This window comes from Sinohyriopsis cumingii, chromosome 16 (assembly GCF_028554795.1).
Source record: "Sinohyriopsis cumingii isolate HCF-2022 chromosome 16, ASM2855479v2, whole genome shotgun sequence".
NCBI classification, from domain to species: domain Eukaryota; kingdom Metazoa; phylum Mollusca; class Bivalvia; order Unionida; family Unionidae; genus Sinohyriopsis; species Sinohyriopsis cumingii.
The window spans coordinates 38,074,731-38,218,909 of NC_142976.1; the positions used below are offsets into that span (position 1 = coordinate 38,074,731).

Below are 144,179 nucleotides of genomic sequence, written 5' to 3' on the forward strand. Positions count from 1 at the left end.
GATACTGTCGTGTCCGTGCTGTAACTGCCATCGATTACATCACACACAAGATTGACCGCGACCACTTCGGTTATATTTACGATATCCGGAGATACATGTCGTCCGTCTCCGATTTGACTATTATTGTGTCTGAGGATAGTTTGGTGGTGGTAGTGTTTTTCTGTACTGTGCGAGTATGTCATCGAAGAACTCATCAATGAGGTCATTGACTGATTTTTTCAGCTCAGTTACGTTATACCCGGGAAATTTAAAATTCGGCAGGGTGGCTTCTGTTAGCGAATATGTAGTTAAAAATTGTTGTTTAAAGCGATTTAAATCGTCAGTATAATCAATTGTTGCCTGAATTACTCGCTGGTTAATATATTCCATGTCGGATACAAGCTGATTTAATATTTCAATCCGCGTGATGATTTCGCTGCGTGAACTTATTATATCAAAAAGATGTTCTTGGAAAAGTTGTCGTAGTTGCTCTAGTTGTGTTTTATGTTCTTAATTAATTTCTTTAAAATAACCAATAATATCTCTTAGGTCAAGAATAAAAGAGCTAATTCCTCCTCCCGGAAGTCGTTCATAAATAAAAAAACACCGAATATGGTCCTTACTGTAGAAGCCAAAATAACTACCCAACGTTGAATTTTTTTATATCGTGTAGACGTTGTTTGTATGACGAGGCAACTTCGTGGTATGATTGTTTGTCAGTGACATAGTCAGACATTTTAGGTTCTGGTGGTATCGGTGGTACTTCGGGTGGAGTTTTAGGCCATCCTAACACTTTTCTGATCGAACTATTATATATATCCACGGCGTAGTCATGAGAGTTTATTTCGATTGCAGAAGACAGTGTTGGCTCATGAACAGTTATTGTTACTTTGGATTCTTTTCCTGGGATATTTTTTATTCGACGTTGTAATTCCTCATTGATTTCTTCGATTTGATAAGACCCGGTTGGTAACCCAATGACATTCCAGTCGGGAGTGCCATCGGGTTTATTTTTATTTGCAAACATAAACGAGTTATTCGCTGGCAATCCACCAAATGATTTTGATCTGATATTGGGCCAACTGTGATATACTCGTAATTGTGCTAACGCGATCTCATTTACTGGAATCGCAGTTGGAAAATTAATACTAAATTCTGGTTTAGTCGAAATTATTTTTATCATTGAAGTCTTCACCGGATTTGTATTTGCGATTATATCGAGCAGAGCTCGATGAAGTAATTCCGTCGATGACATTATTATTTATCTTTTGTCTTTTTAAATGACTGGTGTAGTCTTCGTATATCCTTACCATTTGCGCGAATTCGGAATCTGATATTGCTGTATCGTCGAGACTTGATGATATCAGCGACGATAATTTCGAGTAGGCGCTCGTGGCCGCATTGTTTAACTTTTCATATTCGCGCAATTTTGTTAGCGCGCATGAAGATATTTTTTTTGGCGATAATATTAGCAACGCCTGCAATTGTCGTTGATGTTGAAACTGTAACTGTGATTGCGATTGCAGTTGTCACTGGTGTTAGTGCTGATAATAACACGCCCGTGGATGCAACTAACGCGCATACCGAGTATACTATTGTGTCTAGGATGATTACACGCCGCTTGTATTTTTTTACTTTTATTGTACATTCGTTAATGGTATTTTTTAACCCTGACTGCCATTTGCGTACTTGATCGTATCTATATTGCTGCGCATCTAATGTTGTCGTTGATGCTGACTTATTTTTTAACGCCATTTTATTATTTTACGCAGTAACCAATTGAGGTGTTTCAGCTACAAATTCCAAACACTACCAGTAAGATGTTGCGGTTAATTTCTTGTCGGCGGATTCCAGTATAAATGTTTCTTCGGTTCCCTTGTTTAATATGATAGTTACAACCCCGGAAAACTTGTCGGTGGAATGTCGCCAGGGATATGTTGTGAACATTTCAAATTTTGCAGCACTGAACACAGACAGCCTGTACACTCCAATGACTGTTGCTGTATATTTGATAGTATTATTTTGTTTAGACCATGTTGCAAATATAGATGATACCGTGTATACTATGTTGGTAATATGCCCGGGGGTAACTCCAGGTGGAATTTTAATCAAACTGGTTTTGTTAACGATCTCAGGAATCCCACTTACGATATCTTGCTGTGTTTGTTTGAACGTGTCAATGTTAGTTTTGATATCAGAAAGTTTTATGTCAACGGTGTGCGGAGTATCAAAGAATTCCTCTGCGGTTTCATTAATGTTTCTAAAGTTTCAACGCATTTACGTGAACGTCATACTCGACCCGCAACGTGGATAATTTACCGTCAACGGTGTCAACATAATTTTTCGTCGCGGCATCTTCCGGGGATGTTGGATCTCTTAAAACCACTATTTTGTTACCGTTCATGCTGAGTTCACCTGTCATTGTATCGCCGGTCTTTTTTACGCGTTCCCCTGCAGCTTTTTGCGTATCATCTCTTAACGCCGCAATTGATATCAGCGAATCTTTGATTTTTCCGCTGTCAGTGAACACAGGGATGTTACCCGGAGCAGCTCCAATAACCCTACGAATTATTTCATGCCATTTGATATCGCTGGTTTTTAGTTTTCCGTGTCGGTCCTGAAAAATAACAACCTCATCTGGGGTTATCCTGGTCAGGCTTAAAATATTATCGATTTCATCTTTGGTCGCATATTTTGATAAATCTATATCGGTGCGCTTCACTTTTCTGTTGAGAATAGATCTTCCGTAAATATCAACCATTATTCTTTAACGATTGTTTAAATGTATACTCATGCACGACTTTGTGAGGTAGTTTGGTTGACGCTGATATCGCATCGAGGACATTTAATACTTCACGACCACATATCGGAGGATCGGTCAGTGTTTGTGTTGGTAGCGTTGAGTACCAAACTTTCGATGGGATGTCTTTTGTATATTTTAGAAATTCAACTGGTGGTGCTAACCCATACGAATCGAAATAGATAATTCCACGTGGATGTATCGCGTAAGCAACCCAGTGAGTTCCTGGACCGTTACTGTTATCGAGATTAATAATTCTGGTTTCTGGATTGTTTGGTTGTGCTGGTAGCCGATCTAGCATAAAGACGCCTCTGAAATTCTTTATTCGCAATTGTTTAACAGCATCGAGCAAATCAAAATTCGACATCGGTGTGAAAACACTTGTGTTTTTAAGACCGTTGGTTTTCAAAACACCTTGTGTGATGTCTAAAACCGTCTTGGGTACCATGAAGGCGGAGTTCCTGGAAGTCTTAGGCCGCGTCCCTTTTTTTGTATCCTTTTCCAGTCGCCCTTTTTAATGCCATTCCAGCAGCGGTTCCAACAGCTCCTAACGCGGCGGCCTTAGCGACAGCTGGGGCGGCGGCAGCTATCGGTGCTGGTATCGCGGCGAGAAGAGGAAATATACCGCCGGTTTTAACCATATCTTTGATTGCTTTTGGAGCGAAATCAAGTTGAGTTCCAATTTTCGCTTGCTTCGCTTTATTGAAATGTTTTAGTTGGGTTTTAGTCAGCGATAACTTGTTTGGACCACCATTAGCGATTTGATCATTTTTTAGTGTTATCCTTGCCCCACATACGCTCGCGTTTTTCGATTGTAATTTTTTCATCTGACCAGGAGTCAGAGTGACATTAACGTGATCATATGACATTTTTATAATTAACATGATTGATCTAATTGTCTACATGTTTTCGGAAAACTACATGTTTTCTACTGGTGCATCAACGATTCTCATTCGACCACTAATACTTCAAGCAACATTGCTTTGTCACTGAGGATGACCGCGATTGCTCTATAGGGACTATAAACAATTGGAGGACCATCTGCAATTTTGGGTAATGCACCTACGCGAGCTCGGAAGTGTATATCAACAACAGACTGCTTGGATAAATCAAGATGCTCCAGCGAAAAGTAATAAATCGTGTACAACTTTGTAAAATCAAACTGTGATATTTGCGTTCCAGTATCTATATTTGTGTTACGTGACAAGAATGTCAGCCAACGATGATATGCACGCGCCACATGATTATTTGTAAAGCTTACGGATGGTTCTTGTTGTCCATTTATTCTCAAAGAAACCTCGGTAACGTCAAGTTTGTCAAATATCATATGAGACCATTCCTGATTATTTACCCGACGAATATCTTGCAACGCAATAAAAATATGTCGTGGCGCAGAAACACCTTGTTGTGATGCTATATGCCAAGTAAATACATCTTTGACGGAACTTTGAATGGCGTCTGTGGTTACTGTAAATCACAATAACAATGATTTACCACCTTGATTCATAAAAGAAAGTAATCGTGGCTCTTCTGTGATCGATGGAGTTAATACCGGCATCCACAGTGAGAGTTTTGTTATGTTTACTTTGCCGGCATGGCCAGCTCTTCGCCAAATCGCATCATTGTCATCATTTTTTCTTACGAGCACAACTGTGTGTTTAGCTCCAAAGATGACCTTTCTAACATTTCTGCAAAATCCAAACATGTGATCTAGTGGAATCGCGCATGAAAAACTTTATTACCTCCTAACAACATTGCTCGGCGTGTTGCAAATCCTAAGTTTGAAGTCGCGCTAGCATCTTTTATAATATCAAAATCAGCACCTAGTCTAGTTTCATGTTCAAAATCAGCTGGTTGTGGATTGCTTGCAGTATTTTGTGGTGTTCGCAACTTAATATACTGAATATGGTCGGCGTTGTCGGTAATATCTTTAGCAAACACCCATTGATGGACCAGCCGATCTTGTAAAGTCGTCAGAATATCTTGCTAGACCAGTTATTGTTGTAGCAACATCGACATCATTCTGAATCGATTCAATATTTTTTCCATCAATCATGTAGGTGGCGCTACTAAACAATGCCATGATCCCGTTGTTGACAAAACCAACTCGGTCATTGGCACCGTATGCAGTATTATCCACCTTTACAAGTTCACCTTCTACTTCAATAAACGCCTCAGATGGCAAGAAATATCTACTTGTATCATGAACTTGAAGTTCGATACGCCCTCGTTGATTTGGTTCTCGTGCGTCATAGGAATGAAATTGATAATCACGCACTGAGTTATCTTTTTGAACCGGCTCATCTATATTAAATGCTGGGTCGGATATGTATTTGAACATTTTATACTATTGCGTATTTTTCCAAATGGTAATTATCTTCGTCGCACACGAAGTCCACTTCCTGCTATCAAATTTGCTGTGATATTTCTTTGTGCGTCATATTCCTGATCTATCAACGCTGCTAGTTTCTGATTTACAGCCTGATTTATCACCTTACTAACATCCGCGGACATAATTTCGGTGCTTGGTAATTTCACCGGTGGTGGTGAACCTCTTTGAGGTTTACGCATTAGTCGCGCTAGTCTTTCTTTGATTGCCGAGAGTGCCTTACCAGCAGCACTAACAAGTGCACCAGGAGCTTTTTCACCAACAACATTAATGGCTTTCACTGATAACTGTTTTGCAAGAGGGCCAATTTTTGGTGTTAACCCTGCAAATAAACCCTGAACCACATCGCCGAGTCCATCTCCGTAAGTTGCTCTACATATTGGTAATCGTGAGTTTATTGCTCTGACCTGCACAGGTGTATAGTGTCTGTCGTATATGACCATGTTATGTTATTTACTATTGTTTAATCGCTGTGACTTTGGTCACTATAATCGTCAACGAGTTCATCAATGAGTTCATGGTAAATACTAGCATCCATGACACCACCTTGAAATAATCGCCGACAAATATCAGCGGCTTCATTAATTATTTCTGGTGAGTTATTCTCAGCTAGTTTTCCTCCTATGAGAACTTCTAACCGCGAAACGTCATTGAAAATATTATCAGGGCAGGGAATAAAACCACTTCCCAAACCTTTGCCGGATGTTTTTTTTTATGCTAGTCGGCTGTGTTATTATCGGGGGTGTTTTTAATGGTGTTGACAAATCTGCGGTCACAATAGGGTTTGCAACGATTCTTGCTTTAACATCTTTCTTAAATTGTTCAAACTCATTTTCGTATTTATCCGTGACCCGCTAATTACCTTTATGGGTAGCAAATACCAACCGTTGCCATTTGTCATAAGTTAACGGTGGTGAACCCGGCTCCAGGTGGTTTTCATGATCATTAAATTCACCTACGAGATCAACCGCGTTATCGTAATTTTTCATCTTAATATTTTTTGCCACACTCTTCTTGATTGTTGGTTTACCAGATTTGTATTCCGGCGGAGCTTCGGCTCCAGGTAGCGTTTCTGACGCATCTACAAAAACCTCTTCCGGTGGTCTTGCTGAAACTCCCCTGATAACAGTGACCGCCTTAGCGGCTGCTAAGGCGGATCGTTCAGCTGCGGCTGCTAGCCGTCTTGTCGCAACATTTTGTTGTTGAGCAGTACGCGATAATGATGTAGTAACAGGCTTAAACAATAGTTCAGCTGATTCTGTAAAACCTTCCTTAGCTTCTTGCTGTAATTGTAAATTTTTTTTTGAAATCGTCCTTTACAGGGATATATTTTTAAGTGCTTCTTCTCGCTCTCTGGCTAGTCTAGCTGTGTAAGATTCCGAGTGTACCATATTATTATATAACAATTTTTTAATTTATGACAACAGACACGCGAATGTTTTTTTTCGTACATCGATAGAGATCTTAGGTTTCAAAAAGGGACGCAGGAAGCAGCAGGGAGGGCAACGACAACAAAGGGCAGCAACGACGTCGACAATTGCGTTTAGATAAAGCGTCATCGCGGTTTTATAAAGGGTTTATTTCGGCATTTGGAACCTTCTAAAAGTTGTAGGATTCGCCCTCCCTGCTGCTACATAATTAAAAAATTATTTATCTTTTTGCAAAATAGTTGTATTTATCACAAATTAAGTTTAATTGTTACAAATATAATGATCCCTATGATCCATTAAACAGATGTTTGAGGTATAACATAGGGGTCAAATTTGTAAAGTTTTCTTATTAAAAAATGTCTTTTTTGAGTTATTTACTGGCGTATGTTAAAGTGCAAAGTACACATATTCCTTTGTATTCTTCAGATTTAAAGGACAGCAGCTGCTTTCTGTCTGAATTTTACACAGGCTCAAGTCCCAAAAATATTTTCTCGTTTGCGAATAAGTCATATATATATATATATATATATATATATATATATATATATATATATATATATATATATATATATATATATATATATATATATGTATGTATCCCGGGCGTTGGCATCCTGCTCAGTAGTGTAGTTAGTAAATTAAAAGCTTCAAAGCTTCAATGTCACACAATATATTTACCAACAAGCTCTCTAGTGTCGGCACAATGTCGTTCACAGGGTGTCATTTATAGTGTAAACTTTATCACCCCTCTTTAACTACTGTATTGTATTACAACTTGTACAATAATTAATACATACATAGCAAATTCATGTGCCATAAGGTACTGACCGTATAATTATCGGAGATGGGAGTGGGTGTTTTATTTTTTCCTAATTTTAGTTTTAAGATTTTTTTAACAATCACAAGATAAGTAATAATTTTTTAAATAATATAATGACTATACTATGTTGTTATTGACCTATCAGAGCAAAATTGTCTTTATTTCCAGCTATAGATAGACATATTTTTTTAAAAACAAAGAGTATTACGTATATATGTGTAGGATATATGTAATGGGTTGTATTACCTCTGCCTCAGAATATTAATTACATTGTTGGTCCCTAATATAAATGCAGTATACCGTGGTACGGATCGCGGTATGATCAGAAATACCGCGGTACAAACTTTTCACAGTAACAGCTCTAGCAAAATCTGTCTGGTAATTCATATAAAGTACTTTTTGTGAACTACTGAAATATAGAACAATTTTTTTTTTTAAAACTGCTGAACAAAGTTGTAAAAATTATACATGCGTATTGAAAATGAAGTCTGTTCATAATTACCAGGACGTTTAAAATTTGAAGACAATTTAAATTTATGTCCGTTATGGGACAAAAGAAAAAAAAAAGAACTGGGCCGTTATGGGACAAAAAAGAACTGCTTTATCTTATCATTTTGAAGATATTCTGTCTCTTTGTACATTGCGTCTTAATATGGTTATTAGTTATATGTTTGAATTAGTTTCTTTAAATGCATCGCCTAGCTCATGGTGTTTTGTGAATGCTTGTGCATGTGTGGTGAGAGTAGATGTAAGAACCCACGGAAATACCATCACCTTTGAAAAGGAAGTTGCTACTCCTTTTGTTTTTATATGTAGTGTCCTGCATAAATATTACAAGCAACGAAAATACTCCCTGAAATCCTCGTGTCTATCTTATCTTGTATGCCTCACACTTTGCCACGAGGACAATATTGAAATTAGGTGAGCAATGGAGACAACGCCTCGGGTTTTGAGTTGTAAGTTTTTGATTTTGATAACCCTAGGCCGACTAGTGCAATGTTTTATTACATTTTTTCTCATAGTTCCACTTTTTACATTTGATCAAAGCATATTATTTGAGGAACTTATTTCAAGTCTACCATATGAAAACAATTTATTTAATATTCCGGTATAATGTAGCATGTATTTGTACGTTAAAGAGGTGGTGGCATTGTGTAAAATGCCATATGTTGCTCTGGAAAACTATTGTAACTGCCTAGATTGCATGGAAAGCTAACAGAGACAGAGATTGTTTTATTTCATATGTATGCAAAGTCTTTTGTAATACACAGGACCGGTCGTTCTAGAAAAAATATTATAATAATTGTGTTTTTTAATGGGATTGCATACCTTCTGCTCACCCCAGACATGTACTAAAGTAGATTTTAAACAGAAGAAAACGTAGTGGAGGAACAAAACTAGCATGTAAGGAAGGAGAAAACGATTTAAGTTTAATAGGAATTGATATATTGTAATCGAAGTTAAAAAGAATACCAGCAGTGAATTCAAGAGGAACCATCTAATCAGCATTACATATAGAGATACCCTCAAATAGATAAAACTTGTTCTAATGTTCTTTGCGTGACCACAAAAATGCCCACAACTGACATATTTGTATAACTCCGTTATTATTATTATTATTATTGTCATTATTATTTGGTCTTTACTCAATAGACCTGTACTAATAAAGGGGGCGGGGCGAATCAGTGTCATGTGTGTTCGCTAAATTAGGGGATAACATTATTGTATTTGTGGTCTGAGGTAGAAGAGTTTCTTTTATGGTGGTAAAGTTTTGCTTTTCTTAACATGTTTATGTCAAATGTAAAATCAACAACTAAGTAACTTTGACAATTTGCAAATAATACCAGGACAGATTGCAAGTTTGTTAATAAATATTTGGAATGGGATGTAAAATATAATGAAAATGGATCGGACACTGATTTGATTTTAAAAATTCTTAGACGTTCCACTTTTTACTTTCGATCATAACCTCGTATTACGTATCTGAGGATCTTATTTCAAATTGCCCATATGAGGATCTTATTTCAAATCCACCGTATGCAATCAATTTATTTCAGATTCTGGTGCAACATGGCATGCATATACATTGCTTTGGAGAATTATTGTAACTGTCTACATTGCACATAAAGAAGAAAAATAGACAAAGATTCTTCTGGTTCATTTGCATGCAAATTCTTTTGTAACACACAAGGCCGGTCGTTCTAGAACAAACACTATAATAGTTGGAGTTCTAATGGGATTGCATACCTTCTGTTCACCTCAGACATGTACTAAAGCAGATTTTGAACAGACGAAAACTTAGCGGAGGAGCAAAAATACGACGTAGGAAGGAGAGGAAGCTTAAATTTTATAGGACACGCTATCGAAGTTAAAAAGAATAAAACAATATATTCAAGAGGAACCATCGATGCAGCGTAATATTTGGAGAGACCTTCAAGTAGACAAAATCTGTTCTGCTTTATATCTTAGTTTGGAAAAAAAATGCCCATAAATGATATATTTGTATGTTTCCGCTATTACTATTATTTAGTCTTTAATAAATATTCCTGTGCTCGCAAAGGTGGGTGGGGTGGCAAGTAATCATGTCCTAGGTGTCCACTAAGTGTTAGGGAATACCACTTTTGTATTTGTGAGTTGGGGGTTGTTAAGGTTAATTTTACCAGTGATTCGTTCATGGCATTCACAGGATTGATTATGACGGAGAAGATTTTCTTGGTGGTAAAGTTTTGTTTTCTTAATAGGTCTATGTTAAATATAAATTCAACAACTAAATGACTTTGACAATTAGTAAATAATACCAGGACAGATTTCAAACTTTTTGATAATTATGTTGAATAGAAAATGGAAAATAAACAAAAAGGGTCCGGACTCTGGTTTAAACTTCATGGCAATCTTGTGTGAGGATGCATCTTACATAACCAAATGGTTGATAACTGAAGACTTACAATTATGCATGTTTTTATATGTATGTATAGAGATCAACGGCACTTCAGTATATAAAGCAAGGGTATTAAAATGATGTAAAAGTCTAAAGAAGAGAAAGGTAAAATTAATCCATAACATATAGGGATAATGTCTGTTATAAAAACCAAATTCCTTCAAATAGCTTCATAACTGAGTTCACATAAATAAAATAAATTTGTTTCCATACAGTGCGAGTCCAGACATTCAAGAAGAACGAGTTTTAGTGTCAATGCACTGTAGCAACGTATGCACTCTGGTGGTATGGATACGAAAACACTTCATGAAATCCGTGTGACTTATTTATTACTCTCCAAGCTATTTTGCTTAGTGAGCAATGGAGATTGTACAGTTGTCTTTACATTTATGGCATAAGTAAATAAAAATTATGTTGGAACGCTGAATAGTGAAATGTTTCATTAGACAAAGTTGCCCCACCCCCATGATCCTCTAAGAATATAAAATATATGATATTTGCTAGATCTTGTTTAAATCCCACGTTGTTATGTACAATTGCATGCGAATGCGTCTAAAGTGGTGATGACATTATGTGACATTCGCTAAAATATATTTTGTATTTGTTGATCTGGAAAACTTTTATAGATACAACTGCTTAGATATAGAGAAGACAGAAACAGAGATTCATTAATTTCATATCCATGCAAAATCTCCGGTAACACTCAAGCTGAGTGACAAGTACATTATTGAAACACATATACCATATTAATTATGTATGTAATGGAAATGTATCAAATTTACGCAATAAGCATGCCTTTTAAAATTTACTGCAACAGAATCTGAACATAAGAAATTAGAAATCTTAGAAAAGGGACAACATCTATGCTGTAAAAAGCAACAAAAACCTACCCTTAAGTATATTAAATCTGTCTAATGGACCTGCAATTTACAGGGGGAAAAAAACTGTCAATAACAGACGTATTTTTGTATTGTACTGTTTTTAATATTAGTGCACTAATTTAGTTTTGAATCATTAGAACCCATGCTAATAAGGGTTAGAATGAATCAGTCTCTATGGTGTCCGCTAAATTAGGGGATATAAATATTGTGCTTTAGGATTTGAGGACGGTTATCGAGATTTTATGGAGGAAATAGCCACAACAGTGAAAAGCTTGACTGATGGAGAATACGGTGGTAATTTTGTTCTTAATATATGCATGTTAATTGTAAAATTAACCACCAGATGAATGTACTGATTAATAAATTATACCAAAATAGAATATAAACTTATTTATAAATATTTCGAAAAAAAAGAAAAAATAATTGAAATGTGTTCCTCTCTCAGTCGCCACCGACATGATATGCGTTCTGATCGACTTTTAACGTCAGGACGCATGCACGAGTCAGTTATGTGTGCATTATACACAATAGACGCAGTGCCACCTCATCTGTGATTTTTCTTTTTGTGGGCCACCCTTCACTTATAATGGGTGCTCTTCTCCGAAAGCTTGTATGTGGAGTTTTCATTACATGTACAGAACAGGCCGGTTCATATAATATTTTAAGCCAGGATATGGGAGATCTTCAGTTAAGAAACTGGTGACAGCAGGTCACCTTTGAATGCTTTATCATTCATTATAGTTAATAACCAATATGAAAAGGTAGCCATAGTATACACTACTTTTGCCAGATTGTTTGAGCAAATCACATTTCGGTTATTAAATGGAAGATTCTGCAAGACTTTCAGTGTGGAAAGGGATATAAAGTTGTTTTTGGAGAGGTTTAAAATTATTTCAAACAGTTGGAAGTCGCTTTAGTTTCTGCAGTAAAAATTTAGCCTTTGTGTCAGCGACAAAACCCGAGATCGTTCCAAGTAATGTTGCAGCGGCACATACAACCATGTATCTGTCTTTCGAACTACCTATACACATGGACGTGTAGGCACGATAGGAGACTGATTTCACTGAAATTAATCTGAAAAATGAAAGGATTTGTTTTACAAGTGTGTGGAAACGGAGTCCCTATATCTTGATTAAAGGGCGTATGTGGCAGAGAAAACTAATTTGAGAGAAAATATTTCTCCATTTTCCTCCTTTTCTGCAGATTCTGAGAAGCGTCGTTATTTTAATGTTAATCTCTCATGGGGAAAACTCCTGCCCCTTCACCCCTCTTTCTAATATATTAGTAACAGCATACTAAACAAACCAGTGTAGCTTGTTAGTTGATTAAGTATTTATAACATTAGTTTAATTTTCATCTGAAACTTGCATTGTTTTCAGATTCCTCGTTAATATTTATTACTCTGACCAGTTTGGACGGATGCTGTAAGTATAAATATTGGTTTCGTCTTCAATATCTTAACGAAGAAATTTATATTAGTAGACCTGAAACTGATAACTTATTAATGAACGTATTTATTAGCGAAATCGCTTGAAGTGGACAACAGTTATAGTTTATCATCTACCCATTTAATCTTACATGGCTGATCTTGCATCTGATACGGATTTTCAATATGTGATTCCGTATCGCACATCTAAAATTTCCATATTGCACACCCAGCCTGGAACTACAACTTGAAATATTAAGTAATACATACTCCACTTGTAATATATCCGGACTGATTTATTGCAATACTTTTTAAATCATTCAGGAATGCCAACACACGTTTGTGATTTAAGAAACTCAATCATGTTTTGGTGAAAATGACCTCTTTTGCCGCTCAGGATAATGGGAAAGTACCGTTTGTAGCTACGAGAAGGTTATGTACATTTCACGGTATCTAAGTCCGAGAAATTAGAGTTAGTGGAAGTGTTTGACAGTGAGTTCTCAGATGAAGCTAGGGTGCAAATAGACCAGCAAGTTGTTCTCCACCTTTTTTTTTTTTTTGTTTGACTGGCGGCGAGAGAGAGAGAGAGAGAGTGTGTGTGTGTGTGTGTGTGTGTGTGTGTGTGTGTGAGAGAGAGAGAGAGAGAATTTAGCTGCTGAAATCTTGTATTGAAATTTTTTAAAATCCGAAGAAAGTAAGAAAAACTCGGGGAATCATAACAAGATTTAAAGCATGGTTAGAAATGCCCCACGTTTTGAGAAACCTTTACCCCACGTTAAGTTCCCAAGAGACATTCTACAATGTAAATCATCTAAAAATACTAAACTTAGCTGAAATTTATTTGAGCTTCCAAATTTCAACAATATGGTCGGCGGAATTATATTTTTTACGGAGCAAGTTAAAGTGGAGGGATTTAGAATTTGTTTATTAAAATTAGGCCTACAGAGGAATCAAATTTGTTTAGTAAATCTAATGATAAAATGATACATATTTGCAGGATAAAGGTAGACGTATCACAGAGAGCAGCGGCTGTTTTGATTGTGACGCGAATTTAGAAGAATTACATCTTGTTAGACTGTTGCTGAGACTTTTTATCACTGGGGCACATTGATGGAACTCTACGTTTAGATTAAAATTATTGCGACTGCACAAGTACCAAATATAGTGAAGAAAACAGAACAATACTGTAATATTGTTTAAAATGTCTTGTTAAAATATATCCAAATGAATATTATAAATCGAGTCTGTATATTAGAAAGAGATAGAATCTTAGATTTCATACAAAATATATATGCTTAAATTATCATTTTAAGTTCAATGCATCAACAATTTCTTGCATTAAATGAAAACACAAGAATAAAGAGCTTGACTGTGTTATAAATTAATGAGATTTCTGTAGAAAATTAAATGTATTTAATTACTGTTAGTCTGTGGAATTTTCCCCAGAAATTTACTAAAAAAGTAGAGTGTCTATTCAGTTAGTAGAGTGTACGAAAAATGGCAACTTAACTGGTCCAAAACCTATGCTCCATTTTAGAAAATAATCAAAAACTCCACTTGTAGATTAGATGTGTTTATATGTCCCATGCAACATATTTAAAAATTCTAATCTAAGAGCAAAGTTCATATCTGCAACGCAGACAGACCGACGACGCCAAATTCATATTTGAAAATTATACATTAAAATTTAAAAGAATGTGTGAATAAAATGGGGATATGTAATAAATACAAAAACACAATCGTGTTTTGTTTTGAGTTAATGGCAAAAGTTTGGTTGATATGGCGTAGAAACATAGTTTGGCCTGAAATTACTACGCCGTCGACATATTAACCAGACAGTACATTTTGGAATCATTTTACACAATTCTAACTATTTTTATATGCGACACAAATAGCTACACAGTTCACTGGAGTTATTTTTAATCTAGTGGAACATCTTGGCGGTTACTTTCAGCAAGAAGAGAAAATATTTTGATTAGTCAAATACCGATTGCACTGTGAAAGCTTATTACACATATTGATACGCACGAGCATGCGCAGCAGTTAGATTAGTTATATAAATTTCACAGTATCCATATACTGATATTGGAATCTTCTCTGTTACTGACAGGTTAGTCAGAGGTTCTGTTTTCATGGTCATACTATTTGGTTATACGTGCACACTTTACCTGCTTCGAAACTCCAAGAGATGGCACTTGGGGTTGAATTTCGCATCCCACATTAATTAGCTGAAAGACTGCGACAATGTTGTGTTGTCCAGTGGTCCTGAAAGAAAGATACCTTACGAAACTTTTTCATTTATCTGATTCTCTCATAATAGAGATATATTACGGACAAGGAGATTTGTTAGCTCCTCTGATGCATGAAAAGAGAACGATGTGAAAATTCTAAGTGAATGTTATTCACGATACCATTGATAATCAGTGTAACTTCACATAACTATTTCTAAATTAATAATAATAATAATAATAACAATAATAATAATAATAATAATAATATTATTATTATTATTATTATTATTTAACTTGATTTTTATTTTGTTATTTTTTGGGTAGGTGGTCTTTGCGCTTAAAAATTAGGATTTAGCTAACGATTAGTTAAGGATGGCTATCGTAAGTTATCTGTTTCTGTGTGTAACTATAGCTGATTATTGGGAGATAGCGCCTCTCTCTCGCTCTATTTTAATAATATCTATGATAGTTTTATGTAAGTATTAAGTAAATGAGTCTTGGAACGTTTATACCAGAAAAAAAGGTATGATTTTGTGTATGCACATGCAGATTATATTTATTTTCCAGTTGGAAATCTACATTGTTTTGACTGTGCGAATATTACGAATCTTAAATCATGTGATAACGTCCGTCAGTGTAAAATGGGTGAGGTATGTATAATTTATTCTAATATGTCAAAATGGAAAAGCAATCGTAATGTATTTTTATTTTACCTACAGAATATAATTGCAGAATACGTAACATATGGTACAGTTACAGTTACTCGCATGATGCTTGTAATTATAATTAATAATTCTTGTAATATACGTATTGTGATTTTTTTTCTTTTTCTATATATATATATATATATATATATATATATATATATATATATATATATATATATATATATATATCGAGTCAAGGGCACACGTATTAATTTTAACGAAACCAATAATTCCTAAATAGCCGCTCTTTTACAATTTTAGGTCTGCTATGTTCAGCGGACACACAAAGCATACGGAACAAGTTATACCCTAGGATGTGAGAGAAACGAGGTAACGAATATTAGCAAGAATACTTACGCTTAAACTGATTCATGCACATTATTAAGTTACGTAAACTTAACTTTGCAAATATTCTTTCCATTTTTTTAAAGACAATAAATTAATTTTTAAGAAACCAAATCAGAAATCGAATGTATGCAATCATCAATATTCTCTTTTTTCTTGTTTATCTAACTTTAATCATAATATTGTTCATGACATTCATAATAATACGAATCGAATTAGATGAAATCATAATGACAAAAGTATGATGACGTCAGAATGTTCATTCTTGTTTATGACATATACCATTTGTAATCGGAAAGCTGTTGTCCTTTCCATTGCATGCTTACAAAGCATCGGAAACAAATAATGGCCATTTTGAACTTCCCTCAATCCAGTGGTTGTTATTATTACGTCATAATAATTTCATACAGTCACAATGAATATATTACGTGCTATTTTTAAAAATTAAGTTGCAGGAATAACTTTTAAAAATAAATGTACAGGTATTTAATTGAATGTTGAAACGTTATCGACTGTTATTTTCAAGACCTACCAGTTTATAAGATTCTGTTCTTCTCGCATCTATCAGGCTGTTCGTCAGTCAAAAACTTCCCAAACTGGCAAGCATCACTAAGAATACATAAAAGTCACATTCAGAGAGTCGAACTGATTATATATGTGTATATATATATATATATATATATATATATATATATATATATATATATATATATATATATATATATATATATACTACGTACATAAAACACACGGCTTTTTAAAGTGTTGGGATAAAGCAATTTGATATACCAAATTGTTATCCGTCCATGGCGCAATAATACACACATATACACATTCTCGCGATCGTCTGTAGTTAACTGGAGAACAATGATGAGTATCAACACATTAATCATTAGTGACGTATGAAAATAACGATAAAAAGTATTAATAATCCCCGTTTTCTAAATGAATTTAATATAGTACACATTTACTTCTCAATCCTTTCTGCTCTCTGTCCACCTCCCCTCGCATGCATAACGGACAACTACGCAGAAATGTGGAGTGAGAGAGAAAATGAATTTGGGCTGGATTAAAACCTTGAAATAGAAATTGCACCAAGTAGCCTACAAGAATATGGTTCCTAATAACGATATGTGTGGACTTTCCTTGGGATTTATCAACAGTGTTAATTAAGTTAGTAGAGTGTACGAAAAGGCTCTCTCTCTCTGGACCATCATAGCAAGATACGGGCTAAAATCTATGAAATGACGAGCATAGAGGATTTTCGTTTGTGTCATCCCACGATGTCTCTAGACTTATGAATGATGGTAAAAGTTACGTCAAAACCGACTAAAGGATGAGAGAGAGAGAGAGAGAGAGAGAGAGAGAGAGAGAGCAGAATAATGACAGATCAACTGTAAATATATTAAAATATTTTAATTACCTCTTCTTGGTTCGTCTTTTTGCTTAGTTTCTATTCCACGTTAATTTCCACACGCCGGTACGTGATGGCTAAGCGTTCACGTGAAGGGCGTAGCTAACCAAGCGTTTGTAGTGCATACTATACATATATTTTTTATTTATATCACATACAAATACATATATTTGCCCTTCGAACGGAGTTAAGATTTACTACAGGCATCTGTGTACTGACCGAGTGATTGAACTCTTCACATCACCCGAGTGTGTCCGCTACAAATGTAGTTTTGTCTTTTGTGGCTATTCACAGCCACCTTTGCATACTGATAAGTTGATTGGTTTCTTGTTTGAGTTTCTATTTTTATTCACGGTGATGAAATAAATATAAGACACGCTTATGATATAAACATGAAAGATGGTTTTAATGAAGAAAGTAGAGCACTATAAACACATCTATAGCTTCTTGAACAATGAACGCTCAACCATTTACGTAGGGGCGCATGAAAATTAGTGTGGAGTAGAAACTAAGCGAAATGACGAACCAACAAGAGGTAAATACATAATTTTAAAATATTTACAATTGATATAAGATATTCTTCTTCTTTAATTAACATTACTGGCGGCAGTAAACTGTCTCTCCTTCATTTGGTCTGCTTGAATGTGTTTGCATTGATAACAAACTCTCTCTCTCTCTCTCTCTCTCTCTCTCTCTCCACACTAGCATGTACGGATCTTACAGTGCATCAACTGTAAGCCTTCTGTCGTACATTTATGTAGTCAATGACGTGTCATCAAGAAATGCCTAGAAACGAACTAAAAACAGCAAAAAGTAGATTTAAAGTATTCAACTGTGTTATAATTAGTATCCTACATGAACCCTAATTGAACACAGTAATACATTTTTTGTAGCAATGTTTACTCGCATCACAATTGTTTGAAAACGATGGATAAAAACAGGTGTCGATTAGTGTTGACTGCAAACCAAAATTAAGTGACAATAGAAACCTGGATGCAGCTTCTGCAAGCGAGCTAGACTGCAAACATGCCAAGGTCACACAAAAGCTTATGTTTTGAATATAGAAATAAGCAAAAATGAAGATTTATTATCCTAATAAATAAATTCACTTTCATTAAAATCTTTGATTTAAAGATGTAACTCTGATGTCCGTCAGATACAACCGTTGTGTTTCTAGTTAACCCACTCCAACATTACCAATCCGCGTATGAAATGTGTTTAAAAATACAAATATCTTCATTTTGGTACGAATAAATCATTATTTTGACAAAATACACAGGTTGAACCATGACAAGTATAAGATAATTTTATTAAACGTCGCTGTTCTCAAATTATTGTAATAGGAATTATTTATGGTCGATGTAGTAATGCAACTGTCAATCTCATTAACACAGAATGAAGAAAACCCATGCTTTCACACAGTATATAATGAAAACAAAATCCACGTATTTTGAGCAGATATACGAAAATATTTCAATTATGAAGCAGAAACATTGTATTGTCTCAAGTGGCGAAGTGGAAACATTTTGTGTTGGCACTCGTGGCTTGGCCACTCCTAAGAGTACCACTTTACGAGTGAAATATTTTCATATATTAATTTGAAAAAAGCCCCACGTAGATACCATCTATTTATTCGATTCGAGTCGAATAGAGATGAAATGTTCCGAAATATACCATTTGCGACCGGAATAAATTATGCCTTCTCCATCGCATGCCGAAAACACCTCAGATCTAAATAAGTAGTTATAGGTTACTGCATTTGTATAGGAAAATATGAAAGAGTTTTTCGGATGGAAATACTGCACGACCTTGGGAGTGAAGTATATCCATGCGTCAAAACGAGTAACCTTTTTATTATATGCTCATTTTCTTATTCTACTTAAGGCTTAATTATATAAACAAAAATACACTACAAGAAAAGAAAGTAACTAAATGTATGCCGTATTCCAAACTAAATACACAAGCGCAGATTCATCATTACACAAAAACAACATTTTTGATGCGCACATAACTCCGCCCAGATAAATTTGAACTTAGTCGCGCGCTAGACATAACTTTTGAAAGAAAATGGCTTTTGGTCTACTTAAAATTGAAGTTTGGAGTCATATTGTCAATGAATGTACATTGCAACAACTTTTCATTTGATCTGGAATGAATATATTTTGGTAGTTTTGTCGATTCTACAAAATTTCGTGATCATGGAATGGATTTATTTTTGCCAATTCTACATGAAGTACATCAGATTTCAGCAGCGTGTTGACATCTGCAAGTGTATAAAGTCTTTCAATTGCAAATATCAAAAAGACGTTATGGAATATACTGTTTATTTTATTTTGATAGTCGAAATTACAGTACAATTTCGAGATGTGTAATCAAGCTTGAGAACCCATGACATGGCTGATGTAATTCGGATTTGCAGAACTAAGAAAGTACATTTTGAGGAAATTCCGGATTTAAAACTAAGTATATTTTTTGCCATTCTTATTATTAGCTAAAGAAGACAGTTTATGCCTTGTCACTTGCATGTTATTTGTAAGGAACCTGTCTGGCGTCTATAGCTAGCTTAAATCTGAAACATAAATAAAAAAGTTAACTCTGAATGTGGCAAATCAGCTTGTATGTGACAGTACACGAAACATCTGCTTTGGTTCATTCAGAAACAAATTTAATCAATCAAAACGTAAAGCGCCTACTACGTGAGTGTACATGATTTGTTTACAAAGTAGTTCGCAATACACTATTGGGTACACGTGAGTACAATATGACGTGTACGTGAGTGCACTATCGTAAAATATTGCATGATTCTGACAATTTAAAGTTAACAAAGAAAAAAATGAGCATATAATAATTGTTGTTACGTCATAATAAATTAAATGACGTCACCATTCTTAGATGACGTGTGCTTACTAACAGGAACCTAATCGATTGTTTAAGATTATTGAAACCGAATGATTTGTTCAATTTGTCGCCATAAATATGTACAGGTATTTCACTGACTATAGAAACGTCTTCCAGTGTCATTTTCAACACATATCATTTGGGAAGACTCTAGTCGGATGTTCAACCGCCAATGATTCCAACAGGAATAACTAACATCTTCACTTTGAACTGGTTGTATTCTGATGTAGAAATTGCACTTTGGAAAGAAGGTATTAAATTGTTAGTCTCCAAGTACCAAATAGGCGTTGCATTTTATCATTCGCTCCATCGTTTAACAGACAAAGCTCGTGTAGACAATATGACTGTAGTTGGTAGGATCTGTGCGATCCTTCCATGGGTGGGAACAGATATTACCGTAACCTTCTTTCAAGTTGTTTTTGTATATTGCCAGTGATCGATGAATCATTGAAAATTTGCAAATGAGCTATTAATGATGGTTCCGGTTGATGTTTCAAACATTCGCAATGTATTTCGTCAGGCCCGGCCCGGTCCGGCCCGGCCGATCCTGAGCCTTATTCAAGGCTTCCATAAGTTCCAAAGTGAAAACGGTTGATTATACATTTCCGAATTATTTAATATCAATTTTGTGCGTATCTTCTTATTTTGACTTTTAAGCTTTCGAAATTTTTTTGAATAATTAGATAATGATGCACTTTTAGAAAAAAACTATCAGCAAGTATATTTGCTCTGTTTGGAGTTGAAGTTTTTAGTTTTTAAGTTTATATATCCGAAAGAGTTGTTCTTTCCCTTAACATTTATTTTGTGGATCTTGTCCCATGCATTCTTCATAGAAGAATGAAAGTTTAAAATAAAAGCATATTTTTCCACGATTCTGTCTTACATTCTGTAGTTGTTCGGCGAGCTTTAGCCTGGAACTTGTGGTACCTACTTAAATCTTCGTGCGTCATTGATGTAAAGGACATAAGCGTCTTCCCAATCATAATCCAAAAGCAGAGAAGGAGAACAACTTGTCAAATCGCTGCACGTATATGTACCCGTTCCTGTATGTAAAAATGTCGCCGTCTGGTGTTATATGGATCCACATAAAATGTTATGGACATTGAATTTCCTGAGTGGAACAAATGGGGAAGACGGCTGTTGGACGAGGGTGTTTAAGTCATTTGGCAGTAATTTGGTGTTCGGTGGTGGAAAAATGGGTGAGAATAATCACTCGATGAAGAGCGACGCTTACAGCAACGGCTTGTAAGTTTATGTTTAAAGGAATGGCATTGTGAGGGCCCTATTATTCACAATAACGGAAGTTCCTCCTCAGGCCGTGTCAATATCTTTAGATGTTAGAAAAAGAGCAATGCTTAAGGGTGATGTTGTCCGTGTCTTTGAAATAGGTTTCTGGCAGGATCATGTACACTTAATAGCAGAAGAATATCACCGGAGTTAGTTTTAAGTCCTTGACACAATTTCATTATACGATGGTGTTCTTCATTATGAATTAAAAGTAGAGATGAAGTAATTAAGTTAGAGGATGTAGGTTTCGAGCCACATTGAGTACACGTAACAGGTTCTTCTCCATCCATGTCCTCAAAGTCGCCAAACCCATTATGCAGTTTTATAGAGTCATCAGACCCCTTGAGCTGCATGTTAGGTTTCTGTTTCATTTTGCTTGGTGATTTGTGGGTCCTTGCTGCAAGTCGTAACAACCAACTGAGTGGCGGCAACCTGTTGGCCGTGGGTTGCGACCCCGTCGAGGGAGGAAAGGAACATTGTAGTTGAGTAAACGGGAGACCCATCAGTGGCTTGCCGATGCAACACACTACGTTGGCCTCTACAACTTACTAGGCAGGTACCGTGGTAGGGATGGGCCTGGTTTTGATAAATCGGCTTGTCACTTCGAGCCCTAGGAAGTCTTATGAACAAGTTTTTCTCACTTTCTCTCTGTATCTCTTTTGATACCACCGTTGTCCCTACGGCTGACTAGTTTGTTTTCCCTCTCAGAAGATATCATAGCAGGCGGTATCTTAAAGGGTCAATCGGGAGGTAATTTTACCGACTGAGTATACTAATAACTTAACTTTGGCGCTTTAAAACTATCCCCTAATTGGACTCCTGGTGGGCGGGTGAACACGAGTGATGAATATACAACAAAAGCATAATAGAAGATCAAAACAAAATAACTGAAAAGAACCAAACTACTGTCAGGCTCGGACAAAACCATGTGGCGTGGATTCATTTCCAATCATCATGGTCATTCGATCCAGAAATTCATCATGACCGCTTGGCATACTGTCTCCAATTATAGTCGAAAAGACAATACTTGGTTTAGTCTGACCTCCAAAAAGCGTGAAAAAATTAAAACTGGCGAGCTTGACTGTGGAGTGTGAGCGAAGAGGAATAACGGATAGATCCAGAAAATTAAGATTTTCGTTGACATTCGAGTAACCTCTTTTGCTCATTCTTCACTGAATTCTTCCAAGGATGTGATTCGTTTTCGCGACTTTGCGGGAGTCATTGACACTGAAATCATCAAAGGCATGAATAACCAAGGTGTCGCTGCTTTTCCTTGAAACCATATCAAACGTGGCGGAACTTTGCAGGACACAAACACCACCATACTTACCTTGAACACTCGAACACTATCTAGGGGAGTAAAAGTTGGACGTTTGCAGGTCAACGTTGAGGTATATATGCCAAATCCACTTCGTTGTTTAAAGTGTCTGAAGTACGGTCACAATGAAGACAAATACTCCAAAATCTCCGTGTGTGGAAGATGCGGCGACTTTTTCCATCGGGAACCTGGGTGTGTAAAGCCACCCCACATTGTGTAAACTGCTGAAAAGATCACCATGACAAATATAAGGACTGCGAGACCTGGAAATTTAAAGCACACATCAAACATCTCATTTACAGAGGCAAGAAAGATGGTAAAACCTAGAACCCCCATTCATAACCCAACCTTATCAACTATTGAAAAGAACAGCCCAAAGATAACAAATGATTCACACAGACCCAAACAAGTCTACCCAATGCAACAACACTTTCAAATATCCGACATTTCAAATCTAGGAAAAGCACGATCTCCACACAGACAGCATTCAATAATGGTATTTTATCAACTCTGAGATAGGGGTCTACATAAGAGATTTTACTCTTTTTGAGATTTAAGGGCTATTGGTAACGCACAATTCAGTATAGATGGATGGGTGATGGTACTCGATGAAGAAATAGCTACAATTTATGGTACTAGTGATGTCTCGTTCGTTAAGTGTCCTGCGACATTTAGCAGCGAGCATGTTAAAGAATAACTTATAATGAAAAAGTTCTATACCTTTTTATTCACAAACATTGATGCAATGTGCAGCAACACTTTGTATGTAGTTAAAATGAAATACCATTGACCCGTATAAATACTCCAGTTAGTGGCAAGAAGAATTGGTTTCCGTATAAAACTTGGAGAAACTGTACCTGAGCTGTCCTTCTGCACATGCTGTTATGGTCTGTATTGGCCACGAGCAGCATTTTATGATGAAGACAATAACACAAGTATGTATTTTGGTAATAATAAAAATAACACAAGTTTTAGTCCCAAACGCTATGGTGATGACCAAATAAAAAGTCTGGAATATGTTCATATTCTCTGCTTGCATCTCTTTCTGTAAATGATGCACACTTTCTATCTACTCTAACACAATTGTTAATTCAGTTTCTATACTTTATTAATTAATAAGTCTTGAGTTTAAATCTCTAACCACTTTCTTGGCATCCTAGTAATGAGTTCAAGGCAAACCGTACCAAATCTAACACATTGGTGTAATATTTCCCCTTTATGAAGACTACCAGTCACATTAAGTTGCCTCCTTGTTTCCTGGTTTCTTAAGCATTCCGTCTTTGCAAATGAATATACTGTGCAACGATAACAGCTAATTTACCCAGTGTTCAAGTGTCATACACAAAACAACATAAATATATAATTATCACAATTACAGAAAAATGTCACTAAATCATCACTAAAATGTATGTAACTAATTGTACAAATAAGAGAGTCAACTCATTCTCTGTAGGTGGTCTATTCGGCACACCGTAGTATCCAATGCAGAAAGCACATGGATATAAATATACATACATGTTATAATCATCGTCATTAAGCATGTTGCGCTACGTTAAGTTTAACATTCACGATTTGTGACAATTGTAACATCCAACAGAATTGAACAATGTACCTTTTTGTAAATTATTAAACTGCTGGTATATCTTACCTGATCAGTTGGTAACTTTGTTAAGATTTGTCGTTTTGTTGATTTGAGCTTTTTTGCACAACATCGGAAACCGCTCAGGTGGCCTAGTGGTTAGAGCGTCCGCCTCTGATGCGGGAGGTCGCGGGTTCGAACCACGGCCGAGTCATATCAAAGACTTATAAAAATGGTACTAACAGATGCCTCGCTAGACGCTCAGCATTAAGAGGATAGTGATGGGACTGGTGGGCCTGGTGTCATGATAAAGTGACTGGGTGGAACAGGATGCTACATATCTGCAGCATGATGCCCCAGTACTAGACATCACTATAAACTGCCACACTGCATACATTTTAGCTGTATAACAGAAACATTGTTAAAGCTACGTTAAAAATCCAAAACACACACACACACACACACACACACACACACCCAACATCGGAAGCGCATACCACAGTTATGCACGTGATATTACAGTCAGTCAAGGGAACGGGTTGACTAGAAGACCAATATGGCAGCTCTTATTACATGACATCGTGGTTGTTTGCCACGTGCGTTGCACACAAGGTGCAGTGTATCTGAAATATGTAACTTTGCATCTTGCTTAGTCTTACCGCAACAAGATGATTACAGTGCAGTGGCTCAATACCATCTCAACGCCGTGATCTATTGCGCGTAAAATATAATATAAAACAAATTGTCCCCGAACATTTAAATGACAGTTTAATACGTTACTAGGTTATAACCTTTCACTTATTGCGTTATATAGTTAAATCGTTTTGGTTTGTGGTCTAAAGTTTAGTTGGTTCATTCGTAATAGTTGATAATTTATCTTGTGAAATACAGACCACCTCCGAAGACACATCAGTTATTGATGGGTCAATATGTTCAGAGTCTCCATGTATGAAATTTATCCGATGTGGCAAATCAGAATTCTGCCATTTCCGACACAACAGTTGCATGCTTAATACCGAGGACACAACAGACCTCGACGTGTATACACGACTTTTTTCTCCAGATTTATATATAAATATAGTCAAAGAACGAATTATTATATTTCATAATGTCACGGAATGGTGTAAATGTTGTTAATTAAATACATGTACTCGGGTTTCGTTTCTTTTTCTCTGTACAACGATACCCGAGGGTGATTATAATATGGTCTATGTATTTCGAAATCGTGAGTACGATTCGTCCTGTGCCACACGTGCAAGGTGCCTTTGATAAAGAATAACGAAAATTCTAAAGGTATAAATACGTTACTACATGTAAAGGACCTTGACAATACTAATGGTTTTGTCAGCAAGCGGCCTGCTTAAAGGATTCGCACAACTCCAGCTGTAGGGCTGAGTTTTTGATGGTAGGAATATCCGGGGTGTCCGGTGTTGTCAGAGGGTAGAAACGTCCGTGTGTCCGGAGCGTTTAAGGTGCCGGAGCGTCTAATGTCTAGCGTCCGGAATGTCAAGAGTGACTAAGGTGACCCAGCTGTAGAACCGTCAAAGGACCAGGGGGTCCGGAGGGTCTAATATTTCAAGTGTCCGGAGGGTCTAATATTTCAAGTGATCATAGTATTCCGAGGGTCCGGAGTCTATATTGGTTGTGGAATTGATTCGGAGGAGCTGTGGAGCGGATATGGTGCACGGGTGACGGAGTGCATCTCCACACATGTATTTTTAGCTGTATGCTAATTTTGGGTTAGTATGACCCAGTGTATTATTCAGGACTGGAAGGATAGATTGTATATCCGTTCTTGTTTAGTGACATAATTTCGCTACCTGAGCGAATACATTTTTTACTATGTGTAAACGCTTACATTGTTTACTATTTGAGTGAACTATATTCATCTTTCCATTATTGAATCATTTGTGAAATCATTTATCCTGTGTTTTAGGGTTACTGACCTAAATTTATTTGTACATTTTTTTCATCTTTGAAACTGTGCGTTTTTTTTGTTAAATAGATCCAATATTTGGATTATAAATACGCACATATCTTCATCATCCACTACTCATATAAATCGCCACATTAAACCATATATCTGTGTCGTCAAAACGTGTTCTGTTGTTAATCCGAAGTATCCACCCGGTTATCTTGTTACACATAATTTAAAAAAAAGAATTACTATTAGATTCTGTAAAAAAATCAATTTGTAAATTTCCAGAACAAAGAACAAAACAAAACAACCCCAACCCCCCAAACAACAACAACAAACACCAGCATTTTTATACCTTGCACGTGACTATTTATAAAAGTTCGTATAAAATAGTTCTCCGTGCAGTTTATACAGAAATTAAGGTATCTCGTCCTGATCACAAGATTACGTTTAGTAGTGTCATAATAGGGCGTTTGGCTTTTTTGTGTGCTGATTATCGCCACATGCTTTATGCCCCATGATTGGGCAAGCAAGCTATACGCTATGTTTAACCCGTGGATTATTAATTTATAAATGTGAGGATTGTTTGTTCTTGACTTTTCATGACCGTAAATCCACCACGCGGCTCCTTATCTGTGCTCGGAGTTGTCGGTGATGTTCCATTTTCTGCCAGCATATCCTCGAATTCGTACGGGGAAATTATTTTATCCTCGATAGCCATCTTTATACAGTTTACAAAATGTGTTGAGACTACTTTCTGCCGCTGCAAGCAGTTCTGAATAAACAAGTATTCGTGAATGTAACCGTAGCGAAATTAATTATCAAGCACCACCAGAGACACCGGTTACTATCAGTATAGCCCCGACAATAATTTCCATTGGTGTACATATGATGGTTGTCGTGGTTGCAACTTCAGTCACACCAAGACCAACATTTGTTGCTGCTGCAAGACCACAAAGAGCATATACAACCAAACACATGCGCTTGTATTTCACAATCGACGAGATTATGTTGGTGGCTTCATCTCACAGCTGTTTCACCGCTTCGGTTATTTTTTTACGTTGATAACATGGAGGTACACCATAGTTCTTCTATTAATAATACAATTACGCAGTTAGATTGCACTACTGTCAGAACCTGTCCGGACTCGTCACGTCCAGGCGCAATAAGCACACGCACTTCAAGCTAATTACCCATTTTTAACTGGTATGACAGTCACATAATTATAGCAAAAATCTTGGGAAATACTTAAATTGCTCGTTCTTTTGGTCTGACACCTTTTTGATTTAAAAACACGCCGATTGACATGTTGTTTTACAGCAGCCTCAGCTACATCAATACAGTTTTTAATAAACGCAACCAACACGCCATAGTATCTGATTCCACCATTTTCAGTGATTTCTTTGCGACAGTGCCTTTCAACTTGACAATAATGTCTCGAAAATGTCATCATCCGAGGTTTGCATTTTTACAGCTCGATCTTGAAAAATAACAAGCTCACCTGGGTCAACGTCAACAACAAACAAGCTCGGCTTGAAAACTTAAACAAATCTGCTTAGATCGAAATCAGGACTGTGTTGTCTAGCTGAGTAATGTCCGTAAATGTTAATAGATATTGATGTAATATCACAGATACATCAATGTGAAATCAATAAGTGATTGCGGTATTCGTCTTCCCGCAAATGTATGCAACGCTTCAACAACAACATAATTACATATTGGTCCATTCAACCGTGTTTGTACTAATATAGTTGAATTAAACAGAGGTTGTCGTCTGCCTAGGGTGCAAGTGCCCTTCGTTAAATAATTGACAACTTCAACTCCATACGAGTTAAAATAAAAACGATGCTGTGGTGTCACCACGTATGTGTCTCAATGAATGACAGATTCTGTTGTAAAATCAAGGTTGACAATATCGGTCTCATGTGTGTGTTGCACCATCGATACAAACTCATTTGATACAAAGACACCAGGAAAATGCTTGACTGATTTTGCCATCGCGAGTAAATCAAGATTGGTGTTCCAGGTAATCGAAGGCCACTTCCCGACGGTATTGGACAACACGTTCCTGATAATCGAAGGCCTTTTCCTGTTTTTTTATTATATATAAATCAACCACCCACAGCCTTTCTCAGCGCCATTCCTGATGCAGTTCCAACAGCTTCTAACTCCGCAGTTTTTTCAACCGCTGGAGCCGTTGCTGCTAACAATACTGGAATCGCTGCAAGGATTTGAAATATTCTAGCCGTCTTTTGCATGTGTCACTTCTGAGTTGGATAACTTTAATGTCACCAAGGTGTTATTGTGTTTGACCGCATTGTGTTGAGCGATTTGTGCTTGAGTGAACCTTTCAGGAACATTTACAGTTATTTTGTTGAAGAAAGTTTTAGTGTGATCCCACAATGATTTTTAATTGCGTTTTTTATTTTTTCCAACTGATTTTCATTAAGGACGACCTTCACTTCATGATAAGACATTATTATTTAACAAAGTCACATTTTTATTTATGTATTTAAAAAGGTTATATGAATATTCCACATATTCGATAACCCTCTTGTGATCAGATCGAGCTACCCTATAGTCTTTCAGATAATATCACAGCATAACATGTGTAATTATCACCAGCAGAAGCCACACGTGCATGAAAATACATATCAACAACGGATTGTCTGAACAACTCTGGGTGTTCCAATGAAAAGTAATAAATCGGGAACAACGCACCTAAGTCTTGCTGTGAATTTTGTAAACCAGTCTCTATATTTTGATGCCGATTTATGTATGACCGCAAATTATATGTACTTGTAATATAAGGATTGGCTTCTGCATAATCAAGCCAAATTTCTTCAGAAGGTTCCTGATGACCCTTTAACCACAAAGCACCTTCAGTAATTCCTAAGGTGTGACATATCATTTTACTATGCTCTTGACTATTATCTCGATTTACATTTAGAAATGCTACCAAAACATGTTTTGGTGCGGTTATGACCATGTAGGGTACTTATTTGCAAGTCAAATTGTCTCTGCATACCTGTTGGTGGTTGTGCATCTGTGGAATGTGCGAGAAACGACTGCATAAACGATGACAAACGTTATTCTGTTATCAATGAAGGGATTAGCACAGGCATCCACGAAGTTAATGTTGACAACTCAACTTTACCATTAGCATCTCCTTTACGCCAACTTGCATCGTTGGAGTTGTTCTTGTGAAATATGGTGACTGTTTTTCCTCCAAATTAACCTTGTGAACATCTCTGCAAAAACCAAATATGTGACTGATGGGAATCGCACACGCAAACCCCAAATAAAGCGGCAATAAGTTGTGATAGATGCTGTGCAAATCCAAGGTTGAAATATGGGCTGGTGTTAATAATTATATCGTTTACCGCTTCAGCGGCAGGGGCTGCTGCATGGTCATTAGGTCGTCTAATTATATAAGGTTTATGATCCATATGATCAGTTGCATCTCTGACAAACATCATTCTTGGGTCAGTTGTTCTCGTGTGTTCATGGCTGTATTTGGTGAGAACAAATCCTGTTGTGGCTACCTCTAAGCTGTTAAAAAATTTATTTGATATCCTTTCCATCGATGGAATAACGTGTATTGTTAAACACTTGGGAATTGGCACCGTAATTGGCATCAACAATCTGTACAAGTTTTCCCTCAATTTCCAAAAAGCCTCACATGAAGGAAAACCATAGACATGTCTTGCATTTTTAATTACATTTTTGATTGATTAAGTATCAAATTCATGATCAAATATACCTTTGAATTGAGCCATGGTGAAACTATGCATTATTAGTTTCTTCTAATACCTTTTTAGAAAGCTCCGCTTTCCGAATCCACTCCCATTGCTAGATATTCAATCACTGAATCTGACAGTCGTTGCTGATCGGCTTCAATAATAATTGTAACAACCATAGACGGCATATTTTCTGTTGATGGCAGCGTAATCGCTTTCGATCGTGCTCAACCACCCACAGCCTTTCTCAGCGCCAATCGCGGTAGTCGATCTCAAAGTGACTGAGCCGCATGCGATCCCATTTTTCCATTCGATTCACAGCAACATTTTTTTTACTATCAACCACTCGCATTGATACTTGTTTAGCAATTGGTGCAGTGCGCAATGATACGGCTTTGAGCACGTTTGATGCATCTGTAAACAAGCCACAAACAATGTCATAGAGGCCATTTTCATAATATGTCGCATAAACCGGTTTTCTCGCGTTAACAACGCGCACGGGTTTCACACGTCCACTTACGACTGTCATTATTATATTTAAATGTCAGGTCGATCTTTAATGTACAGTTGTATCGTTAATGTTTCACCGCACAGATCAAGAACGTGCCCGTTTTGATCTACAAGTGTAAAACGAATATGTGTCAACTGATTATTTTGACATGGAAGATACACAGGTACCGCAGGCGTAATTGATATTAAATTACCTGCTTCCACAGTTGTTGAAAACCTAAACAGTATATGACCCTGGAAGGCTGTGCTTCCTGCACCTACGCCTGTTATTTCAGACTTGTTTTAACAACTACCACTGACAGTGTCAGTTTAAATTGATCTGGATCATCGAGGTAATCCTCACAATATCAGGCGCGATATGATATGCAATCCCCTTAAAACCTGCACAAATTGTTCATTTTCGGAAATATCTTTGGGACAACCAAAAACTGTTCTCATTGACGAACGTACAATTTTAGCCAAATATTGCGGAGATTCAATTGCAATAACGGGAATGAGTGTGGGCTCATGTTCAGAGTTCAGAGTCTTTACTAGTCAACACCGAAATATTTCGTTGGACCTCATCTTTGATAGAGGTAATATCTTTCGCACGTGTAGGAAGTTCTGCGATACCTCAAGATGATCCCCGTCCTTGTGATAACACAAATGTTTTGTTCGCGGGCAAACCCCCAAATGGTTGTGATCGAATATTATGCCAACTGTAATAAACTCTCAGTGATACTAGTGCGATCTCAAGCGGTAACCTGTTTCAATGATAAGATTACAATCATCGAGGTAACACTTTGGATTATATTTACAGCAACCTGTTGCATTGCAGCAGATATTTCGCGTAGCACACATATCGTCTCAATCACATCAGATCTCATCATTGGTGTACGAACTGTGTTCGTCGTATACATCATTGATATCTTCAATATATTCATGCATCAGCGCGCGACATGTATTTCTGTCCACGATGACATTGGTGAGAAATCGTAGACAAATCGATTTAGCTTCATCAGTGATATCGGGTGCATTGTTGCACGTACGAGCTGATCCCACAAGTGTTTCCAATCGTTCAGCACGATCGTTAGGATCACACAGTTCACCACGGCTTTCTCCTTATTGCTGGTACCTTTGCCGTATAATTTTTCTTTAGCTGCATATGGAAATTCAGTTGTGGGAACAGGTGTGGATGGAGGTTTAGGTGCTGCACGTCGCCTTCGTTGTTGATTTAGTTCTTCAGTCGGTTTAGGTGCATAAGGTCTTTTTTCATCTGGTAGAAGATTATTCAAATGGAGTCGGTATATATCTTGGTGGTGGTTGTTGGTTCTTATAATAACGTTGTCGTTCTCGATCAGCTTCCTGTTATGGTAGATCGTAATGAAAATATACTTTTGTTTGGGCTGGTGTTTTAGTTAGACCGTTTCCTTTTTTGGCTGTTCTTTGGGTTTAGCTGGCGTGGGTGCTGCATGTAGTTTTGGTTTGTCCTGGTGCCACCTTGTTATTTGTTCACTTATCCTTGTTCTATGTTCTTCCTTTGTGCAGAATTCGGATCTATAATATTGTGCTATCGACTTTCTTACTTATTTTTCTTTTCACGTTTTCGTAGGTGGTACACTTTTTTACTTGATGTATGTTTCTGTTGTTCCTGATATTCACGGTCATTTACGTGTATACGTTACAGATCTTCCTCTGAAGCATATTCAAGGTCTGGGTCGAGGTCTCTAGGAAAGTGTTATAGTTGTAATTGCACCACTGGTTTTGTTATATACCTTTCCATGAATTCTACCCGTTAACTTTTCACATTTCTCAGTGCCTCCGCTAATAAATGCATTAAGCGTTTATGATCACCGGTAGCTTGTTTCTTTTAACTAAACTCCCTGAATACCATTTTAGGCCATTTCTTATCCATGTGTATATCATGTGTCTTTGATGGTATTTTTACTCTTTACTATTTCCAGTTGGAAGGTCTGTTAAGAGCAACGAATACAGGATTTGCAAAGATTATCTGGCAAGCTCATTTATTAAAGTATTGAGGTTGTGTTTGCAATTTCAACTTGTATACGGGTGGCACGTGCAGTATCCTTTTAATTATCTTTCTAACGTCTTCGTCAAGTACACCGGGGCCTTTTGCAAGTCCAATTTTATCAAAGTCTTTTTTGACTTCCTCAATCGCCTTTGGTAACTATCCAATAATCTTTACAGTTTCTTGTGTTGCTTTTTTGATATCCTTGGTACACTGAGCTATCTCAGGAACTGGATCCGGATCTTCTTCTGTTCCCGTTACCTCTGCCATGGTCGCTCTTGTTGCCCTGTTAATATCATAGCACATTCAGCAATATCCTTTGTGGGTTTAATTAGCGCAGCAAATGTTGTTCAAAGCGCGCTGTAAGGTCTACTCGTGCAGTTTGTGGGGACGGTAACATATCTTTGACTTTTTTCTGCCTTCCATAACATTTTCAATCAATTCCCGGTGTTCATTAGTGGTTTTACGGCATCGCTTCCGATACTCTTCTATGATATCAATGGCAGACCTGTTATATGATTGTTATGATTGTTAAATTGTCGTTTTCAGACCCGCAGGATAATTACCCGTGTTGGAACTAGAAGTGCAAGTCAAATCAATGGTGAAAAAACTATACAGGTCCTTTGTGCGTCGGTCTGCACATAGATGTCTCAAAATTCATACCACGTGTGGTCGGCGGCACACCAAGTCCAATGCACGTCAATGCTATGAAATATCTTTAACATGTTACATTTGTCACGGATTACTTTAGGTACATGTGCCTATCGTTGAGTCAAATAGATTACATCAGTGCTCTTGTGTCGACCTCGAGAAAATATTTGCGCAGGATTGACTTGATTCTCAAGCATGACATCGTCATATACAATTAGTTTGTTTTTGTTTGCATCCAAATCGAGAATGCAATGTGTTTCTTCGATGGTGGAAAGAAAATCAATTGAAGCTACACTTCTCATGGTGTCACCACTCTTGTCACTGAAAGCGTGTTGAAAGTCTTTTAAAACATCATAACATGGCTGGTCATCAGCTGACGGCGCAGTCACGTACAACCGATCCCACTTCAACTATCGTCAAATCATATTTAACAACAGTTGAGTTTATTCTCATCCAGCAGGACCAATGATCAGTGCACAAACTGAGTTTGGAAATATAGCACCATTCTTGGACGGTATAGGTGTTTCCTGCGCAGGGATGTCAATGACGATAAAGTCTTTGTTTTATCTGAAAGCATCTGTAAAGTTCCTTTTCTGATGCCATTGAATAATACAGTATATAATACAATTGTTGTATACAGTACAATCATGTCTTCATATTGCCGTGTCAAAACACGTACTGCAAATATAATTCGAGTTTAAATATGTAATGAACAAGCAGCGATTACTATAACATATATTGGATGTGGAGCAAAGAAGTTCACGTTTATAGGAAAAAGACGTGGTGGACGCGAACGCGTCTCACACTTAGGGTCAAGGTTTTTAAAAAATTGGCCGTGATATTGCTGCTGTATGGAGTAATATCTCGGTGAAAAACACATCCCTGGATACAATTACTGAGGGTCCGATAGAAGGCTGGATATACAACTTGATTCTAACAACCATCCAAATCCTGGTGAAGCACCTGCAAATCGTGTTGATGCTGAATGTTACATATATCACCTTGCTTATAACGTATCAAACGACCGTGAGCGTCAAACGCTCCGACGTGGATCCCATCCATGACTTGAATGCGATTGCTGGACCTGGTGATATCGAACATATCGCAAGATGGATCATCAAATAGGTATGAAAGCCAAGATTGAGCTTAGAGGCTCTCATTATAAATAAATGATATATAAACGAACAATGGATACAAAAAACCGAACACTATCAAAAATATACTACAGTCTGAGCTGGTACTGGAGAGGTGAAGCCGAACCGCCGTGAAAAAGTTAGCAAGTGCGGAAAAAGTCACTAATGGGCCAATGGGGTTTGCTCGAACATAGATTGACCAAAACAAAAAAGGCGCTGTTGCAAATTTACCTTTCCAGTACCAAGAAACATTTTATGTGGTTGGTATTAATGTCCAAACACCTAACGAGATTGATTAGGCTGATCTCTTATTTATGCCACATGATAGTGTCAAGGTCCGTACCAAAAAGTACGCGTTAATCATAGTCGATGTTGCAAGCAGATACAAAGACGCTCAGCCGTTGATGTCAAAAGATTCTGCAAGTGTTGCGCATGCACCTGAACGTATTTATGAACTTCCACCATTCACATTACCACGATTGTTGCAAGTGGATCCTAGTAAGGAATTTATCGGATCTGTTACTGAGATGTTGTCAAAACATCGAGTGCGAGTTCGTGTTAGACATCGTGACCAAGCTATTGTGGAACGATTTAATCCCACACTTGCGGAACGGTTATTCGGATATCACTACACTCAGAAATTGTTAATGAGATCTCGGAGAGGTAGCACTCGGAGGAGTGGGTTAGCCTCCTTGAGCGATTTCGTGAATGAGAAGCACGTTTTCCATTACTAATAGTAGTATTAAATAATAAAGTCACACGCACAATTCGATTAAAATCAACTAATGCGATTCGACAAAAGAGTGTCACGGTTAGCAAGTAAATGCAGCCACTCGGAAACAGGTTTTTTTCCCTCGGGGAATTTGTGCACCTAGAGAGTTAGAAGGCAAGCAACGTCCGTCGATGTTTTTGATTTCCGACCGGATTGATACTCCAGGACAACCAGCACGTTACCGCTTGGGACCGTCACCTAGTGGACTTCATCCACGGGAGGCTTTGCTTTCCGGTCAAGAATTTGTAAGAGAAGAACCGCAACTCGTTCCAGCCAACACGGATCTGCAATCAAGATCTATTTTAACACGTTAGCGTGTCAATGTTCTAATGCATTACATTCACCTGTCATCCGTAAGTTGATTCACAATCGCATTATGAACAAGTGCGTTAAGTGGTATTACCATAGGTTAGTATTAATTACTTGTATCAAGCGAGGACAAACTCAGTCTAGTGCATCGGTAAACACCATTGCGATGTTTCTGACATCGTATCACATTTGCCGTGTGCACGATTCACGTCGGTCTCGAAGACATTCCACGTAATGTTGTTTTGAGATATTTATGCACAGTAACACGTTGAACACCTTTAGCCTTTTTAATGTTCTTAGAGCCACCAACTACAATCGAGTACATTTTGGATCGCAACACCACATGCTCTTTGATTGGTTTAACCCAAGCATTTGTCTTTGAACTTACAAACAACTGTTTTATTGGTGTTACTAAACAACGGATGTTCTTTAGGGTAATCATTGGTATCAAATTCGTTTACTAAACTAGGTTCAGAAATGACATTGTGCATATCATCATTTATGATATGCATCAGCAGTAAGTCAGTGTCTGCGTGCAGAATCTTGACCCGATCCTGGTAAAACGGATTGATCTTGTCATAGTAGAAGTGGTACACGAGCAGTTTCGACACGTCCAACACGGACGAACCAACATAGAATAGTTTTGTAAGCTTTAGTTTTGAACTTTTACTGTGAACGGCAACAAGTCCATCATCATTGCTTTTACGAGATTCAAAGTCCGGGTCAGAAATGAGCTTTCTAAGTTTGTTCACTATCGCGGACAAGGTCAACTAGAATCCGTATGCGCAGATTCTCCTTAGTTTTTCTGAACACAGCATTGTTCATGAACTTGAAAAAGCCCTTCTCAGACTCATTTGCGGCCTTTGTTGCTTGATCCGTATTCATCTGGATATACTGTGCCATCCATATATATATATATATATATATATATATATATATATATATATATATATATATATATATATATATATATATATATCTTCAACGATCTCTGAACAAACTACGTTTAATACTCCCTTTTCTAACTTGTCTTTGCGTTTCTCGACGTATAGCTTCAACGTGTTAGCATGAAATATGCTTAACTTACCATTCACGTCAATTTTATAGTCCATATCACCATTGACATCCTTTACCTCGTACGGATCTTTCCACTGAACCAATAGTTTATTTGTGCTAGTGGGAAGAAGCACATCCGATCGCCGACAACTAATTTTCTATTACGCGCCTTACGATTATAATACTTGGCATACTTACGACTTGATCTTACAAGTTCTGTTCAAGCTTCTCGCGTAAATCAGAGCACGTACTGGTAAGTAGATATTACTTCATCGTCGGTGACATCACCTGTCGAAAGTTCACGTAGGATTCACATAGGGCCTCGAATCGTTCTCCCGGATAACAATTCAAAGGGAGAGAACCCCAAACTTTCTTGCGGAACCACGCGATACATGAACAAAAGAACATTCAAATAACGATCCCAGTCTTGCGGACGCTCCGCGCACTTTCGCCGTAACATTTGTTTCATGGTACCATTACACTTTTCCACCAGACCGTTACACATATGATGGTACGGTGTCGTGTTCAGTTGCTTGACGGACAACGACCTACCAATTTCAATCATGAAGTCGGAAGTGAATTAGGATGCGCAATCCATGAGGATTTTTTTTCGGCACCCCTACCCTGCTAAATATATCAATCAGCGCTTCGGCCACCCGCTCCGTTTCAATACTAGGAAACGCTACGGCTTCAGGGTACCTGGTTGCATAATCCACAAGTGTAAGGATATACCTGTTTTTCCTATCGGTAACAGGGTGTATTGACCCAACAATATCCATCGCGACTCTTTTGAAATGGATGTCTATTAAAGGCGTCTGTCCTAAGGGGCTCGTGAAACCCTTTTCTTAGCTACAGGTTTCTGGCACACGTCACAAGACCGACAAAATAGATTGACGTCACTATTAACACCTCTCCAGTAGAATTATTACTGCACTTTGCTGGTAGTCTTCCCCTTACCGAGATCGCCTGTCATGCTAGACTCATGCACCACCCTCAGCATACGGGAGCTGTATTACTGGCGCACAACCAATTGCCAATACTTCCTACCGTCTTGTATGGTAAACTCCCTGTGGATTAACCCACTCTTCCGTACAAACTTTGAGCTACCCCCCTCCCCTTACAACTTTTAATGGCGTCCGACGCGATTTTCCCTGCAATCGATTTCACGGATTCGTCGCGCTCTTGCTGCCATATGAATTCGTCATGCGAAATTCTGGCGACAGATTCGGGAACTTTTCATTTCTGCAACGCGTTTTTCTCTCGCCCGGCTTGCGCTCCCTTTCAACTGCTCGAGATAACGTCACTATAAAATCTTCCATAGTCGGAAGACGTGATCCTTTGACATTGCCGATCGTCAGATCGTAAATCACGTTATCTATGCAGAGGGCATCAACTGCTCCGGTTAAGAATGGAGTTTCAATCTCGATTCTTGCGACGGGTATGCAGTCGATCAGCTGATTGAGTAGCATGCAAGGAGACTACCACCCAAGCATTTGGCTATCATTCACGAGACTACGCTTGATAGTCACACATGTGCAACCCGTGTCACGTAAAACCGTGATCTCTTGACCGTTAACGATACCTCGCGATGCTGGCACCCAAGCTTTCGGAAAAAGACACGTACCGAGTTATGGGATACCGTATTCTACCTGCGATGCGGTTTTTGCTCTCAATAGCCACGGCTACTTGTGTATAGGGCCCTTTCTTTCAGGACATTTTGCTTGTACATGACCGTATTGGTTTCATGCATAACATTGTATACACTGACGACCTGTATTCTTACCAGACCTACTTACCTCAGTAGATTTCTAGTCTTATCTTTTGAAACCACGTTCCGAGTTCCCACATGAGCTTCAGCAAAGTAATCTGCCTGCTTAGCCATGTCTTGAACATTTGTAAATGCTTTATCAATTCCCGACCTACCATACACAACAACTGATCTCTGAGCAACAAGTCAGTTAAACCTTCAAGAGTTTCAGCACTTTACGAAACTCGATACTTCGTTGGAAATAATTAGCTATTCTGACGATAAATTGACCAAAGGTTTCTCGTTTCTCGGATTTACTGTACTTGTTCAGTCAACTCATACCTTTTCAGAAGTGCTTCCTTCAGAGAGTCGTAATTAAAGAGATCACTTCTGGGGAGTCTGGAGTATACATGCAACGCTTTGCCTTTTAATAAAGCACTGAGATGTAAAACCCAATCATCAGGCTCCCACTTCTGGTTCTCAACATATCGCTCAAACCGATGCAGAAAACTATCCATGTTATCTTTTTCATCGTTGAAGAAAGGTAGTTTTGGGCCATTTAACTTGCTAGAGGCAGAATTTTGTTCTCCTTCTCTAGCGGTTAAATATCTGTAATAATCTATCTCTTTGTTTATTTCTTTCCTTTATCTCTATAATCTCTAACTTTGCCCGCTTTTCTAATTGGACCCTCCTTTCCTCTGCTTCCCTTTCTAGTGCCAATCTTTCCCTTTTTGATTCCCTTTTATCCCTTTCGAGTTGTTTCGCCAATTCTACTTTTGTTTCTTTGTCTTTCTTTTCTAATGCCAATCTTTCCTTCTCTAATTCCCATTCATTTGCCCTCTCATCCTTTTCCGGGGCTTGTTCTTTATGAATAAATTTTCTTAGACATTCTCCAAAACATCCGAGTTGTTTGCACAAATCAACTAAGTCCTTAAGTGATGACATGATTATTAGCTTATAAGGTCACCTAATCTATATACATTTGAATATAGGTCTTAAAGGACGTCAAACAACAATTATCAACCTTATCTTTGCTATCAAGGCAAGATAAGCAAAACAAATGTATACATGTAGGGACCCCCGCACCTACTGAAGATTGACTTGTCAAAAAGGCCACAATCTGCAGCATACTAACAGCGCATATGTTCGCACACAATATATCGGTAATTCACTCAATCCAAAGCATTCCACTTCTGACACCAATGTAACAAGATTGAAACCGAATGAATACTTGGATTTAATGATAGCACAACACAATGTGAGGTATGACAGTTTATGAAACAAACAAAAGATGAATAAATAAATGTTCACTACAACACATATGCAAATGACTCCCACACCCACCCACTAGATATAATACACTACTACTATACTGAACATGTTACAGATACATGTATGTGTAGCAAGAATATTAGTACGATTCACACATTCACAATATGCACAATGAAAAGAATGATTTACCGAATCATACGAGACAAATGAACTGACATGAGTGCGATTCACAGAATCGTATGATGCAAAATAAAATAAGTATGGTTCACACTACCATATAATACCAATGAAAAATAAGTGGTTCACACAAACATATAACAATAGAAAATATGTATGGTTCACACAGCCAAATGCCACAAAGTATATTAAGTATTGTTCAAATAACCACGTGTTACAAAGAAAATCAAATATGATTCACAACCACGTGCCCATGTGTGCTTTACACCACGTAATGGTCCTTATCCAGGAGTTAAGAATTTATGTCATAATTCCTCGTCCTTCTCCAGAATTATACGTCCATATTCAACACTTCCCACCATGAAACAGACACTGTCGGTTGAAATGAATTAACTGTCACACTACAGATAATAGCCTCACAATCCTGGTTCTTCTAGGACACACGGTACTAATTATATGCAAGAACTGTGAATCAGTCTAGAAATGGGTGAAGAAATAACAGATTATTTACGGGTTTGGTGGTCCATAATTGGTTAATAATGAAAATTAAAATTTTAGTAAAAATATCTTTTGAGAGCTTATCCTATATGTAATTTAAAAAAAATATAGACAAATTTCTACTGATGCAATTTTAGCATTCTTACAGGCTTGACTCAGGAGCACTCAATAATGAAAGTAGCACCTGATTCATTTGGTGAAGAATCAATAACATGTGTTTCATGCACATGTATGTAAACAAAATGCCGCGGCTCATATGGTGTTCTCAACACATAAGCTTGCACCGAGGTTAGATGTGCATGGAGAATTATAGGTCTCATCATCAGCACCCAGAAATTTTAAGTTATTGAATTTTGAATATGATGGTGTCTCCATATGTTTACTATTGGAGTTGAATTAGTACCGTGTGTCCTCTAACCGATCTATCCGTCTATCCATCCATCCATACAGACAGACAGACAGCCCTATGGCTGTATTTGGAAGTAAGAGTGTTGACACTCTCTGACAAGATCCAAGCGATCACTGTTTCGCATAGAACAATAAGCCTCCTATAAATACATGAGAAAGAAACAACAACAACAACAAAAGAATGCACGCGACCAAGGTTAAAGTACCAGCCGGCATGTCCACTGGAAATATTCCGAGTATTTTTCTATTTTTAGCAAAGCAGATTTTATTAGAGCTCGATGCAAATTTAGAGTTAATATTAATTTCGCAACGAATTTAGGCACGCCTAAAACTTAAATCATAATAGTTTATTTCTTTCTGAATTTTCTGGCACGTAAAATGAGCTATATTGATTATATCTGCATCGATTATTACTTGCTCATGTATTACGCAATGAACTATGTATAGCTCAATCAATTCTTCAATGCTGCCTATTAACAGCTTAATAATCACACCGCATATATCCTTTTACTTCTTGCCAGACTGCTTAATTGTTATATTGTTTCTAAATGCTGGTCATTTTGATCCAGATCAAAAGGGCACAATACTGTGTTATGTATATTTATTTTATAACGTGTGCTTGACATTTGTTCATGACTGAGAATATAGTTTCGGTTCGTACATCTTTTTTGTTTTGTTTGTAAGTTATAAATAGGTTGTTTACTGATGTTTAAGTTCCAGGTCTAGTTTTTCTTTATACAGAAATTCAGATGGTTCTGGACGAGAAGTTTTGAACGACAACTTGGTCATTTTATTGCGTCTTAGATTTTAATATAGGCTTCTGATATACATAATTATTTATTTTCTTCTTTAAGTGCATCTAATAAATTTATTTACTGTTGTGTTCAGACATAATTTGAGGGGATTCATTTATTTAAAAATTATTCATTGGAATTACACTGAGTTCATTGACATTTTGGTCTAAATCACTATTTTGGGACTATTGTGAATTCATTCAAGGATATTCTGGATTATATCATGGGCATACATTAAGACTGTTGGCACATCAGCTCATTTAAGACTATTGGGAACAGCAGCACATTCAATACTGGCATTCATTCTTACCACTCTATACTTTTGGATTGTGACATAACGTTTGGTGGAGTGGATTTTTTTTAAAAAAAGTTCATAACACTGTAAGTTTCTCTCACATGTTTAGCTAGAGAAATACATTTATTTGTTGATTTTACTAAACTTGTTGGTTTTGCTTGTTTCTGTTACTTAGTTTAATACTCTAGAGGCGTAACAACCGTAATCCTGTTACTGCAAGCTGTGTCAAAATTTAGTGATAGCAGTTGAGTTGTCTTCAGTTGCAAAGTTCTGTTTTGATCTTTAGCCGCATATTTGACCTCTGGGACATTCTGGACTTGTGGACGCTTAATTTCTAATAAAAGACAAGATGAGATCATCGGGATTGAATACTGATTTGTCAGGACTTGCAGCGGACGAAGAACACCATAAATTTACAATCACTCTGCAAGGACAGAGGTTGATTTTGTTTTCTTTGCATATGGCGTAGGCCTTTGCTGCTATTGGTTCTGTTGCTGACGTTTGGCGCTTAGTTAAAGTTCTAACGTTTCATGTTAAATTTGACGTTTTAACTATATTGTTGGGGTGCTTGCGGCGTCCGTAAATATCTCCCACCTTTGATTATATATTTCTATATCTTCTGATCATGTGCCATAGTGCACTCTGCGTTCAAACTTTTTTTATTCATATATGCTCATTTTCAAACCTTCCAATTTTATACTTGTTGCTGTTGTTGTTGGGTTTAACGCCATTTTTCAGCACACGATAGGCCATACATGCGGCCAGTATTAATGGTGGAGGAAGAACCCGGGAAGACACCGGAAAGAACCACCGACCCACGAGAATTAGCCGAATCCGAGACTCGAATTTTATACTTGCGGATTTATCAATACTATCTGAAGATAATTTCAGCAAGGCTGGTGTCAAAAAACGATATATCGTCATACCGATGTATGAGATTCTAGTTTTTGTTGATAGCTGAGGACAGAAGAAACCTAACCAGATTTTATTTGAACTATAGTGGTAGAAGGTAATTCCAAAAGCTGGCAAAATTTATATGGATGGATATATTGTTCTCCCAGTCCACATCACTCCCTCTGAGTAGATGTTATCCCTGTGGTTCAAGTAAGTTCAAGGTTTTATCACCGATGACGACGTCAGTTGTATTCGCGTATCCTCTCATTTCTATAGTCTGCCCCGCTTTTTATTGAAGACCACCCCCAACCCCAGCTTTGAGTCTATTATATCTTCCGAAAGAGCCCATTATCCCAGCATTTTCTGATTTGGTTAGCTAATAGAGTAGACCAACAGTAAGTCCACACGATCTTGCTAGCCTTATAGGGCACGTGCAGAATGATGCAGCCTATAATCTCTGGTATTTCTTTCACTGTGACCCATAGTGATTACAATATGTAGATATGAAATGTCGATATTTGGATTTAGTATTCCTGTTGAAACGAAGCTTGTAAATTTTTGTTTTAATTATTTTAATCTGATGTTGTGTTCCATTTTTCCTCTGAGCGCTTTCCTGTAACCCCAGATCATTTATTAACAGGTCTCATAGCGCTTTCTTGTCACCCCATATCCTTTATCAACAGGTATCACTGTACTAATACTCATTTATAACAGAGTGGATGACAAGTAAAATATATTTACTTCTTAGGTCTTGAAAGTATGCTTCACTGAAATACTTGATTCTATTATTTATTGATTTCACACCAGATACCTTCTTATTTTCCTTGATATAATCTTCAACAAATTAAAAGAGACAGCACCAAATCTAAATATTTGTCACTGTAGGAAGTAGCGATTATATCAATGAGGACTCTTTAACATCTACGGGAGCCTCGTTTTGAGTTGAGCTTTTACATTAATGAGATAATATTAAAAAGTGTATATAGTGGATTTTATGTTCTTTAGCTTATTGCCAGAGTTTTGATTCCATTTATCTTTCCAAATGTGACGAACATGTTGATTTGTAAAATATTTGAAGCTAGTGTTTGGAATTTTCCATTCGGAAACGGGTAACCCCAGTGTCGAGCTGGCTGCTTTATCCGCTTTTTCGTTACTCTTTTATGAATGTGACAAGGAAGACAACGGTTCAGAACAAATTTTCCAGAAGTCACGATAAAATTACGCTTATGTAATATCTGGAATAATAACAGGTAGACATATTTAAGATTTTGCATGGCTTTCAATATGGTTTAAGTATTTAAAAAAGTACAAACATTGCATGGGTAGCGTCCCAAACAGTAAAAACGTGACAATTAATCATAACTGGAGCGGGAATAGTCCAAGCGAAATGTAGAACAAACATGAGATAATCCGGGCATTTAATGTTATTTACAGTTCATCCAACTCATTATTACGCTTGACTTACTATTGCTACAGACCATAAATCGTTTATATGTGCGTGTCCTACTCAAGGAATTTACAGTATCGACATCGTTTCGCCAGGTTTTTACAACTTGAAACTTTGGCTCATTGGTTTTATGTAACATGGTTGAAACAAATCCAATGGAAACTCTACAAATAACTACTCAGGTTCTTGCAGGTTACTTTGTATAAGTTCAAAATTTTAATCCGGTTCAAATTATTTTCTCTATCTCTCACTCGAAAACATAGCCGCAAGCCAAGGGGGATAATCCGCTCGCTCCTTTGTCAGCCTAGGCCACCTGTCTGTTAGGTCCTCGTTTCTCATGAATATGCATACACCTGCATAAGTAATCACAGCAAGCGCGAGCACATTTTACTCGCTGTTGTGACCTAAGGTCTCACTGGACAGTTTATCTGGTGAATTTTCATCCGACAATGACCTATTACAGAAAAAGAGACTGTAAATCGTGTTTAATTACTTTAAAAAATGTAAATTAAACTGTAATATGGATATCATTTCTCTCTCCTGTTCTTTATAGTCAATGACAAAAAAAATGAATATTGCCTAAATCAAGTCCTTTTAAATTCCATGTCTTCTTGCCAGAATTTTCAAATATCAATAAACACGAATACAAAGTTTCTCAGGAGTTTTTTTGTTGCTCATTCTGCAATATGAAATATTGGAAATTACAACACATGAAAGTCTACCACATATTTATATCTTTTTAAACAGCATTGTCAGTCTTCTACCCCGAAATTCACATTAATTGGCAGGGACATAAGCGTAAGACAAATATCTGATTGTTTTGAATGTTGCCGGGCTCACGGATGCAACAAACAGTTCTGTGAAGAAATTGTACAATTAGATGGTATGTACAGATTGTATTGTACCTTAACAATTGTCTAGAAATGGCATGCGTTTCGAGCAGTTTTCTATAATGCAAATCTTAATTTGAAAAATATGTGAGTCATTTGCACGAACTTGAGTGCCTACGAGGATACATTTTTTTAATATAAACCAAACGTATTATCAATACAGAATTGCATGCTGACATTTATTAAGTATGGAACTTGCAAAAGGCATATTGCATATTTATTTATTAAGTATGTAACTTGCGGAAAACATTTAATTCAAAATAATATTTAATATTTATAAATGTATGTTTGCGACGAGAATTAATTATTAGGTTAGTGACTACATTATAAAAGAGTTGCAATTACCTTGAAATCAATCGAGTTAGCGAAACGTACTTGTCTTAGTTAACAAATGTATTTAACTACACGAACAAATCAAATATATGCATATAAATTAATATCTGATAGGAAAAATCGCAGACTTTTTGTGGCGGATTAATTTAGGCGATCAACCGTTTCAGGTGGTCATATTACGGAGACTAAGCAGTGTGTTGACAACCTTACTAACTGTGAAAACCCAAGCATAAAATCAGTGTTCTGCAGTAACATAACCATGGCTAAAATATCTTGCAGAAAAACATGCGGGCTGTGTAATTTAGGTAAGCATATCACTATGGTGCATTTGCCTGCCGTCATAACATCCTTCTATGTACCTTTTTGTTTGAAAATAAAGACTTCTGTCACGATGTAGTTTAATAATAATAATAATAATAATAACGGATCATAATCTTTAGAGGCTCTAGCGCTTTACAATATTACATAACATATCAAAACATGTATAACAACAAGATTACAAAAACATACACTATGAAATTACAAAACAAAAACATGCCGACAATAATTAAGAAAGCACACTTTATTAAGTCTATAAGTCTCTTCTTGTAGTTGAAAGAGGTGTTTTAAGAGCACTCTTGAATGAGATCACAATGTCCATAAGTCTAAGATTTATGGGCAATTCGTTTCACGTAACTGGGCCTTGGTAAGTAAAGGAATGTTGTCCGTATGACTTCGTTTGAACAATGAGAACAAGGAGAATGCGAATGTCGGACGAGGAGCCAAAGTTTATAATTTGGGTGTACATCTAGAACCTTACACTTTTCTCCCGACACTCCCATTCTTATTGATGCGTGCAAGGAGTTATGAATTAGAAAACAACAACAACAACAACAAAGATTATTCGAATACTTTACTGAGTTAATGGTTAACAGACTCAGTCCAGTATCATATTTGAGAAATCTTGCATTCTCGTTTAGAAAGGATGTTGATACAATATTATGAAATTAAATGAAAATATTTAAGATCTGCCTCATCGGAAAGGCTATATTTTAAACTAGTGAATTGTACATTTGCAGGTATAGGCACATGTTTGGTGCGGAATCTATATCGAGGGGCGTCGCATCCTGATATACTCTTCTTATTATCACTATAACAACACGAAGCTTTTAAAAAACAATATTTCACTGTATTTGACAGTTGACGGCGCTTGGAGTAGCTGGTCCCCGTGGACCATATGCAGTACTACTTGTGGCTTGGGTCTCTCATCACGTACCCACCAATGTTCCAACCCTCCACCCTCTCATAACGGTGTTCAGTGTCCTGGAGATCATCAACAGACACAATCGTGCTTTCTTCAGGCTTGCCCTGGTACTCCACAATTCTATATTAAGCTTCAGTATTATGGCATATATTTTTATAAATACATTTCTAATTGATTCAATATGTAGATCCTGAGGAAGAAGAAATGTTGGAGTCAAAGGGTATATACAATTTTTCCAGTGTTAATGTCTATCCTGGTAATCAAGTAATACGGTTTGTCTTGCCCCATTAGGTCATTAACATGTCTAATAAACCCTTTTAAATTTAAATACCAGATCCGGAAATTTCTTATAAGTACTTGCATACGTTAAATAAATAAAATAACTGGGTGGAATATATATATATATATATATATATATATATATATATATATATATATATATATATATATATATGAGAGAGAGAGAGAGAGCAACGTTCAACCGCCACATGAGTTCTTAGCCTAGATTCTAAGGGATTGGTCATATTTTAAAACAATATTTGTATGTTCATATCCCAAAGCAGAAAGATTCTTCGTTTGCATTTATAATAGCATGGAAAGAATTAAGCGATATTATAAACGGAAAGGACGATGAATTAATGGAGCCAACGCTCACTTGATCAAAGCAATATTGAAAAAGGCTCCATAGATTGTATTTCATGCCAGATCCCGGCGGATGGTCTGCATGGGAAGCGTGGGGCACGTGCAGTACGTCCTGTGGTATAGGATTGATGAAGAGACATCGAAGATGTGACAACCCCCCGCCTTCCCTGTATGGACAGTATTGTGTTGGTGACGCAGTGGAGGATACTTTATGTAATGCCACGAATTGTGGAGGGCCACTCATACGTACGTATCGATAGCGAATATATAATACGACCAAGTAAGTTAAATAGCTGTATACAATGCTGACCAGGAATATGTAACAATAAGTTTAAAAAAGTAAATTATCATTTGAACGATATTTTATACCCTTTGGTGCGATGAAATCTGTTTGACGGATGGTATTTATCTGTAGGTCTTTACTATTTATACATGCGAGAATTAACTAGAAATTGATAAGTGAATCAGTTCGGCCATGAACTACAATGAAAAACTCAAAGTGATGACATGACACGTGCAGGGGAAACAAAATAAGAAATAAGGGGTTGTTTACCAAATACATGCTTGCGAAAGGCAGCAAGAAACATAATGAATGGTTCTCAACATACATATGTGAGCAAAACAAGAAAATTGGGAACTCGATTTTGAGCTAAGTTATGTCCCTCACGCTGAAATTCGTCGCTGGTACATTCATTACTTTCTGCATAACAAATGGGATACCTTTCGTTCAGAGTTCTCGCAATGGTTCGCGAATATTAGTACAAGGGTGCGATAAACGACAAGGAACCCGTATTTGACATTTATATTATTCAGTATATATTTTGTCAGAATTTTGAATGTTTTTTATCTGCGATTCACATGAATTATTTAACTATTCAAACACATAAAAGCTCACAGATTATACACTACAATGGCGATCCGTAAATATATACATGCACTACGTAACAAGAGAGAAATGAACATGTAAAGGAGAGAACAAAACTCATGCACGCATATATTTCATAGCATGTTCATCAGCTGTAGTTTATTTAATAAACTTCGGAACATATTCATTGCTAATTTGTTTTGTTTATTTACTAGCTGTATATAATTGAAAGATTCGAACACAGATCCTTTATTCCAAAGTATATCCATGGCAATTATGCACGCCAATCATTTTAAATGTTTACACGTTGAATATAAGAAAACTGATACTTATTTTTTATATTGGCGTATCACATGACAAAACAATTAGTGTCACATGGTTTGTTGTTTCTTTAAAGACTATTTGATCAACCTTTAAATTCGGATTTCATCTTTTATAAGTCATAGGCTACAGGTAACCTGCTACTGTTAGGTCATTTTCTATAAATGATTGCAATCAATACATATTATTAAAACTGACATTGAGGAAATGACGCATATTGGTATTCAGCGGACAGTGTAACCTTTTTAGTTTTATTTTAGATACAACTGTAAAGGCTCCAGTATGTGTCGATGTGCTTTCGGATTGTGGGATCCTTAACAACACACTTAATATATGTGCAGACAAAGAACATGCTAAGACAATCTGCAGGAAATACTGTGGGCTATGTTCATTAGGTAAGTGTGAAGGAGCGGTATTTATAAAATAATATTCTCTAAATTGTTTAACAAGGCTTCAAGTTGTAGAGAATCTAGATTGACCCATGTGATGAAATGACGTATGCAGCTTTCATGATTGTTTTTAACTCTCAAATCATCTGTAACAATTGCATCTAAAACAAAATACCCTATATAAATTAAATATCAATAATATGATATAGAATTAATTTCAAAATAAAGTCACTTAACATTGTGAGTGAGTTATGCTTATGTATGAGCTTGACTATTTAGCTGTGATTGCTAGCTTTCGCTACGAATTAGCAACTGTTTCCTAGTTAAATATGTACGAAAGTAATAATCGATCACATGCAATACTATTATATCATAAGACATAAACATGACACAGTGTAAATCGAATGGCTAGTCGAAGATCCGATCAGCTGCATATCTATCTCAAGTAATTAAAATATTGTCCTATGTCACCAAGAAATTGCAATGTCGAGAAAACCCTACCCAGATTATCAAGAAAACTAATTTACTTATAAATGGTAAACAATGTTCCTGAATTTGTAAACTGTTTTGGTTCGTCTCAATTTTCACTGGAAAATTCCATTAGATATATAGGACCAATATATGGAATAGTTTATTTTATAACACACATTTGGTAGCATCATGTTATTTGGAGGCATTACTTGTAGACATTTTAGTTAATTTATATCCCTCCTTAAACGAACAACGAGCAGCAACTTTTATTAAATAACGACCACATTTAATGGTTTTGATCGGTTTGTCAATCCAGTTTACATCTCAGTGATTAGTAAAAACCATATTTGAAACCACCATGTAAAAACATTTTACAACGTCACGGATCAGCAAAGTTTTTACTAGACCCCTTTGGGATGGGAGGCATAAGGAGGGAGGTCATGGTAGCATAGTGTCAGGTGGGTGGACGAGATTTGAAACCACTATTTTAGTTATGCCCTTGGCGTCATGGAGGGGATTCTAGACATGACTCTGGCGGTCATGGTAGTATAGAAGCAGGTGCGTGAGTATCTACAACACCCCAACTAGAGACGCGATGTGCCTATGAGATAAAATCAGTATCTCTCCCAGCGACATAAATACAGAACCCGACTCTTGACCTGCTGACAATGCCAAGCAGGCACCGTTAGCACTGACCGATTATGTACCGGTTGTGGAGACGGCCACCAGAACTAAAAGCCAACGACATTTTAGGAAGTTTTTTTAGCGATCTGTATAGAAGAGCTCATCCTAGCTCCAGATAACGCAAAGCGACAAACGTCTCTATAAAAGCATCGCCGGAATCAGGGTGTATCTCGCTTAACCTGTGAGGATCGTACTGTGACAGTCAGAGAAACGGCTGATGTCAGTCAGTAACAACCAGCAACAAACTTCCAATTAGAGAAAGGCTCTGTATCAAAAACATCAAAGCTTACGTGCACGCAAGAGATCAACATGCCCGGCATACAGTGAGAGAGTAAACGGACAGGGTGGGACAGATCACTGAGAGCGGATACGATAACTTGCTATATATCGGGCGACCCAGGTTAGACCCTAAGCGGCAAAAACCCACGCCAGGCCCTAGGCGGAAAAAAACTTACAACGGATCCAAGGCAGCCACACATACAGGCTCCAGTGCTATCCAAAGCGGATAAACGACTAGCCAGGCGGAAGACTGCTAAGAAAAACTCTTCCAACTCTCGTACAAAAAGAGGGTCGTACAGGAAATTATAAAATCGTCGTCGACTATCAAACCATGATACCAAGAGACCACTCACTAGAAGCTGACATATCTAAGTTACTCACGGCTATCCCCCATAAGCATTTACGATAAGGCTCTGAATAAAACAGTCAGCCCTTCTGACCAGTATATAGATGCATGGGATCGATTTGATGAGACTCAGCTATATCCCGTCAAAGCATGGATAGTGTTTAGCAGTAGCAAAAATGAATACTAAAAACCTTCAGCTAGCCTCCATGCGGCTTTTGGTACATTTTTAAGCAATGCACCTGTAAAATCATGACCCACCCCGTGATATACAGAAGAAAGGTTGTAGTAGTCCAGCTGATGAGGAGCCCGGAGTATGAGATCTTATATATCTCCGAGAGGAATTAGGCTAACCTTGCCATTTGGTGATGACATTCGCCAACACCTCTAAAATCTGTTAGATCTGCCGAAAGTGGTTCGCTGATGACAGGCAGGAGACCACTTCCACATCACCAGCCAATACTACTGAGCCGCTCGTAAGAGCCATAACCTCCAGATACGACTAAGGCCAAGAAAAGACCACATTCTCAGTTATCTTCCACAACATGAGTAACTACGACGGCCGTCTGATGGTGATAGCTTTAGGGTCGGCCTCAACGGTAGACATTAATGCCTTTTCATACAACATGGAAACGTATGTGACCTTTGCCCTGGATAAGGTCCAGTTCTTACCCTGCAGCCTACCCAAACTGGCGTCCGTATCACCCGTCGATACATCGAGCATGATGTTTCCCTTCTGACCGCCCAAGGTATCTATTCTTAGCAGTGTATGTATGCATGGGATGAATTTGATGAGACTCAGCTATCTACCGTCAAAGCATTCTACTGCACCATTAAACATATGGATATATGCTCAGAGGACTATCAGCACGCTCAGAAAGTAATGAATACCTGTGTGGCTGCAAGTCAATGTGGAGACTATTACGACCTTTAAATTGAGACTGAGGTGCTCAGTCTGATAGACATCTTTAAAGCCTACTGGGTCACGTACCTAACGATGTATTGCATTCACCCTCCCCATTACTATAGTACTCTCAATATAAGTTGGTACGTCTAGATTACAACCATGGGCGCAAAGCTAGAACTTATAACATACATCGATATGAACCTTTATATCGAGCGAGGCCTTCGTAGCGGCATTTTAATGGTGAGCAAATTATACACGAAGTTACAAAAACCCGAAGTGTTTTGTACTGCGACCTATCCAAACCTGCCAAATGGATCGTTTACTTATATATCAATAACCGCTAAAGTGGGACGATGATGTAGAGTATGCCCATGTGCGGACACTTCAACGTCAACCCAGAAGAAACTGACTGAATTAGAAGAACCCCAGACACTACACAGGGATACCTTCTTGAGGTGGACTTGAACTATCCTAAAGAGTTTTAAGCTGCTCGCAGCAAATGTCCGCTAGATTCTGAGACGTTGTCCATAGCAGAGCAATGGATATCATCGTACCGGAGCTGGAAGATCTCTACACCGGATGTAAGAAGCTGATACCCAATGTTCGGAAGAAGGGGCAATGCGCCGGTAACGCATAGCTTGAGAACTTCACCAGCCTTGACATGATCATCACTAAGAGCCACCGAGCGCTAAAGTTTAACCAGAGACAGTGGATTACATTCTACAAACAAAAGAATACAGACTTGTGGTCTAAGGCTACAAACGGGTTTCACAAGGACTACTTAAAGAAAAACTGCTCATTAATTTTGTCTTTGGAAGGATCATTAAAATGAGAGGAAGCGAATCTTTTCGATCGGGTCCGACCTGCGAGTCAAGAGGACAAGCTGAGACGCCTTATCGTCGATTCAGCCTTCTAGACCTGCAAGAATGTTGAGGATAACCTCGTCACTGTCAACTCCACCAAAGTCAGACTCAGTAATAAGCAACCATCTTCGCATGGCAGGCCGTTGTCGATCTATCGAAATATTTTATATGACCTTTACTATGATTAAATAAAAATGCATTACGATGCTAAAACCCAACTACTTTAAACAAATACAGATAGGGTGTTTCTGGAGGTAGAGAGAAAATACATTTATTGGGACATAGTGGAGGAGACTTACCTCTACAATACAAGTAACTTGCCGAAATGTCGCCCCCTTCCCTGCTAAGGAAATGTTAAGGATGAAGATAACGAAATTTCAATAGCTAAGATATTCGGTCTACACCCCAAGATGTACTCTATCCTGCGTGCAGACAATGTAGAGTCCCAAAATGCTAAGGATGTAGCGAGATCGACAGTCAAGCTGACCTGCGACATACAACGTAAACTATACCTCGAAATCCTCAGGCTGAGAAGGAAACTTCACTACACCAACGCAGCTATGCAGAGTAGAAAATACCATTTACGGGTATATTACCTGACAAAGACAAGCCTCTAGCCAATGGACACAAAAATGAATTGATCCAGATGGGATCACGACTAGAGCACATGGCCACATCCAAACTAAGCTGGAGGCCGACAATGAGTTTGGAGTGTTTATGAATTCCTTACTTCGAGACCTAAGCATTTGCGAATGAGACGCACGAAACCCGAACCGTGATAAAGAGGGCTAGCATACGCTGTTCCATCTTTGAAAGGTACTTCTTTTCTCTTCAGCTTGTTCCTTCTGCAGGTGGGTGTAACCATGACTAGTATGCAAGGCAGGGCCGTTTTCTAGGTCCAGGCCACATACTCGCCAGGAACCCAATATTTCGCAGGAATCGAATCTCCGTGATATGCTTGTTTCAATAAGTATTCTAAAGATATGGCGCAATAGCATGAGACCTTCAGTTTGAATCAACGAGCTTTTCACTGGGTGAGAATACACTGGGCGGTAGTTGGTCATTTTTCAGTACAATCATCAGCAACTTCCGCAGAACCCACGACTTTATGGACTATCACCCACAACTTTGTTGGACTTATCGACGTGCTATACGACGGGCTGGCCAAGGATTTCACACATGTCTAGTATAATGTACGTATCCAGGGGACCTGCCAGGTCGCTGGCGCGGCGGGTCATATCCTTCAGTTCGACCGGCGTGTTACAAATACCTCACTAGGAGCAGGTATAGAGGATCTTTCCTGTCGGTTTTCCCGGATCTCGTTAACCAGCCTTGTGTCGGTAAGCTGGGTCATCTTTCCCTTTAGGGCGGCTATATCGGAACTCACCTCACGCTGAGTGCCGTCATCCGTTTTCAGAACGCAATAACTCCTATTAATACAGGGATCCAAACAGCCGTTCTGCCACGTTTCGGTTCATCCGCTCCACGATACTTTGGTCCTGTTGGACGCCGCCATTGTTTGGGTCGTATGCGGACGTGACGCGTGACCGTGAGTTGCAAAACTCTCGACTCCAGGGGTCGACCAGCAGCATCTTGGGCTACTTGAGTGGTACCCTCTTGTAGACCCGTGTCAGCGTGGTGGCGACCACAGTAGCCTCCTTCCTGGTTATGAACTCATATGCGACATCCACCACGGTCAGAGAGAGCGTACATATACAAGTGCCAACCAAACATGTCGACGGCATGGTGTACTTCCTTAGGGATCCAGAGGCTAAAACTCCGACTGATGGCTTTGAGCACCACCATCAGGTAGATATAACATATGGTTTGTTTTCTCAGCCACTCACAGGCAGAGTCTTTCGGGGTTTTGGCGGTCGCTGTCAGCATTTTAGCAGCTGTCTTCCCCTTTCAGTAAACCCATTGGGCTGTAATAGCTTGATGGAAGATGGACTTCTATCGTTATGGTTTATTCAACCAGCCTTTAGATGGCTGTTCTCTTTATGACTACGAGCGTAACCTTCATCTCACCCAATACGGAAAAGCTCGCTTATTGCAGGTCCTCGGCGACATTTAAGTCGTTAAAATGGACCACGCATGTCCTTGTTATGTGACAACAACACATTGTTCTGGTAGCATTTTGCATCCAGGCGATAGATAAGCATCTCTCCCGGTTTGGGTCGGTGTCGGCATCCTGCCGGGTCCCCGGCCCGTATTAGTTGTAGCGTGGGAGGTGGATTATCCCACAATACTCACTTAATGGTAGTAATGGAAGTTTTACGAGCCTTGTCACGATGTCATCGCAGAGCATTCATACCTTGGCGGTGCCTACAAATGTGACTTTCCTAGCACCGTACACGACCCAGGTCCCCAAGAAGGGGTGCAAACGGTTGGCTAGGACACTGACATGTAAATAGAAGATTGTTCCCGATTTTTGCTGACAACGCATACAGTATGCAAGCATTATGGATGATGTCGGTAGTGTTCACTATATATGACGTCTTTGATTTGATACTACACGGTGTATTAAAAATACCTTGCTTGATTGGTCCGTTTCGCCCTACAACGTTCGTCCACTGTCTATCAGTCCCACATTCTAGCGACAATCAACAGCTGTTACTGAAGATCCTGAAGGTCTCAATAAGTGGGATTGGTTGTATTTGATCTCCCCCAGCGCTGACAACCATGCGTATTACATGTCGCAGAATAGAGACGCAACCCTCCGAAGAAAGACAACACTTCTGTGCGTTATAACGGCCGGGAAGCCTATTAAAGACACCAGAGAAAACCCGTTAGGGTTTATTTCTTGCGTCGTATGACCTTGATTGCGATAAAACGACATTATCGTTTATTATAACGTGATGCAGCTACGCAAGAAATGATAGAGGTCCTGACAGCCAATGTTGTGGACACTTGCGGATGCAGCGGAATTAAAATGGTAGATCTCAAGATAAAGCTTTCAGCTTCCAGTAAAACGGTTGTGGAAAAGGTGACTATGTCCATGTGTGAGCTAAATGCTACTGGAAATTTAAACCATGCCGCGTAACATGTCGGGCGTAGTGATCTGAGCGAATCGAGTGAGTTCTCGACAACGTTGTTGCTGATTTAGTCATGGGTGCAGACCTGCGCCTCTCTACTCATTAGAGTTCATTTAAGAGTAGCATACACAATGTACTCCTTTCAGGACGTGCATGACCCCACCTTAGACACAAGGGTGCCCGTGATACTCAACAGCAACGTGCGTGACGTACAATACTACTCGCATGAGAAACCCGATCTTAACCGAGGTCATGGGTCTAATCTCAAAGGTGACGATGATAATAAGCCGTGGTGGACAAAATCGCGCTCAACAACGGGGTCATGGCTCTGTTTGGAAGCCTACCCCGACAACATGGATATCGCAAAGACCATCCTTTGCTTGGCACGAAACAGCGACGGCTAAACTAGCAGTGTGTGAAGTACGTGACAGAAAATGACGATAATGCTGCGCACACGATAATAAAGCACACATCGTCACTCGCCGTGTGTTAAGCTCTGTGAACGCCAGCTTCAGTATAGGGCTTCGCGCACGGCAACTTTCATGTACCATTCTGCTTACTCATAACGTTGGTTTCTGCTGAGACGTGCGCAGTGTCATCATCGCCACCAAAGTATACAGTGTAGATGATCAGCAAGAACACCGACGACATCGACATCTCCCTCACCAGCACCACTGATCCGGGTAAGACCACACTCTCAAAGCGTACCCTGTAGATGCCGGTCGTGACGCCAGCACTTGAGGTGGAAACCAATACGCTTGACTTCATGCAAGGAGGGCAGCTTACCATGTGCTTTCAGGGTTTGAATACGTACACACAACAGCGTGCGGCCTGCGACAGTTCTCTTGGCCATAAAGCAATTAGCGGGGCATATTCGCACCATTGCATGTTTTAGTAGCCCTCCTGCTATCGCTTCGGGGAATTGCCATGAGCGCAACGCCACGGTGTTTGATAAGCTATGCGTCACGGATGTAAGCCTGCTGATTAACGGTCATTAGGAATCAACGGAGAAAATCCTACTGGACGAAGTGACCAGCAATGTGACCTGAGGCCACCGCCAGGTGCTTAGTTATATGGGCCGCAACAAAAAATGTGGATTCGGGTCTGCAAATGAGCCAAAAGGACTACGCCGGATTCTATTCTATCTACTACTTTAGCCTAGATCACCTTGATGTGGTCAAGTAGTCGGTTGTAAAGATAATCTTTAATGTTCCGCGTCCGCCACAACCCCGTAGAAACCGCCTACCAAGCCTTATCATAAAAACTGAAGCTTGAGGCATATGCATGCATACACGCAGTGCCACACAAACAACACCATCTGTCTCGAGCATATCAATTGGGTCATACAATTTTCTTCCAGGGCGCCAAAGAAAGTTTCGCGGAAGAAGACTCTGGATAAGAGAGGATAGTTCATGTCTCCATTGCGCCAGTGGATTCCTCCTCCGTGCTGTCTGCAGCCCGCTTAGTTTTCAATTGTTAGTACTTATGACAGTATCGCACATTCACTCGTCGTCTCTAACTGGTGTGTTGTTAATTGTCACCAACCTGCTGATATGGTACCTTGACTGCCAGAGGCCTGCATATACCTATATTCCCATGACGCCTGCGATCTAATAAAAGCGTTCCTGCTCCATGACTTAGCAAAATGTGATGCATGGTGGTCTTAAATCCCGTACACTTATTTCAACACGTATTGGTGAAACTTCGGGTTGAATCTGCAGGTTCGTTAATGCAACACAGAGCACCGTAAGCCTATTAGTCACGATTCTCCAACATAAACACAGATATATAGAATTTTATTGCATTTCACAATAGTATAACGTCATTCTATTGGTTGAAAGGTGATCACATGGTATTAAGTATTTTATGGCACAAACTCTATTAGTTTATTTTTTTTATAGTAACCAGTCCATACCAGATATGGTAAATATTTTGTCATTATTATATACTTCATTAATAGTCCCATTCATTTAAGAACAAAAAGTACAACATTTTCTACAATGTCACAAAGAAAGAACAATACGTGTATTTTTTTCTTAAGAATTAGTCCAATACTTGTATGTACAGAGTACTGAGCACTCAGTACCTATAGCAAATGTAGCCAAAGTGCATGCTATCAAAATTATTTTTTGTTTTACTCTTCTTCAAGTCTAAGCATTTTTAAATGAACAGAATCCTAAAAATAATAACCATTTTAAGCTTTCATTAAAATATTCAGTTGACGGAAGGTGGTCAGAGTGGAACTTATGGTCCACGTGTTCTCTTACTTGTGGTAACGGCACGATAACGAGATCACGTGACTGCTCTAATCCAGCTCCAGCAAATGGAGGGCAACATTGTTTTGGAAGTTCAACCGATATGTCTACATGCGTACTTCGAGAATGCCCAGGTAAGCATTTATTCTCTCTCTCTCTCTCTCTCTCTCTCTATATATATATATATATAGCAGTAAATAAATTGTTTAATTCTTAAAGAGAAAGAAATTTCGAGGGTTTTTTCACTGGTTATCATGGCTATTTAAAATTATTTCGTACATCTTAGGTATTGTTAAAAGAGCTTTTGATCTCATTTATTTTGGTATATGATTGATGGCTGAATTTGGCTATAGAGTATACAGCTTGGCTTTACTGAAGAAGTGCACCTATAAAAGAAACCCCTGCTAGCTCCGCTTTGTAATTTTCCCCTGCTGGACTACTCAGGTATTGAAAGGAAACCTCGAGCATATAACCTTTAAAACTTGTATTTTGTAATTCCTTCATTGCACGTTCAGAACTTGATGTTGCCTACTTTGGAAAAATCGTTTTCCCTATTTTAATAACTGCTAAAGTTAGTGTACTTTGTAATAGTTCAGGCTGAATTTTGGAGCACAATGGAGCAACCATTTTGGTCGGATAAGTTCTTAGAAGTTTACAAAGTACAATATGTAAGGATATTCCAGCCTCAATACTTAAAAGACGCGTAGAGATATGCCAACATTCCCTACCATGTGCAAATGTAAGTAACTTCACCTGTCACTTTGTGTGAAGCGCCACCATATAGACCACGTTATTATTATTATTGTATGATTTAATTTTATTTCTATAGCAAAAACGTCAAAGTCGCAAGCACGAGAAAAAAAAGTCCTTTTGAAAGATTCTCATGTATTTATTCCAAAGAAAAATATTAAATGGTAGCAAAGTCACACACAAGTCGTCCAATGATGAAAAGTGAGCTATTTTGTTGTTGTTGTTGTTGTTGTTGTAGGGTTTAACGCCATTTTTTAGCACAAGATAGGCTATACATGGCGGCCAGTATAACTGGTGGAGGAAGAACCCTGGAAAACCCAGGGAAAAACCACCGACCCACGAGAAGCTACTGGCAGGCTTTCCCACGTACCCACGCTAGCCGAGCCTTGAACTCGAACACACGCAGACAGAGGTGAGATGGCAGTGATCCGTAACGGTGAGCGCTTTAAACCACTCGGCCACTCGGGGCCCCCAGTGAGCTATTTTAAAAATACACATTGCATTTCCTCAACATAGCAAAAAGCGTTATACTTTAGTTTGAACTTTGTACTAATTTAATCTGATTTTTCGAGCACGTTGGAGCAACCATTCTGGTCAACTGTGTGCTGAGATGATGTACAGTTTTAACAAATACAGTATGTAAAGAAATGTTAGCAAAAGTACATGAAAGTTGCATAGAGGTATGCCAGAAGTTTCTGCACTGTGTATGTTGTAAATGTCAAGAACTTCACCTTACACCTGTCACTGTAGAGCTCCACCAGACGTTTTTAGGTTTTTATGACATAAGGTGTGTTCGGGTGGATACTTGAGGTGCAATAAATATTTGTCATCGTTTTATCCAATTTACAGCTTTCACTACTATCTGGGAAAAGTCGAAGGCCCCAAATGACGGCTCTGAATAGGGTATAAACTTCATATATTTTGATTCGATAAGGCCACAATAAATGTATGCCTTTGTACCCTGTTACTGAGCGTGTTACAATTAGCTTTATTTATGTCGTTGCGCGGGAATCCCTTAATATGCATTAGCACATGAAAGAAAGAAAAGAATGAATGAAAGATATAGAACTAAATCGGAGAAAAAAGGACAATCACGTAAAAGAAAACGAGAAGGACGAGGGACAGAAGTAAAAGACGGGGGTGATTATAACAATTTATAATGTTTTGCTTTCGTTTTGGGGGTACTGGACAAATATTGCCGATGTAAAATGACATAACTGTAGAAAACGAGTTATACAGAGCAATATGAGCACTGAGATTATCGCATGCCTGATATTGTCTCAATACAATGCTTTATTATTGCTCCAGATTGCATGGTTAGGATCATATAGTTTTACTTTCGAACTGATGTAATATATAACGACTTTGCTGTTAACTATTGAAAATATTTACCCAGTACATGGAGCATGGTCTGTGTGGAGTGACTGGAGCACATGCAGTGCCTCGCTCGGCACTGGACTAACTCATCGCAGAAGAACTTGTGACAACCCTCGGCCTTCTTTCGATGGAAACACGTGTTTTGGTGACCCGTTAGAATATAGTATGTGTGAAGTTAAAAGTTGCGACGGTAAGAAATTTTTTGTTGTTGTTTTTAATTTGTATTTTTAACGTAGCTTCAACAATTTTAGTCATATCACTTCGATAACTGCAGTGTGGCAGTTGATGGTGATGTTTAGCACTGGTCTTAATGCCCCAGACACATAGCATCATGTCCCACGAAGGTGATGTTTAGCACTGGTCTTAATGCCCCAGACACGTAGCATCATGTCCCACGCAGTCACTAACATCTTTATGCTGAGTGCCAAGCAAGGCAGCTGCGAGTACCATTTTTTGAAAGAGGTATTTAGTATGACTAGGTCAGTGTTCGAACCCGCGACATTCTGCTTCCGAGGAGGACGCTCTAATCACTTACGCCACCGGAGCGGTGATGCAGGTAAAATAAGAATGATTTATAACCAAACGAGAAAAATATGCGAGGGGGTGAGTGGGGGTGAGTGTGTGCGTTATTCCACTCCTGAGAGTAGTAAACGAACGATGTAAAAGATGACTGTCTGATAAGTAGATTATTTATTAAGTAGCTGGCAATGGTGTGTAGGACGAACACTCGGGGTTATAGTTTTCTTCATACACCAAAGATTAGCAAGTCACGTGTTCATTCGCTCATTACGCGTATACCATGCTCTTAGCTATTCTTTTGTTTATTGAACATCATAGACTAGAAACTGTGACTATCACTTACGATTTCGGTTTCCGCGTACTTGTTTATCGGCGATGGTGATGTGAAAGAATGTGAAAGAATGAAAACGCTTAGGAATGCTAAGATTTAGGTAGTTAGCGCTATATAGTACTGTTCCTGTTAAATATTTATTTTATTTTCAGGCAGTTAGCCAACTGGTAAATCAGTTATGTTTGAAAGACTAATTTCAACCGAGAGAAAAGACTAAATAATATTTTTTCCCCGAGAAAAAGAGAAATAACCCTGCATCATTATTTCAATTAAAATATTCAAAGTGTCATAAAGGCACGACTGTAGTAGCTGCACAGCTGCCGATGGCCTTATATCTTTGCTGTATAAGACACTTGTGAATGTTACCACATCGTAGGACAATTGATAGCGAGCGAAGATCACAAGAGCGGCGACAGTGTCTAATAAACATGAAGTTAGTTTTAACAATAAAATATTATAACATTATATAGGTGTTATGTATACCTCTATTATTTGTATTATTTTCATAGCAATAGTTGCTTAGTTAATGACATTTTTCATGCTAATATCCTTTTCGTAGTTTGCACTTGAAGCACGAGTCATGTATCAAGTGCGTTGATTTATTTATAAAATTACAATGTTGTTGTACCGCTTCGGTGGCCAGGCGGTTAGAGCGTCCGTCTCGGAAGCGGGGGTTGTGGGTTCGATCCCCGGCCGAGTCATACCAAAGACTTACAAAAAAATGGTAACAAAACAGCTGGCTCGCTTTGCGCTCAGCATTAAGAGGTTAGTGTTAGGACTGGTCGGCCTGGTGTCAGGATAATATGACTGGGTAGGACATCATGCTACATGTCTGCGGCATGATGCCCCAGTGCTGGACATCACTATAAACTACCACACTTGAAAAAATTGTTAAAGCTACGTTAAAAATCCCAATCACACACACACACACACACACACACACCAATGTGGTTGTACTACTAGTACAAGTAAACCTCACGTGATCCGACAAGGACATAAGTTCTAATGAGTGGCTACGATGACCTAACTATTGATTAGCTAGTGCAACCTACGTGTCCCTGTTGACTGATAAGAGTGATTTCAAATGGCTAGTATAATTTATTCGAGCCTCGTATTGTTTTCTCTTTATTGTATTTTAGTAATCTATATAAGAGAACATGCAAATAGGTTAAAAAGTCAGTAGCCAAAAGAAACTTGTTGGCACTGGCAGTTATCTACAATTACAATTGCTTTCTTTTTATCGGCCCATAGTTACTGATAATGCCTAGGTATTAGCTTTTCAAACCAAAGTGTATCATCTCGCAGTTGTATGCCAATGTACATCGACCAATTCATTCAGTGGGTTATCATTTCTATTCCACTAGTCTTCAGTTAAGCAAGGAGCACATGACAGGACAGCAACTCATGCCATATAAAATACGTGAAATCTATAGGGTGTTGTAGATATGTATTATTGTTTGACTTTAAGATAATGATTACATGGTACCAGTTAAAAAAAGGTTATTAAAATGTAAAAATAAAAATTGCACAAAACCGTTAACACACACCTTTCCAAATAAATACAAATATGAAAAATACAAGATGAAAAATGAAAAGTCAAACGTGTTAAATTGTGCAAAATGTATTAAATAAAATTTTATATATATATATATATATATATATATATATATATATATATATATATATATATATATATATAGGGTTAAAGCTTTTTGCAGATTGTATATGATACGGTTCGTTATTTTAGTTCACATCAAAATCTCTCTGTCTCTCAAGGTTGAAGTCAATACATGCTGCAAGAATGTGTTCCACTGCTAGAATATAATAATAATAATAATAATAATAATAATAATAATAATGTGGACTTAGTACAATGCGTAATCTCTAGAAGCCATACTCACTCTATCTTTCCTAGTGCTAAAGTTTATTTGGAAAGGTTTATCTTGCTAAACGCTGTTTGCAAATCTTTTTATGTACATCTTTAGAACTTAACTTTAATTACGATCATGTAGCCATAACTGTGCTAGTTTTGTGTTAAATCCTAGAACACACACACACACACACACACACACACACACACACACACACATATATATATATATATATATATATATATATATATATATATATATATATATATATATATATATATATATATATATGCGCGCAGGAAACTGTTATCAAATAAATTTTGAAGACTACAAATAAACAAAATATTCACTAGACAGTGGTGCCACTCGTGATCTTCGCTCGGTATCATGTGTCCTTTTATTGTACGCAACAATGACACAACACGTTTGCATCTATTAGACTTGATTTGATGAATCTAGGGCAACTTAATAAACAGAAAAGGTGCTTATGTTATTCATCTAGACAAATGATAATACCAAGTCACGTGTTGTATGTCTGCCTTCTTCACTTTGTAGCCTATGTCATATATTTCTTGTCGACAGTGGACGGATACTGGTCATTGTGGTCCGAATGGTCATCCTGCTACTGTGAGTCTGAATATAGACCATGTGTCTGGTTTTGGATGGATTTGGAATGTTTACACATGGAAATGAAGAAAAATCGATCCCGTGTATGTACTGGAGTGACCTGTAACGGTAGAAAGTGTACTGGATCAAGCTACGAACATACCACAGCTGGCTGTTCGAAATACGCTTGCAACAGCACATCTTGAGCAAATGAAATTGTTTATCGTCAGTATATTAAGATTATGATTTTCGTCAAGATGACGTTGTAATTAGAGGAGTTGCAGTCAGTAAATGCTACAAATTATATAAAATAAAAATTCTCAACATTATTATAGTTGTTGTGTAAAGACACTTTGGAATGAGTAGATAAGTTTTGATGTTTTACAAAAACAAATCCTAGATACCCATTACCCTGCCAATTAAAAAACGGACTTGTCCCCTCACAAGTCTTGTAAAAACCAACACCCTCCGCCCCACACTATAATATAATTTTTTGTTGATCGTACGCATAATTATTGGCTTACCTTGCCAGCCTTTGTCTATGTTTGTTTCAATACCCCACCCACCAGACGGAAAAATAATTTGGAAAGTAAAACAAAATTCTAGGTTACCCTGATGATTTTAAAAATTTGTTTCTGAAGAAAACCTAGGCCACCACTTGTATTTGAAGTATCACATGCTAAAATATTTCGTTTTCTCAACATCATTTCCACCTTTTAATGTCATTTAAAATGAATTTTATAAAGATACTTTTTTACTTCAGAAACTAATGTGAAGAATTGATTAGTGAAATTATTAAACTGTAAAGAAAATATCTTACCCTAACAGTGCGAACTCAGCGTTAACATTTAAGTACTAGAGAATAACGCCAACTGAAGAAATATTTTCAATGACAGCTAGTAATGAAATAAAGGATGAGTTAGCGCTTTTCATATAAGGTATCAACGTACTGACGTAAGACGGAAAATACTCACTCATGCGACAGAAAAATCTGCCTATTTTGCTAACCTTGCTTTTTCTATCGCATTCTGGTTGTCTGAGACCTGTCGTCTCAGTCATGGTGTCCACGCGCTAGGAATTACTTTTAAAAAGGAACCCTTGATGTATTCGACTGTGCCTGACGGAGTTGTTATAGAAATCACCACCACCAGATATATAACAAAAAGAAATTCACTCATGAGGCAACTTAAGGTCTCTCCAACTTTGATAACACCATTCAAAACATTTTCACACACACACACGTCGAGCTATTTGATAGAGCTCCAGACACAACGCAGTACACATCAATGGCCACACAAATCTGAACTAAAGTCGGCAAAAACTAGAAATGTGTTATGTCAAACTGGTTTGTTCTAACTTTGTCGAACACCCACAGTCTTCCTCAGCTAAATCAAAATATAATAATGCGATTGCAAAGAAAAACTCCTGCACTTACCAATCAAAGTGGTTTATTAATCAGTTCACATGTTATTCCACAAGAAGATTTCCATGTAGTTATCACTGGATTGTTGATAGCAACACTTGCCATATGTCCAGAACAGAATATATAAATTACCAAGAAAGTCATGAATTAGAAATTTTTCAGTCGCTACACACTTCGTTATAACTTTATCCAGTAGGCCTATTGTACTGCAGAGTATCGAACCGTTGCGTACCATCGTACCTTTTCCAAATTAGAACAGGTGAAAGTTAAAATTTAACCATATAAAAGATATTCATATTTTCTTGTTATTATCATATGACATCCATAGATTAAATGTGGTAATACATTAATTATATCTAATGTTTTTATGTTCCTATTTTCTCATGCGTAGAACTTGTGTCTACAAGTCACCCGATTGCCCTCATTAACATATTTGTCTTAATGCGCGTTTACAAAATAAAGGCGCGTTGTTCGAGATGATCATTGCGTACTAGTTGCAACATGTAACAATTAGAACTTGGTTTTTCTTGATTTTATTTTGTTTCTTTTCTACGAACAGCGTATGTTGCTAAATTCTACTTATTATTCCATAAAAGAGTACAAACCTGATGACTTTATAATGAGATGCAATAATAGTATCTGATGAATACTGTGTTTTGAATCTGCTAATTATATTGCAAAAGTGCAGGTTTTGTTTTTTAAAATTTAATTGGAAAAAAGAATTGGGTGAGAAAAAATAATCTATGTCGGTGTTTGTGCCACGACAAGGAAATCCCAGTCGCGGGCTTACACCCCCCCCCCCACGCGTCAGAGCCTCGCGGGGAGACAAATCTCTTGACTGGGATTTCCTTGTCTCGGTCCAAATCCCAACATAGATTATATTAGTCTAATTAAATCAACTTATCAAGTCTTATGTGTTATGTAGTTTAGGTACATACTTACAAAAGATGGTCTGTTTCTACTGTTCAAGAAAGAAAATATATTACAGAATATGTTTCTACTGTTCAAGACACACAACAAGTTGTTTCGAAAACTGAATTTAAATAAATAAGGTTATGATTAAGATGAGAGCATTACAATACTATTTCAGCAATATATTTCAGACTTATTAGTTAAATTGTTTTGTGTTGATAATATATTTTAGTTGCTTAGTGATATGCTGCTAACAAAAGGTAGCATTATTTCGGAAATTGTTTTTGAAAGTTGTCAGATAGATTTAATATAGGAATAAATACTTCTATACATATCAACGTGGTAAAGAATATAACAGCAGCTGATAATAAGAATGGAACAACTCTTCAAAAGATAGATTAATAGGTAACCAAAATAATAGAAGATAAAGCATGCAATGAGTGATGTAGATAATACAATTGGTGAAGATGCACTGTTGTTATTTATATCTGATTTAATATATATATTTATTTCAATTTAATTGTTTGTCAGTTTTAAATTGTTTATATCCTTTTCATTACATGATATTGCAATGTAAATATATTCATTAGAGATGATACTTTCTTTTAGAAAATAGTTTGACCTTGACTGTTAGTTTATAAACACCAGGTGTTGATTTAAATCCTGACATTGTTTCAGAATTTGTAACAACCTTCGTAAACAATTTCTATTTTATTTTAAAATGATTGGTTGTTTCCAAGGTCATGATGGGACCTTGTCTTTAAGACATAAACAATTTTTTTAAAATTTTTTATTTCTTATGGTAAAAATGATTGGTTTTCGTCAGGGTCACACTGGGTAAACGTGATCTGTAACAAGTATTTGCTTCTATAAACTTCCAGAAGATGATCACGTGACCATTGTTTACGTTTTAGAAAGCCCATATAACCCATGTTTTGGAGAATTAATTTTAGTAGAAGTTGGACTGTTAAACTGTTGGTTGTATGTTGTGCTGTTTGAAGTTATTTCAAATTACTTGGTTTGGAGTTATTTCAAATTACTTGGATTCAAAACGATTGATTGTGTTATTTTTCTGGAAAATATTTGTGCTCATGTAATATTGTGGAACAAGGACAGTTTTCTTTTTGTAAAATAATTATGCAGCTATTAGAAACCGGAGTGATAATTCTTATTTTTACAAGGAACTGAAGACTTCAACACTACATATTGTAGCATACGTCATCGTCTTCAATCTTGGATTCTTCGTCGTGATTCAAACGTGAAATTAGTAGAACATTTTGTTATTAGGATTACTAAAATTTTATTCTCGGATTATTTTTTAATCATGTTTGGATTTGATTCTATAAAACCGTAAGTTCATATTGCTTTAATTTTTACAGAATTTTTCCAGGGAAATAAATTATTGTATTTTTAAAAGCTTGTTGTTTTCACTCTTTCTTGTGTTACTGTTTATTCAAGCCTAAAGATATGACATAAGACTGTCTACAACTGAATGACATATTATGAAACAAATAGAAACACGTTTGTAATCAAGTTTATGGCTGCAGGTGATGCCGTAAGTTACTTTCTGACAGATGTATGTAATAGTGTTTTATCGCACCTCGCTGCGTGGTGTCAACCAGAAGTAAAGTCGGAAGAAATGTAAAAATAAACACACGCACACACACACACACACAAAGACACACACACACACGCGCACACACACACACAAGCACGCACACACACACACACACACACACACACACACATTAATTCCACACATTTTGCCGAAATGACAAATGTGCTTATTTATACGATACTATATGTTTCTGCATTTGTATGGGAAAATATGAACGAGTTTTTCAGATGGATATACTGCACGACCTTGGGAGTGAAGTATATCCATCCGACAAAACGAGTTCATATCTTCCCATGCAAATGCAGTAGCCCTTTTATGATATGCTCATTTTCTTATTCTACCATGAGCTTAATTATATAAACAAAAAATACACTACAAGAAACAAAGTAACTGAATTTATGCCGTATTCCAAACTAAATACACAAGCACAGATTCATCAGTACAAAACAACAAAATTATTAATGCGCACATAACTCCGCCCAGATAAATTTGAACTTAGTCGCGCGCTAGACATCACTTCCGAAAGAAAATGGCTTTTGGTCTACTTAAAATTGAAAGCTAGATTCATATTGTGAATGAATACGCATTGCAATAACTTTTCCATTAGTCTAGAATGAATAGATTTTGATATTTTTGCCGATTCTGTTAAATTTCGTGATAATGACTGGATTTATCTGTGTCAATTCTACAAGAAGTTCATCTGATTTCAGCAGCGAGGGAGCAGCATGTTGACATCTGCATTTTTGTTCTGCCATTGAATGTTTGAAATCATAATGTGGGAAAAATATGAAGTCTTTCAATTGCAATTATCAAAAAGACGCTATGGAATATAATGTTTATTTCATTTTGAGTGCAGTAAGAAGGATGTAATTGCACTTGGAATATGGTCTAAATTACAGTACAAATTCGAAATGTGTAATCAAGATTGAGAACCCATGACATGGCTCATATAATTCGGATTTGCAGAACTAAGGACGTACATTTTGAGGAAATTCACGATGTAGAACTGTTAGTATATTTTTTGCCATTGTTGTTACCAGCTAAAGAAGACAATTTATGCCTTGTCACTTGCATGTTATTTGTACGGACAAAGCAGTTTTATGACCTGTCTGGCGTCTATCGCAAGTCTAAATCCGAAACGTTGTATCGAAAAAGGTAACGCGGAATGAGGCAAAACAGCTGGTATGTGGCAGTCTACGAAACACCTGCGTTAGTTCATTCAGAAACAAATTTGATCAACCAAAATGTTAAGCGTCTACTACGTGACTGTACATGATTTGTTTACAAAGTAGTTCCTAATACACTATTGGGCACACATGACGTGCACGTGAGAGCATTATGAAGTGAATGTGAGTGTAATATCGTCAAATAATGCACCATTCTGACAATGTAAAGTTAACCGAGAAACAAAATGAGCATATAATAAATATAGTTAGTAGATGGAGGTTCCACTCGAAGACCTGCAACTGTAAGGTTGTGTGTCTGCCTTGCATTGCTCTTTATAAAATGTGAGTATTTAGTCAAACAGTACATAATACTTTTCCAAAAATCTTGTTGTCAGATTTAAGAATGTGCCAGGCTTTGAATGTAGAACGGGAATGCGAAAAGATGACATTTATTTTTGGAGAGGTTTCAATGTAGTTCAAAGGTTTGGGAATAGCTGTAATTTATTCCGTAAAAGTTTAGCGTTTACCTTTAACGGACTCGATATGGTGCTATGTGAATCTGAAACGCAACTCCAACTTGGCCCCACCGTCTTAACCGCCTGTACCCATGGACATGTGGCCTTTATAGGAGGTTCTGATTTCATTGAATATTCCGTGTAAAATAATAATATTTGCCTATGCTTTATCAATTCACAGATGCGATATAGTATTTTAGGAGGTTCTGATAACCAATGTAGTAATTTAGGAATACAGAATTTTGCAATATTTTCGAAACTGGAGTTTTGCTGTTTCTAAATTAGGACTAATTCCAAATGGTGGAAATAAGTCTGAACGTACAAGGTTTGGCATTTGGGCTTAAGCATACGATGGCATACTGAGATAAAGTTATGGTTCATTTGCCTCAACATAAAGGCTTTTGAAGGGGAAGTCACAAATGCACCTAGACCGAATTTAAGTCTGTTATTATGTATCGAATCAAGCACGTGCAGGTAACATTAAACAGCTGATCCATACACAATTGAGTCATAGTGAAGTTTAATGATATGTATACATGGATGACATTGTAGCTACCGCCGTTAAAATGATGCTTATGTCTCATGCAAGAAACAATATTGTCATCAAAGCAAAATATTAGCATGAGCTAGTAGTACAAGTTCGACTTCCTGGAGAGGAGAGTGGAATCGTATAGAAATAAACTCGCAGAGATGAGGTGGTAATGTGTCCATCTCACATCGGACATGACGATGAGTCTTCAACATTCAACTTCCATCCACAATTACTTCATATTTATGTGTATTGATAGGATTTATCTTCCGAGTTTGTTTTTTTAAAAATAAATAAATACGTCATATTTGGCTTGTTAGATATTTACTCTATATCACACCACAGAACCCGTATTGTGCCAATGAGCTTTCGAACACTGCTATATGCATACTACATTGTTGAACTGAAAACATGGGAGATCTGTAATATATAGGATTATAAAAGGGATCTGATTGTATTGGTACTGTAGCCTATGCCTATGAAAATAGGTGTAAACATCAAATTTTAAACTTCTCAATGTTCTTATTTCTGTCTTTTCTTGTCAGCTATGAATTCTTGAAGACGTTCAACTGGTGAGTTTTATTGTTGGCATATTCTTGTGTGTGCCCGAGAGGAAGGGATGTAACACTTATTATTGTTGTTACGTAGGACATTTTTTTCAGACCACGATTTCTATGCAAAACAAGATAGAAGACAGACAGATAAACAAACATCCACCAGACAAAAAAATCATCGAGACTTTACTCCAATTGGTCTGAATATGATTATTCTGATGTAATAGGAGTTATGACTGGTTCTATTAATATTTAGGTATTAACAGTTACTGTAAGGTAGCTTTGCTGCTATTTCTGTGGCTCTCTTATTAGGTAGTTGATTTTAACTATTTATTCATTTATTGCTCTGTATTAAATATTATGTGAAGAAACAAGACTTTTGAAATGACTTTTGAAATGAGTGACACGCTGCACAGTTGCAACCAGTTTCATATAGCATGCACCTATATAGGTAATGTTACAAAGTTACCACCAGTTCCATATTGTATGTACAATGGTAACGGCTAATTTTCCTTTGACGTAGTAATATTCTGGAAAATATTTAACTTTCATGTACTTCTTTCTCTCTCTCTCTCTCTCTCTCTCTCTCTGAGACACAAGCTATCTACAGTCTATTATAGATTTTGCCAATTATTTATAGGCAAGAATAAGCCGTTGATGCTAATTGCCGTGGCTTCAATCTGTGACTTTATCACCTAAAATTAATCACCTTTTCTCCTGTTCACATATGACAGACAAACCAGTTTAGGTATGTATGGTTAATTAGTGAATGGAGGTATTCCTACATGCCATACCAAAGTCAGCAAAATGTGAACATCTGCCATCGGAGAAAAAATGAAACGTTTGTTTGCCTTAAGAAATTTTGTACAAACACAATAACTTGCAAAAGATATGACCCCATGCCAAATGTTCTCATGGAGAGCAGACGAAAATATTAGTAATATTTAACCGTATTGTTCCTATCATTAATACATTATTGTCCATTTTAAAGTGTACAAGGTATACGAGACACCTAAATGGTAGAATCATGTAAAGGTGTTGATAGATGTTCAGTATCATACTGCTACTAAGCAAATGCTTGTTTCCTGCTATTTTGTTTTCCCTAATGTGAAATGTATTGTTGCTGATATATCAGGAAGAGAATGATCTCGTACGAGCTATTAATGAACGTTGCAACAATTGAGTGATTGATTGATTGATTGATTTTTTAACGGCGCAACAGCACTGTTAGGCTATTTAGCGCCAAACAAAATGATATTTGTATAATATTTTTAAAAAATTATAAAAGGTCCTATATCGACCAGCGATATAAAAGAAGAAATGGTTGAAATTAAAAACGGTAAGATGGTAACGGTGCAAAATAAAGCTTCCCGATCAACGGGAGATGTAAATGTTTTATGTTAATGAAAAAAGATGAAAAGGTATTAAAATGGGACGGTATATATATATTGCATAAAACTGCACAAGGTGATAGCATAAAAGTCAGAGTTTAGAGTAAATATTTACGGCTTTCAGGAACTCTATAATACGAGTGATGTTTATAGTATCAAAAAGTTCTTTCATGTCATGCACAATGTAATAACGATCGCACGTAGGTTTCAGGTCAAAGCACTATATCATAAAGTGCTTGACAGTGAATGGTTCATTGCAAGAAACGCACTCTGGTGGGTCTTCACCTTTTAGTATGTGGGTATGGGTGATATAAGTATGACCAATTCGGATTCTTGCAATGACTACCTCCTCCCTACGCATGGTTCTGTAGGAAGGAGTCCATTCTCCTAGAGTTGGCTTGATTGCATGAAGTTTGTTATTCACGGCATCATTCCATGATGCCTGCCACTTCTGACGAAAGAACTTTCTGATACAAGGTTTAAAATCAGTATACGGTATTTTAAAATCAAATGGTTCTTGAGTAAGGGCCATTTTAGCAGCGCGATCTGCTTTTTCGTTACCTTTAATACCAATGTGGCTAGGTAACCAACAGTATATTATATTGTGGGAGACACTCAGCTCGGTATTTTTGACGAGTATGTTTTTCAATAATGGGTTCTCCAGTTTTCTATTGTGTAGTGACTGGAGTACTGATAGCGAGTCGGAGAAGATGATACTGTTTAAAATATGGTTCTTTTCTATATGTTACAGAGCAAGGTCTATTGCTCTTATTTCGGCTGTAAAAATTGATGCTCCATTTGGTAAGCGAACTTGCGTTGTGTGATTTCCAAAACAAAAGCTGCAGCAGCCTTTTTCTCATCCTTTGATCCATCAGTGTAAATTCTGGTGTTGTTTTTAAATTCGGTGAGGAGTTCATGGTAAGAGTTGTGGAAGACAGAAGGGTTTGTTTCGGATTTTTTTCCATCGTGTAGCGTAAAACGTACTTTTGGTTGTTTAATTAGCCAGGGTGGTGTTTCGGAGATAGACGTTTTCTGAATTTTAGAAAGATCTATATTTGTAGTGTCAAGGCTGGATGCTATTCTAATGCCAAAGGAAGGTATGGCGTTTGGTTTATTTTCGTATAAAGTTTTGTATTTGGGTTTGAAAAACAGCCGAAAAAGCAGGATTCAGAGGGTTTGATTTTAATTTGAGAGTATACCGTGCGGAAAGCATTTCTCTACGATGCGATAACGATGGTTCGTTCGCTTCAGCTAGAAAGCTTTCACACGGGGATGTTTTAAATGCTCCCAGAGCCAGTCTTATTCCTTGATGATGAATTGGATCAAGCATTTTAAGATATGACTTTCGGGCTGAACCATACACAACGCAACCATAGTCTAGTTTGGAGCGAATAAACGTTCTATATAAATTCAGGATGACTTTTCTATCAGCACCCCAGTCAGTGTGCGCTACTACTTTAAGTAGCTCAAGTGCTTTTAAGCATTTGGCTTTCAAGCTGTTTTAGGTGTGGAATAAAAGTCAGTTTTCTGTCAAAGATAATACCCAAAAATTTGGTTTCCTCAACAACTGGAATAGGTGTTCCGTCCAGCGTGAGGGGAGGGTCATCGTGATGTCTTCGTAACCGACAGAAATGCATGCATACTGTTTTGGACTTCGAGAATTTGAAACCGTTTGCACTGGCCCAATTTTGAATCTTGTTTATATTTTGCTGAAGTTGTCTTTCAATTGTATGCATGTGCTTCGATCGATAACATATGAGAAAATCATCGACATATAGCGAGCAATCCACACCAGGAGTCAAACACTTGGTGATGCTATTAATTTTGATATTGAAAAGTGTCACAGATAAAATACTGCCCTGGGGTACACCCATCTCTTGTTCGTGCAGATCTGAGAGAGTAGAGCCCACTCGTACCTTGAATTTTCTGTCTGAGAGAAAGTTGGATATGAAAGAGGGCAGATAGCCTTTTAGACCTAGATCGTGCAGGTCATTTAGTATTCCGTACTTCCATGTCGTGTCATAGGCCTTTTCTAAATCAAAGAAAACCGCTACTAAGTGTTCTTTCTTGATAAATGCATCGCAAATGAATGTTTCTAGTCTAACCAGATGATTGTTGGTGCTACGGCCATATCGAAAGCCACTTTGGAAAGGAGATATTAAATTATTGGTTTCCAAGTACCAGACAGACCGAGAATTGATCATTCGTTCCTTTGTTTTGCACACACAGCTTGTGAGTGCAATTGGTCGATAGCTGTTAGGATCAGCGCTATCTTTACCAGGTTTGGGAACTGGTATCACTGTTGCCTCTGTCCAGATTTGAGGTATATTTCCAGTAATCCATAAATTGTTGAAAATTTCCAGAAGGGCTGTTAATGAAGGTTCTGGGAGGTGTTTCAAAAACTGGTAATGTATTTCGTCAGGCCCAGTGGATGTATCGTGGGCCTTATTCAGAGATTCCTTCAGCTCATACAGTGTAAACGGTTGATTATAACTTTCTGAGTTATTCGATGTGAATTTCAACCGTGTCTTTTCTTTGTGAGTTTTTAATCTTCTGAATGCTTCTGAGTAATCAGAGGATGAGGAATTTTTTGAGAAGCTATCAGCAAGTATATTAACAATGTCATGTTTGGAACTGATATTCTTGTTGTTTACTTTGAGATGTCGAAAGGAATTGTATTTCCTATTTCCATTTATTTTGCGGATCGTGTCCCAAACTTTCTTTATAGAGGAACGAGAGTTTAGAGTGGAAACATATTTTTCCATGATGTTCTTTTACTTTGTTTAATCGTGCGGCGGGCATTGGCCCGAACAATACGGTACTTAGTTAAATTTTCGGGCGTTGGACGATTATTAAAATTTTTCAGTGCTTCTCGGCGTTGTCTAATGGCCTCTTTACATTCTTTTGTGAACCATGGGTTTGAGAGTTTTTTACCGTTTGGTGAGGACTTGGGAATGGATTCTTCTGCAATGTCGATTAAAACAGAAGTAAAATATTGAAAAGGGTTATTGTCGTTTAAGACAGTATCCCTGTTAAGTCTAGTTGTACAAAGTGTTTCAAATTTGGCCCAGTCGGCCTTCTTTAAATTCCAATGTGGAACTGCTTCGTCAATTGTAATGTTGGTATTGTTAAGAGAGATTGGAAAGTGATCGCTGCTGTGAAGGTCATCAGCGACCTTCCATTCATAGTCCAAAAGCAGCGATGGGGTACAAATTGTCAAATCAATACATGTGTATGTACCTGTTCCTGGGTGTAAATATGTCGGTGATTTGGTATTATACAGACACAACTCGTGTCTGGAAATGAAGTCTTCTATTTTGTGACCTCTGTCACTTATGTGATTCGATCCCCATAAAATGTTATGGGCATTAAAATCCCCGAGTAAAACAAAGGGTACAGAGAGTTGTTGAACAAGGTTGTCTAATTCGTTTGGTACTAGGTTGGTGTTTGGTGGTATGTAATAGAACAAAATTTAATCACTCGATGTAGAGTGACGTTCACAGCAATGGCTTGTAAATTTGTGTTTAAAGGGATGAGGCTATGAGGGGCTCTGTTGTTCACAATAACAGAGACTCCTCCTGAGGCCCTGTCAACATTATGAGAGTAGTTGATAACAGGGAGTAGTATTTAAGTGTGATGTTATCTGTAATTTTCAAAAATGTTTCCTGAAGACATAGTACTGCAGGATCATGTTCGTTTGAAAGCAGAAGAATATCATGGTAGTTGGCTTTAAGTCCTGTATAGTTCCATTGTAAAATGGTGTTCTTCATTACAACTTTATGTTGAAGATTGTGGAGCTAGGTTAGACCTTTCGCGGAGGCAATCTGTTTGGTTATTTATCTGGAGGAAGTACGGGGATGAATTTTTTGTTGTTAGATCTGGAGCCACCTTGACGACATGGAGCAGTTTCTTCTGCATCCATATCCTCAAAGTCTCCAAACCTATTGTGCAGTTTTATTGGGTCATCAGACCCTTTTTGCTGCCTATTTGTTGTCGACTTTTTTTTACTGTTTGGTGATCTTGGTGGTGGAGGATTGTTGAATGTTGTCTGCGTCGATGTTGAGTTTTTCTGGGATTTGTAATGCGGAATGTTCGAGACGGAAGGGGATTCAGGTGGGTCTGTTTGGGTTTGGGCGTCTTTCGTTGCTTTTTGGTTGCTGTTCACTATAGTTGAGAAGGATGGGCCGGGGAGTGATATTCTAGTTTGTACAAGCTTCCTGGCCTCTGGATATGGGATGTTGGATGTTTATTTAACCCTTTGGATTTCCTTCTCCTGTTTCCATGTATCGCAATCTTTTGAATTTGCATGGTGTTCCATGCCGCAGTTGACGCAATGCGGAGTGGCTTTGCACTCGGATTCCCGATGAGAAGGGTCTCAACATCATCCACATATTTGGTTTCTGGTTTCTGATGACCGTGTTTTTGACATCTGTAGCATCGGAGGGGATTTGGTATGTATATCTCAACCTTAACTTGTAGGAACCCAACTTTGACAACTTTAGGTACCGTTGGTTTGTTGAAGGTGAGTATAATGGTGTTGGTGTCCTGCAGATCGTTGTTTCGTTTGATACGAATCCTACGAACTGCAGTGACACCTTCACTTTTCATCCCCTCTACGATGTCTTTGTCCAGCCAAGTCACGGCAACGAATGACGCCTTTTGATGTAATTAGAGATGTGTGTGCGAAACAAGTTACTGGGATGTCATGAAATACTTTAATTTTTTGAATGTTCTCAGTGTGTGCTTTACGTTCGCACTGCACAAGCAGACCACCTGATTTGATCTTTTTAATGCTTTTTGGTTTGCCGACTAATCCAAGTATAGTCTTTTCGATTATAAATGGCGATAGTGCGGCTAGGGATTTGGTTTCATCTTTTGATTTGATGACCATGAAGCGAGGAAAAGATTCCACACCACATGGTTCATCATCTGAGTCAGTTCCCGTTTTGGTACGCTTATTTTGATTTTTTTTTATTTTCCATCTTGGCTTGAATAAAACTTCAGCACCCGTGCTCCCCACCCACCAAGGAGCCCAACAAGGGGACACTTTTCAAGTGCCAGGGATACACAGATGCCATACTCAGTTGATAAAATTACCTTTAATTGACCCTGAAGTCGCCAATTTCTAAGGTCGGTAAAATTACCCCCCGATTGACCCGTTAAGCCACCGCCTTCTAGGAAGCCTTCTAAGACTTGGTAAAGGGAAAGATAAAGGAATAGAATATAGGGGCAACAGTGGTATCAAGAGAGATACAAGGAGACAGATAAAGAAGGTGAGAAAGTAAATAAAGACTTCCTAGGGCACGGCGTGACCAGCCGATTTGTCGGAACCGGGCCCATCCTGACCACCTGTCTAAGAGAAGTAGAGGTCAAAGTAGTGTATTGTATGGAGAGCCTCTGCTCAACTACCAGGATCCTTTCCTCCCCCGACACGGGACTTAACCCACGGCAAACAGGTTGCCTCTACTTAGTCGCCTTTTACGACACGTAGCGAGGCACGTCGAGCCAATTCTACAACCCCGGACCGCAGGGGGGCGTTGCAACGACATATCTTCCAAGACCTTTACATGTTGATGAACGGATATTTAGGTCATTTGTACCAAATGTTGACGTTGATTATTACAATCAACCGATGTTAGACCCCGCAGATGCATACAGCGAACGTGTAGAGCTACATAGGAGGCAAACTTTGTTTCCTACATCAATTTCCTTTGGGTTGGCTGTTTATTTCCTGGTTAGCGGTCTTAAAATTTATGACACATCAATACTGTTCAGACGACGGTTCCTGTGCAAATAGCATAATGTATAAAAACGTTAAATAATGTTTTTAATGATGCAATATTGAAATATTTTTCTAAATGTAGACAAACATATTTTTGTCATAATAGAGTCATGGACACTTCTAAGGTCAAAGGAGAACAATAATGAAAGATATGTGTTAATATTATGGAACACTCGCATAATGTCACATCAGGCGTGACTTACTAGCTCATGATCAAATTAATATCCATTTACAAGGCAGTATGTATGTATGTATGTATGTATCTATGTATCTATGTAGGTATGTAGGTGTGTATGTATGTATGTATGTATGTATGTATGTATGTATGTATTCAGCACAATATTACAGAGCAGGATGTACAATCTAGCACGAACGGAATCCAACGAAACCTTGAGGATCGTCCCTCTACCTCTAGGCGGACATAATTAGTGGATTGCCAGTTCTAGAGAGACGAAAGCTAAAATTTGGCAATGAAAATTGCTCATCGGCTGGGACACCGCTATTAATAAAATAGTAATTTTCTTCATACTGGAGTCTCTACAATCTACATAGTTGGCCAGTGAGTTTAAAACAAACATCCTATTGATCTCTAGACGGAGGTTCAGGCATTCCTTACTGATTGCATCTCTCACCTCCAAATGCTGAGAAATTTGTTTAATGTGGAAATAATTTCTAAGGAACGAAATAGGTTTTCTTTAAAGTAATTGCTGTTGTTTTTGGAGATGTGCATAGGGAAGGATAGTGAAATCAGGCAAATTCAGTCAGATATGAACTCAAATGTGCCATCAAACCAGTCAGCTGTGGTGGGTGACTGGGTACCAACAGATGCACGTAGGTTATTGTCTTCATGAATTCATAAGATCAAAGATCAGTTATGGCAGGGTGCTATCCAAAAAAAAAAAGGAAAATAGGACGAGGCATCCAAATTACAATGGAGAGCGGACTATCTCAAAGGGCAGTTGTTGCAGAAATGTTGCATAGACAAAGCCGAGATAACCACTATGGCGGATTTCCTGGAAAGTATGTCTGATATATAGTTCATACAAGGAAAGCCGAAAGGCCTAGTCAGTGTGAGAAATGATTCGTTGGTAATCTTGTAAAGCTGAATAAGGAAGGAACGATATTTTATTTCAGTCAGTCAAAGATGTCCAATAGTAGTTTTCATCCCCACGGATCCGAAAACCATGCATATCTTAGCGGGAGTTTTTATCCTAATACTGCTCTACCTTTTATATACAGGCTATGTATAAGCTGCTTTAGAAGCAGACGATGAATTGTTTACATTGTTTTTGATTGAACGATATGGGTTGATTTTAAATCACGTCTTGCAGAATGCCTTCGTGGAAGATCTAAAGGAGCTGATGGAATGGATTCCTTGGAAGAAGAGACCGGCACTCTAACAAAAACTGCAGACCGAACCAGAACCAATTAATTGATACTAATGGCTGAGACTTACACAACCTTTCAGTGCAGTTCAGTGAGAGTACTGTATGTGAAAGCCTTTACGTGATGGTGTAGTGTCCGGAAATGAACAATTCTTACTATGTAAATATTGCGTATGGAAAGTTCCAGTATGATCGGCTTCGACTGAAAAAGGCACGCGAATAGGCAAAGGAAGAAAACAAAATTGATGTAAAATTATACGAATACACCGCAACCCTAATTATCACCATGAAGGATCGGATGCGTTATTTGCAGGAAAAGAATTTTTCCGATGTCATTTTCTCCTTAAACTGCTGAATTTCGAAATCATGCCATATTTTATTAGGAAATCAACACATCAAATTTGGAAACAAAAGTATTTATTACACAGTTGAATTAATTTACTCACATATTTTTGCACATTTGGGTACACTGCCAAGATAAGCACGGTAGAAATGTCTTTACTGTGGCCTTTCACCTTGAACCTGATATCGCGGATAGATGATTACTGAACTCGACTGGTAAACGTTCGTTCTAGATATATCCAGATGTTCATTTATAAGAAAAAGGTAAAACAAGACAAGCAACAAACAATCAAATAAGACAAAGTTCATGTTTCTCTCTCTATCCGTCACACATATTGTTTAAAATCTGGTCAGCTACCACTTGTGTCCCAGCAGAGATATTTACCATTACGTACTCCCTTTCATTCGTAAATCGGCTATTATGTCCATCATGATAGGTACACTTATCGGTAAGCAGGTCAAGTTCAGTCATCGTCTTCTTCCCATGGAGGTACAACATAATATGCCATATGAATAGTCACTTTTCCATCGGTGATGTCAAATTTTCCTCTCATCGACTGCACGTCTTCAATAGCCCTCAAAAGTTTGGAAGAAGATATTTCTGCAGGTGTACTAAATCCGAGACATACAGGGGAGTTCAATCTGTCGTGATACATAGAGAGGCTCAAACGACCTCGATCATTGACTTGGCAATGACATTTGAATTCCTCTAACAGTGAGTCAAGTAGGTCCGTAATGAAACCTGCTACTTCATCTGCGTAAATGTCAGACGCGTGGTCTTTAAATTTCACCGTGTAGGTGTAAGTTGTCGTTCTAAATTTTCTCGAGTTCGCTGTCTCACTCATTTGGATGCTTAAATACTCCTTTAGGTCTACTGAATCCTTTCCCTTCTTGGACGCACTTTGCTGTGACGGTATGGTGGTGAAAGAGGTCAGTGATGTTTTTTCCTTCTCTTTTTTCATCTGCGTTGAGTGATTTGTCGTTCTTGTCGCTTGTCCACGCAATCAAGTGTGGTTCTTGGAAGTAGTCCCTGTTTATACTGGGTGATATCAGCGTGTCCATGGGGTAAAGTTTTGTGGTCTGGAAGTTTCACTGGTTGCACGTAGTTTGTCATGGCGTTAGTACATGAACAACTAATATATGGTACTGCATTGGTGATGTGATAGTGAGGCATAAAATCACACCCGAGTTTCTCGTTGGACTTGAGTCTTACGCTCTATACTTGCTGTTTGAAAGGATTCATTTTTCTCTATTGGTCTTAGTAGTGACAATGAACTGTTGGTCTTGGACGTTGTCCTTTTTTATATGCTGACCAATATCGACGTGACCGTGAAGTGGTTGGGAAGCCGCACTCGCTTCTGGTACACGATTTGATAAGCTTTTCCAAGGGTCGACTGACGATTTGGTGAGTAGGTAAACGTACAATCTTGTTCGGTTCACAGGTGGTCACTTTAACGTTTCCATCCTCTCCAGATTGCAAGGCTTCTTTCAATACGCCGAAGTTCACCACTTGACTGGTGCGATAATTGAGAGTAAATCCTTTCACTTTACACTCCGTGTGCACTTCATATTGTTTGTCCCGGTATTCGTAGCCGTAATTTTTTGGACCGCCACTAGCGAAACTTAAAATCTTCTCGTCGGGGTGTTCGTCTGTCCAGGCTCCTAAACGGTCTCCTTCGATGTCAAGGTGATGTTGACCCGGGCGATCGATGTAAATGCAACTGTCCGTGTCAAAGTACAGGACGTGATCACCTAACAGTTCTAAAGCTTCGTACAATTTAAGCGAGCATGGGCTGTCGCGTAAGCCGTAATGATGACATTTCCAAATTCGTCGGCTTCTACAAGGTCCAGATCTTCTTCCTAACTGACTAAGATCAAATCCTCACGAACGACGTCCACGTGTTTCGTGTATTTGGTTTTGTCGTGGATCATCTGGAAGTAGCGGGAAGGTTCTGTAAAATACTCGGGTAAACACTGTCGTTGTGCCATTTTGCCACACAAGCAATTTAACATCACTTTGGCAAACGATCGCCTGCCTTCGTTTTTCTCGATGTGGTCTAAAGTGATACCTTCTTGCTCCCAGAATTTCTCTTTGAAAATCTTTTGATCTTCGGGGGTGTGACACCAAGAAGGATAGCCACTGGCTTCTTGTTCCAGTTTCAAAAAGGTATCCACGTAGTCTGCGAAAATGCCTTTCTGAGTCTCGTCGCCCTTGTGTTTTTTGTGTCTTGGGAAAATGGTAAATTTCGTAAGCTTCTAACAGTTGGTATTCCATGTCCAGAGCTTTAAACAATTCCACGCTGACCCACGTTCCCGTCAAGGCGCGTTCTTCCTGGGTGTGCTGACAAGACTGGTCGTGGTTGCACGTTTCAGCACAAGTAAGGTACAAGGGAAACACCAGTTTTCATTGACAATGGTGAGCTAACACGGGATGGTACAAGTCCGTGGGAGGCAAGACTTTGCACTTGATCAAGCCTTCGTATTGTCGAATGTTGTCCAGGTCAATGTGTTACGTCAGCAATTGTGGGTGCCCTGCAGTAAAGCGACAATATTTGCACACGTAAAGAGACAGCGAACACACGTCCAAGTATCTGATTTCTTCTCCTTTCTCTTCGTCGGCTTGGTACAGCAAACAGGTGACATTTGTCCTACCTCTGTACAAACTATCCCTCGGGTTGAGTGGGTCCATCAACTTGTAACTTTACACGATGCGTTTAAACTCGGGATCGGTTTTCAAACGGTGATCGTACTCGTGTTCCCACATTTCCACCACTTGGTATACTTGCTGTTCTAACTTCAAACGCCTCTGACAAGTGGTATCGTACAAGTCTTACATAGTCCGTTGTAAAAACTGATTTTTAGTGTCACGCTGAGGGTAGCAGAGGAGACACCCGTGAAATAAGCAACCGTTAAACTCGTACATGATCTTGGGGTTCTCTAAGCCCCAGCCATCCACCGAATACGTTCCGATGGTCTCTTCACCTCCTCCGTTGCGGGTATGAAGGACAAAGTTGGTCGTTTGAGGGCTGATGACAGCCAGGGTGTTTTCAGCCATGCATCTTTAGCGGTACACTAAGGAACACGCTTTGGCAATGATGCAGGCTTCTATCAAAGGATCGACCCCTCCATGTTCCATGAACAGTTCTCGAAATTTTCCACAGCAACGCCGTAAAATGTCCAGGTCGGAACGACAATACTTTAACATTTCTTCCTGAAAGTCGAAGGGGTCCGGGGTGTGAGCCTGGTACCAAGCGTAGAAAGCTTCTCGTTGTTCGGTACGCATGTTGTCGGGGTCGTAATCGTGAGCCTCAGGCAAATGGAGTATAACGGCATGTCGATTGGCTTCGGTATTGAAAAAGTGCGGAAAATAACCTTTTTCCATTTCTGTTATTCCAAATGTTTTAGGCATTCGACTGAAAGGCATGGCCAAATAGCTCATAGAATCTTTAAACTGTACTTGTCCCACTTGCATGGAAATGATTTTTGCTCCGTTCAAGGTGACTTGAGGACGTTCGGTGCCTTGTTCCGTACAGTATATGAGAAGAAACTGTCCATCGTATCCAGAGAAATTGTGGGTCATTACCGTGGCATGGCGATGTCAATCTCCATAACGTTCGATGTCCTCTTGGCTCCACGTCTCGTCGATTGGGTCTAAGATCCATCGGGCAAAATCCGCCAGTGTGTTCGGTCCCCGAAAAAATTTTTCACGTCCTCCAGGAATCTTGCTGCAGTGAGGGCAATGACTAAAGATAGCTTCTTGGATGCACTTCTCGCACGCTCGATGAGCCAAGCAGAAATTAGGAATGTGAATGCCGGTCTCTTGCATGCATTCTAAATCGAAAAGGATGAGATTCCCTTTCTTCTGGTCATCTTCTTCTTGTTGCGGTTGGTATGTTTGAATGAAGCATTGGTGTTCGATTTCCACGATTTGGTGACAAATGTGACATCGTTTCTTTCCTGAACATACGTGTGCCTTGGCACTATTGCTGTAAACACTCCGAATGTGCCATCTGATCAAATTCAGATATTGAGGTTACGTGGGCACTTGGAATCGGATCAGCTGCTCCAGGTTAAACTTTATCCGAAAAGCGGTGGAATGACTTGATTTTCTAGGAAGAATGACTACCAGGTGTTAGGTCCTCTGCACTTGAAATGCTATGCACTTTACAGCAAGCGAGATGTACAAGCACATTAATTGTTATCAAACAAAAGGAAAATAAAATACTATGAAATATACACGAAATAAATTAATCGCCGGGACAAGTTAAAAAACTAACAGAAGCTATCATTAAACGAGTCAGTTTCACAGAAGATAAATTTCGGAATGCAAGGCGTTTTGCCAGCAAAACTAATGCTGACTCAGTGGCAACTCAATAAAATACGACTGCAAAAATCTTCAATCTTAAATTTATCAGCAGCACAGGTAACTGCAATGTCTCGAAGTAAGAAATAAATGGAGAATTTCTGGGACCTGCACTAGCAACTTTTGCGAAAAAGGTACTACCGAATTTACTATCAGTACTGGGAACTTTAGGGATAACTGCTGTTTCAGGGGCTATATTTAGAACGATAAAAAAAGCAGTGTCTGGAGAGGAAGTCATTGGTGACAGTATCAAACAAATTGTATAAAATGCAAATCACTTCATTTTTTGCTAACGATTATAATAAGAATGCCTGGAAATCGTAAAACAGCGTCAAAACCGGAACCAACTTAAAAGAGAGAATATCAAAGACGAACAGCTTTGCAGTTCGCCAGGGTGGATTTATAGGGCCGTTGCTAGCAGGAATAGAGGGAAATTTTCTTCCCAATCTACTGGGGATAGGACGTGGGAGACGACTAATGCTACATGGTACCAGACGCTGAAAGCGTCCCCGTTGAGCTACCTTGAGATTCTAGATAAACTGAAAGACATCAGCGGATTTCAAGGCGTATTTTCAAAAGACGAGCTTAGACCTCTACCGGTCCAATCACTTCGACCAGGGGAGCTTCGCTCGTTGTCTATAGCTGCAGTAAGCTGTCAATAAATATTGAACATTTCAACGATGAATCTGGTACGCATTGGGTAGCGTTTTATAAAAAAAACCAAGTATTTTTATTCGTTAGGGCTGCCACCAAGTGATGTTATCAAACAGAACGTACTATCGTCCAAGTACAAAAGAAAATCAATTGCTCGTCTAATCAACTTCAGCCATTTGGAACTGCAGATTGTGGATCTTATTGCTTTAGGGATAACTTCACAAACATAAAAAAATGTTTCCTTGAGGTAGGGTTGTCGCAAATTCATTTGACGATACATCTAGCTGATATGTCAAATATTTCACAGCACAATAACAACAAAAGGTACTTGATGAAAGTAGTTGATATTTTAGTAAATACGCGTTTAGTGTACCTATTACTGATAAAACCGGAAAAACAATAACTAATGCGATGCAAAGTATTTTAATAAACACAGAAAGAATGCCTAATAAAATTTGGACAGATCATGGAGTGGAGATTTTTAATAAGTAGTTAAAGCAGTTTCTGGAACAAAATAGCATGAGTAAATACATCACCTGGAATGAGGGGAAAATGTCAACTTCGAGAGATTTAATCGCACGCTAAACGAAAGGAGTTACAAAGAACTCACATCTAAAAACACTAACAGGAAAGTTGATAATATGCCAAAGATTGTGTCAGATTACAATAACACTAAACATAAAATACTTAAAATGTCGCCCAAAGAAGCTGTTAATAATCCAGTACTGGTGAACGAGTGTATATACCGAAGACCCAAGTTTAATATGGGTGATCATGTTAAAATTTCTTTAGTGAAGAAAACGTTCGAGAAAGGAATGACTCCGAATTGGTCCGAGGAAGTATTCGTTGTTGATAATATTTTAAAAACAGTCCCTGTTACATAAAAGCTGACGGATCTGGCCGGGAATAGTAATCCCGGAGAAGAAATTATAGAAGGTTTCAACGAAGAGGATATATTCGTCATCGAGCAAGTAATAGCAAGGAAAGGTAAGCGAAGTTTGTTCAAATGAGAGGTTACGGCACCAGTTTTAATAGCTGGATGCCAACTAGTGAAATCAAAAATCTTTAATCGCTAGCGATCCAATCCAGTCACCATAAAATATTTTCGAATTTCAGCATAACCGACTTCCATTTCACTGCCCTGCACAGGTTGTATTCGCTTAGATTGTAAAGCGGAATGCTCACACTCTCTTATCAAGTTAAAAATCTTAACAAACAGAAAATCAATATTTTTACTTTTTCGGCGGCCATAAACTTCTAGCTGTATATTATTCATGAATAGCTTTAACAACTCCCAGAGTATCGGATTTCAGAGACAGTAAAATTAAATTTTTGAATATTTTACCGAGGTGATATTTTAAATCATCCCGAGATATTGATGCTATATAAACTTGTCCGTCTTGAGGTACTATACCTGGCTCATCTGCAAATTTATACTCGTGGACAGAAGCAAATACGTTTCTATATCAAATTTAGGAGCAATGCTTCTCTGGGTAAAAAAAACAAACTATAATTCTTCGAATCCTGATGCGCTGCAGTATTTAGATTGATAGCAATCCAGTGATGTTTTTAACTGTTTTGACTGTGAATATTATTGGAATTGGAAGAGTAAAGGTCTGACAATCTTTTCGCGAACAATAACTCTGTTTGAGACATATTATATATATATATATATATATATATATATATATATATATATATATATATATATATATATATATATATATATATATATATATATATATATAAGACTTTTAAGTAATTTACTGTATTTAAATGAGGGAAGAAATAAAAAACATCGTAAGAGCTAAAATCGTAAATATGAATTTCTTATTCGACGCTGTCAAGCTATTTATGAGCAATGATAAAACAGGGCAAGTATGTGAATTTTATCTTTGAATATTATCCTTATTCGGCGTTTTATGTGCTACTGACAGATTCAGAGGTATCACAACTTGAGAAATATATTTTTAAAAATTGTTAGATATGACAGGGATACTGTTATGAAATGGGCTCACTGTTGTTTGACAAGGGAAGATTTCAGAAACAAATTTTAAAATGATCTGTAAATAAACTGCAATTTTGTGATTAATTATTAAATATGGACAAATATCTTAAACAAGTCTACTCTCGTCTCCTATACCGCTAATGCTAAGTCTTACTATAAATTAGCAGCCCTTAAATATTCACTAAGATAATAATTGATCAAATACAATACTGTTATATCATTAGACATGAGCGTGACACAGTTTACATGTAATGTGTTGTCGAAGATTCGATGAGCTACATATCATATGCAATCCAAATTATGCTACGTCACCATGAAATTGTATTGGCGAAAAAATAGTGCCCAAGGTATTAAGATGATCCAGTTTAGATGGAACAATAAATGTTGCTAATGTGAACTGTTTGGGTTGGTCTTAAATTTAACTGGAATAGACAGTTATAATTCTAGTTGACAGTGTATGGAGTAGTTTACGTAGAATACATATAGTTCTTAGCTTCATACAATTTACATTCAATCCTTGCAATCATTTGATTTAACTTATGTCCCCCACAAAAAACCAAACAAGTTCCAAAACGACAAAATATAAAGTTTTGGCCAATTTGCCAGTCTCGGTTACGAAAGGGAATGAACAATAATTGCATTATATCGCTAATATTGAAAATGTTACAGACTTATCTGGATAAACGAGGTGTTGTGGGAGTGATATCATTAAAAAGAGAATATCTGCATTTCTGAGTAGTTATATTTCACGAGTTTAGCGGAAAATATTGTATTCTCACGAGCGCTCCTCAGCAAAATAGTGGGTATATGGTGGCTACTAAACGTAGATGTTCAAACTTGTTAAAATCAATTTCATATAAACCATTGTGAAAAATAAATTTAAACTTAGTGTAAAAGATAAAATATAAAATATCCAAAATATTGAATGTAGAAATGTATATAAAACAAAATGTCACAAATGTATTGTTTGAAATTTGTCTACGTGGTATTAAGCATGTTAAATGCTCTATTAAAGACTAAACATAAATTGAATATATGCAATATATATTAAAAGAATTAGAACTGGCAGGCGGAGCACATTGCTCCCGTTATACGCAAGTTTAGGTTTTGATATTACCATAACATATTAAGTTAGTACATGTACCACATTTTTTAAAAAAAGACGTAGGAAAATACTTACCTCTCTTCGAAAACATTTATGAAATAATGAAATGCTCAAGAGAGTGTTGGACTTTATTATTACAACGTGTGCTTAGTGGCAAAGCTGGAGAAGTCTACAGTTCACTCTCGGTGCAATAAAGTTATGCTGGTTGTTAAGGAATGTGTCTTGACGGGTTATTAGGTGGTACCTGAGGTATATCAACAAAGGTTTAGGAGTTGTAGAAAATAAACTTGACAATCCTATGTCAAATTTGCGAGGGTAAAATGAAACAGCTATTTGATTGGTGGTGTTCAGCCAATACAGAGTTCAGGAATTGCATACCTATTGATGTCAAGACCAATCTTGATGAGCAAAAGGTGGAAATGTTTGGAAAATGCTATTTGCAAACCTGATAATTATTTATTGACTCACAAAACCTTCCTCTTTGCATCTTGTTTGGTTGAAAACCATTTAAGTTTGATATGTGTAGTTCCAAATGTCAACCTGACACAACATTTAAAATGAAACATCTGATAAAACTGAGCAGAAATCCTTATCTCTTCCTACGCCTCACTTAGTATAATAAAAAAGGACACGTCATTTATGAATTAAGGACCACATTAAAGAGTGCACCAGTTATTTAGGTGCAACTTTCAATCAAAATATTTAAAATAACTGTGGATAAAAATCATTTAGGGATATGTGTATTATTGATTCTAGAAGGAAAAAATGATGTGGATCATCTAGTATGCTATTTTTCTTTAAAGAATCTATACAAGCACCAGAGAAATTATTCTGCAATTGAAAAATAACTTTTGCTTTGATATTGGCTTGTAACACTTTGAAGTGTATATTAGTTCAGCTTCTTCTTCGGTTATTGTACTTAGTGGTCACAATCCTATTACTTTTATTAGCAAAAAGAAACGAAATCTGAGAGATTGATGATGTGCATTTTGATGTTGCAGGAATACAACATTAAGCACACCAAGATAATCTGATTGCAGACGCATTTTCACGCGGATATACTTTATCATTTGAAAGACAAAATTATGTGTAATTTTAAAAAATGGTATAGTATATAATATTTAATCAATATGCAAAAAATACTTTATTGTATAGATGTTCGTTCCCTTTATGAGAGGAGGTGTTATTTATATTTAATTTATGTTGTGTGCTTTGACTTTGTTCGTGGTTGAGGATAAGGTTTGTGTGTACCTGATTTATATCATGTTTGTTAGTTATAATAAGTTGCTTACTGATATATTAGTTTAAGGTTACGGCTTATCTACAAACTTATAATATTCTTGGGAAGAACTTGTGACCCACATTTTGTGAATTTTATTGTGTCTTGCATGAGATTAGTACTGTTGTGTTCGGAAAATTTCAGACATTTGAGAGGAATGATTGACTTAAATTATTCATTGAAGTTCAAAATACCTTTTGGACTGAAACACTACTTTGGGATTATTGTGAATTCATTTAAAGACATTCTGGATTACATCGTTGTTATACATATAGACTATTGGTACATCAGCTGATTCAAGACTATTGGTACAAAAATGCCCGAAAATATGCATTCTGTCACAAGCCCTCAAACGACCAATTTTATCAAACGTCAACACTCGGTCAATGTTCTACACTGGCTACATTATTTGTGCTACAAGGAAGACAAATGGATCCAACATGTCCGCAATGCAGGAGGCGAAAAGACCATAAGAAGGTATTCGGTGGATGGATGAGACTTAGAAAAACCCAAGATCATGTATGAGTTTAACATATGCTTAGTTCATGGATGTTCCATCTGCTACCCTCAATGTGGCATTAAATATCAGTTTGAGCAACATACCTTGGAAGACTTGTACCAAGCCACTTGTCAGCGGTGCTTGAAGTTAGAACAGCAAGGATACCAAGTGGTAGAAATGTGGGAACACGAGTACCATCACCGTTTGAAAACCGATCCCGAGTTTAAACGCATCGTGGAAAGTTACAGGCTGGTGGACCCACCGAACCCACGGGACAGTGTGTACGGAGGACGGATGAATGCTACATGTTTGTTGTACCACGCCGACGAGGAGAAAGGAGAATAAATAAAATACTTGGATATGTGTTCTCTATATCCTTACGTGTGCAAATATTGTCACTTTCGCGCAGGGCACCCACAGTTACTGACGGAACACACTGACCTGGACAACATTCAACAATACGAATGTTTGATGAAGTGCAAAGTCTTGCCTCCCATGGACTTGAGCAGCAGGGGGGCGAATCCGACAACTTTTTAGACAAAATTTGATTGAGGTTTTAAAACGACAAATAGAGCCTTCCTTCGAAATCTCACTTTTCAAACAAAAAAAAAATAAAGTCTCCGTTTGGCAAATGGAGACTTAGCATTTTTTGCTCGAAAACGCTATATTTCGCGACAACATCTCGTTGGTGTTTTCCCGTGGTAATCATCGGGCGTCCCGCGTCGATGTCATTTCCCCCCCTGCTGCTAAGGGGTTATTTACAACTAACCGAATATTTGGTCAAGTCCGATACGATATCGTGAGCAGGGGGGGCGAATCCGACATTTTGTCCAATCGTTATTTTGCTTAATTATTACTTTCTGCATTCAGCGGATCCGGTGTAGTCAGCGCCTGGTAAAAAAAAAACGACGACGGTCCATCCTACACGACGGTGACGTCATTTGGTTTAATACATTTTCTGCGAGCCGATCCCAGCGTCGTCAGCGTCCGGTAAACACAGCGACGACCGCGTCGATGTCATTGCCCCCCTGCTGCTAAGTGGTTATTTACAATGAAAATGATTTACAACTAACCGAATATTTGGTCAAGTCCGATACGATATCGTGTCCGAGGATCATGTAAATTTATCGTTACAAATCCATGTGGGGTCGACTGAGCATGACTAAAAAAGTTTCGAAAACCATTAAAGTCCATGTCACCGCCGCACCATGTCTGCCAAATATTTCGTAGCGTGTGTGTATCAACGCCGTTGAATACAGCAAGAATATTACAGTTGTCTCTGATTACTTTTGGAATCCGAGTGTATCGTTGAGTGACATATATCACGTCGGTGTTTTTATGCCTGCCTCTGGAAAATATCCTAGCTGGGTTTTTTTGATTGGCTAACATAACATCATCGTACACGACTAGATTGTTAACGTCGCCATCAATATCATCAATACCTGGTGCATCATTGATATCTGTAATAAACTCAATAACATTTTTTTCAGCGATCGCTGATGCATTCTCGTTAAAATCTTTCAACACCTCGTAGCATCGTTGATCATCCACGCTAGGGGCGATTAAATACAACTTATCCCACTTCATCCATCTCATTATTAAATTGAGTAACAATTGCGTCTTGCCGGATCCAGATGGTCCGATGATAATCATCCGGATCGAGTTTGGTAACGCTGCAACATGCTTAACTGGTTCTCTTGTTTTAGTCGCCGAAAAATCAATTATATTCATATCTCTATACATAAATTATGGATTTATATTGTGTGAAGTGTAGAGTGCGTACTGGCACAAATGATATGACAACCGTTACAACAAGAAATAACAGATCGGCACTTACTGGTAAGTGTGTACAATGCGGTACAAAGAAATTTAGATTTATTTCTATTAGACCCGGGGATGCTTTAAAAAAAAGCGAGGAGGTGATATTGCAGCCAAGTTATCAAAACTCCCCGGAACACCGTGGGCAAAGTATCCAGGAGAAAAGCACCTCCCAGGATATAGCTACTGTGGCCCCGGAACACGATTAGATATCAGACTCGATGATCAAAATCAGCCCAAACCCGGTGAGTATCCAATAAACGCTATCGATAAGGCGTGTCATGCTCATGATGTTGCTTACTACAAAAGTAGCGATCTGCAACAGCGTCATATCGCGGATGTAAAATTAATTCACGCGTTAAATGCTATTCCTGATAAATCCCTCAAAGAAAAGTTGGCTTCATGGTTGGTAAAATCGGCTATGAAAGGTAAATTAATGATTGGAAGCGGAGCTTCTCGCGCTGCTAATTGAAAACGCTAGCGTTTATAATAACAACATGGAATCCATCTATTATTCTCCGAGAGGATACTGGAAGGGGAAGGCCGCAATTGGTAAACTCGCAAGCGCTGCAAAGGTAACAAAGGCCACTGCGGCTAATTGGTTATCCAAACAGGCTATATGGCAAATTTATCTACCACCGCCTAAACAAATCAACTTCTCGCACTTTGATGTCAGCGTACCTAATGAAGTTCATCAGGCTGATATACTATTTCTGCCGCATGACAACGGTTACAAATACGCGCTAACCGTAGTTGATGTTGCGAGTCGATACAAACAAGCGGAGCCGTTAAAAACAAAGTCAGCAACTGAAGTAGCCGATGCGTTTGAGCGGATTTACCGAAGGGGTCCTCTGCGCTGGCCAAATCTATTACAAGTTGATCCTGGCAATGAATTTCGCGGCGCTGTTCTATCAAGGCTGAAACATCATAGCGTCGCGATACGACGAGGTCATACTGCGCTACATCGTGATCAGGCAATTGTTGAACGATTCAATCGGACTCTTGCTGAACGGTTATTTGGATATCAATACGCGAAGGAATTCATCCAGGAAAAACGATCTCGTGAATGGGTCAAAAGGTTGCCAGGCGTAATTGCAGCGTTAAATAACGAGATTACCCGAGCAATCAACATGAAGCCCAGCGACGCGATTAAATACGAGTACATACCCGGAAGATCAAAAATAGATAGCGTTTCCAAGCCGATTCTCGGCGATGTCACTGTTAGATATCTGTATGAACCAGGAGAGCTTGAAGGCGGTAAAAAAAGAGCTACTGATCCTATTTGGAGTGTTACCACGCATAACATATCAACGATAACACGATCAACTGGTAGACCACCGATCTATAGACTGGATTCAACTGCTCCTCAGCGCGGATTTACTCGCGAGCAACTACAAGTGATACCTGACGATACTCAATTGCCCCCGCGTGGCCTTAACTAGCGCCGTTGCGTCTATTGCACTCAAGACAGGTCAACCTCACATTGTTTTTGACATGACCGAGACTGTTATCGATCCTGTCCACGGTAAATTGGCGAGCGTCTTTATCCGAATAACGCCAGCGCATTACACAATTGCAACTCGCGCAGTGATTATTTTGTTGTTGTCGTAACGCAATTATTAATTCGGCATCAATATCAAAACGCCGCTGTTTTTTTTTATCCTGTTGGCGGTAACCCGAGAGTTTTCTATCAATGACGCTAGCATCAATAATGTCATCGTTGTCGCCGGCTTCGTCGGTGGCTTCGTCAATAACAATTCTTCGAAGCTGATTCATTCTCCGTACTCTGGACACTGCAAGATAGACTAGATTTGACCATTCGATGCGATTATCAACTATCCAAACAATTGTATCCGTGATAGTCAATCCCTGCGAGGAATGTATTGTCGTTGCGTATCCTAGCGTCCACGGGGATTTATCAGCACGTAGCGCGTCCTCGACGACGCTGATATCAACGAGCACAATATCATTCAGCACAAGAATTTGTTTTTTTGTCCCTGACGCTGTCGGGCACGAGATTTCAACTTCAATATTCTGCCGCCGTGTGTCCGCGGGTCTATAACATAACGGCACTGGACGCGTTGGAAACTTTTCCTTATGCAACGTAAACAACTTCCGCTGAAGTGTGTCTCTGACTATCTTTCTACTCGCTACAATCAAATCGTTTGGTCTCCATGTTTCCCAGAATTCATTTAACGGCGTTTCCGGAATCACCTCGCGGATTATTTCACATTGAACTCTATCCGGCTGTAATCTGATTAATTTTTTAACCTCGCGCAGTTGTTCATCAAGTGCTCGGTAATCAGTATCGGTTTCTTCATAATAGTCCACAAAACCCTTTAACCAATCATGTGGACCCTCGCCGACAAATGGTGGTGGTTGGCCATGGTCGCCACACATGATTACCGCTGTATTCGCGTGCAGCAACCACTCAAGAAACATTTGTAAAGTATCTAACGAAACAGTACATATCTCATCCCAGATGATAACCTCAGGAATAAATTTTTCACCCATTCGATCAGGAGTCCACTCACCGCCGCTGTATCGAAAAAAGCTGTGATAAGTAACGGCGTCAACATTTCGTTGTTTTATCTCTCGCGCTAGTCTATGGGTAGGTGTAAGCACGATTATACTTGCCCGCGTTCGAAATAATTCAATTGCCCGAGTCGTCTTTCCTGACCCGCCACAGCCGCTTAAATAAACTGTTTTATATCTACAAATTGGATCAGAACACGGTGGTGCATTAGACCATTCTGATAATTTATCACCGCGTAAGTAATTATTTTCAACGGTGACATTTGCTGACGGGGAATAATCGCGTCGTATTTCATTTTTAATTCTCCATATACCCCAACTCTCGTCCGGACTAGTAAACTCGGTTATGTTTCCCTTGTACTTTACGTCTATATAAAATGAATCAATCGCAACTCTAACCGCGGTGTCGGGAAATCTATTTATCATCGAGAATAAATTGATAGCGGCGTAACCCAGCATAGACGCCCTCAAATGCGGATACGCGGGGCTGTCTCCATCGGCGTAAGTAACAACTGTACCCAACTTTGTTCCATTGGACAAGAAAGCTGTTTTGCAGTTCACGTATCTATTTTTTGCCACTGCGTCCTTGATTACGAAATCATATTCTGCGTCATCTATAATCAGCCGTGAGCAATATCGTTTGTAGTCGCAGTTTTTTCCACCTTGTGTGAACTTACCAATTATTCTTCTACCGAGATCTTTTGCCTTGCGGTTTCGTTGGTTGAATATCTTTTTGGACCATTCGATGATATATTCCTCGTCGGCATCAATGTGTTTTCTGGACTCGTCAATTATGCTATCTAGACGCTCTGGTTCTGGTAACCAGACTTCAGTCTGCGCCCGGTATGATATAATCGCGTCACTGACAATCAACGATACAAGCATGCTACAATCAATCATATACCGTAGCAGCGCTATTGGCAGCCACTTCTTTTCAGCCATGTGTCTACCGATCCAAATATAACAACAGCGATGAAGTCCTGCCGCGAATTCAAATGATACTATGCGAGCGAATCCGGTTAAATCAAAATCAGGCAGTGGTCCATTAATAGCAACACGAGTCATTTCATGTCTGGGGTGTCCAAATCGTTTGAAATACTCAGCGGCGGATCCATACCCGAGAAAACTCGCTGGATAACAGGCAACCATATCAACGGAAATCATAGCGTCGCGGTTGTATTCAGTGTTCCATAGTCCACCGTGATAATATTCCAAACAACTGGATTGTACATCCGGTAGAAATTCCTTGCGCGTTGGTCTCCACGCATTTTTCCTTGCTGCAACATGAGCCGCAACCGATGGAATCGTAAAACAATTTGTTAGCAGTTGTTCATCATGCTCTTCAAATTCCATTGCGGTTTTTTTCATCTTGTTGTGAAACGCTTCAGTGCGATATAATTCACCGTTTGGTCTTACAAACTGATCAAAGGTATCCACATCGTTTTCAGCGCTGCGAAGTAACCACACTGACACAGGGTCGTTTTTACACAAGCAGGCAATAGCATCAAATAGTTTCCTCTCCGCGAGAAAACCATCCTCTCCCAGGAATTCCCCCGGGATATACTTTACTGTTCTATCCCGTGGAAATATTGTGACCGCGGACGTCCACGCGTGTTCGTTATGATCAATAATTTTGATTGGGGCTCCATTTGATTTATACTTTGATTCATATAATACTTCACCGGTTATTGTTGTAACGGTTATTGGAAATCTCAGCGACGTTTCTAATCTCGCTATGTCGCTGATGGTTGCTCCTCGCTCGCGCACTGTCTCCTCCCATTGGTTTATTTTACTACGTCGTAAATCAGTCAGTTTATTTCCTCGACACGCATTTGTAAAATGCCCTATTACTCGTTCTGCTACACAATTTATCCCCGTTGACTGTTTCATCGGCGCTAGTTTTCCGATATCAGGTTTCTTATTTAACGGGTATATTCCATAGACAACTGCTGTTTCAGGATACGCTCGTTCATAGTATGGTCTGTCAACTCCGGTTAACAGCCCCGGCTTGGAGTCGCGGCTAACAATGACTGTTTTCTTGTCGCTGAGAACCGGTTCAAATTTATCACGTATGATCCAATTACCTGATTCCACCCGGACAATGAATTTTACTCTGAAGAAATACTTGCTGGAGCCAAGTTGTGATATTATCGTTGCTGCGCGGTTGTCGTTCATGGTAGCATCAACAACACCATCAATTCGAAATGTTGACCAACTATGAGATGCACCATCACGCTTGAATTCATTGATACAGTCGCGTATTTTATTCAACAGGGTTCTATCGTTTATTAACGCTTTTGGTGCGTCCTTGAGGACTCTATCGAGATTGAACTTAATATTTTTCCAGGGCTTAATTGCTGCTAATCTCTCGAACTCATCCATATAATTAAAACAAGTATTTAAATGAAAGAATATAGTATAATGAATCACTGCAAATGGTTGATGATTGGGTCGATAACCCCGTGCAATAAATCATGTAGAGGTGAATTCTGCGGGTATCATTTACAAAGCGTTCGTAATGGTTCTCTTGGCCCCCTACCGTGCTTGGTTTGCCACGTTGGTGTAAGAAGAAAATCACAGTTGTGTATCAATTGTGGCGGAAAGCGATACAGAGAGTTAAAACGTTATTACGACAAGCGAATAAAAAACGCCGTCATTGACCCCACCGCTGACTCAGTCATCAAAACTCCTCAGGACTACATTGCAAGGTTTATAATTAAACCAAATAATGAATTAGACAAGTAGTATTATTATACAAATGAACCAAGAATTTCAGCCGCATCCTGTGCTCGTTAATTACGAGGCATCTCGCGACGGCGTTGTTAGAAACCGCAGACTGAAGAAGCCGGTTGGTACCGTAAATAATCACGGGTATTTGGTATTTGGTGCCGGGGGGAAAATTTATCTTGTTCACAGGGTTGTATATGAAGCGTTTAACGGATTGATCAACGACGGTCTTGTTATTGATCACATTGATGGATGTCCTCAAAATAACAGACTGTGTAATCTGCAAGCCATCTCTCAGAGTCAAAATAATAAAAAAGGCCAAACTGGTAAGTTTTCAAAGCAAGCAAGGGGGGTCAAATCGTTTGATACATCAACGCACGAGGAAAAAATATTTCAGTCGATGAATGAGGCAGGAAAATATTTCGACATTTGTAGGGCCTCAGTACGATTTGTTGCAGAACGAGTATATCAAACAGCGATCTCAAAAAAGACGGGTCACAGAATTCGATTTTCGTATATAAATAAATCCTCCGATTATAAGGTCACCGTGACAAGGTCACCATGACGAATTGTCTGTTTCAACTTCATACTAGATAACACACCTCGGGATTGATACGCGGGGTTCATTTTGTAAAATAATTTTTTTTTGATATTAGAAATAAGATGTTTTATAAGAATATGAATATCGAAGACATCAGTAATATATTAACCGAGATTTTAAAATTAAAAAATCAAGGAATTGAATTATCTGATAAGCTTGATAACCAAAAAATATTGTCCGATTATGAAATTATTAACGAGCAATCAAAGAAAGGTCGATATACCTTGCCACGCGAGTATTCTTTTATAAAGCGATTACAATATACGATCAATGAAAACTTGTATGGCAATGACGTAAATGCATTTATTGGACTATTTACTGCCGTTGAGACAGTACGAAAAAAAACTCGGACAGGCTTTTGAACGACGTCGAGAAATCTCTAATAAAATTAAAAACATTAGAAGGATTATAGACGAAAACTCCCTGGAGCCCCTGGGATATATCCCCCCCCCCGCCACACTCGGCGGGAAATTAGAAATTACGGAGCAATTGCAATAATGGTAGGCGAATCACTTACTACTCGGCTAGCCAGAGAGCGGCTGGTAGCGCTTAAAAAGTTCATACCGTTACGAGACAGGGTCCGAAAACAACTTCAAACGCGGCAACAACTACAAACTGATTTTGCTGTTGGAAGCGAACAGCTCTTTGCTCCGGTAACTAAAGCGACCAAAGATGTTAGGGCGGCAACTGTGCCCGTCCTCGGTGCGCTTGAAAAGATAGCGGCTCAGACCGAGCAAACAAAAAAGTCTCTGGAAACACTCCCTGCGAAAATAGCGGTTGCTACAACACGGAGGCCGCCACAACTCGCTATAACGGACCCACAAGAACCTTATGTTACAATGGCCGACGAGGAAGAACTAGGCGCCACCGCAAGAGAACCAGAAGAAGAAATACCGGAAGAAATACCGGAAGAAATACGGAAAGAGGGGAATATACCCCGTAATGTTCTTAAAAAGGACACAATAGATAAAATTAGAAATCTCGGCTACGAAGAATTAGTTAATTTTACTGTTACAAATTTTGATAAGGACACACGAGATGAGCATATCAATAGCGGCTACGAGAAAAATATAAGGTCGTTAAAGGATTGGACAAGAATAGTGTATTTGGCAAATAAACATAAAAATGAATTACCACCGCGTGATAATAATTATATAATATTCCACAATAAAGTAAAAAGTGAAAGACCAAAACACGGAAAAGGATACTCTGTTGGTAAAGACGTTACTTGTCCTGGTAGTGTTCTCAGTGATATATCACGGCTAGAAATACTAATCGGAGGAAAACGAGCCGGAAATAACTCTCCGGAAATAATCAATGAGGCCGCTGATATTTGCAGGCGGTTATTTGCCGGTGGTATCATGGACATTAATGCATATCGAACGCTCATTGACGAGTTAGTGGATGATTAAAATTGTCGTTTTTTGTCGGTTTTTGGTCGTTTTTTACGGGTGAAAACCCCAGGAAATCATTTAGAGAAAATCGATGTTTTTTACCAAAAACCGGCAAAAACCGACCAAAATCGACAAAAATTGACAAAAATTGACAAAAAACGCGGATTTTTACCGCCGATGAAAACCCCAGGAAATCATTTAGAGAAAATCGATGTTTTTGACAAAATTTATAATTCAGTGGTGGGAAGGGGGGTGATCAACCACTAATTGGAAAACACTGGTGTTTTTTATAATAAAGATGATTATACACTACAACCATGATAAACCAGTCAGCGTCTACGTGGTAAACTCACGATTGCCCGTATACCGCGCGTGGTACGGAGACGGTCTCGGTAGCACCATTGCGGGGTTATTTACAAGAATGGCTCCAAAAGTGGCGCCATTAGCCAAACAATTAGGAATGAAGGCTATTGATGTTATTCGTGATAAGGGAATCAGCGCTATTGGAGATGTCACCGGAAGGGCGTTTTCTGCAGCAAAGGACAAACTAATGTCGTTGGTGAGAAAAAGAAAACAGAAACCACCGGTGATGCCATCAACGACAGTGATGCCTGCAAATGTCAGTAAAGTAATAAATAACGCCGTGGAAGAAAAACTAGAGTCATTGGCGGCTCAGTCATCCACCGATGCAACAACCAACGCGCTCATGAACGCGATAGCGGGAAGTGGCCTACGACGAAAACGACGTTGATGAATTGCAATTGAAAACATCAACATGATAAATAATAAAATGTTTGCGCGAACCGCTGATCCCGAGTTTGATATGGATGCCCCAGTGCGCAGGGATGACTCTGTCCGTGATTATCAATTTTATTCCTATCAACCACCACAAGCCGACCTACGATCGCGAATTGAACTTCAAGTCCAAGATACCAGTAGATACTTTTTACCGTGTGAAGCGTTTATCGAAATCGAGGGAGAACTCGTGACAAATGTCGCCGCTAATACACCATACGCAGATGACCCTCGTGTTCGAGTTGGCTTCGTCAACAACGGTATCATGGCGTTATTTGAGAGTGCCAGATATCTTATTGACGGGCGAGAAATTGAATCAATAGAACGCGAGGTTGATGTTGCAACAACGATAATTGGGTTAGCGAGATACTCGGATGATTATACAAGATCGGCGGGTCCATCTATGATGTTCGCAAAGGACATCTCTAATAGCGCTGACCACCTTCAGTACATTAACGTGCTGACACCACAAGATACTTCAGTTGCTAATCAAGCTGAAGCAGCTAACCCAGACCGCAGGGCAAGACCAGGCGCTGATTTCAATATTATAAAAAGTATTAACGGTAATTACAATCTAGGATTCGCAACACGAGTAGGGATGTTGCAAGGACCACGCCGACAGTTTTCATGCGCGATTCCACTCCATCACATATTCGGATTTTGCAGAAATGTCAGAAAAGTTATCTATGGGGCTAAGCATACAATCGCGCTAACGCGAAGGGGTGATGATAACAATGCAATATGGCATGCTGCTGGCGTCGATAACGGTAAAGTCGTTTTAACTAAAATAGCATTGTGGATGCCGGTGTTGACTCCATCAGTTACCACGGAAGCACGATTGTTGTCATTTATGGAACAGGGGGGGAAATCGTTGTTGAGTTGGCTAGCGGTAACAACTGATGCTAAAGAGGATAATGTCGCTGATACATTTACATGGCACTTGACATCAAAGCAAGGCGTTTCGTCCCCACGTCATATATTTATAGCGCTACAGAATAGGGAACGATTGGGTAATCAAGAACGCAGCCATATGATATTTGATCAATTAGGAGTCAGGGATGTTTCGCTGAGAATAAACGGACAACAGGAACCATCCGAGGATATACAGCTTAATTACGACAACAACCATATCGCACGTGTGTACCATCGATTGCTGTCATACATGGGTCGTGATCAAAACGTCGACACCGGGTTGCAAATATCACAACTTGATTTTAAAAACATGTATCCGATTTATTATTTTTCGTTGGAACATCTTGATTTAACGAGACAATCCGTCGTTGATATACACTTCAGAGCTCGTATAGCCCCGGGTGGTGTCGATTATAGAGCGGTTGCTGTCATTCTCAGCGATAAATCAATGCTATTGGAAGGTGTTGGTGGACGAATGAGAATCGTTGATGCACCAGTGGAAAACATGTAATTGAAAACATAAACGCGTTTACAATAAAAATGTCGTATAATGTTGTCGGTGTAGAGTTGACCGATGGTCAAGTCAAGAAATTACGATCAAAGTCGGCTAAACAATGTGGAACCACAATAACGTTAAAGCCGTCACAGATGGCAGGTGATAATCATAAGATATCGTTGACGGCGCGTCAAATAAAACATTTCAATGATGCGATGAAGAATAAAAAGGGTGTTCAAATAGATTTTTCAGCCGCAGCGATTAAAAACATGGAAAAGACCGGTGGGATATTTCCGCTGTTAGCTGCGATTCCAGCGTTGATTGCCGCGGCGGCCCCAGCAGTGGCGAAGGCGGCGGCGTTAGGAGCCGTTGGTACCGCGGCGGGAATGGCATTGAAGAAGGCAACCGGGAAAGGCTATAAAAAAAAACGACCCGTAGCCGGAAAGGGTCTAAGACTACCGGGAACCCCGTATTCATGGTACTCGGGGAAGGGTCTAAGACTACCGGGAACCGTTTATTAACGCAAGAGTCAATGACTCCAATGTCTAATTTTGATTTAATAGATGCCGCAAACGCGTTAGCGATAAAAAACTTCAGAAGTGTTTTTATGAGGGATCAATTGCCGACAAAACCAAGGAATATTGAAACCGGTATAATTAACCTCGATAAATCCTCCGGAGCGGGAACTCATTGGGTTGCATACGCAATTGATCCGCGTGCGATCGTCTATTTTGATTCATACGGGTTAGCCCCGCCAAACGAGTTCATGCGGTATATCCGGGCGTGTTCAGCCCCGGTTTTTTATTCCACGCTGCCAACACAACAATTAAGTGACCCACCGATATGCGGCCGTGAGGTATTGAACGTACTCGCGGCGATTTCATCATCGCGGAAACCACCTCATGTGGTTGTAAACGAATACACTAGTGGGGTCGTAGAGGCCCGGCGGGTTAATTAAAAACACCGTTTTTTTTTTATAATAATAATGATTGATATTTGGGGACGACCGGTTTCGGCGCTGAAAAAACCCACGGAAACGCTAGCCACCGATGACATAAAAAAACTAATCGAGGATGAAATCGCTGATACGTTAAATTTAACCAGTGTTGACCCGGGCGAAATAGTTGTATTTCAAGACCGCCAGGGTAAACTGAAATCCAGTAATGTGTCGCTGAATGACGTTTTAACACGAAATAATGATGCCGCCGAGAACAATATCGTGTTGTATACCGATGACGGACGACTTAAGTCAGGTGAATCCATCTTGACGATAAATGGAAAAATAAGTACACTTGGCAACAATTATATATCCATGTCGGATTCGTTAAAAAATTTGTATGATAAATTTAACGCGCAAGCAAATCAGTTCGAGGGGATACAAAAGTCTGTCACCGGTATACAACTCACTACTGCTAGTTTTTTTGGAACCCCGACGGTAACCGAACCGTATCTTGTAGGGATAAAAAATACTATTTCGGAGTTTACAACGCTGTCGGGCCAATTTTACACGTTACGAAAAAATTTTAACAGGGCTGATAACACCATTGATAAATTCTTTGGTAAAAAAAATACCAGACCGGAAGAAATTACAATAACTATAAATGATATCACTGCATATGGACAGGAAATAGAAACAATCAAAAATTATGTTGAAATATTCAAAGAGGGTATAGAAACGCATACACAGGAAATAGGAACAATCAAATTTGATGTTGAAATGATTAAAGACAGACTACCGGAAATGACAAAAATAAAAATCCCTCATGAAAACACCATCAACTCGGTATACACAATTCGGCATGGACAATTAACTTGGACTCCTACACAGAATATAATAAATATCACCGCAACTGTTAAGGGTATTTACCGATTGACACTGGTTTCAATGATGCAGTTTAATATATCATCGTCAAGTTCATCCGGGTTTAACAATACAATATCAACAATTATAGACAAGGGCACAATTGAACCGTTTACAATTGAAGCCGTTAATAAAAATTTAATCAGGACAAACATTACATGGTATGCGGAATTTGTAGCGAATCTAAGTAATTAAAAACACTAGCTCTTTTAAAATAAAAATGACCACCAAGGTAATTGAATCAGAGGTATCACCGACGTCACATCAATATCGATTCAATACCGTAAAAGAATTCTCCGCGAATTTGAAAACGCTTTCCGAACAATACCGTGTAAAAATAAAAAAATACCGCCGAAAAATAACCACCATCGACGCGGTCGTGTACTCGGTGTCGGGTATAGTAGCCGGTACCGGTGTTATTTTATCCACGGTGACCATGATGGCCCCGATCGCTGTTCCAATCGCTATCTCCGCGGCGACAACAATTGCTGGAGTCGCCAACGCAATCACTAGAAAGATATCATCGTGTTCTCAGAAAAAACTCAACGAGTATACAGTAAAACATCAAATAGTATCCGACGCGTACTCGAAATTATCCGGGTTTATCTCGTTGGCGATAGATAATTCGTTTATATCCGATGTTGAATTCTCCACGATGGTCCAGTTGTATGACTCCGCGATGTCAAAAATCGAGGATTTTCAACTGGAAGATGGAAACCACGTGGCTGAAACCACTTCAATGGGCTTAAAACATTCTCCTGAAACCACTTCAATGGGCTTAAAACATTCTCCTGAAACCACTTCAATGGGCTTAAAACAAGCAGGTTGTTAATATTCGGTGTTGAAATTAAACACTAGAAACAGCGAATAATAATAATGTCGCTGAACCCCGAAGGGTTGCAATTACTTCAACGGATCGCGGAGAACACCACTCCGGTGCAAACAAATATGATATCGATAACATCAACGATGCCAGAATTCAGTGTAAACTTCCCTTCTCCGATTCCAATGAAGGAAATAGCGCTGGCAAAATTGCGAGTATATCACAGTTGGCCTAATATCCGAGCGGAAGCATTTAACGGACAACAACCTAATAACTCGCTGGTTTTTGCATGGACAAATAAACCCGATGGGACCCCAGACTGGAATGAGATTACAATACCAACTGGGTCATACCAAGTAGAACAAATCAATAAAGAATTTCAACGCAGGATAAAATCGATCACAGGAAAAGAATCAAAAATCGCTATTACGGTTCATGAACCGACGTTATCGTCGACGATTGAAATAAGCACACCGAGGTATATGGTTGATATTTATAACAGTTCAATAAGAACCATACTAGGTTGGCCCGAGAATCCACCTAATGAAATCCCCGCGTATTTGCACACAAATGTGCAATCGTATCATGAGATTAATCCCAGTTATCAAGATGAATTGTCTATTATAAGAAACACGTTATTACCCAGCGGGTTTATATTTCAAGACAGGAATACCATGCAATGGTATTTTCCGTATAAGCAAACTCCTGAATCGTCCGCCACGGTCACAGTTGGTTTAAATGATATCACTGGTGCGTTTGCCGAGATTAATCGTAATTACCAATTACAACTAGAACAGCTACGGAAAACAAAAGCACGAAAACACGTTGAGGTGTTAAATCAACTTATATCAGACATGGAATATATTAATGAGTGAATCGTTAAAACAATATCCGCTAACAGCGATGATAATAAACAAAAATTCCTAACCGAGTATAATATCACAGAAGCCGATTTACCCGATTTCAAGTTTCCAGGATACAACGCGCCAGAACTAAGAAAGTCTCTTAATGATTTTTTCGGTCCATCAACTATCCTCAGACACGATAACGGAGATGGTGGTAGGCATATTGCTCCATACAACGTAAATATCGCATCGGTGATAGCAATCAATCTAGTGTGTGATGTTATCGAAGGGAGTTACCAGGTAGATACCAAGCAATCAAATCAAGCTCAACAGGGGTATATCCTTTATTCATTTTCACCAACAGCCCCTCCCGGATTCTTAATCGTTGAGAGCCCGATTAATCCGGTCTATATGCGATGCCATAATCGGTTTTTAACGAGAATTAATTTTAGACTTACCGATCAGTCAAATAACCTAATTGATCTACAAGAGGAGGAGTTAGTGATCACTCTGTTTGTAAGATCATTGTAAATAGCCCCTTAGTAGCGGGGGGGGGGGGCAATGACATCGACGCGGTCGTCGCTGTGTTTACCGGACGCTGACGACGCTGGGATCGGCTCGCAGAAAATGTATTAAACCAAATGACGTCACCGTCGTGTAGGATGGACCGTCGTCGTTTTTTTTCTACCAGGCGCTGACTACACCGGATCCGCTGAGTGCAGAAAGTAATAATTAAGCAAAATAACGATTGGACAAAATGTCGGATTCGCCCCCCCTGCTCACGATATCGTATCGGACTTGACCAAATATTCGGTTAGTTGTAAATAACCCCTTAGCAGCGGGGGGGGGGGGAAATGACATCGACGCGGGACGCCCGATGATTACCACGGGAAAACACCAACGAGATGTTGTCGCGAAATATAGCGTTTTCGAGCAAAAAATGCTAAGTCTCCATTTGCCAAACGGAGACTTTATTTTTTTTTTTGTTTGAAAAGTGAGATTTCGAAGGAAGGCTCTATTTGTCGTTTTAAAACCTCAATCAAATTTTGTCTAAAAAGTTGTCGGATTCGCCCCCCCCCCCCCCCGCTGCTACTTGTACCATCCTGTTTTACCTCACCATTGCCATGAAAAACTGATGTTTCCCCTGTGCCGTAATGTGTAATAAAGACTAGCCTTTTTAGCACACCCAGGAAGAACGCGCCTTGAGAGGAACGTGAGTCAGAGTGGAATTGTTTAAAGCTCTGGATCTGGGATACTAACTGTTAGAAGTGTACGAAATTAACCACTTTCCCATGATAAAAAAATACCACAAGGGCGATGCGACTCAGAAAGGCATTTTCCCAGACTACGTAGATGCCTTTTTGAAACTGAAACAAATAGTCAGCGGCTATCCTTCCCAGTGCCATACTCCCGACGACCAAAATAAATTAAAACAGAAATACAGGGAGCAGGAAGTTATCTATTTAGAACACATCGAGAAAACGAAGAAAGCGACCGTTTACCAAAGTGATCATGAATTGTTTAAGGGGCAAAATGGCACAACCACCGCATTTACCCAAGGCGGAGTTATTGTCCGAACCCTTCCCTACTTCCAGATGATTCACATAACCTAATACATGAAACACGTGGATGTCATTCGTGAGGACTAAGTCAATTACGAAGAAGATCTGGACTTTGTAGAAGCCGACGAATATGGAAATGTCATCATTGCGGACTACGTGACATCCCATGGTCGCAAAAATTTTTACGAAGTTTTAGAATTGTTAGTAGATCGTATGATGCATTTTGACACTTACAGTTGCATCTACATAAATCGCCTGAACTAGTGACTAAAAAAGTTCGATTCTCTACTGGAGTAAGATCACTGTTTTCATAAAATCGAAGGAGTCAATTTAGAAGCCTGGACGGAAGAGCACCCCGACAAAATTCTACGTTTTGCTAGAGGGGGTCCCAAACATTACGGCTCCTAGTACCGGGACCAACAAGGAGAAGTGAACACCGAATGTAAAGTGAAAGGACTGAGTGGTGAACGTTTGGCGTGCTGAAAGAAGCTTTGCAGTCTGGAGAGGACCGAGATTCTAGAGTCACCACCTACGAACCGCACAAGGTTTACGCTTATCCACTCATCAAATTGTCAGTGAGCCTTTAGAAAAGTCTATCTAATTGTGTGCCAGGAGCGAGTGCGGCTTCCCAATCACTTCACTTTACCGTATGGTCACATCGATATTGGTCAGCATATAAAAGGGGAAAACATCCAAGACCGATAGCTCATTGTAACTACCAACACCAAGCAAGAAAGATGAATTCTGTCAGAAAAGCACAAAATAAATTCAGACAGACATCATTAGAGTTCGGGGATTCTCAAGTGGAGTGCGATGCTGTGCCTTGCGATTGCAAGGATGTCGTACGCTGTGATCTCAGCGATTCAGTAACACACCATGGGAACTTTACTGTGACTACTTCTGCAGGACATCATGTGAACTTTGCTATGACTACTACTACCATTACACATATCATGGAAAGTGATGATGTGCGTGTCAAACCTGGCGGATGCGAAAGCCATGCCACTCGTTATCGTGGACTTTTTACTGGTTTTCAGGGCGGATGTCTACCTCGACGTGAAAGCATGCAAGTACCCTACGGATGATATCCAGCCCCAGTTAAACTCCTATCAGTATACCCTCATATAAATGATCATGTGAAAGACGAATAATCTTTCCCTGTGCGTTCTCTGAATACTGCGACTTCGAATGCTGATCCCAAACGTTCTGAGGAAAATTGCCTAAATATGTAGGAGGGCCTACTTTTCAGGAATAAGTCAGAGCCGGATTTATCTACTTGGACAAAGCGGATAAAGTCAAGTGTTTAAGTTGTGGTGTGTCACTTCACGAGTGTGAGCAGAATGATTCCGCTTACCTGAAACATACTCGATGGTCTCCAGATTGTCACTACCTGCCTTTATTGGGACGACCTCAGTAATCTCTGGATGGATACTTTGCAAGAGAACATTCGTGGTTTGTCTGTGGAGTTGAGAGATCGCATTTACCGAGAGTTGGTCAAAATACAAAGTGAAACGCAAGAAATAAATGCATCCATTTCGTCACCAATGTAGGAACAACTGGTACCTGAATGCTATAAGAGGACTGATTCAATTTAAAGCGTTCCAATGATCAGAGATTGTTCAACTGGACGAGGGCCAGTAGACTTTGGTAGCTACTCATCCTACTACTTACATGGTGACAGCAAATTGTAGAGGAAGAGTTAAATTATTACCAAAATATTTTACGCTATCAGATTGTATCTATAGAGGACAATTCAGTGCGATGTGTAGTGTGTGAACTAGTGACTAAATAATTTCGATTCGCTATTGGAGTATGATCAGTTCTGTGCGAAAGTACACTTATTACCCAATCAAAATAAAGACATTGCTGTGAATGTCTAGTTTAGAAGAGGGCATTTAGAATCTACCTCTGTAATTGAGAGAACGCATATACCGAGAATTAGTCAAAATACAAGTGAAACGCAAACTAAAAATCATTTTTCTATTTTTAAACTGAGTACCTTTTCAAAGTAAACGAAGACAGAACATGAGAGGACACTACTTCAGTGACAAATATAAACGACGCTATTGGCCACGACCCCGCTATTCCTGATTCTTGGAGGACACTGAATAGATACTTTACAAGAGAACATTCGTGGTTTGCCTGTGGAGCTGAGAGAACGCGTTTACCTAGAGGTGGTCAAAATACAAATTCATTGCAAAGAACAATTGCATCCGTTACGTCACCGATCCTTAAATCACTGGTACCTGATATGCTATAAGAGGACTGATTCGGGTGAAATTGTTCCAGTGGTCAGACATTTATCAGCTACTTACGGACAAGAATGATTTTGTTTTTACTACGAGACAGACTTACTGCAACGAAGAAGAAGAAGAGTTACAGGGTTATTGAAATCTTTTACACAACATAAACTTAGTTCAAGAGGAAACTTCTGAACGACGGTGTGTGATGTGCATGTTAATGACTGAACCATTTAGATTCGCTACTGGAGTACGATCATCTCTGTGCAGAAAGTACATTTATTGCTTCCGAAAAAAGAGGGCATAAAAACGGACTGCCATGCCACGACCATTATCAGTGGTTATACAAAATATTCCGTGGAAGGAAATCAATGACACTATTCAAACGGTGGAGGATTACCAAACTTATTACGATCACTGTATCCTATGAATTTGGGTCGTCATCTAATGCGTGCCTTAGTGACTTCCTTTCTGCGATTTCGTTTACCAGCCGATTCCGTGTGGTCTCTGTACGATCTGCACAGTGAGATACCACCAAAACATAAAAGTGGTTCCTTTAAATAACCACGAGAGATTCATTCTGTTAAAAGCCTTGCGCTTTCATCTGGACACTTCTCGACCTACAAGAAAAAAGATTAGTCAAAGTTTAGGTACTGATGATGTATACGATGATGTGTGTGTGGTTTGGATCAAAGAAGTCGCCAATCATGCCCAAGAGTTGTGATGCTAAATTCAAAGGTCCAGTGAAAAACAGGTAACTTTTAAACCTGTGTTAGTGACAGTGCCAGACGAAGAAGCCGACACCAATGTAAACCACTCCCTTTAGGAATGGACTGTCATGGACATTCCGGAAAGATCATTCCCGGAGGACTTCTGTGTGAATGTACCCGATGTAGAGATTGTAAGAACATTACACGCTGTCCTTATAGCATGTTGTACATTGACTTGTTTATATTCCACTTTCATCGTTGTGATGTGCATTTGAATGGTGTACATAAAACTTTGGATTTTATGTATTTTTGTTTTTCGTGTAGTTCCATATTAACTTGCAATAAATGTGGCCTGAAACAAGTAGAAAAACTCTTATTTTGTTTGTCTTCGTGTCAAAAATTATTCCTTGCACTATGGCCACCTCTATTGTATCTGCTTCCTCTTCCTCCACTTTCAAAGTCATCGACGAAAACATAGATCGTGCCAGTTTGGAGACCTTGTATCTTCGCCATCCCTTTAACATATTAATTGCCAGACCAAGCGGTTCAGCGAATCCGACATTGTCAAACTTTTTTTCAGAACACATACACTATTTGATTGAACGTCCACCTCAACGGATAGTGTGCTGCTACAATGAGTTACAATGGGCGTACAGCATCTTGCGAGAAAGTCAAATCGATTCAACCGTGTTTGTGGAAGGCATTCCTGGCGAAGACGACGGGACCGTGTCTGACCCCAGTCAAACCCATCTGGTCATCTGGTCATCTTCGACGGCATATTAGGAGAACACTAAGAAGAAATTAAACTAGTTTACACGCAAAGGGCAAAATGCCGGTGTCACTTACATCACCGTAAATTTGTTTCATCAAAGTAAAGACCATTGCACTGTCAGACTCAATGCTAAGTACGTGGTCTTGTTTAAAGCGCTAGAGATAATCGCAAGTGCAAGTCTTAGTCAAAGTGTTAGGAACGCCTTGGCTGACTCATGCGTACGACGATGCCACTCAACCCCCTCACGCCTATGTACTCGTGAATTTAAAACCCTGTGGTTCATGATTATTCGCGATTTCGTACCCATCTGTTTCACCACTGGTGCCAAGACGAGGGCCTGTAGTATACAAGTACCCGACGTTGACTTAACAAAAAAAAAATCTATAAAAGTTTCGGACACTTTGGGTCTGTCTCATACAGCGTCAACATCACGTTTCTTCAGTCTCATCTTCCCATCAAAATGATTCGTGCCTTGTACGTCACCAGTCGCAAAAAATCCATAAATAAGTGCTTGTGTTTTAGAAGCTAGTGTCAAAGGAGTCTTACGATCGTTTACCGTGACGATACTTTAATTACTGAAAGGCATCATTCACATTCCACATCAAACCCAATGCTTTGTTGACAGAAGCAAAGTAGCCTTGACGCAACTGGCCGATTCTCCCATCGACAGTCAAACCAAAAAGCAAACCATTTTGAAACCTGGAGGGAGTGGAGGTGTCATCTTTCGCATCCGCTGAAAATGGGATCACAATGCCCCCAAAGTCCTTCAGAAGATAAAAGCCACTCCCAACATATCCAAACGGACTCAGAAGAAGAAAAATAGCAACGGTGTCAAGACCCGCTCACAGCCTCAGACAAAGAAAAGTCCCCAGAAAATGAAAACACCCAGAAAACAGCGTCTACCCGCAAGAGAGAAACGTCTGTCAGGACGCAACCTTACATTCTTAAACCACGACCTTCAGGGACGGTGACCGCGTTTCCAAGTAGATTCGGGTACAACCACTTCTCCGCTGCTGGTGATGCCTGCCACGCCCAATCTGAGACCCGTTCTTCCTCATTTGATGAAACAATGGAAACCCTCGTCTCCAATAACTTCTCCAGCTGTGACAGACTACCCTTTTTAACCGGCGTGGCGTCTGCTCACACAAACAACTGCCCCCAAAATCAAGGTCCAAGAGAGATCGGGCATGTTACAGAGTTTACTGGATTTATCCAAGCAAGAACTGTCCCAATTTAATATGTTGCGAACCCCTCCACGACGCGTAATATCTGTCATCAAGTTGATAAGACGTAAACACAATCAGTGATGACGCATTTCAGTATCAAAAAGACCTACGGTAAAGAATAGGAGTCGAAGTGCACACTGTTACTATCATCGTCGTTCTCCTGTCTAAAAAGGAAAAAAACCAAAGGGACAAGCTCGTCATCCAAAAAAACACTTAGTCAAGCATCGACGTCACCGCCAGAAAAGAAGCAGTCGTCCAAAGAAAAAGAAGAACAACGAAAAATAAGATAAAAGGACGTATATCAAGCCACATACTTCAGTGTATTTTTGCTCCTGATCCAAAAAGATGTCTCCTGAAAGAAGTACACAACACTCTCTGGCTAATATGGGAAAGAAAAGGAAAGGACTGCCTCTTCGTTTAGCCAAACATTGGGACATGTTGTATGTCCTGTTTAATGCTCTTTCACGCATGCGAAAACAACTCATGCAAACCGCCTCGAAAGGTTTCACTGATATCGTGAGCAAATGTTGTCTGAATGTCTTGAAAGGAACGATACATTTGTCTAAACACCAAGAAGAATGCTTGGCCAAACATCTACACGTTCTTCGCCAAATGGTCCAAAAGAAAATACCCATTCGTCAAAAGAAAAAATTATGGTGCAACACGACACCTATCGCTCGCCGGACACGCGAAAAATTATAATCCAAGAAAATACCACACGAGAAAAAATAGTAGCATCAGTGAAGAGTGGGTGATATATTAACATAAATGGAGAAAGTGTCAGCTAGCATTTACTACGACCCATCCAATCCTGCAGGTTACAGAGGAGTTCAGAAATCGTATCGTGTTGTCAAAACTAGACTGAAAAGTCTCCGTTTACCTAAAGTTTAACAATGGTTACAAGAACAATGATAGGATGTTTTACAAATTTTTCTGCTCCATTTATATATAATATTATTTATTTAAATGATTATTTGCCAAATAATTATTCTGAAAATCTAGCTAGATAATCTTCTGCATTTCTTACAACTTTGTTATTATTATCAGTATTAGTTTTTTTAAAATCATAATATCTTTTCAGTTCTCTGCATTTTTTACCACCACATTGCATACACGACTGTCTTTTTCCTCTAACCTCAACACCAAATTTCAAACACGGTTTAGGTCCCAAACTCATTCTACGTACTCTGTAAATGATATCCGCAGAATTGGTTGGCATAAGCTTTGTCACAAGGAGTTGTGGAGCCTATCATAAGCCATTTAAATATATAGTTGTTTTAATTATAATATGGACGAGATAGTATCCACGATTAAAATAAAGCCTTCTAAGGATAATTTTAATCTTGACATAATATCCCCTGACTCACCGTTGCGAGCTCTGGTTGATCCGACGAATAAAACTTTGATTAATACTATTCATGACGCCAAGAAAGAATTTAGTAAAGATGGTGTATGTTATGTGTGGTCAACGTTTAAAATCATACGCGACACCGATGGTGACGCCGATGTAATCAATGCTACAATGAACAACAAACGAGCGGCAACGATTAATAATTAGCTCGACGATCAAAGATATTTTTTCAGAGTAAAGTTTATTGCATTAGCACAAATAATGAAAAAATGCCGAATTAAGGAAAAATTCCAAACCAGGATCGTGTAACAGCGGTTATTTATGGAATTTATCTGATAAATGATAAACCCAGCGTTAATAATCTAAAACCGATGAAATTTTTCAAAAATAAATTTTGTAGCCGAGCGAGTAACTGAACTTTTCACAAACGCGATACGTGGAAATGGTTTAATGAATAAAAGATAAGAAATAGTTATCGGAGCATCTGTCAAAGACGTCGCTGAGCATGGAAATAAATTAAAATTCCCGATAACAATAAGAATAATAACTGGAAAGGTTTTATATGTATTAAAATATCAATCGAAATGAACTTCGATAGAAATTATTGATCATAATGCGCGCGCGTGGACTTCTGAAGCAACAATACTTCCACGAAATCGAATTGCTAAATTTCATCAAGGCGACATATTTGATTTTATTAACGAAATAAGTAAGATTGATCCTGTATCAGTAAGGCTGTTTCAAAGTTCGGATAATGGAAACTATGATCAGTTTTGTACGGCCTAATGAAGATATTTATCGCACATAATATCTCCATAAAGAAATGAAAAGTCTTGCGCTCAGTATATACCCACGATGATACTGAACAGTTAGTGAGTAATTGTTTTACCGCTCCGTCAGTTGCTCTCATTTTGCTAGAGAGAAAAATTCGTGGAAACCAACAAGATTGGATTTTCATGAAGAAATACAACACAGTTGTGTCGAATACGGACAGGGTGCATTATGAAATGCTAAATACGATTATAGGGATGTTATTTCGGTTCATATGGTTGCATATTACCCTGTTAGTTTTCTTGAAATGGGAGAGTGTTCTAAGTATTTTGAGCTATTTGGACATCCAACACACGAGGTGACCAGAGTATCGCTACATGGACCTTTACTAGATTTTGACCTGATTGGATTCGCTTGTATCGAGTAATTTACGTTTACGTCTTCATCCGATTTGTTATACCTGGTTTGGCAAACTCTTTTTCAGAACAAATGTAGGCACCAACAGTATTATTACGATATATGTTCGATGTAAAACTACTAGTAGTGTTAAAGTAAGTGAAGCAATTATATCGTATCGTCCGCAGAAACAAGTTTAGTTACCACAACAAAAGAAATATTCTGATGATGACATTCCTGATATAACTAATTTTGAGAATAAAATCGCAAAAGATGTTGGCAGAAAGGTAATCGGTAAATTCACCCAAGGAGGATCAAATGATCATAAGCGACATTGCACAAGATTCATTTTAGATGATGCTGAACTAGATTTTATAATTGCTGATACAACAAATAGAAACACATTTATCAGTCAAAGTAATATTAATCTATCAGACGGAACTAAATTAGGTACAATTGTGAGTTATAATGATGGAGAGTCATCGCAGTTTACTCATTTAAGATCTTCAATGCTCGTGTACTTTTCGATAAATCTACTATTGATGATAAATAGAGTTTCTGAGTTTGCTATCAGAGTCGTTACGGATTCATTTTATATCGATAACAAAATACAGGATTGCTACAAGAACTAGATATCGGCATGGGGTGAATGGAGAATAAAACAAGAAAATATACTTAATTATTATGTGCCACCGACGTTGAAATTAAAGATATTTATTACCAAAAAATTCCAATATCAAAGTTGTCATCAGCACCATCTGTATTTGATCCTGTAGCTAGACGTAAAACAGTTTATCTCAATGGGCCTGTAGGTTGTGGTAAAACAACTCGTGTGATCGAATTATTCTTGAATAGTTGTACAGAAAGAGTTACACCTACACACAGACTCGCAAGAGAAATGAGAAAGAAATATTGAATCATGCACTTATCATATTTCGATGGAAGGGAGATAAATGTTCTCCTGAACGAATGAGAGATAAAAATTTTTTACAAGGATTGTTGTTTTAGACAAAATATGCAGTTTCATTGGAAACGTTAAAAATATTTCTTGATTGGTTATTGACAACAACAAAAATGTAATAATGCATGGCGATCATGGTCAACCACCGCCTCTTGTTGAATTGTCTCCACATAAATGGCTGATGAATTTTGTAGATTATTACGAAGAAATAACTGATGATTATAGAGCACTTGTTTCAGAATTAAGAGAGTTTAAAGAATTAATCAGACTTTAAAATTCAAAGTGAAATAATGCGTGAAATAATTTCAGAAACACCTATTAATTTTTTGAATTGATGGAGACCAAATGAATTGATAGTGGAAGTAGAAAAAAAAATCGAGATACACGTCAACAACAATTACTTATGTTACATAAAGAACAATTTTTAAATCTACCCGTACCATTGTGTTATCAACCAGCAGATACGCGACGACAGAATATCGACGTCGATATACCAGGATCGTCAGAGAAACAAACTCTTGTATTAAATGATGTTGTTTTAGTTCCTGTCAGTGTTGTTGACAGCGCGTTAACTATTCACAAAACTTCATTGACGCTAGGATACGCAATGACGATTCATTCATAACAAGGATTAACCATCTCTGATACAAATGTTTGGATCGTCGATGATCGTATCTAATGGTCAAATTTAGTTTATCTCGCGGTGTCTCGAGTCAGATGAATATCCCAGCTGTGGACAATTGCCATAGACTTCACAGAAAATAATAATCAAATTCAGGAAACAATTGCTGAAAAAAAATAGTTTGTTATAAACAGTGTGACAAAAAAAATAGTTCTTAATTTATCATGACATTAAAACAATAACAGAATAATCATTGTGCGAGCTTAACAAAGTAATTTTGTGGCAATATTCAAAAAATAATCCAAGAGAACTTACCATAGATAGAATTAACAGTAGTCTTGGTCACACACGTGAAAATGTGATGCTTACCTGTCTTGAATGTAATCGACCTCGAGGTGCAAGTTTACAACTGTGAACACGGTGGTAATTGTGTATCTTCAGGAATTACTTGTAATTGCTCACTTACAAATCCACTTTGAGGAGCAGTTGAATCTAATCCGTATATTGCCGGTCTACCCATGGATCCTACCACGCTAGAAATTGTATGTGTCGTATTACACCAAATAGGATCAGTCGGTTTTTTTTCACGACCTTCAAGTTCACCAGGCTCATATAAATATCTTACAGTCACATTACCTACTACCGGTTGTTTTGAATATTCACGTCGTATTGGTATGTGTGGGTTTTTTTGTAGTTGCAATAATGGGTTTCATGGCAGCTGTTCGAGTAATTTCATTATTTAATGCTGCTATCACACTTGGTAATCTTTCTGAATTATTTCCTTCGCATATTGATATCCAAATAACCGCTCAACAAGTGTTCGATTAAATCGTTCAACCATTGCCTGATCACAATGAATTGCAGTATGTTCTCGTTTTATTTTTACTTTTTTTTTTTCCATCAGAGATTATACTTCACCAAGAATTTCTTTGCCAGAATCAGCCTGTAATAGTTGTGGCTATCGTAAGGGTTCTCGTTGATAAATTCATTAAAAAGCAGAAGAAACTTCAGTTGCTGTTTTGTTGATAACGGATCTGCTTCCATATATCTACTTGCAACATCAAAGATAGTTAACCCATATTTGTATGTACGTGATTTACGTTTACCAATTTTAATAGTATCATGTGGTATAAAATATCTGCTTGATGAACTTCATTAGGTAGTGGTAGCCATATTGCCTGTCGTGCTAATCAATTTGCAGCAACAGAACGTGTAACATTTGCTGCATCAGCGAGTTTACTAATCGCTTCTCTACCCCTCGAATATCTCCTTGGGATATTTTATTATAGTTTCCATTATTATAATAATTGGTTGATTAATTACTGGCTTCTAATACTAGTTTAGCTTTCATCGCAGATCTATCCAACCAATTAGTTAATGATTCTCCAAAAGATTTATTTTTATGGAATTTAACGAGAGAATCAACTTCACATCTGCAATATGTTGTTGTTGTAAATCTTCACTCTTATAAGCTCCATCAATCGCATTTATTGGATACTCTCCATGTCTTGGATGATCTCGCTCGTCAAGTCGAATATCAAGTCGGGTTCCAGGACCAAAATAATTATATCGAGGAAGATGTTTTTCTCCTGGGTATTTAGCCCATGGAGTTCCTAGTAATTATCTAATGAATTAGCGATATCACTACCAAACACTTTGTGTCCGGAGATACATTTATATTTATTTTTACCACATTTCACACATTTACCTGTAAGTGCACGCTTTTATTTTTTGTTATTACTGTTGTTAATCCACTTGTGGCGTACACGTTCTACATCGAACATAATATAAATCCATATTATTTATTATATTTGTACAACACTGATTTCTCAGAGACACAAAAACAAAAACCAGTAAAACATATTTCATCATTATCGAATTCCATCAGAATGATAATTATTGGTCCATCCGGATCGGGTAAAACACAATTACTGCTTAATTTGATAATGAGATGGCTCAAGTGGGATATGTTGTATTTAGTATCTCCGTCAGTTGATGATCAGAGATATTACTATGTACTTAAAGATTTTAATGAAAATGCGAAATTGTCGGACAAAGATGGTAATGATATTATTAATTTTATCAGCGAGATTGATGAATCGCCATCTGTAGATGACCTCGATGGATTTATTAATAATTTAGTAGTATATGACGATGTAATGCTTGACAAACAAGTTCAGGAAGAATATTTTCTTGAGGCAGACATAAAATACTGAAATGACTTATGTTACTCAACGATATACACAAATATGTATAGTGATCAGAGATAATTGTAATATTTTAATTGTGTTTATTGGAGTCGATATACATACTCTGAAATATTCATCAGACTTGGTTCTAGTGGGGATATGGATATGATTAGGTTTGAAAACTTCTTTTCAAAGGCACAATCAGCTCCACACAGATATATCACAATACATTTACATGATCTTCGATAGCGATATTGTATAGGTCTTCATAAAATATTTGATTGAGAGATTGATTTAATTACTCACACTTTTATAGCAGCAGAGGAGGTGCGACCTCAATGAAACGTTCGGCGGGTAAACGAACGCACATACAAATTTAGAAACACACGAACGACAAAGATAAAGTAATAAAATAACTAACCCAATTAGAGAAACTCTCGGTAAGTTAGAGGTTTCGCTTTGGCGTTATTGACCTTAAGTTTTCATTTTCGTAGAAAGCTTTATTTTTTCAAAAATGACGTTCTTGCAAAAGGTCTGTTCACCTCCTCTGCTGCTAATACTGTTTTAATTATACAATATTTAATTTTTTTCCAGATAAAACGAAACGTAATTTCTCCTTAATATGGTTATTGATGCTTCTTAGGTCAAATGAGATTAATAATGAGTGCTACGTGTGAACACTGGCAATATGCCACATCAAGCGTGAGATGCCAGTTCCAAAATGGAAAATCCTTAAAACGCATACAGAGTGGAATGTACAGTCTAGCACTGACGAAGCGAAATGAAATATTTAAGCATCCGTGTACCTCTAGGCGTACATAATTAGCGGATTGTCAGTTCTCGATAGACGAGTATATAACAAAGCTGAATTTGGGCAACGAAAATTGCTTATCAGTAGTATCCGATGCTGGATCACCGCTGTTAATAAGACACTAAGTTTCTTCATACTGGAGCTTGTACATAGTTGGACAGTGAGCTTAAATCAAACTTGTTTGTTATTGCATGTCTAGACATACGGTGAAGCATTCCTTACAGAAACATTTCCAGACGCAGTCGCACGCATTCTTTCTGATAAAGAGAACATCCAAATGCGGAGAAAATATTATTTAGTGTGAAAACCATTTCCAAGGAACAATATAAGTTCTCTTCAATGTGATCATTGTTGTTACTGGCGATGGGCATACGATAGGATCGTGATATCAAGCAGAATTTGTAAGATATGAACCCAAATGTGCAATCAAACTAGTCAGTGTGACTGGGTACCAACAGCCGCACGTAAATTAAGGTATACTGCTACTTCATAAATTCATAAAAACAAAGACCAATCATGGCAGGGTGCTATCCAAAACAGAAGAAGATATATACATTGCAACGGACAGTTGGCTATCTCAAAGAACAGTTGCTGCAGAAATGTTGTATAGAAAAAGCCGAGATAACCACTATGGCGGATTTCCTGGAATGTCTGTCAGAAATATAGCTCAGACAATGAAAGTAGAAAGGCATAATCAGTGTGAGGAATGATCCTTTTGTAATCTTGAAAGGCTGAATATGGAAGGGACGATATTTTATTTCAGTTAGTTAAAGATAATCAAAAGTACTTATCATCCCTATGAATATGAAAACCATGTATATCTTTTGAAATTATTATCCTAACGCTGAGCTGTTTATATAATGGCTTTATATTTGCTATACATTCTATGTACAAGCTGTTTTGGAAGCAGACGATGAAATGTTTACATGGTTTTTGATTGAACAATATGGTTTAATTTAAATCACGTCTTGCAGAATGCCTTCGGGGAAGATCTAAAGGAGCTTATTGAATCAATTCCTTGGAAGAAGAGACCTGTACTCTAACAAAACTGCAGACCATAACCGGTGGAATGAAATGAATGACTGAGATTTCCACATCCTTTCAGTGCAATGTTTATGAGCAATAGGCCATTTATTGCCAACAACGAGAGTACTGTATGTGAAAGCCATAACGTGTTTTTATAGTGCCCGGAAATGAAAATTTCTTGCAATGCACAAACTCCTGAAAGGGTCCAGCATTATCGACTTCGACTGAAAAAGAAATATGAAATAGACAAAGGAAGAAAAAAAAATCGATATAAAATTCCTCGTATACGCCGCAACCGTAATTATCTCCATGAAGGGACGCAAGCGTTACTTGCAAAAATAAGATTTTGTTAAATAAAAGTCCTTTTCTCTATAAACTGCTGAGTTTCGAAATCATGTCATATTTTATATAAAAAAACCAACACATCAAATTTGCAAACAAATATATTTTTATTGCACATTTTAGTTAATATACTCACAAGATAAGTACAGTAGGAAAGTCTGTGTAATCGCCTCTACCTTGAACATGGTGACATGGATGGATGAGTGTTGAATCCGTCTGATATACCCTTAAGATATACCCAAATACTGAATTACGTTTATTTGATATAAAGTATTTGTTTTTAAAAATCCAAGTAATTTGGATGGCATCGTTAAAGGGTATTCCTCAGATATATCTAATGACTGGGTTGGATGATAATTCATGTATACTTTTTGGCTGAAGTATATAAGATGGATGGTTGACTACTTCATACATTTTAGAACATGATTAAAGACGTTTGACCTTGAAATGTTTGCAAGAGTGTAGAATGTCAAACTGTTAATGAAAAACAACAAAATTCGAAGTATAATCATGTTATTATAGACACAGAAGTAACTTTGACAAGTTTAGTTAAGTAAGCAAATATAAACAATGATATTGGACTTGAACCCAAAGTCAGTTAGGCTTTGATTCCAACCTTGTTATCTACAGAGCTGACATTTTGGCAGTCAGATCTTCTTCATTTTCATTCAAGACAAATTATATATAACAAATATTTGGCGTTCTATCGTAAAAAAATCTTGTCAGAAAATATATCCATAAAAATCCAATACGTTATACCATAATGTGTAGGGGTGTTTCTGATACTTGTATTCCAACTCCTGTGCTTCTGCTTTGAAGCATTCTCGTCAAAACCACCAAGGCGTTCAAATTAATCTAATTAGACATAAGATATTTCAAATGTTTACTGTACTAAGAGTTGTTAGATAAAAACGAAAGTGTGTACATTTGACATTCACCAACTAAAGGTCTAGAAAAGTGGTAAGTAATTAGTTTCCTTGTGGTAATGAGAGAAACAGTCATTTGTCAGCGTAGCAATTCGGACAGTTGGTGGAAAATCAATGCGTCTTATCGTTTGTTTACACATCGATGGACACAAGTTCCACAAATATTAGCAAAAGTGATTATAAGCTAGGTAAATACTTTTCTATCATTATTCTTTCTTTTGTATACGCATTGGAATCTGTCTCTCTCATTACTGTCATTATCACTGAAGGTAGAACTATCGTAAATTTTTTTGTCCTTTATTATTTTATTTTTCAAATTTGAAAAACAACCCTAAATAATCATGCAAATTGTAACAGCAAGCAAATTCCATTCAAAATTTATCAAATCCATTTTGAATTTACTGCCTCCAATACCTTGGCCTGGACATTATAAATTCTCTGAAGGCATGATCAGTCTTTAACTGTGTGAATTTTAATGAAACATTCTTCTGAAATGTTTATTAAAATTCTTATATGATGAATTTGTAAATAAAATTGAGGAAAAGCATTTTTTTTTTTTTTTTTTTTTTTTTTTTGCTATCAACAGTTAGTTTTATCTCATGGAATAACTATCTTCTTTCGCCTCCAGAACGACATTTTGACGGGTAATGTTCAAAAGAAGGGCTAATTCACAAGATTCATTTCGAGCCATGGTCATATGAGAATTATGCGTATCTTAATGTCTTTTGAATCGATATGTGAATTTTTCAAATACGGAGAAGTGGTGAAGTCGGGCTTGCATTTCATAGTATAGTGCTAGTATTTATTTTTGTAATATTTCGCTTTGTTTTTCTTATTCTTTAGTAACAAAATTTTAGAACCCATTCGTTAATGTTAACCAATTCTCGTTACCTCCAGCCAGGCTTAAATTCGTCTTATTTGTTGATTGTTTAGATTTTCCATTGGATTTTGGTAGTAGTGAAATGAAATTCTTTAGCCCAATGTCATCATGATTAGACAAAACAAACTGAAAAGAATATGAATAAACTATAAGCAAAGGTATTTTGGTGCATACAGGACGACCAGTCCTTTTGAATTTTAGGGTTAACAGACCTCATACTTTAAGCTTGAAATAACAAGGTGTTCTATAGTAAAATTTATTTGATCAAATATCGTTATTTTATAACATTTGGTGTGCTAATAACATGTACAGTTTAAATGCGTTCCTCATCTCTACTGGTATGATCACATATGTAATGAAAGCAATCAACATTTTATTACTAATGTAGAAGTGATATACAATTCGCCGTTGCAGGGAATATTTCTATCCGGGATATAATCTGAGCTAAGAGATTTGTCACAATAAATAGATGGCGCTGAGATTGGCTTTAAGTAGGTTCATGTAGACCAAAACGTGGTTCGTCGGAGTTATTGAGAATAGACGCTGATAATTATTAAATCTTATCGGGATTACAATGCATTCGTAAAACTGATTGATATGGTAGAATAATGATTACGAGTAGTTTAAACTTAGTCGACTGAAACTTAATCGATGGCCCAGGACAACTCAACTGTTAAAAGTGAAAGTAGGATATCTTGCCGTGGGTCCAATTTTGTTGTTGTTGTTGTTTGTTTGTTTTAAAGATAAATGCATACAAGAAATAATCTAGTTGGATTATTTCTACAGGGCACGAATGAATATCGCGAGGGTGAACATAGGATTAATTGGATTAATAACGTCTCATTGTCTGACTCGGGTGACGAAGCTATACAAGTTGTTCTGCTTTCATTTATCGAAAGAAACAATGTATCCTAATTTTATAGCAGATTAATAAATCCATAAAACGTGTGACAGTCGCAAAACTTTGAGTTTGTTTACTTTACCTTTTTAATTATTGACATGCATGCATGATCGTTCTTCACGGTGCACATGTACCCGGTAGTTTTGTCGTCAACAGTGGTAGTGACATGAGGTAATGTTGGGCTCCCAACTTGAAGTGACAATGTCAAGCGATATACACAGACCGGTTTTGTAATTGGACGTACACGACCGAATAGGCGCACACATCGAAATTTTTTCACTATTACTCAAAAAAATGTACTTAAAAATTAACATATCTGTACAATGAGATATCCAAAATTTATAATACAACATCACTCGAAGAAAGATTAAAATTACAAAACATTATATTTCAATACAACATTTAAAATAATTGAGACAGTCGTCAAATATGACTCCTCTTATGGACTTTGTCAAAGATTTTTCCACTATTACTCAAACATTTTACTTAAAAATATTCTCATCTTTAAATTCCAAAATTCCAGAAAAATTCAAGTTAAGTACATGATGTTTTTAATTACATCCGCGCTTTTATAAATTTCAACCCGTTTTTCTGATCAAGCTTGGCGTCACAACTTCATATAAAACAACAGACTTGAAAATGTTTTAAATTACGTCCGCGCATTCTTCAATTTTAATCTGTTTTTCTTGGTGCCTAAGAAAGCAACATAATGTAATAATGCTACAACGCTTTAACAAAAACAGTATTTTATAATTTAAGGCAGGGGTGTCAAACTCAATCGCTCAGCGGGCCAAAACTCGAATCACACGTAAGGTTGCGGGCCGAACAGGATAAACATTCAATAAGCGAAAAATTAAACCTTTTTAAAACATTAATATAAAATAAAACAAAAAAGTTTTAATAATAAAAAAATCATTGGCATACCCATTTTCGCTCTTATGCCAATTTGTCAGAGGTGGATGTTTGGCATCTTTTCTTGGCTACAAGTTCGTTTATGTTGGGAGTAATGTTCTGTGTCATTGAGATTCTCATGATGGACTGCAAGTGTTAATCAGTGAGACGACTCCTGTGTGATGTTTTGTTTATCTTCATCACAGAAAACAGCTGCTCAAACAGATATGTGCTACCAAACATGCTCAAGGTTCGAGCCGCATGTAGACGAAGCTGAAGCATCTCTTCAGGAATGAAACGAGTGAACTGTGCAGGCCCCACAGTGTCGTAGTTTGCCTTTAGTGTCCCATTACACTGCAGCTCTATTAGCTCCATCTGCAAATTTACAGGTACAGTTTCCACGTCTGTGGCAAATGGGTTACGAAACAGCTTGAAATTACTTTTATGTGCTTCAAAGTCACTAAAGCGCCGTGCGAACTCGGCGCGAAGTAAGTTAAGTTTGTCAGCAAAGTGTGCATTGGGAAACACCATAGCGTTGACTTGGTTCAACATTGCTTGGCAACAAGAAAAGTGAGACAAGTTGCATTGGTGCATTTGTGTCTCCCATAAGCGCAGCTTCACTTGAAATGCCTTCACTGCATCATGCATATCGGTGATCAAGTGGTCCCGTCCCTGGAGCTGCAGGTTCAAGTCGTTGAGATGAGTGGTTATGTCAGACAGAAACGCCAACTCACATTTCCACTTTTTATCCCGAAAAACTGTGGAGTCTTTTCCTTTGCTGTCCATGAATTGACAGATTTCCTCGATCAGCTGGAAAAATCGACTGAGAACTTTTCCCCGATTTAGCCACCGCACCTCTGTATGATAAGGCATGTCGCCGAACTCTGAGTCTATTTCCTGTATAAAAGACTGAAATTGGCGGTGATTTAAACCTTTGGCTCTGATAAAGTTGACGGTTTGTGTTACAGTGCTCATTACACCTTCCATGTTGAGGACTTTACCACACAGCGATCCTTGGTGTATGATGCAGTGATATGCTATCAATTCACCAGTACAGTTCTCCTGCATCTTTAACCGCATCCTTCCAACTAGTCCACTTTTTTCGCCGCACATCGCCGGTGCTCCATCTGTTGTAAGTCCAACAAGTTTGTCCCAAGGCAGGTTCATGTTGGTTAAACTTTGACATACGTTGTCAAAAATGTCTTTTCCTGTCGTTGTCCCATGCATGGATTTCATGTCCAATATTTCTTCTGTAACATTCAAACTGGAGTCCACTCCACGGATGAAGATGGCGAGCTGTGCAGTGTCGGTCGTGTCATTACTTTCATCGACAGCAAGGGAGAATGCAACAAAGTCTTTGCCCTTTTCGATCAGCTGTGTTTTCACATCAGTGGCCATCTCACAAACCCGATTAGCAACCGTATTGCTGCTAAGGCTTACATTTGCAAACATCTGCTTTTTGTCTGAACACAAGACGTCACACACTTTCATCATGCAGCGCTTCAGAAACTCTCCTTCTGTAAAATGGTCGGCCTGATTTTGCGATCTCCTCCGCCACAATAAAACTTGCTTTCACAGCAGCTTCAGTTTGTGATTTTGCTTTGGTGAAAAACGTCTGCTGTGATGTTAAATGCCTCTTCAATTCTTCTACCTTCTGTGGCTTCTGCTCTGCATTCAGGCTTTTTAACTTGTCTTGATGTTTAGTCTCGTAGTGCCGCCTCAGATTATATTCCTTGATCACAGCCACATTATCTCCACAAATTAGACACACAGGTTTACCGCCAATATCAGTAAACATATATTCAGCCTCCCAGCGGCTTTGAAAGGCTCTGTTTTCAGAATCAACTTTTCTCTTGGCCATTTTAAAGACTAGCTTTGATTTAAAAAAAAAGATTGTGCATCGACCGACAGACGCTTGATTGATATCACGTTAGCCGTAGCGGGAAAAGGTGATGTAATATCCGGGCACAACACTACTTTCATTTCTTATGCGCCAATCCAAAACGAGCAACTGAACGTTGCTAGGTTACTGTAACGACGAACATCCACTCACTACACAACTTTTATTTTCGCTTATTCTGATCGAAGCGAGAACGCTCTCAGATAGCCTATCGTTCGGCAAGGCTGCTAATTAGGGAATTTGATTTGCACTTTATATCGCAGGGCCATTAAAAAATATTTTTGCCTAAAATTTTCTCTCGGGCCGGATATAATTGTACGCCGGGCCTGATGTGGCCCGCGGGCCTTGAGTTTGACACATGTGATTTAAGGTATAGCTTTCAGTTTGCCGAAACTATGTTAGTAAATATCCTTTATATCTCAAAATATATAATCGACCATAGAATAAGGTATATGAAAAATATTAGAAACCAGGAAAACGCGCGACTGAATGTTTTTGATCACGTCCGCGTATACCGGTACAATTTCATTCCGTTTTTCTTACTAAGCTCAATACTATGATACTGTCAAGATCGGTGCCTAATAAAGCAACACGATGTAACAATGATACAAAGCTATAACAAAAGCAATACGTTATAACAGAGATGTCGGATAAAACTGGCTCCTTTTAAGGACTCTGTTAAAGCACTCTACACTGTCCAGTTAATTAAAGTCTCTCTTTCTCTCTGAGAAAAGAATCCGTGTGTAGAGCCACATACACCCCCTTTGCGTTTAGATGTACCCGTCCTTGTCCATATAAATTCCACGGAATCCATCAAAACGACACAATGCAATACGTGCAATGCAATGGCCTCCATGACCCTGGAAAGTTCATGATTAATCACCCGAGCCCTCCGCCCTTACTGGGAACGAGACACACAAACCCATTGGTTGGTACCGCGGCAACATTGTTCCAATAAAAATAAACTGCACACCAGAATTAAATAACTGATGACACAGCTGTAAAAGCTGGCCCACAATAACGTTCGGGTCCCAAAAAAAACCACATTCTCCCCAAGTATTATAAAAACTACCTCCGGCAATGGATCTAGGTTTGTCGCCTGTGCGTACCCGCGCCCCCGGGCGTCAATCTATAACACTGGACAACAAATTTTTACAAAAGTCATGTTACTGAAATAAAATTAGTCAATTCTTATCAATTTTTATGTGCTGAACACGAATATGACAGTCAAATTGCAAAATTGGCTCTAGTTTTTTTGTAATCTGCAAGAAATTAATGTTTACATAACGAAATGCATTCCAATAGTAAAAGGTCAACTGTAATAGCCTACCTATAAAAAATCAAGTCATTGACTACATCTTAGATTTCTTCGCCTGTCTCTTGTACAGCTGTTCGGGAGCATCTCTGAGGAGTGTCCAGCAGTAGTCAGCCAGCATTGTAGTGGACCATTTTCCCTGGTATCTTTGTTCCATTGTTGCGATATCTTGATGAAAACGTTCGCCGTGTTCATCACTAACAATACCACAGTTGCTAGGAAAGAAATCCAAATGGGAATGAAGGAAGTGAATCTTTAGAGACATATTGCAGCCAAGTTTCTTATACTTCATCAACATGTCTTCTACTAGTTCCTTATAGTTTTCTGCGCTAACATTTCCGAGGAAGTTTGTAGAAACTAGGCGAAAAGCATTCCATGCTTGTTTCGCGTCACCTTCCAGCAAGTTGTTGAACCGGTCATCTTTGAAAAGCTCTCGAATCTGAGGACCCACAAAAACTCCCTCTTTAATCTTTGCTTCGCTGAGTCGAGGGAATTTTTCATGCAGGTATCGGAATGCTGGCAAAATCCGGTCAATGGCTTTCACGAAGTTCTTCATCAAACCTAGTTTGATGTGAAGGGGTGGTAGCAAGATTTTCTGAGCCTCAACCAGAGCTGGGTGTTGGATATTCTTCTCTCCAATGGCTACATTCTGCCTGTGAGTCCATTCCTTCCTCATGTAGTGCATTTCCCTTGCTCGGCTATCCCACTCGCATAAGAAACACATGTATTTTGTATATCCTTGCTGCAGTCCCATTAAAAGGGCAACTACCTTCAAATCACCACAGAGGTGCCAGCTGTACTTGTTATACTCAATGGAATTCAGTAGCTGCCTTAAGTTATCGTATGTCTCTTTCATGTGGACAGCATACGCTACTGGAATAGATGGAAGAATGTTTCCATTGTGCAAAAGCACAGCCTTGAGACTCAGTTTCGAAAAGTCCACAAATAGTCTCCATTCTTGTGGGTCATGAGTGATTTTTAAAGCATTCATGAGGCCCTCAATATCGGAACAGAATATCAGATTACTTTCCTTTCTGAAGAAAGGCTCCAATTGCTGGTGGCGCTTTCGATATGCAGTAATTGTGACATCTTCTTCTAGAAGATTCCATTGTTGGAGTCTTGATCCTAGCAATTCTGCCTTGTTCTTTGATAAGTCCAAATCACGAATCAGGTCATTTAGTTCTTCCTGTGTTATTCTGTGTGGGGTTGATGATGCACCACAGTGAAAATCTGGATCACTGCATGCTGATGGACCAGGAGAAGAACAGGTCGACTCACCTTTGTCTTCGTCAGATGAATCAAGAGAATATTCTGCTGGAGGTTCTGGAATAGGAAGTCCCTCACCATGTGGAACTGGTCTCAATATAGACGGAATGTTTGGGTAGACTATTCTCGACTTCTTTCGCTTCGTTATTCCGCCGGAAAGAGGAGGAACCAAGCAGAAGTAACAGTCATTTAGGTGGTTGCTTGGCTCTATCCACACCATTGGGACTGCAAACGGCATTGATGACCTTTTGCAATTCAACCACTGTGAAAGCTGTGTTGTACATGTAGCACAGCATATATGCGGAGCCCAAGGCTTGTCTTGGTCACCAACCTTGCATCCGAAGTAAAGATGATATGCCTTCTTCACTTGAGAATTGATACTTTTCTTCTGGTTGGCAAATGTCACTTCCCCACAAATATAGCAAAAATTGTCCGCGGTATTAACACACTTTCGAGGCATTACTGTTCTTTATTGTACGTAAATGGATAAAATAATAAGTTTTATGTAACAGTAGCTTGAACTGTCTCGCACAACGTCTAAAATATTTTAAATGCTGAACCTATCTGATTGGGCTTTATATAGTACACTGCTTACGTCAGCTTCAGCAGCCGCCTGGCATTAGTATAATAGGCCTACACATGTATAGTACACTGCTGACGTCAACTTACTTCAGCAGCCGCATGGCATTAGTATTGCATTGCATCAGAAAATGATGCAATCAACTGTGGATGATGTGAGCATGATGGTATTATGCAATGTTACATCATTATTCCGGATGTTGCTGCAGTCCTACTGGAGAAATTTACACAGTGAAACATAGAAAATGAGGTATATGAATATCTTCAAAACGAGAGCCAATACAAATTTTTCACGGTTATATTCGTGTTCGGCACACCAAAATACTACAGATTAGGGCCTTTTCAAGTCAGTAATGATTTCACTGTTGACCAGTGTAATCATTAGAGAACTTGGTTGCCGACATAACACTGGCAGCCAGGCATCCCTAGATACCCTAGCAACGAAACTGACCAATAATATGTAGATGCATCTTGATAATGATGTTTACGTGTCAGAAACTTAAATGAACTTCAAATGATAGTAATTCACAATATTAACACCAAACTCACCAACCAAATATAAGGATATTCCCAATTAATCATATAGTTTGCAGACGTGAATGATAACACAAATTTGTGAGAAGGATTTTGGACAGTAATGTATTGGGGGTTCTCACCTTCATCAGTTTCAAGTTAATTTTATGCTAGGTGAAAGTTAAATCTTACAAAGTATTTTCTAGGTACATTTAGTTTATTGTATAAGTTGAAGAGAATAGAAATGACTGAAAGAAAAGTTATGTTAACATTTGAATTTTAATATTGTACTGTATTGATTTCTGATGGTAGCTGTAGCCACTGCATAGTCACGATGGTATTGCAAATCATTTGAATACCTTCACTAATATTTCATCTGCTCTATTAGAGAAATTAAAACAAACTTCTAGCTCATTTACAACAGAATGAACCATTTCAAAGAATTTATAAGACTTATGAGAAAAATCCATACTACAACTGATATCAGCACTTTCACTTTTATACACGAACATTTTTACAAACTTTTTTTAAAACAAATCACCAAATTTTATAATGGAGACTTATTTTTGTCCTTGTACGACATTTGTACCAGTGTATTTCACGTCTTGAAGTGTTACAACAATACGGAATTGCAAGTTAATCATGATTTCTTGAGAGCTTTACCAAATACGATATACATAATGTACAGGAAACCAATAATAGATTCATAGTGTATACGGAAACACAAAACTATTAATAATATAACAATATATAAATGAAATCAACTGCAGTAGAAATAGCGCAAGTATATAAGATGTATAAAGAACTTTATCATGATTCTGAAGCAAGGATGGAAAATTAACTAAAAATCGTTAAGGAATCGTATAATATTTAATACTGTGAACACAAGAATCTAAAACATTTTGGAATACATCATTGTGATCCATCAAGACTGCTAGCACATCAACACTTGTAAACCTATGCCAGGTTGTTGGTATATCAGCACTTTCAAGTTTCGACTTCATTCAGAACACCACTCGAATTCATTAGAATACTCTATACTTTTGGACTATACAACTGTTTGGGTGGAACGTCATGTTACATGTTTGCGGCATGATGCCCCAGTGCTGGGCATCACTGTAAACTGCCACACCTCAGACATCGTAGCGATATGACTGAGTTTTTTTAAAGCTACGTTGAAAATCCAAATCACACACATTCAATAATCAATAGTACGATTACAAATAAATATCAGTTCTTAATACAATTGAACATTTGAATACATTAAAATAAAGAATAATAAAAGTATGAAAATAATACATTTTGGAATCTCGTCGGTCTCATTGAACTGTTACCCCCAAAACATTACCCTAATATTTTAAGACACTAAACATTGCTATACCCTAAAGAATTGTTTTTTTTTACAAATACAGACAAATTATTTGTCTGCAAGAAAGACGAGACGTGGGTTCTGTCGAACGAAGAAATTTACGTAAACGGACATATGATATAATGGTTACCACCAGAATTCCAGGGCTCTAGACCTTTTCTGTTTGTTCTTGGGTTTGTATACGTCATTACATCAAAATCTACTGCAACATCTTTTTTCCAGTAACCACATGAACTTGTAACTACTTAGCAGAAAAAAAGTAACATTCTCAACATAAACTTGTACTAATGGTACTGAGCCTACATTTGTCGACTTGGAATCCAAGAAATGCGTTTTGCAATGCGAGGGATTTTACAATTCCCACATAAATAGAACAATCCTATTGAAATAATACATACTTGCATTACAATAATAAAAACTGCTTTTTAGTAAAGTACGCTGAGAAAATTCAATTATGATAGATATCCTCTTGGATTTCTGCGTGTTTCGTTCTTAGCATCTTCAAAATCTTCATGAGTTGTCAGATCCTACAAAATGGTGTACAGTTGGTGTTGAATATAATTCATGTTCATATTTCATTAATACTGAACTGTTTTGGTTGTTTTTTAACGGCAATAATGGCTGAAATTCCTGAATCCTCATCCCTATGATATATATTGAAATGTAGGCGGCATTGCAAAGTCACGAAGATATTTTTGAAGACATTTTCATTTGTACTTAACAATGCATCGCTGTATTGCCTATATTCTAAGATGTACTCAAATTAATACGCATTGGTAAAGCACTGTTCTTGCTGCTAGATTTACACCCGTTTTCATTATGGAAGGTTTTGATATTTTCCGAAGCTGCAGCTGCCTTTGGTACACCTGGTGTCATTTCCAAAAATCCCAGGTAGTCGCCGTTGTCAGTCGTGCTAATAATTTTAAACTATTGACTCGCAAATAATTTTGATAATTTTTCCACACTAAAATCTTGCAAATTCGGAAAGTTAACAACCAGTAATAACAGACCTTGGAGAAACATAACTTTCTCGTAGTTTAGAAGAACGGTACGTTATATTTACTGCCTACTTAAACCGAGTTAAGGGCAATGGAAGTGCAGATAAAGCAGTGCAAAGCTATAACGCATTCGCCCGTTTCGGAACAGAGGGTTCCATACGCTGACGTGTAATATTACATAAACCGTTATTATGTTCACTTGGCAATATACGTGGAATGAAATGGCTGTTGCGATTTAATATTTTATGTCCGATAAATCTTTGCTATGTTGGTTTTCTTTTACACCAGATGTTATGTCGGTATGGTGCCATGGTTCAGAATTCCCGTATCTCCTATACCGGTTTTTCTCTGGATTTAAACAGAAATAGTGCATTCTGGCCTATCTCCCGGATGTGTCACTCGCGATGCACGACTGTTGCATCGTTGTATGTGAGAGGGTATCGGTATTGAAACTGTAAGGAAGGGCAGAACTCTTCGAGATGAACAATTTTCGCGGTTTTTGAAAAAATATATAATACTATATCAAACAACACTATATAGAAATTTTCACACTATAAGTTGTACAGTTTAGATAAAGACTTTCACAAAATAGAATATGTATTCATACCTTTCCATCCGCATATTTCTGTTGTATTTATATATAAAAAATTGTTTTCTCCATATAGTCACAACTGTGCCAAAGTAATGTCAGTTACCACATACATTGAATCAATATTCAGACCTCCAGTTCTCGTCCTAATATGAACCATGGGTAGCAAATAAACTTAGTTTGTAAGAAGATGCCCTTAACTTGCGAAACTATATTATGTCGAAGGCTGGCTAATCGTTTGACAAATCTTTAAGAAAAATAGTAAAAATAAAACAAGTTTTATTCAGCAATATGAAAAACGCCTTCTGTAGGCACCATATACATGGCGTGAACCATTACATTTAAATTTTAGATGAAAGCATGTACAGTTTGCAAGTAGCGTCATGAGCGCCGCGAGATCAGATTTGTATGGCTGTCTGTTCCGTTGCATTAGCAGCTTTTGATTTTCACTTCTATTTAATGTTTAAGTCTTTAAATCCTGGATCGATTGTTGTAAATTTACTTTCGTACCTTCAACAGGAAAAATATGATATCCGTAAGAAGTTGACAGTACTGGTAATCGATTCTTACTTTAGTGTATGCCAGTTTATATTCTTTGTATTTAGTAGTATGAACATAAATGAGATGTTCGTAGGCTTGATTTGGGTTCATTCAAATACAGAGATTATAAACTTGTACACTAAACGAATGATCTATTACCAACACATGAAATTTCACCAGAAGTTAATTTTCTTTGTGCTAAAAATACACTCGCCTCATTCAGTTTTCTTTACCTTCGTTGTTTCTGCATTACGTACCCTTTAGTGTTCATAAGGTTACACGGGTCTTTAGCCAATCAAGTTTATTAAAAGGTTCAGGTGAGGAATGGATGTATATAAAAACTTTAGTCAATTTTACTTGGTTTTACTTTTAATTATTAATGAAATAGTTATATAAGTAAATTCAACATTATTTGCCAGAGGATCAGGATACGTGTACCGTTTGTTGCATACCACACATGATGGAAGTATTTTTCTATTTCTCTTTCTAAAGTGATGCCAGATCCAACTCTTAAATTGGCGATAAGCTATATATCTATATGAGAAAGGGAAAAGTTATTTTAGTTGTTCATAACATGTTTTATCACTCATGATCTTCGATGAAACTGCGTTATGCACTTAAGGACACACGGTACTAATTATACGGAAGAACTGTGAACCAGTCTAGAAATGGGTGAAGAAATGATAGAGTATTTACAGGTTTGGTGGTCCATAATTGGTTAATAATGAAAATTAAAATTTTAGGAAAAATATCTTTTGAGAGCTTGTCCTATATGTAATGTAAAAAAAATATTGACAAATTTCTACTGATGCAATTTTAGCATTTTTACAGGCTTGACTCAGGAGTACTCAATACTGAAAGTAGCACCTGATTCATTTGGTGCAGAATCAATAACACGTGTTTCATGCACATGTATGTAAACAAATTGCCGCGGGTCATATGGTGTTCTCCACACATAAGCTTGCACCAAGGTTAGATGTGCACGAAAAATTATAGGTGTCATTATCAGCACCCATAAATTTTAAGTTATTGAATTTTGAATATGACAGTGTTTCCATATGTTTACCATTGGAGTGGAATTAGTACCGTGAGTCCTATATGCGACCTATACCATAATAGGAGTTTGTTGTTTCCATGGTTACCACGTGCATCCAGGGTATCAATTTGGTGGTTTTTACATATGACAGTGATAATGGAGTCTTTTTATCATGGTTTGCATGTGATTTTGGAGAAAAATTCTATACAAAAGACAGATGGGGATGGTTTTATACACTGGAGAGTGGAAGTATATAGCTCAGGCCATAGGGAAAAGAGCACAGTATGGCCTGATGGCAGAATTTCATATGATGGTACCCATAGATTGGCCTGTATGGTTAAATACCATTTAACACATGCAATAATTCCCCAAAATGGGGTGGGGTGGGGTAGATTTTATATGTAAGCCACTTATGTCACAATCACTTATGTATCAGTACTGATCATTTAACTTTAGAGACACACTCAGCAGATCAAAGCAGAGAACATTGTAAAAATAAGGACTGTGCACAAAACTGCACATGCTGTATTGCCTCAACCTGTAAATTGAATTATTATATGTCGAGTCACATTGAATATCAATTATACCGGTCTTATTTCTTATCCTAGAATTAAACTCCTTGACACCTATTCTATGTTCAGCATGTTTCTCATATTGGTACATTACATTTTTGGGCAAACAGTATTGGAACTTTTCTGCATTCCTTTTGTTGAGGGAGCAGGGAGGGACATTTTCACTTAAAATAATAGTTTTCAACCCTTCATTCCCAATATAAGTCTGCAAAAGTCCTATCTGTATTGCATTCTTTACACAGGCAGTTTTTCTTCCCCAACCTCCCTTCATACAGTTGAAACATTCTTGATGTATAACTGCATGGTGAACATACTGCTCTCTCCCACCAAACCAGATCTCTTTTTTCTTCATGTACCAAGTCCCATGATAGAAAACCTTTATACTCAGGGTGTTGCAACTTGTGGTCTCAGAACACATTATTCCAAATCTCAGCATTTGATTACTGCGTGCACTAAGTGATATGGGTTTTCTTCACCATATATGTTGTTGTGAATAAATGAAAACAAGCTTCATGTCAGAAATATGGTTTCATATTTGAAACAAAAGCTATTTATTAAACCTACATTGCTCTGTTCTTACCATCAAGTAATAGTAAGGAATCATTTAGCTGTAAATTAGAGCTTGCTATTTGGTTTGCCAATTCAAGGTGTATTACCTCCCCTTTGACTGTAATTGAGTGATTGCAATGTTTGCTTTGTTTCTCTTTTGTTCAATAATGTATGCATTTTTTCAGCTTTATATTAAAAAGTAAGTAATTTAACACTGCTTATAGTGGAAAGTAGCCACAGTAATGATTTTGAGACTTTTTCTTAACTTTTTATGAGCTTTGGGTAAATGTAGGTATATGTTTATGTATTAGACAACTTCAATATGCAATTCAATTCTATTACTTAAATTTAACAAGTAGTGTATTCAGTGACAATTTTTATCAGTGTCTGCATATTGCATAGAGACATGAACTTGTCTTGGCATAGCAAAGTTTTTCACACATTTCTCCACCTCCAGCATACTTAATAGCTTGAGTCATAACAGTTTGTGCATACACTTTCTGTCTCCAACATCAATGTCAGCATTATAGGAACTTTGGATAGCTTTTTCAAATTTGTCTCTTGCTGTCCTTATGTAACATACCTCATGCTGATGTGTTATTTGGGTTGATACACATTCCCCCCACCCCCGTTGTGGGGAACATTACCAGGCTTGAAGAAATTACTCTGTCTATTCTTTGCTTATTCACCCTTCCCCATAGTTTTATACTAAAAAGTAGCACTATGTTATTTAATTATTCAGTATAATAAAGCTTATGGAACTCTTCCTTGGCTTTTATACCTTTTTATTAACATTTGGGGGTCATGAATCACATGTGATGATAGTTTAAATAAGTTTGGAATGTCAGCATCTCTTGATGCTTCAGTGGTGTGTGTATATGTTTTAGTCACAAAAGGGCAATGGCCTCTTATCATTTTGACCTGTCATGTGGCACACTTATTTGTTTTGTTTGATTGATGTGAATAGGGATGCACTGTATCTTATTTCTGTGAGAGTCAGCAAGAAAAGAAATGCAGTTTTGAAATTTAAAACATTTAAAACTTGTCTTATAGCCAGTGAGAGATGAAAAAACAATGCGTCATGTAATTTGATACCCTGTGATGTCATACTTGCTGATGTCAGCATGCTTGTGTTTCTTTTGTGTAGCATGCATGCCATAGAAAGATAACATGAAGATACAAAGGCAGAAAACAATTATTTTAATAGCAAGAATAAGCCATTAATAAGTACAATACAACACAGCAACATGTGATGCGGATGCAATTTAACTATAGATATTGGTATCACATAAAATGCTATTGCACTATTATCCATGCACAAGCATGGCCACTTCTTTCTTACAATTATGCTCTAATATCAAGGAGTAAAATACAACTTTTTCAAAAAAAATTAAATCTGGTTATAGGACACACGGTACTAATTATACGGAAGAACTGTGAACCAGTCTAGAAATGGGTGAAGAAATGATAGAGTATTTACAGGTTTGGTGGTCCATAATTGGTTAATAATGAAAATTAAAATTTTAGGAAAAATATCTTTTGAGAGCTTGTCCTATATGTAATGTAAAAAAAATATTGACAAATTTCTACTGATGCAATTTTAGCATTTTTACAGGCTTGACTCAGGAGTACTCAATACTGAAAGTAGCACCTGATTCATTTGGTGCAGAATCAATAACACGTGTTTCATGCACATGTATGTAAACAAATTGCCGCGGGTCATATGGTGTTCTCCACACATAAGCTTGCACCAAGGTTAGATGTGCACGAAAAATTATAGGTGTCATTATCAGCACCCATAAATTTTAAGTTATTGAATTTTGAATATGACAGTGTTTCCATATGTTTACCATTGGAGTGGAATTAGTACCGTGAGTCCTTAAGTGCAACAAAGACAATCCTCTTCAGAAGGCATGAACATGGACTTGCAATGCTGACAAATACGCCTTTAAAAAGTGACAGACCCAGGTGTGAAATTTGCATAATATCGCGATGTTTACCGTTGAATTGAACCGAATGCTTCTTTTTTTAGGGTAATGTGCCACTCTATAATGCATTGTTGGTATACGAAATATACACAGTTGAAGGAAAATCTGACCACAGTATCTATGCACACGAGCACATACCCCCATTACCAATACACTGACCGTCACAAGCACATAACTGCATACGACATTGTAAACCCACACTACGACGCAAGGATTAATACAGAAAAAAACTTGTTAAAGATAATTAACACAAAAACACTTGTAAAACAAAGAATTGTCAAATTGTTCAAAATCTTGTATTGATTTGTTAAAATGTCGTTTTCATTGTCATTTACAATGTTTAAAAGTCCCAGAAGTTGCTGTTGTATATGCCATGGTATATGTGTTCTATACGCTTCCTGTTGATAAATTTGCTTTACAGTCACTTTAAAATGGCCACATTGCTAGGAACCAGCTCTCGAGAATCTTGCTGTTATATCCCACTTATTGTGTTCAAAATCATGGCGAGGGTATGGGATATGAGTTTACGTTCCCAATGTACATTATCATCAATGTCTTGCCATAATTCAGTGAGGGTATCAGCTAGTACAACCCATAAACCATCTCCAGCATCTATCTCACCACAGTAAAGTAACAACTTTAAACACAAAGCTTTGTTATAACTAAGAATGGTGTCTTTCTCAAAGCCTCAAAATAATATTCCATAGCAAAACCCCGGCGGATAAGTTCCTGTCAAAGTAGTTTAATGCGATTGACATACATCTATTGTCTATGGATATGGTTTCAGACAAATATTGAGGTTCATAACTAAATGGAAGGGTCCAAATTGAATTGTGGTCTGGATCAGTGTGAATATTAGCAGTGTCTAGTAATCGTTTGAACGTAGCCTTTACGCATTTTTCAGTACCAAATTTTATTCTAAATGTATTATTATTATAAAAACCCTCATTCCCATTCTATTCTAAGTGGTGCTAGAAATGTCTAGTTTCCTTGTGACATGTACTACACAGCTTTAGTTTTATATGTTCAGCTGTTTGGAATATGCGCGTAGCAAGTGTTACGAATCTGTGCTCTTAAAATAAGTAACAAATAAAAGTAAAGACAACAAACTTTGTAAAATTTAACAAATAATTTATTTTCCTAGACTACAAAGTAAAATAATAAAAACATCTTACGCTATGCTGAATTAAATCCCATTTGTAATCCAAGAATTAAAACACAAGTACTATCAATGAAAAGCTCTTAGTGAATCCTAGATCATATCCCGATGATATTCAAGATGGAAGCCGAAGACGCCTGTAATAGTCAGCGTTGTACTGATGTGTCAACGGTCTCTTGCTGAATCACAGAAAATATTCTAGTTTTTGAATTCCGTGTAAATCCCAGTAAATGTCTTTGTCCAAGAATTATCAGTACTTTGCACACATTCACTATGTCGGAGTTTAAAAAACGAGGAAAAAGCAAAATAATCAGAATTTCTAAAATTACGTTCATACTAAATAGACGGCCATTAATGCCATTATGTTATCTCTATGAATTCTTAAAAGAACATAATGAAATAAAATATAACATTAGTAATATAACAAGTGTAAAAGATTTATGAGATTCTTCATTGTATAACATTTTCCGAATGAAGCCATTCGACACAGATGCATTTCTAGTAATTTCTGTACAATACAACACTTCCCATTCCGAGTTTTCTGAACGAAGTCACAACTAACGACCTTTATTTTTTTTATTTAATATACCTTTTACAGAATTTAACATCTTTACGATTTATAATTTATCTTGTTGATCATAATGTTCCCATTTATTTGGAATGGTTGGTCTTCCTAAACTTAGTGCAAATTCGCAGATCATGTTCAGTGTACCTTTAGTTGTCACTATATAGCCACTATTGTGCTGAGGTGCCATAAAATGTAACATCACCAAAGATGATCACTATCTATCTACAGCTGTACAAATACGTTTATTAGAAGTAAATAATTGATCTACATATGGACAGACATGATTATTCAATGTAGCATGTGGGCACATGCTAAGGTATTAAAGAAAATTTCACATTTTGCAGAATAATTAAGCAAATTATGTCTTCCTTAGCCAATAAACAATCCTACAGAGTATGACAAAGATCTCCATATTCTAGAATCTATTCAAAACAGTGCAACACTTTCAAAGGGAATGAAAATAAATTTACTTTATCTTCCATTTTTTGGAAATAGTGTGGAACAGGACAGGCTTTATCAAAGCTGTACAGAGCAATCTGTTCAATGTTTAAGATTTTTAATAAAAGTTTGTGACCAATAACAATTAGCCTACCAAGCGGTTTCCCCTTGCAAAATATATTGTACGCACTATGCCCTTTCAATTATATTGATTCTGGGTAGGAAACAGAGCTTGAGATAGCAGGCTGCTGAATGCAGCATTTCAATCTTTGCCGCTTATATCCAGTTCCAGTCCTGTAAATAATAAATAACCAGACTGTACTATTCATTTTGTCAGACACATAAAATTGGTCCATGGATAATGAGCTTCCACTGACCTGCTGCACCGTTTCATCATGTTTGTTTCCTGTATAATGTGTTCTTGAGAATAATGGACAATGGGCAATCCCATTTGTACCAACCTCCAAAAACCAAATTGCAAAGCATGTGGCTACCATACGGTTTTTAGGTAGAATAACACAAATTCAAAGGTGCAATAAAATCATTTCTGAGAATGGATGTATTTAAATGATTTACAAAATACTAATTATAAGTACTACTTAAAGAAACACCCAACAAAAAAATTTATATAAAAAATACCCGACAGATTTTTTTCTTAGGTGAAATAGAGATCAAAAAGCCTTAAGAAATGTTAAAGCGAAAGAGTTAATCTAAAAGAATTGTGCGTTTGAGAAGTTTCACCTTTTGAAAACTGAGAGACAAACACTGGACATACCCTGCAACTCGTGACAGTCATGGATTAATATAACTACATTGCTTTTAAATTATTACGAAATAAAATTCATAAAGCTTTGCTAGAAAGAGGACATTCTTTTAAACAACCAGCTTTGACCTTTTGCTCTGTAAGGTTCAGAGAGTGGGACAGGTTCTCGATTCTTCTGCCAGCCTTTACACTGGTCAAACCTGGATTCCATTCTGCATCCAACGTATGCAAGTTGTTCGTCTGTAAATACGTGTCGCAGCTGTTTGCATGCTGACTGCAGCAGATGATAAAAAAACTACGAATTATTGCATTGTTCGCATACCATTTAAATATGACTACCAATTCAGGGGAAGTAGCTAAATGATTCTGAAGATGACGTAAGAAATGTCTAAGAGGTATATTTCATTTTGAATCGATAGGACATAAGTCTTTGAGTAAAACCCCATATCAACTAATTTGACAAAATGGCTGCAGTTGTAGCAATATTAGATGCTATACTGGTACTATTTTCATTCAAGAAAAACAAAGCATAATAAAAAAAAGTATTGATAGTACCGTCAATTCAAAATACAGGACCAGTGGTGATAAGATTTTCATCAAATCATGTTGATTTTGGGTCATCTTTGGCACAATCACCATATCTACATAAACATCCATTATGGAGGAGTAGTAATTAAAGGATTTTCAAATTGAAAACCATGGCGTAAATATTAGACATTGTAAACAAAAAATTATTCTTTTAGTAAATGACATATGACCAAGAACCCACTAAGTGTATCTTAGCAGTTTTCAAGATGACCACCATGGTAACCGCATTTCATGTCAGAGGGGTATTATTTTCATTCAAGACGAAGCAGTGTGTATGAGTGTGATTTGCATTTTTAACGTGCCTTGAACAGTTTTGGTCATATCGCTATGATGTTAGCAGTGTCAGTTGATCGTGATGTCTAGCATAGGGGCATCATGCCGTAGACGTGTGGCATTAATCCCACCCAGTCACATTATCTTGACAAATGACCTAAAAACCTAATGTCAATATAAGATATTGAACGTCCGAGGCTCAACATTGTCATTTAGAGCACTAGACTGGAGTACACATTTTTCAGAGCCACTACACAGTATACCAATAACACAGAAGGTGAGTTAGTGGTGAAATATTGAAATTTTAATCATATGGGCAAGAAACCAATTTCATATATTGTAACGGGTGTGTTAAGGTAATATTAGGATAAATATACCGGCATAGTATAACCTGTCATATGGGCCTGAGTCGACATATTTTCCATTTCAAATACTCAACGCTCTGCCATCACCTACTTAAAGCTTCTGCAACCAGATGTAAAATCTCACACGTGTGTAATATAAAAAAAATATTCAAACAAGATTGTTAAGACTTGGTGGTGAGATAACGTAAACGGATCGTACGAAAATGTACGTTATTGAGGGTTGAAGACTTGACAATATCAATAATTCCAGGCTTGTAGGGCTGAAACAAATCGCAGACCTGCTAACTCTAGTTCAGCCTTATATGTATAAGTCTATGCCAGCCAACACGAAGAGGAAACGTCTCCATTGGATGACGGTTGTTACACAAACACCTAAAAGTGAAAATGTTTTTACCTATATTCTACAAAATCAAAATACCATAATTATCAGCCTCAAAAAGGGTTTAAAATATTGCTTCTAAAACAACATGCTACATGAAAGAAGTGTAAGAAAATATTAATTTTGACTATTTAAGACAGAATTCACAATTTTTAGTTTGAAACTAAAGGAACAAAATGTTTCCTTTTTTGTTGGTAGAATTTGAGGAGTGCTTCAGAGGCAGCTAATGAATTTTGCAACATGCTAAAAAGTCTGCTGGAAGATAATATGGAAATTATATTTTTAAAGCACAATTTACAAAGCTCCAGGTAATACTTTCTCATTAAAAGAAGAATGTCACTTTTGGGGGGGAAAAAGGAGACTTTTTAAAATACCAATAATAGTATATGATCCTAATGATGAAATGTAGCATGTAATTCATAATCCTGCATTTTAAAAGGTGACATGTAAGTGAAGTGAATATTATTCAATTAAAAAAAATTAGTTTCAGTAAAGATTTTGTTGCATAGAAGATCTTGAAGGATTGGGAAGAGAGCACGCAATTTTCTCTAGTTTGAGTATTGAATTGTTACCAAGAAAGTATGGCAGCAAAGCTAGTCTAAGAAATAGTACTGCACTAGTGTAATATTAACATTCTCCCTAGAAAACATGAAAAATGAGGCAGTACAATAAATTGTGGCAATTCTTATATTCATATTTGTCAAGATACATACTAAGCTTGTCGCTGATTTTTTAACACGCGTACATGTATCGATATAAGTATATACTGTATTTCTATTTTTTAAAAATCTGATCTGTACACCAGGGTTCAGTACAAATGAAATAAAGATTATTGGCTGGGTGTGTTATAATGTTACAGTATGGGCTGAAATTCATTGTAACGGGGGTGGTGGAGATAGGATCGTGTACGATTTGTTTACATTGTGGAACAAACTGTTGGGTTGTGGAAAACAAATAGTTCAAAGTTCTCATTATCGTCTCTTGTAATCAAACTTATAGAAATAAAAGAATAATTAACTGTCAATAAATATATAAAACGGCGAACGTGGCTTACCACTCAACATTCCCAACTCGGTTTACTTCATCATTGCCTTGTTGCTCGTTATATATCGTGTCAGACTCAGAATCCCATGATTCGGTATGCGCTGTAAACAATATGAGGAATTGCAGTGTAAGCTGGAATCAGTTTGTGACTGCATTACTCAGCATGAAGGGTTCCTGGGTTTTTGTCTCAACCCAGATGTTTTAGAAGTGTCCTTATATGAATTTATACAGGCAAATGGACCCATAGGTGACGAAGAGTCAATACACGAGTAAGTTATTTGTTTCAGAATTCAACTGTAGAGTTGCAATCAAATGTAATATCACAGCACATTTATTTATATAAAAAAAATATAAAACACAGAAAGAACAAATAATAATAAAGTTTTTTATATGTTTCATTTATTCAACATTCCATTAAGAAATCATTTGTCAGTAAAACTCTCATGGTAATGAGGGATTACACAGCGGACATCTTATCTTTTCTTTTTTGTGTGGCAGAGTGTATAGACATTGCTTACCGCTCATTGGATATGGCACAGATCTGCCAAGTATGACGGGGGGTACTAACAGCATGTGCTGTGAATGCCATCAGAACCAGGTTTCCGTCGAACTACAAAGGGTTGAGTATGCCAGTGATCTGTGCATAGCGATGGCTTCTTCTTTGAGAACTTTATTGGCTGTGGTGGTGACTGGAGATACATTGAAGATTCCTCTTGTGCCTCTCTGTGAGAATTGTATTTTTGACGAAGAATGGTTAATTCGTTCAACAGAGTAGCCACATATTCTGTTTAAAAGAAAAGAACTTGTGAATGAATATTCATTCCTAATCAATACAATTTTCAATTTCTAGAATATTTTTAAGTTCTGATAAAATAAATATACTGTATCATAAGGCAATGAAAGTGTTTATTCACAGAAGTTCTAGATATTAGGCAAATGAATTCCTGCATAAATTCAGTAGTATTTTTGGTGAGAAGCAATTGTTATTGTGTACAATCGTTCCATGATTATAAATTATTTATCCAGCAGCTATAAGAAAACTTTTCAACTGTGAAATTCGACAGCGTACTAGCCATGGAGTACATAAAGATTGTATTTAAGCACTAACCATAGAAACAATCTTCCTTCACCAACTTAAACCTCAACTGTCCATCTTTGTTCACAGCCTGAACTCTGACTGCATTGCAACATGTGTGTAGAACTGCCAAGTGCAACCTACAAGAATAAGAGATTAAGTGTTATAAATGCAGTTTATATATCTAAATTTATTCAAAATTAAGTGTCATTCAAGATTTAGTTCATAGTTATTTTAACTTTTTTATCATTTGTAATGCTGCAAAATGATCTGCACACACTTTTATTTGAATTCTCAATAGCATTGTTGTACCTGAATTTATGTTCATACGACAGAGTGATCTCTAATTCCTTGCCTTTGTTTCATTCCTGGATAGGAGAAGCTACTGACAGACAACCTTGTGTTGTGCCTCAGGCTGGGGAGAGTTTGCGGATGTCATTCAGCAGTCTTCTTTTAGATATCAACAATTCTAGCTGTGTGTGCGTCTTGGAGTCTGAATTATGACAAGTGCATTGCCGTTAAGTATTATAATTGATTATAATACATAACTGCAACATACACAACACTGTTGTAAACAAACTGCCAGAAGCATGCCTTTTTATAAGTATGCAAGAAAAAACTTGCAAATAAAAACAGGAACTAAAAAAGATGCTAGACACAGGCATTGTTTTTGACAATATATATTATTTCCACTTTAAGAGTGCAAGGTATTTTGATAATTGAATTTTCATACCCATTAACTTATGGTAAATGAAGTACTGTAAAGTATATGTTTTGAATAATATTACCTGCTTTGATCCTGTTCCGCTCAATATGGCCATAGAGACAATATGGGAATTTTTCACCATGGTTGGTCACATGATTAACAATTGACATTCTTTTCTGTTCCACTCCATCACCACCACTGGATGCTGCACAGTAGTATAGCTGATTTGATATGGACTGTGTCCACTGATTAATAATTTCACACCCCATCTTCCTTAGACTGCAAAGCTGTTTTTCATATCATAAGTATTTTTCATGTCATAAGTAATGACAATATTGTTAGTTCTATGTACAGATTGCTTGATTGCATTTCAGGCCAAGAAGATAATTATCAAATTGTCTTTTACATTTAAAATTTAGAATTTAATTTTTTTTTATAAATATCAAAATTAGGACCAAACCACTGAATATCTGAAAAATAAATGCAATTTAGTAGGCAAATTTGTTAGCATATAAACAAATTTTTTCGAACACGGATTCAGTGCAGTGGTAGCTTACGTTTTGCAAAGAAATCTATTTTTGCAGCTTTTTTATTTGTATGCTTGATGTCAACAAATGCAATTTTCATCAAAGAAATGATGTGTGCCACTTAATTTTGTGAAAACAATTTTCTTTTTAAAACAGAAATTCATATGACTTAGCTAAAATTTTGCAAGATGCCTTTAATCAAACCAGTGGTTAATTGTTTTCTGTTCCTCCCTCGGGTAGCATTTAACCTGTGTATGCCGGTGCCACTAAAATCTGTGAAAATAATAAGTTTTCAGAATGTTACAAGCTGTGTTTAACACGTGTTCTTGCATTTTCTTTTTTAAAATAGAAATGCATAGAACTTCATATTAGCTAACGTGCTGCTACAAGATGCCATCCATCGAACCAGTGGTTACTCGTCTATTTCTCCCCCAGGTAGCGCTTAACCTGTATATGCCAGTCTGTTGTTGTTGTAGGGTTTAACGCCGTTTTTCGCACATGATAGGCTATATATGGCGGCCAGTATTAATAGTGGAGGAAGAACCACCGACAAGCTACTGGCAAGCTTTCTCACATACCCACATTGGTCGAATCCTAGACTCGAACCCACGCAGACAGAGGTGAGATGGCAGTGATCCGTAACGGAGAGCGCTTTCGACCACTCGGGGCCCTCCAGTCTGTTGTTATGTCGGTGATGTGGACGCCAGCATCATGTATGCTCCGTAGTGCCCTCTTCAAACCCTCCAACTCCATTGCATTTGAATTTGCCACCTCGTTACTCTATTCTCCCTGCGGGTCCGGGGTTGTAGAATTGGCCCGACGTGCCTCGCTACGTGTCGTAAAAGGCGACTAAGTAGAGGCAACCTGTTTGCCGTGGGTTGCGTCCCGTGTCGGGGGAGGAAAGGATCCTGGTAGTTGAGCAGTGGCTTTCCCTGCAATACACTACTTTGGGCTCTACTTCTCTTAGACGGGTGGTCGGGATGGGCCCGGTTCCGACAAATCGGCTGGTCACGCCGAGCCCTAGGAGGTCTTTATTAACTTTCTCACCTTCTTTCTCTCTCTCCTTGTATCTCTCTTGATACCACCGTTGCCCCTATATTCTTTTCCTTTATATTTCCCTTTTCCA

General features: G+C 37.9%; 1 protein-coding gene and 1 pseudogene across 1 annotated transcript; one reads left to right on the forward strand and one right to left on the reverse strand.

Annotated features, from left to right (window-relative positions):
- Positions 1-8,278: 8,278 nt before the first annotated feature.
- LOC149780236 (properdin-like) lies at positions 8,279-63,374 on the forward strand. Its single transcript, XM_089936356.1, has 12 exons — positions 8,279-8,374; positions 12,617-12,661; positions 15,462-15,544; positions 15,863-15,931; positions 44,819-44,954; positions 45,462-45,599; positions 46,474-46,644; positions 47,243-47,425; positions 48,626-48,760; positions 57,555-57,725; positions 59,738-59,908; positions 63,022-63,374. The coding sequence occupies exons 1-12, from the start codon at positions 8,347-8,349 to the stop codon at positions 63,249-63,251; spliced, it is 1,560 nt and encodes a 519-aa protein (XP_089792482.1). The 5' UTR covers positions 8,279-8,346; the 3' UTR covers positions 63,252-63,374.
- A 58,510-nt stretch (positions 63,375-121,884) lies between these two features.
- Positions 121,885-124,091, reverse strand: LOC149780237 (general transcription factor II-I repeat domain-containing protein 2 pseudogene; annotated as a pseudogene).
- Between the last annotated feature and the right edge of the window lie 20,088 nt (positions 124,092-144,179).

Excerpts from the sequence above, each read along its gene's own strand:
- LOC149780236 (XM_089936356.1), top strand. The coding sequence starts at position 8,347 with ATGGAGACAACGCCTCGGGTTTTGAGTT. Across the intron at positions 12,662-15,461 it reads GACCAGTTTGGACGGATGCT|TTGGAAATCTACATTGTTTT; the intron begins GTAAGTATAAAT and ends TTTATTTTCCAG. Across the intron at positions 47,426-48,625 it reads TTGTGGAGGGCCACTCATAC|ATACAACTGTAAAGGCTCCA; the intron begins GTACGTATCGAT and ends GTTTTATTTTAG.